The sequence below is a fragment of the Manis pentadactyla genome, chromosome 9, assembly GCF_030020395.1.
Source record: "Manis pentadactyla isolate mManPen7 chromosome 9, mManPen7.hap1, whole genome shotgun sequence".
In the NCBI taxonomy this organism is placed as follows: domain Eukaryota; kingdom Metazoa; phylum Chordata; class Mammalia; order Pholidota; family Manidae; genus Manis; species Manis pentadactyla.
Genome location: NC_080027.1, coordinates 67,830,945 through 67,975,123, shown reverse-complemented (window position 1 = coordinate 67,975,123; position 144,179 = coordinate 67,830,945). Strand labels below are relative to the sequence as shown.

General features: G+C 40.0%; 1 protein-coding gene and 2 long non-coding RNA genes across 4 annotated transcripts; 2 read left to right on the top strand and 1 right to left on the bottom strand.

The window, feature by feature from the left end:
• The first annotated feature begins 8,622 nt into the window (after nucleotides 1–8,622).
• Nucleotides 8,623–14,081, top strand: LOC130684911 (uncharacterized). The gene is made up of 3 exons (XR_008999269.1): nucleotides 8,623–9,797; nucleotides 10,812–10,953; nucleotides 11,797–14,081. It is a non-coding gene; the product is annotated as an uncharacterized LOC130684911 (long non-coding RNA).
• Nucleotides 14,082–83,141: 69,060 nt separating this feature from the next.
• Nucleotides 83,142–137,295, bottom strand: BBOX1 (gamma-butyrobetaine hydroxylase 1). Its single transcript, XM_036879073.2, has 8 exons — nucleotides 137,049–137,295; nucleotides 129,101–129,354; nucleotides 128,141–128,255; nucleotides 112,791–112,989; nucleotides 96,615–96,720; nucleotides 90,705–90,901; nucleotides 85,023–85,189; nucleotides 83,142–83,669 (listed from the first exon to the last, which is right to left on the bottom strand). Exons 2-8 carry the CDS (start codon nucleotides 129,317–129,319, stop codon nucleotides 83,509–83,511), a joined length of 1,164 nt encoding a protein of 387 aa, XP_036734968.1. The 5' UTR covers nucleotides 129,320–129,354; nucleotides 137,049–137,295; the 3' UTR covers nucleotides 83,142–83,508.
• LOC130684910 (uncharacterized) lies at nucleotides 128,449–137,036 on the top strand. Of its 2 annotated transcripts, none has more exons than XR_008999268.1 (3): nucleotides 128,449–128,891; nucleotides 131,427–131,916; nucleotides 133,874–137,036. It is a non-coding gene; the product is annotated as an uncharacterized LOC130684910 (long non-coding RNA). The 2 variants fall into 2 exon arrangements; XR_008999267.1 differs by lacking the exon at nucleotides 128,449–128,891 and adding an exon at nucleotides 129,406–129,508.
• Nucleotides 137,296–144,179: the final 6,884 nt, after the last annotated feature.

Genomic DNA, 144,179 nt, shown 5'->3' with positions numbered 1-144,179 from the left:
TTTTTTTCTACTGCAAGTGACCAGAATTGAAGAATGCAATGACCACCAGTGCAGCTGGTTCGCTGCCTAGTGTCACGCTCCTGAGCCAACAGCTTTTCCCACCCCTTCCTTCTGCCACTGGTGCAAATGTAAAAACATTGCAAAAGAGAAAGAATGTCTTAGTGTTATGAATATTGCTTTAATCTGTGGATACCCCATGAGGGTCTTGGGGCCCAGAGAGGTCCATGAACCTTACTTGGACAACTGCTGAGCTACACAGTCATGATGTAAGCACCTAAGACAGAGCCAGGCCCATACTAAATGTCCAGTCAATCATAGCTAAAACCATGTTTTCTTTGCCTATCTCAGCATCAATTGTCTCTTTTTGAAAATAGGGTTAATATTACTCACCTCATAGGGTGGTTGTGAAGGTTAAAATGAAGTATGTAAGATAATTAGCACAGTGTTCAGCACATATTAAATGTGTGATAAATACAAAATATTATTAATACTGTTAATAATAAGTCATATAAAAACTGTTCCTAGAGAGCAGCAGCAGGGCCCCTTCATATTTCCACTGCCAGTGCTTCACGTTCTTTCCTATTAAAGTTTGTCCAGGCAGAGCCTCTTTTCTGTCTTCATCCTTTCGGCATCTGGGATTTGCTCCTGTGTGTTCTGGGAAAAGGCCTCTACTGGGAATTCCCACTTGTCCAGGGGCTGCAAGCTGCCCTTTTCTCCCTCTTTTGTCCCAGCTCTCACAGTCTAGTCTAGACACTCTGAGGAAGTGGTGGATATAATTACATCTTGAAACACTTTACATGCACCAGCAACTCAACTCCTCCTGCATGTGTGTGACTCAGGCCCCAAGAGGTCAGTGAAATCTAATGATTCGCTTGCCCACAGAAGCTGGTCGTGAAACCCTAGAGGCCCAGGGTCCAGTTGCCTTTGGCACAGAGCACCCTTTATTTGAAACCAATTTCTCCATTTGGTTCAGTTCAATTCAAAGCAACAAATGTGTCCTGTGCTCTTCCTAGACATGTGCCCTCTCTGTGCCATATGGCGCCAGCTGGCCTGCTGGCTATTCTCTGTGTGCCGCTCCACGCACATTCCCACTCTCCTCTGCCCTGCTCTGTGCCCAGGAGCTGACCTTGAGCTAGGACATCACTGGTCACTTTTGCTCTCTGGCTTATGGATGATTCCATTTACAGCAGGGGCTACAGAACAGACAGTGGTGGGCCAGCGGAGAAACAGGTTGGCCCTTCCCACTCATAGCGGGTTCCCTTTTGGCTACAGCTCTGTCTGGTGACTTTCCACCATTACAGCTGGCTATCACTCTCACCATAATCTGGTAATACGACTTCCTCCCCTTGTCCCTTCCACGGGGGTAACAGCCTCCCTGGGTGGCTGATCCCTGGCATGTCACTACCCCTGCCATTCCCTTGTCCTGCCTGCACCTCTGGAAATACTATTTTCATTTCCCTCTTTCCAATTAAGCCTTTGAGCGTGTCATCTGTTCTCTGGCTGGACCCTGACTGACAGCAACAGGATTCTGCCCCAGAAGCTTACAGCCTGTTTAGACTAGTTATCCCAAACATCATTCAGGTGCCATCTCACAGCTGTTACAGCCAGGAAACGCCTCTGCTATTGTGTACGAAATATTTCTGATTCACTTGCCTCACTTTTTCAACACAAATTAATTCAAATATAAAAAAAAAATTTTTTTCACTAGCTAAACAGAAAATTAGTACACTTGCCCAAAATAGAAACCAATGGTAAAAACAAAGAGTGCTGCTAAACTCTACCTCGGGATCATTGTGGCTAAGAGCACACACAAGGGGCTTTCCAGCTGTGTGACTGTGAGTGACTGTGTGACTTAGTTAACCTTCCTGTGCCACAGTTTTTCTTCTGAAAACTGGGAATCATGATTCTATCTACCTCACAGGGGTGTGAGTATTAGCTAAATTCCTTTATGCAACTATGTGTAAAGCCCTTAGAACACTGCCAGGCACACAGAAAGCACGATATGAGCTAAAGTTGCCACTGTTTTGATAATGAGGAAAGTGATGGTGGTGGAATTACCTGACAGCTGGGTTATTAGCAAGGGGAGGAAGGCTCATCGGCCCCAGACTGAGAATCTCTCTCTGGTGAAATCAGAGTGTGGAAAGAACTAAAAATAATACCCTCCTTATCATGTGGTTCAATGTTGTTTGCTTCCTTGTGTACCATCTAAGATGATAGACCTACCACGAAAAACTTGCCTCAGGGACCATCAGTGGAACCCCTCCTACATGTAAGGAAACAGACAGGGAAACAAACAACTGTTCTACTATAGCAAATCAGCAACCAGCAAAGCATTAAGAGGGCAGTGCAGAGAAATGAGCATCAAACTCAGGAGTGGGGAGTGGGAGGGAGCTCTTTGGCCAGGTTTATCAGAGTCTGAATTGTGGTGGGAAACCTGACAGTTACAGGGGCTTTCAAGGGTCAAGGGAAGAGCCTGTTCCGAGGCAGGTGGATGACTCAGTATGGTGTGTCCAAGAAAATACAGCACTGCAATCCCTAACAGAAAGAGGTAGCAATGGCCTATGAAGCTTTAGAGAAGCGGTTCTCAAAACGTAGCTCCCAGAACAGCTGCATCAACAAGATGTGAGAACATGTTAGAAAATGCAAATTATCAGGCTCTCAGATCTACTGAACTCTGGGGTAGGTCCCTCCCAGCAACCTGGGGTCTAATACGCCTTCCAGCTAAGTCTTGTGCATGCTGGAGTTTGAGATTCACTCGCCAAGAGAAAGAGGGGAGAGTATTAGTGATACTTGAACCTGAGATTTTGCACACAATCACAGTAAGAGCCATTTATTGAGCCCTTTCTACTTGCCAGGAACTGCTTTAATCACTCTACCTGTTCTATGTCTTATCCTCACAACCTCCCTGACAGGGGGTGTACTATTAAGCCCATTTTACAAACAAGGAAATTGAGGCTTGAGTCGAAGCTTGATAACCCTTTGTTCCCAAGACAGTAGAGAACTAGAAAAATGAGGCCACTGGGTGGAAAGAGAAGCCAGAGGATAGACTCGAACTGATTGTCTCAAGATCACCTACAACAGCACTGTCTGAGATAACTTGCGGTGATGGTGGCCCTGGTCTCATATGACATCTAGACACATGTAATTAGTGAGTTGTCTTGTGACGACTAGTGTGACTAGTGTGACTGAGGAACTGAATTTTAAATTTTATTTAATTAAATGAATTTAAATATAAACATCCACCTGGGACTAGTGTTACCATCTTAGACAGTGCAGGTCTAAAATCACAGAGCAAGTAAATTCAGGGGCAGGACTTGGCCTCAGGTCTGTCTGACTCCCAAAGCTGTGGGCTTGCTCACTATTGCTCCAAACATAGAGCCTGTCTTGCCCAGTGTGCAAGAAGGACTGGGATTCCATCCTGGTCAAGTCCCTGGGAAATGACCTCTCTGCCCCAAGGTTCCCAGAGCGCTCTGTCCTTAGCTGATTTGTGTTTGCCCAGAGGTTGGAGGTAAGGCATGGAAAGAAGCTACAGGTCAGCTCCATAACGTTCCCCATGGAGTAGATGACAGCTGACTGTTGGATTTCAGATGCTGACTCCATCCTTCCTGAGCCTTTACTGCGCCCCTTCTGGCCCTTATGTCAGAAACTGGGTGGCCAACCAGAGACTTTAGGAGGTCTTCTGGGGGGAGGAAAAAACAAAAACATATACAGATATATACATTTTTTCCACCTATTTCACATATCTTACCACACCCCTCCCCTTTGGCAACCACCAGTTTGTTCTCTGTGTTTATGGGTCTATTTTGTAAACTAAATTCCAGAACTTGAGCACATTTTATTTTTTTACTTGCTTGATTTTCCATGGAGCTGATAGAATACTGAAAACTCCTGTTCCCAGGAATTCTTGGCCTCATCAGCCTTATAAACTGTTCAAATCCACCCCCTGCCTTTCTTTCCACCATCCAGTGACCTCACTATTATAGGCCAGGGATTGGCAAAGTTTTCCTGTAGTGAGCCAGGTAGTAAATATTTTAGCCTTTGTGAGCCATGGAAGTTCTCTGTTTCAGATTCTTCTCTAAGTATTTTTTAAAATAGACAACCCTTTAAAAATGTCAGAACTCTTCTTCACTCTCAGCTGGGCTTTGGCTCCCCAGCTGTGGTTTGCTCCCTGCCCTAGGCTCTCTTGCCTTGGGAACAAATGTTTATCAGACTTCAGGAGCACATGCATATCTTGGGCAAGCTGGAAATCACAAGCCCAAGGGCATGATTCAGTGGGCTTGGGTGAGGGAGATGTAGAAACTGCATGGTTTAACAAACATTCTGAGTGACCATCCTAATGCAGATGGTCTGTGGTCCACCTTTGGAGAAAAGGTTTTAGAGGTGGAAGAGCCCTTAGAGCCCATTCAGGGACCAGCCCCGCCAAAGGGCAGAGCAGGGAACTGAGGTCCAGGGCAGGGGCGTGTCTGTCCTGGGAGTCTCCGAGTTGGGGCTATGAGGAGAGAGAGCTGAAGGGCGGCGGCACCGCCTGCGGCCGAACAAGGACCTGGAGAGAAACTGAACTTCGGTGATTTAATTTATCTGCTGGAAACAAGCCTCCTCTCCTCACGGCGACACTGTGGCACTTTCAACAAAATCCTCTTCATTACTTAAGCCAGTTGGAGTCGGATCCTGCTGCTGGCCACTGAAAGCACCCTAACTGATACAGGCCCTCTGTCTGCCAGCCTTCTTTGATCCACCTCTGTTGGGAGAACTGTCTTTGAAGGAATACTCCCAAGGAATCATCCAAATGTTTAATCCTTTAAATGTCAAGGCCTTTGTAATAAACTGGGCAGGTCACACGCACCTCCCTGCACCTGAAGGCAAGAGTGTAGTGGTGAAAGGGGGCCAGACCCAGAATTGGGAAACTCGGCTTCTAATCTGGCTTCAATCATCATATTAACTGTTCGAAATGGGCAAATCACTTAACTTCCCTGGGTCTAGATTTTTGACTAGAAAATGACACTGGTGGAAAGAACAAAATTTTAAGCCCCCTTGGTTCTAGATATTACCATTGCAATTGTCTGCACTAGGATTTCCAGAACTCACTCCTTTCCTTGCCTTCTCCCTCTCTTCCTTCCTTCCTTCCTTCCTTCCTTCCTTCCTTCCTTCCTCCCTCCCTCCCTCCCTCCCTCCCTCCCTCCCTCCCTCCCTTCCTCCCTTCCTTCCTTCCTTCCTTCCTTCCTTCCTTCCTTCCTTCCTTCCTTCCTTCCTTCCTTCCTTCCTTCCTTCCTTCCCTCCTTCCCTCCTCCTTCCCTCCCTGCTTCCATCTCCCTCTCTCTTTATCATTCTCCCTCTCCCTTGCTCTCTCCTCTTTTCCTTTCTTTCCAGAGAAGATACATGAAATGAAAGCCTTGATTTGGCTTGCCTATTCTTTCCTGGCAGAAATTAAATACCCGAGGAGCTCATATATGTTTGCATTTGAATCAAATGCCCTCAAACGTTTCTGTAATGAACTTGAACATTCCCTTCCTGATTTGAAGAATTGAGCTCATTGACACAACATGAATTTTGTTCACACAATTTTTTTTTCCAATTTGGTAAACTAAACAGGCTGGTCAGTTGAATTGCAACAACAGTAAAAAAAATGCACTTTCCTCTCAGTCGTAGCACTGGCAGAATGAATCACCTGTGCCCAGTATCCCCGGGAGAGCAGCCACTGTCTTGGCAGGTTTTTCTCTTCACTGAGGGAGGACATTACCTAATTCTCAACATGTTGGGGCAGGAGACCAGGGAGGCCTAGGTGGTTAGAGCTCACACTCATGTGAAATAGTTCTTGTTTGAGTTTTGATAACGTTTATTCTTTCTTCTTTTAAATCTTAAAGCATTATATAGTCAAAGAAGAAAACAGAGTAAAACAGAAAACACACAAAGGAAAGAAGCAGTAATACAAATCACCAGTAAGCCTACAACCCGGAGTGACCGCAGGCAGTTAACAGTTTTGTTTCAACAACTCCTTTTCTAATCACCAAGGCAATATCCACTTGATGCTCAAGCAAACGCTAAAAAGAAAAAATAATCGCTGCTAATCCCATGGCCAGAGATAGTCACATGAAGTCTTTGAATGCCTCAGCCCGCCCTGCCGCCGAGCTGGCTGCCTTTCCTCACATTGCTGCCATGCGCCCAGATTTCATGTTCTGTGAACTCCAGGCATTGGTCCTGGCAGAAAGGCACGGGCACATTTGGTTTAGTGCTTTGGGACAATGCCTCCCCGAGGGCTGGACCCCAAGGAAGGTCTGTGCACAGGAAAACCAGCTCTGCAGAAACCCAGGGCTGCCAGGACTCCCCTCCCCTCAACAGAATTTAAACAGAGTCTCTGGAACTCTCCCACAAGGGGATTTTCCAACTCGTTGGAATGCCAGCTGTATTCACAGGCAGCAATATGGCCTAAAACACTGTTTTATTTGCAGAGTTAGCTTCTGCTGCCATAATGCAATTGACCATCTTCCTCCCCAAACCAGTGCCCTTTTTCTGTCTTTTTACTTCTGCCAGAAATACCATCACACTCCCTGATGCCCAGGCTCACTTTCTTTGGCCCATCGTTTCTGCCTAGAAAAAGTCTTGGATATTTTCTTACCAAGTATGTGATAAAGAATAGTGGGATAAACATTCCATTGGCTCTGAGTCCGTTTGACTTGGATTTAAATTCTGCTCCTGCTACTCTACCACCATGTGTGCTTGGATGAATTAATTACCCTTCTGAACCTCTGTTTCAGGCTCTATAAAAGGTGATAGTAGCCACGATGTGTTGAGTATTTACTGTGTCTATAACACTCTTTTTACTGCTTTGTACAATTAATTCCTTTAATCCTCATGGCCCTATTAGGTGTAGGGATGAATATTATCATTTTACCAGATAAAGAAATTGGCCCAGAAAGGGTAAGCCACTTGTCCCATATCACACAGCTTAGTGGCCAAGTCAGAGTTCAGACTCAGTCTGTTCCCAGCCATTCCTTTACTTACCCCTCTAATGAAGGAAGTATTTACTCCAAAAGATACCATGAGAGATGAATGAGGATTTATGTAGAGTGCCTAGAGTAGAGCCTGGCCAATCCACATACCTTACATTTCTTAAAAAAATTCTTTGAAAATTTTCTTTCCTAAATTTTATGACCCTTGCTTGGGTTGCAATGGCAAAAATTGGAATTTTAGGAATGCAAATGATCTATATGTTTTTAATGGCCAGGCCATAAAAACACAATTGCATACTGTGCATTTACTATATTCCATGTACTGTGCTAAATATTTGAAATGAATGATTTATTATTATTATCATTTTTTATTATCAAATGTACATCACAGTGGTTCAACAGTCACCCTCCCCATTCTCCTTGGTAACCACTAGTCACTACTCAGTGTCTATGAGTCTAATGCTGTTTTGTTCCTCCTGTTTTGCTTTGTTTTTATATTCCACAAATAAGTGAAATCATATGATATTTGTCTTTTTTCACCTGGCTTATTTCACTGAGCAGAATATCCTCTAGATCCATGTTGTTGCAACTGATAGGATTTCTTTTCTTGTTATGGCTGAATAACATTCCATTGTGTATATGTACCACATCTTCTTTATCCATTCATCTATTGATGGACATTTAGGTTGCTTCCATGTCTTGGCTATTGCAAACAGTGTGGTGATAAACACAGGGGTGCATATATCTTTTCGAATCATGGATTTTGTTTTCTTTGGATAAATTCCTAAGAGTGGAATTACTGGGTCAAATGGTATTTCTACCTTTAGTTTTTTAGGGACCTCCATACTGCTTTCCACAGTGGTTGCTCCAATTTATATTCCCACCAACAGGGTAAGAGGGTTCTCATTTTTCCTCACCCTTGCCAGCATTTGTTGTTTCTTTTCTTTTGGATGTTGGCCATCCTAGCTGATGTGAGGTGATATCTTACTGTGGTTTTAATTTGTATATCCCTGATGATTAGTGATCTGTAGCATCTTTTCATGTGCCTGTTGGCCATTTGTATTTCTTCTTTAGAGAAGTGTCTGTTTCAGGTTTCCACCCATTTTTTGATTGGCTTATTTGTTTTTTGTTTGTTGAGGCTTATGAGTTCTTTATATATTTTGGATGTTAACCCCTTATCACATGAGTCATTTACAAATATATTGTCCCATACTGTAGGATGCCTTTTTGTTCTGTGGAGGGTGTCCTTTGCTGTACAGAAGATTTTAGTTTGATGTAGTCCCACTTGTGCATTTTTTATTTTGTTTCCCTTGCCTGAGGAGATGCATTCAGGAAAAAGTTGCTTATGTTTATATTCAAGAGATTTTTACCTATGCTTTCCTCTAAGAAAAAGGAGGATCTTTATTAGTCCTCATGGTAGCCCCATGAGGTATGTACTCTAGTGTCCTCAACCGTGGATGACATGATTCCACTTGGTGTGGTTAAGTAACCTGGCCAAGGTCACACACATGAGTGACAGATCCAAGATTCAGACAGGGGCTACTTCACTTCAGAGCCCAATTTTTAATCACTTTTGCCAAAAGATACCATTGTCTATGATATGAATGCCATTTTTGGGGTGGAGAGGGATTGGGCAGAAATAGAGGAGATCCTCTTTGAAGGAATATATGAAATAGTCATCCAAAGGTGACGCATTGGTAAATATTGCTGTAGCATCTGGGGGTGGGATGTCACTACAAAGTCCCACTTACAGAGACATCAGATGGAGCCGCAGCACAGGCATGTGGTGGGAAGCGTTTGTAGGGACTTGACAGCTTGGATGTCCCCAGCCTTCTGGCATATGTAAGAGCCACCCTGACCAAAGCAGGGTCGGGGAAGAATCTCAGACACTTTATTAGCACAGGGACCAGAGTGTGGGCATTTGGGCCCTAGGCGATGAGACTAGAAGATTAGGTGGAATCACAGTAAATCTTGAGGGGAGTGGGGTTTGGTTTCCTCCTCCTTTATCTCCTCCTCCTCCTCCTCTTTCTTACCTCCCTCCTTCTCTTTCTTTCCTTTTTTATCTTTTATTACTAGCATGTCCTTTGCCGGTGTGAGAAGGGAGAAAGAATGAAATTTACAGGGTACCACTATATGCCAGACACTTCCTACAGGCATCACCTCTTTTGAGCCTCAGAATGATTTTTCAAGATAGACAGTATCATCCCCATTTTGTAGATGGGAAAACCAAGGCCCAGGAAGTATAGGTGACTTGTTTAGGATTGTAAGAAACAAAATGGCTGAGCTGGGGTTTGAAATCAGGGCCCAGGAATGAAATTACCAGAGTGTGACTGAAGGCCGGTGCACATGCACCAAGTGATTTTGAGAGATGATGCAGTGCACTTGAGCAAGCACTTGGCAACCGGTGCTGCCAAAAACAGAACATGGGGTCAAGACTCGTCCTGTGGGTAAGAAATGGAATTCTTGCCGTGTCCACACTGTGGAAGTGGTTTGTGAAAGTGGTTTTATCCCAGACATTACTGTTTGTTTGTTTTAAATTTCAGTTGATCGGGTAAGCAAGGTTCTAAATGAATGTTAGGAGCTTTTTTTCAGGGAGCAAAGCACAGTTGGTGGTAGTGCCCGGGAAGGCATTCTTAGTGGAATTTTCTTCAGTTTCAATTCTGCCCGTTTCTAGATGGTTCCTCCAGGTCTGCGCCTCAGCCTCTCTCCTCAGTGGAGCGATGCTGGATGCCTTTCCTCTGACTGGGAGGAACTCCGTCTCTGTTCCACTCTGCAGTCGGCTGGAGCACCATAGCCAGAGGACTGGAGGGATCTGTGCCCTGGCCGGTGAGATCTGCCTCCGGCGAGCAGGTCTGTGACTTCTGAGTGACCCACAGCTCTGGGGCGCATGACCGCTGGGCTTCTGCACCCTCCCCTCCCCATTTTCAGAAAAGCCAGCTCCCTCAGGCCTGGGCTGCTTCTTGGAGTTTCTTAGTTTACTTAGTTTGGAGGGAGAGTAGGGGCAGGAAAGAAGGGCAGCTTGCAAATTATCCAAGGGAGAAGGAACTTGGGGCCCGACAGTCCTTTCACCACAGGCAACCACTTTTGGAATTTTCCCTGATGTCTGTGTGGTTCTCAAGTTTCCCAACCTGCTCACCCAAGCACTCGGAGCTGGCTTTTCAGCTCAGAGAAAACACTCAGAGCTGCCAGGCCACCGGTTGAGCCTTGGGGCTGCGACTAAATAAATAAGGGAGACCCTTCCCCCAATTGGATCAGTTTATTTGCAAAGATAGGGCTTTCTGCAGATGTTGGCGCTGGAGCCTCCAGGAAGGGCTCTCTCTGTGGGCAGCTGCGGGACCCCCTCCCTGACCTGCGTAAACCACACGGTGATTGATGATCCGAATGGGAAAAAAGCAACTGCAGATGGACGGGCAGTGGGACACATGAGAAACAACAGCACCTGGTCCTGGCATCTGTCCCTGCCTGGGGAGCAGGAGGCGCTGTATGTAGTGCAGTGACGAAAAGCATGAGTTTTGGAGTCAGACATGTTGCGTTCAAATCCTATCAACATCACTTATGGCTGGGTGACTTTGGGGAAATTTGTATCACTGTTGTGAGTCTCTCCTTCCCGGAAGGGGAGTGAGTGGTTAGTTTAATACCTGTCTCTTGGGTTGTTCTGAGGATTAAATGAGAATACAGGGAAAAGTACTTGTGGCAGAGCCTGGCAAATAGCCGCAATTATTTTGGGATTATGTAAAACTCAGACCAGTACCTGGCACCAAGGAAATGTTCAGTAAATGGTAGCTGCTTCATGGGCTCTTGGAGTGCCTTCATTGAGAGGGATCTCTTTTAAAGCCAGATTAATTTTATCTCCTTCTTTTATAGGTGAGGATCCTGAGGCCCAGAGATGGACAATAGCTGGTCCAAAATCATACTTCTAGCGTATGGCAGAAAGAGGGCTGACCACATCATGTGCCCTGCCTTCTGCCCCTTTGAAGAACACCCAGGCCTCTGCTTTGCTCATCATGTTAGTTTGGGATTTAAAAGTTGGGTCTGTTGGGGGAAATCCTCTTTCGCAGTGTTGTTCTGGAAGGGTCCATGGGAGTCAGTGGCATGGTGGGAAAACAGAAAACACTTGGCCACTATGGAGATGGGCTCAGATTTTACCTGCAACTGATCAGTTCTCTGGCCTTGGATCAACAACTAACTCTCTGACACTATTTCCACAGCACTCACAGAGGTCCACGTGCCTAGTTTCAGATGCACAGGTGGGTGAGAGTCCTCCTGGGTCCCTTAGTGTTGTGGTGCTGGGTTGCACAACTCCCACTGAAGCGCTTGTTTTTGCGGGTGGATGTGTTATTAGTTGTTCAATGAGGGAGAGAGGAAGGAGGAATTTCTCACACTGGCATGATGCTGATGTCATGCCCCCTGAGATGCAATTTCTTCTCTTGTAAAATGGGGATCTAAACAGTATCTAGCTCAAAATACGTTCGCGAAGATGAAATGAACAAAGAGGAAGAGCTCAGAACAGTGATGGGCACACAGTGCTCAGTAAACATCACTGTTCTTACTATAAAAGCTCGGGTTGCAGGGACAAGGTCCTTGGAAACTCTTTCCCAACCCCCAAACAATTTTGCACCTTAGAGGCCAGGTTGGTGGCCTTGGTCAGGAGATAAAGGAGTGGCAGGGTTTCTTTCAGGTGGACTGGAGACATGGGAGTTACTTAGGATTCCTGGAAATAGGAGGGCATTGGTTTGCAGTCCTGGCATGGATTTGGGGTAGAAATCTGGAAGCCTGGGCTTGCACTGTGGCTGGTGACCATGAGAGACACATATTGCATCATTCTTGTTATTTTTTTTTGTGACTGGAGCACAGCAGAGGCTTTTCTTGGTTCAAACAGGAGTCATGGGCAAGGCCAAGCAGAGAAGCAGGGCAGTTGTCGGGAGAATTCCGGCTGGAGTGGGCTCAGTGCCCAAGCCAGCAGCCCGTGAGAGGCAGGAATGCAGTGGAACGTGACATCTGCTGCCCAACCACGTCCCCAGGCTGCTCTCCCTTGCCCAGCTGCTTAGGAGAAGGAAGGAAACTAGCATTTTCCCACTGCCATTGTGTATCTGACAGGCTCATCAATCTCAGCTGAGCTCATCTTCCTAACCTCTCAAGCTGGTTATCGCTCATCGTTTACAGAAAAGGAAAAGGAAGAGGAGATTCAGAAGTGTGCAATGGCACAGGCAGGGCAGAGCCCACGTTCCAGCTCCTGCTCCTTTCACAGCACCAGATTGCTCCCACTGGCCCAGTCACAGTATCTCCAGCAGCATCTGGCTTATCTTTGATCAGCGCTGCACGTGGCTGCAGCTCCCGGCTCTACGGGCCTGAAGAAAAGAGAAGCTCGAGCCAAGGCTCCTTCCCAGTTCCAGTACCCTTTGCTGATGCCCCGCCTTTCACCGCCCTGCCCTCAGTGCCCTGGGGGTAGCCTGCCCTGGTGCCAGCCCCGCAGGCTCAGCCTGAACCACAATAGCTGGAAGGGCCTCTTGGAGCAAGTACTTCCTGAAGTGCCCAAAACAGCCACTGTCCCTGCAGAGGAGGAACAATCACGGCTTCCGTGCTTCTTCAGGGCCTCCTGGCAGAGCTGCTGGGCCTGCCTGTGAGCTGGGTTCAGGCTCCAGGCTCCAGGATAGACAGGCAGATGACAAGACTCAAAAGCTCAGACTGCTCAAAAGCCTAAGGAGCCTAGGACAGAGCTCAGGATATTTCTTTTCCACATTGAAGCTGGAGGAAAAATTCTGGGTTCTCACTTTTCCTGAGCTTTCCTGTAAACCTACTGCTGCATGTTTGATTTTTGTATTTCTGTCATCTTTCCTAAGGCTTTTTAAACAAAGAGGGAGAAAAAGGAAAAAAAAAAAACCCAAAGGAAAAAATTGATTCTGGAATCAGATTATACACTCAGTTATTTATTCAGCAACACTGAATGAGTCTTGCTATGTGCCAACCACAATGAGGTACAAAAAAAGTATCATTCAGTATTCACTTGCTTATGTTTTTATCTACTCATTTCATAATCACGACAGAGACCCTGCCAGGTTCCAGGCATTTGGATGTGGCAATGCCTGGGCAGCTTGGACCCTGCCCAGGGTGGGAGGTGACGAGTAAACCAGCAGCTGAAATACCCGGTTTATGTGGTGAGGGCCGGGCAGGGAGGTGCAGGGCGATGAGGGGCAAGCGCAGGAGAGGCGGCAGACCATGCCCAAGGGTCCTGGAGGGTGCCAGGAGGGAGCCCGCGGGAAGAGAAAGTGCAGCTGTGGGGTGGGGGGCGATGTATAGGAAAGGATAGTGGCCTTTGGAAGGTTGAGGTGAAAGGAATGCAGGTTTTTCCAAGGAACATAGGGGAGGTACATGTGGCTGGATAGTGAGAGTGGTAATAGTCCTCGGTGGTCACGACTCCTGCCTTGGGTTAGAATCCTGGCTGGGCCACTTATTACTGTGTGTCCTCCACCAAGCCACCAACTTTTCTGTAATTCACTTTTCTTGTCTGAAAAATGGACAGGATGCCAATAATAGTACATACTTCATAGGTTGTGTTAAATATTATAATGAATGCTCAACTGTACCCATCACGCAGTGTTATAGATGTGTCTACTGTGACTAGGTGGGAGTGATGGACAGGAAGCTTGGAGAAGTGGGCAAACCCACATACCTGGAATGAGCCCTGACCATGAGCCAGGCGCTAGCAAGCCAAGCCGGACCAGGAGGACTCAGCTCCTACCCACAGGGAACTTGCAGTACTGGGTTGTCAAAGACTTTGATCTGGGATCAGAGAGATGTGGATTCCATTCTCATCTCATCTGTGTGATTGTGGGCCAATTATTTACCCTCTTTGAGCCTCACTTTTCTCACCTGTAAAATGAGCAAAGTGATAGTGCCTTCCTTATAGGATGAGGGTGAGTATTACCTGAGATAATATGTGCAAAGTAATAGTAATAGAAAAAAGTGCTAGACAAATGATAACTATTATGACAGTTGGTGTAGGATGAAACAGAGATAACTTTCACACAGGGAGAATATCTTATCGTAACCTTGGTGATGATGCCCTTGGAGACCGTGGCTACCTCTCAGAGGCATCCCATTGCTCTAGAATAAAGATGTGCTTAATTCACTGGCTTTATCGCTTGTCTTCATCTTTCCTGCTTTCTTTACTTCAGCTATCCTGTTTGTATATACACCGTTCTATAGGTTCCACTCCCCAACTTTCAGATCACAGGTGAAACATCATTTACCTGGGGAAGACTTCTCGGCCCCCAGACATGGTCAAGTTTGTGTCCCTCTGCTATACACTCTCATAGCACCCTTTATTTTGATTAGTGTCTGTTGCCCCATCTAGATTATAAACTCCATGGATCTAGAGGTCATATCTATTTTACCTATTGTTGTACCTCTGGTACTTACTGTGGTCCCCATAACAAGAAGCCAGTAAGTATTTACTAAATTAATGAAGAAAACAAGAACACAGTGCAAGATTAAACTTGCAGAAAGGGAGAATGTGGAACCTGTTTCTGAGGCCCAAACACCACTCACAGAGCACAGTTACCCAGGTCCCTCTGTGTTCTCCAAGTCAAAACATCCAGCTCAGAGACTCAGAGACCCCGTTCCTTGGCCTGGACAGCAGTGTAATTGACACGTCACACTGTAACGAACTAGAGGGCTGATTAAGAGCTTATATAAATGTTCAAACATTTGGCAGCATTCTTTTCCCTTAGATTTTGCCATGACTCAAAGCATGGGAATTTTTCAAAAGAGAGAGCTTTCAGAGAATACCCACACCCAACGGTGGAAACCTTAGAAGAATGAGTGCAGGGGAACGTCCTTCCTCAGGGGATTAGGAGGCTCTGAATGGGTTTTCAAAGGCATATGGAGACAAGATGTCAGTGTGAGCTTGTTTCTCTGACAGATTCTGAAATGCTCTTACCCAGCGAGTTTTCAAAAAGCTTTTAAGTGAAGAGGTTAATGTTGTAGGTTTATAAATAAATGGATGTTTGTGGTGACTTCACTGTGGTTCATGTGACAGGGCAAACTGCAGGGAGAGATTACACCTGCATCAACAGGTTAATTGCTGCCTCTGCCTCTTGGTTCAGTGAGCAGGAGAGAGAGCTCTGGATATGGAACTGGGAGACCTTTCTTTTTGACCTAGCCTTGCCTCTGATGAGCTGTGTGACTGTAGGCATGATAGTAACTGTTCTCTGTCTCAGTTTTTTCTTTTGCCAGTGAGATTGAAAAAAAAAAAACCTAATCAAAGTGTTGTAAAGTTGACTTGTAAATAACAGTCAGTAGAACTTGTTGAGCACTTACTATGTGTTGGCACCGGTATGATCTGTTGATCTTCACGGCAATCTAAGAGATAGTTATTACTACCTCCATTTTACAGCTGGGGACACTGAGGGGCAGAAAAGCTAAACACCTCACCCAAGCTCACACAGCTGATAAGTGGTGGAGCCTGGGATTAGAACTCAGGCTGCCTGGATCTGGAGTCCATTTTAATGAATGTGCTATACTATCCTGTCCTTCTAGGTAGGAGGTACCTGGGTGGGGGAGGGCTTTAAGAAGAATGAAGCCTAATTGCTTGCTGGCTGGCTAGGATTTCAACGGAGTCCTCAGTGGGAAGGAGAAGGGTGGAGTGGCTGCCAAAGAGAGATGTCTGTCTCTGTGGTATCTGTCACCCCAGCCCCGGAAGGTGAGGTTTACATTTTCATGGCCAATATTGGGGAATGAGAGTACTGAGAACCTCAGCTTAGAGACAGATATGGACTTGAATCCAAGCTTGGCTAGTTGAAGTGTGACAGTTAAGGTAAACTACTAATCTGATCTGAGTTTCATAGCTCAGCTGAAAAATGGCACTCTCAAGGTTACAGGGTGTTGTATGAATTACATGAGAAGATGGTCAGCACATGAGTGTGTGGAAAGAGCTCCTCCCCGCCTTTTTTATCATCATCTGAAAAAGATGAATTCATTTAGTGTTAATCACATCATGAGACTGACTTGGTTTATGTTCATTCTCTGGATTCTTTAGACAAGATGCATTTTGTGTTGGAAGTGTTTTACAGGCCAGGGTGGTTGGTAGTTTTCAGGTTCACATCCACTCTCACATTTGTCTGTCAAAGAGTGATTTCCTTGTCCTTTGGTCTAAGGCAGATGACCATTTCCTATGAGGTTTAACCTTGGAAGGGGTGTGTAGCATCTCAGCCCCATTTCAGTGATGAAATAAATTTAAGATGACATAAAATGTGAGACCATTGGATTCCAGGATTCTTTTCCTGGGCATCAACTTTGTGCTAGGTATCTGAACCCTGGGCTTTGGTGATTCAGTCAGGAACCCATCTGGCTGGCTGGCTATCCCCTGGCTGTGGGACTTGAGGACCTGACAAGGGCTTCCTAGAAAGGAAGCATGAAGTTGGTGAATAAACAAGCCAGAGTCCTTGATGGCTACTTGGAATTTTTCACCACAGAGTCCAGATGCAAACTCCAGTGAGGGCAGAAGAGACAGGGATTATATGCAAAAACTGAAAAAACGGATTGGATCTGCAGAAGGTCAGGATCCAAGTAAAGAAGTTTCTAGATAAGCCCAGATAGAGATATATGACCTGAACTTATGGAAAGGAGCTACATGGTGAGTGAAAGTGCCAGGACTTATAGACAGATGGTGGAGATGGGGCTCAGGTGGTATATTTAGCACTGAAAGACAGCCAGATAAAACCTGGGAGTGCCTGGCTGCACCACCCTAATGGCATTGTGAGGGGATGGCATTGTAACAGGGAGGAAAACTGACTTTGGTTCTCATCCCCTAGCTAGGTGGTGATAATAGTATGTGAACACATTGAACACTACTGTGGGTCAGGGGCTATGAACATGAAATCTCCTTTAATATCTATAGCAAACCTGTAATATTAGGATCTTTCTCTCCACATTATAGATGAAGAACCTGAGATTCAAGAATATGAAGTGACTAACTATTGGACAAATGATTAGAAAACAAGAGGGCTGGACAAGTGATTATTGACTCCTTGGCTTTCTCTCTCAGCATGATTTCTCTCCTCATCTACCTACATCCACATTCCTTGGCAGGGTCCTGGAAGACTCTCTGGTCTAACTGCTAACCAGAAAATTTTGCTATTGCCATTTTTTCCATCTGGGGGTTCTTAACAAAGAGCTGGCTAGCCTTTTCTCCCTGTGCCAACTTTGGCCACCTGCTCTTGAAGAGAATTTCCTAACCAGTGTTAAGATTTCAAGGTGAGGAGTAAGATTCCTGGGGTTGGGTTAGAGGACCCTTAAGTAGCCTCATGTGGAGTCCTTCACAACCATGGTCAATCCATTGGCAATTAGCAGCATTTCAATTTTGGAATCTTGAGACTTTAACTTCCTTCTTCCATTAAATGTTACTCTTGCCTATTGAAAAGTCTTCCCTCACATTTGTCTGTCAAAGAGCAATTTCCTTGTCCTTTCGTCTGAGACAGACAACCATTTCCTATGAGCTTTTAACCTTGGTGGAGTCAGGGGGCATAGCTTCCCAGCCCCATTCCAGTGATAAACTGGAAATGGACACGAAATATGAGACTATTGGATTCCATATGCTTTTCCTGGACACCAACTTTGTGCTAGGTATCTGAGCCCTGGGCCTTGGTTATTCAATCAGGAACCCATCTGGCTGGTTGGCTGTGCCCTGGCTGTGGGACTTGAGGACCTGACAAAGGCTCTCTAGTGAGGAAGCCATTTACCTATGTTCTACAGCATTTATCCCAGGGCTCTGGAGGAAACCTGTTTGACCCAATGTCTTTGCAATATTTTATTCAAGATCTTTGGGGTTGTTATGCAAGCAGAACACCTGAGGTAATGTTCTAATAGCTACTTAGAGGTGGGAGGGAAGATAGACTACTTTTTCTTCAACAGAAAAGTGTAAGACTTGGTCTATGTCCTCAAGGTGTTGATATTGTCATGGACATAGATGGATAGAACATCAGAAACATCCCTCGGTCAGTCCTGTCCCCCATCCTCTCTTCTAAGTTTAGGGACCTAAAGGCCAGTTTTAGTATCTGCCTGGTTGTAGGTGGTTCCCTCCCTCTACCTTGCTCACTCAATATATATTACTTGAGGTCCCTACTATGTGTCAAGGAATGTTCTAGAAGGTGGCACCATGAGGCAGACCTTGCTTTCACAGACCCTGCAATCCCATGGTGGTGACTGATATGAGAATAGGCATCTGCCATCATGATAAGTGCTCTCATTAAGGAAGTTGCAGGTGTTATAAGGACTCATAAATGGAGCACCACTTAATGAGATCAGGGAAGATTTCCTGAAAGAAGTAATGGATAAAACCATGTCCATAACTGTGAAGAGTTGGTAAAGAATGAAGCTTTCCATGAATTATATCATCAAGGCTTGAGTATTTCCTTACTCCAAAGGGGATAATCATATTCACTGTGTAAGTTGGGACTGAACAACAAATGCTTCAAACAGAGTTGAAAAATTCTAATTGAAGTCTCATGTCTAAAATATAAAAAGATCAGAGCTCTTCTCTTCCATCCCCCTCACTGTCAGTGCTGGGCAGACCCACCTGGGTTAAATTCTTTGAGTACTGTTTGATGCTGACAAATGAAGGGGTGCTTAAAAGAGGGGGTCACTAAGAGGTGGAGAGACTTGAACACTTGTCATACAAGGCACAGGTTGCATTTTGAAGGGGATACAGTAAGGCAGAGGCATAGCCACAGGAAGCCTCATATCTTGCCTAGGACAGAGTAGACCACCATCGTCCTTTACACACACAGACTCCAGATGGAATTCCCTAAATGACTCAGAGTCATTAATAACATGACCACTTGTGCAGCCCAAAGATTAGACAGTCAAAAGCCAAGAGTCTGTTGTGTTGAAGTGGTGCTGGGTGGGAAGCACTCTCTCCAGAAACTAGGGCAGGGTATGACTTGCCAGAAGAGGGTCTAAAGAATGTTTGGACTGTGACTCATGAAGGTCTTAGATGAATAAATAGCTCTCTTTCTGCTGTGATGGTTGACAGGGCTGGTGACAGCTTACCTTTGCAGTTGCCAAGGAGAATCTGACTCTGATTTTTGACAAGTTCAACTTTCCAAATCAGCCAGAACCTCCAGAGGGACCACCTTGAACAAAGACCTGGCCAAAGCAAAGGACAATGAAGCAATGGGTGATTTTGGAGGCATGAAATCAGAAGAGCAAACATCTCCTTCCAGCCAAAAAATAGTCATCATTGGAAAGGGAGGATTGGAGCAAGAAAGATTTCTGCATCCAGGGTTGGGGGAACATATCTTGGATCTTCATGTGGCTAGTTGATCATAAACTACCACTTTGTTAGCAGTCTTAGAGTGTCACAATTCTGGTGAGAAGAAAGGTGGTTCTATCTCTGGAAACAATTATATAATTTAGGACATATTTGGCTACAAGTAACAAAAAATCTGATTGACAGTGGCCTAAGCCATAAAGATGTTTGATTACCTCACATAACAGGAAGACAGAAAGTAAGTAGTCTAAAATTATTAAAGAATAGCAGCTTAATAGTGTCAACATGCCAGGCACATTTTCATCCTCTGTATAGAGGTCATTGATTTTTCTGCTGGTTTCTTCATGGCTAAAGATGGTTGCTACACCTCCAGACATCACAGCAGTATTCAAAGATAGAAAGGTGGCAGGGAGTAGAGGTATGGAGTGACAAAGGATCCTTTTTCTGGAGTGACTATTCCGTTTTATCAGTAAAGGAACAAAAAATATCCCAGAAGCCCTCCCAGCTGGCTGACACTTACATCTAATTAACCAGAATATTATTGACCAGAACTGGGTCACAGGTCCACCCTCAGTTGCAAGGCAGTCTGGGAAAGTGAGTGTCTGGGAAATGTTAATACAAGAGCCATCACTGAGACCACTTATAATTCAACTCCCTCATGTCTCAACACTTTGCTGTCTTGAATAAAACTAAAAATAAAAGTCTAGTTAAACATTACACTATGAAGGCACATCATTAATACAAAATAACTGGGGATAGAGGTGTGAATTTGCAGAATTTTCAGGCAGGAAAGTCTATAGGAATCTGAAGGATTCCAAAGACTGTCAGTGGGGGCTAACAGAAGACTGTAGAGGAAAATAACAAATCACTTAATATGGCTTTGTTGTACTCATCCTTTAAGGCCCAGGTCTTCACCCGCTCTGTGAACCTTCCCATCCCCTCCACCCAGAGCTAGCCGGTCCTTCCTTTTTGCCCCCATTGCTTTTTTGCAGACACCTTGATTATAGGGATCACCACAGTGAATTCACAGTCCATAGATATTTATTGTGTCTCTGTTCTGTCCTGGCCCTATGCTTGGTATCTCTGCCAAGACATGAGTTCTGAGGAGACATTCCATGGCTTTCCATGGTCATCAAGTAATGCATATTCAGGAAGGAAAACTCAGGTGAATTTTTAACTGAGCTCACAAGGACCTTTTGAGTCACCTGTCTTACCCCTCATCTTGCATCTCCCTGTTCCCTTCCCTTTGAAGCCTATATTGCATGCATTCTCAACTTGTGGAAGCTGTGCATTTCTCCTCTCCTCACCTTTGCACTGCTGTCCTTCTGCATAGAACACTCTTTTTTCCCTTCTGTGCCTGGCCTTCTTCCACTTGCCCTTAGATGTCATTTCCTCCAGAAAGCCTTTCCTGCCCTGAGTCCCGCCCCCAGGACTGGGCTCAGCAGCCTTTCCCTGTGCTCTTCCCCACTCTGCTGATCCTGGCTCTGGGCAGTCTGGGTGTAGCTCCTGGCTTTCCCAGTGGTGGGAGGCACCGGCCTGTGTTTGCCCCTTCATTGCCAAAGCCTGCTGCAGCACCTGACCCACCCTGGTGGATCTTTATTGAATGGCTGAGTGACAAAAGATTTTTGCCTCTCTTAGTGCTGGATTACGTGGTAGAGCCCAGCGGCAGCCCCGGTCCAGAGGAGGAGGCCTCTGAGCACTCACTGGGGGTGCAGTGGAGTCAACACTGGCCCTGCCACTGTGGGATGGTGGGCAAAGCATGTCCTCTTTCTTGGCACCATACTTTTCTTCTGAAACAAACAAAAAGAGGTAAAAAAACTAGATTTAAACTTTTTTTTAAGCAGGAAGATTCCCCTTTGTTTTACTTTTTGAATGAAATATCACACAAAAGTCTGATCTCAGATGCATAATGGTGGAGGGACTCTGATTGAAACGGGTTTACTAATTTGTGTTGCTGCTGAAACAGATTGCCGCAGAGTGAGCGACCTTACAGTTCTGTTGGTTGGAAGCCAGAGGGGCCTCACTGGGCAGAAACCAAGATGTCAGCAGGGTGGCATTCCTTCCTGGAGGCTTTAGGGGCACAACCATTTCCTCACCCTCCAGCTTTGAGAGGTGACAGTTCTTGGTGCTTGGCCCCTTCCTCCACTTCCACAGCTAGCCTCTGCTTTCAGAGCTGCCTCTCTCCGCCCATCCTCCTGTAATCACAGCTCCCTCTGACTGTCGGTGGGACAGGCTCTTCACGTTTCAGGTGGTTAGACTGGGCCTGCTTGGATAATCCCGGTAATCTTCACATCTCAAGGTTCATATTTAATTATATCTGTTAAGTCCCTCTTACCACGTAAGGGAGGGTATTTACAGGATCTGGGGGTTAGGACATTGACATCTTTGGAGGGCCATTATTTGGCCTACCACAAGGAAGGGGACAAAAGTGGGGTGGGTAGGAGCCTTTCTCTCTGACTTTCCCTTCCTGGGCAGCCCTTGACCCCACAGTAGTCCCTGGAACCCAGAGCAAAATTTTAGACCTCCATTGTCTCCAAGATCTCTTCTGGCTTTAACAACCAGGATGAAGAGTTCTGTGACCTTAAAAAGTTATTACCTCTCTGTGCCTCCATTTTCTGAACTGCAAAGTGGGGACAATAAGTCTATCACCCTGGTAGGATTGCGCTGAAGGGAAAGGAGACACTCAGTGCAAACCTCAGCCCAGTGCCTGGCACACAGTCCACGCTCAGCAAACATCAGCTGTTGCATTATATCCTTTCTATTACTGTATCTGACTCCACTGCCCCAATTCAAAACATATCTGTGGCAGATGGGATGAGAAACTGGCTTTCCTGGGTCATTTAGTCACTATACCAAAATTTTTTAAAAGTTTGTTATTTTACCTCAAAAACAAAGCATACTTTTGGGCCTCTGGGGTTAGAGACATTTTGCCTGACCATCTGGAAGAAATGGGAGATACGGAGGTTACCAGTGAGACTGAGAAGGCTGGGAGGTAGAAGGGGTCTGCTCAGACCAGAAGGCAGTGTGCAGGCCCTGGTGTTTATTTAGGAACATGTAAAAAGGGCTGAGGCTATGGCCGTGAGACAATTTATGAAACGTAAACACCAGGGAAGTTTACCAAATGTCAGGCTTGAATTTTATAGCTTCTGGAAGTTCTATATTCCAGATGACAATACAAATCTGGCCTCCTGAAGGTAAACAGCCCCTCATGTCACTTTTGAAGAAACTAACCCACAGGAATGTTCAAGGAAGAGGCCATTCCTGCTCAGGAGATGTATCTCCTTTCTCTTGCCTCTGAAGCCTCCAGAGGCATCGTCTGGCTAGAGCCACCTGGGTGTGGAGTGTCAGTAACTTTATGCATCCTCGTCCTGTCTGAGTCAGTCATTCCACCTGGAGGACTCTACCTTAAACTTAGAATGTGGAAGAAACTTGATGCACAAAGACACTAATCGCAGCTTTATTCATAATAGTCCCAAATGGAAAGCATCTCGAATAATCTGTATTAGGAGGATTTAGTAAATTATGGTATATAAGGCAGCCAATGCTCACAAGGAGCTTTAAATAACATGGGAAGCTAATTAGGGCATGTTAACTGAGAAAACAAGATGCAAAATATATGTATGTATATGGAGTTTAATCTCTGTGCTGTTAGGAAATACATCAAAAGTGATTTGTGCTTGTTCCCAGGTGTCTGCGGTGTGGCAAATGAGTTCTCCTGCACTTCCTATTTCCATTTTCCTCTATTTTCCATCTTTTGCAACTGAATGAATAGCACAGTGTTTAAACACCTTGGGTATGAAGCCAGATTGCCTGTCGACCTGCCTCTTAACCTCTCTGAATCTTAGTTTTCTCATGCGTCATTTGGTTGTAAGTCATTCCTAGCTTGTGGGATGACTGTGAGCACTGAAAAGATTATCCAGGTGAAGGGCTTTACATAGCGCTTTGTATATAGTAAGCACTCAAGAGATTCCAGCTGGCATTGTTGTTTTCCAATTCCAAAATTATCTCCAACAAAATAAAAAACTTAAAAAGAAGAATAAATCATCTGCTTTCCTACCTTTAATTCTGTCAAAGATTTAGCTCAAAGGGTTATTTAACAAACTTCCTTTATACAAATCTTTAATCTCCTATGATATTTTCAGAAACAGCTAATAGCAGCTAAGAGTTTTTTGAGTACATGGGCACATGGGCTAAAGCTTCTAGGGAGGGCCAGTCTATGAGTAAGTTGTAAAGTTTGAAGGAAAAATTAATGAAAAACTCTTTGCACAGAGCCTGGCACGTGAACAGCTTCTCAGTCAGTGCTGCTTCTCTTCTCACTTCTCCCCCTTTCCCTGTGTGGCCCCCGCCTCCGGGTTTGAAGGCTCCAGGCACGGCAGCACCTCCGGAGTTGAACACCGGACACCCAGACAAGCCTGCATTTGGAGCTCAGAGGAAAGCTGATGAGGGAGGAATGTAATAGCCCCAGCTGGACCCCAGCCAAGGGACTAGCAACTGCAACACCCTTATTTGCTCTGGGGAGGAGCAGTTTGGAAACTTTTTATGAGATTCCAGAAGCAGCAAGGTCATCAGTTTTAGGGCCATTCTGCTTCATTTGTAAATACAACCTTTGAATGAGAATGTTTGGGCTTCTTGACAAGAACAAGGCTGATGTTAGCCGGTTTGGAAGAGGGGATGATAAAATAAATAAAAGATAGTCTGCTCTGCAAGGCTGCATTCTGAGTTCTGAGTAACCTTAGACCCCCCAACAAACAACAGCCCAGATGTACATTCAGAGAGCTTCATTTCCAGGTTGTCTCACAGTACAGCCCCTGTGTGTGTCTGAGGCAGGTAATCTGATTTGTCAGGTCACAGGCGAGGCAGCATGTGTTTACTATCACACTCATTTTTCCAGCCAGCTGCAAGTGTTTGGAGGGAAGCTCTTGGTCAGGCCTGTTTGCTGTGATAAAGTCAAGGCTGAGGAGGAAGGCTACATCCTTGCCAGCCTCTTGTGTGTCCTTGTAAATAGGAACCAGAAACTCCAGGACACCTGGGGCTCCTTCTCCCACTGCTCCCTGGACTGTGCTTTCACTGCAGCTGAGTGTTTACTAGGCTGGGCCGAGGAATCAGTCAGCCTTCATCGTCGGGCCAGCCGCCAGGGTCAGCTCCAGCTGCAGCTGGCCATGTGGACAGGGTCACTCTGTTTCTTTTCTTTGGGTCACAAGGCACAAAGATTGAGTCAGCCTGCATGTGTCTGTTTGTGGGGACTGAGGGGAGTGGCGGCAGGCAGTAGTAGAGAGGCAGGAAGACCTTTTTCATAACTGGATGAAATGCTCCTTTATAGGCACCATTCCTGTCACCTAATACGCTTGTAGTGAACATTTGTTGAATGAAGAAATGAATTTTATTCAGTTAACTACTATTGATTGAATGCCTATTATTTGCCAGGGGCCTAAAATCTGATGACAACACAATGTAAAACTTGACAGACAAGATTTCAACTCGCCTGGAACTTGAATTCCAGTGAGGGAATAAAGCCAACAGCAAATAAATGAGCAAGGTGATTGTAGAGAGTGATCAATGTCACATGAAAGCTACGAGACAGGGTGAGGAGGGTGAGAGGGTTAGGGACAGGGAGCTACTCTGAGAGAAGGCCCTCCCTTCCGAGGAAGTGTTCGAACCAAGACCAGTACGCGGAGAAGGCCCTGGTCATGAAGTAACTGGGAACATGTGTTGCTGGGGTGACAGAACTGGTCTGGAAGGCGGGAGGCGCTCTAAAGGTGGGTGGCAGGGAGGAAGCTCTAGTCCCTATGCCTCAGTGAGGGAGAAGGCTCATCTTTCTTCCAGCAACTGGGCAAAGATGAGGAAGTAAAAACGAACAAAAAAATATAAGGAGTGAGAGTAAGAGGTGATGTGGTGTGGAAAACAAGACATGCCACGGGAAGTCTGTCTGTGTTCAGATCGGGTGGCTCTCCGCCCTCGCACCAGGACTCCTGGCAGCTCTGCATCTATCCCCAAGGCAAGAAAATTGAAGTATTGTCCTCTGAAGGCACTGGATGGCCTTAGAGAAAGGACTTCTCTACCGAGGAATTTAAGGGATTCCTCAGAGTGATGGTGGCTTCCTACGTGACCGCCCCGAAGGGAGGTCTACTCGTCAGTTCCGCCTCACCGGGGCACACAGAGCTCCCTAGCAGCTATGGTTGCTTTTCTTGTAAATAGGGCCAATAAAGCTTCACTAGACATGTGAGCAATGATTGCAACATAGCATTAATAACACAGTCAGTTATTAAATTTCTGGCTGTGAAATTCTTGCTTAGGGCCCGTCAGATTTGGGTGTGTGTTGGGAGGTGGTTCTTGAGAGCCAGAGAGGTTATTTGGCTTTGAGCTCCTCAGAGCCCGAAAGTTTTCAAAGTTGGGTTTTTTATATTTTTTAGAAATTCACAGATAAGATTGAAAGAAGAAGGAATTCAGTAGACGTCTGTAAACTTATATCCCAGTACTGAACCATATTGCCTAAAATATACTATGAATTAATATATTATAAATCCTGCAAAGGACATTTCAATAGCATAATTATTTCACATTGTATTTTGGAGCAAAGTATAATTCTGTTCAATAAAACCTTTTAGGGATATCATAACCTTTAAAACTGTTTTGTCACTTTTTCTTTTTTAAAAATTTGCTGTGTGTGTCAAGAAATGGAAATGGCTGGAATACTGGAACCATCCAGGTTGGAGTTTGTGTGTACCCAAAAGCATCATTACATGTTTGCAGCAGGTTCTTGGGTGACTCGTTCTCACTTATGGCTAGGTCCACGTGCATGTGACTTTTACTAGGTAATCATTCCGAAGAAATCCTTATATCTAATGTCACGGGAAACCCTCCTGTTGGACAGAGCCAATGACCTGGATGTCACCAGCCTACTCAGGAGAGAGCGTTAGGCTTCCCTCAGCACTCTCCTGAAGCATCTTCTACATGGTTATTGAAGTCCTAGGTAATAAAGACATGGAATTACAACTGTATTATTAAAATGTAGGAAAAGAGGAGTCTTGGAGGGTCAAAAACGGTGGTGCATGAAAGAATACTGCTTGCCAAGTGAAGCCCTGACACTTCCCTGAAGCTCAATGCCAGCTTTATACTGACTGCTTTCTGTTAAGATTTCCAAATGGACTTTTACAGGCTTCTCCATCATTACTACCAGTCAGTTAAAATCCCACCCATTTACCAAGGTCCCTTTAAATGCCCCGTTTTCCATGAGGCTCTCCGTGCATGTCCAGCTGTAAGCAGTCACTCCTTTCTCCGTGTTTTCATGGTGTACTTAACTCATTCTTTCTTCCCCTCTCAGTTTCACTCTTGTACTCTCTCTCTCTCATCTGTCTGTTATCTATATGTCTTCTATCTATCTGTCTACCTACCCACTTACTACCTGTTCTGTGCTTCACTTTCTGCTGAACACTAATATTTATGCAGTGCTTTATGGTTCACAAAGTGACTGTCATGAACATTTTCTCATTTAGTTCTCAGTAGCTCTATGACACTATGGATAGAGACACATGAGGCTGTGAGGAGACTGGCTTCATGAATTGTGGCTACAAGTCAGACAAATTATGTGACATATCTAAAATTCAGTAACCATAGAATGCAGGATTCTGTTAAGAGTTAGACAGAAAAGACATTTACATAGCTCTGGATTTTATTACATTCAAAAGCTTATAACATTAGAAGGAAGAAACATAGAGAGAGATCTTAAGAGACAAAGAAAATTCATTATCTAATCAAGAGATCAGACTGAGTTGGACTTTGTAGACCTTTGTGAGCAGACATTTGTGAGGCAGAATCAGGGACTGTGTATAACTTGAGTCCCAGGATGTGACCATGTCCCCTTTGAAGTTATGGAATCATTGGCATAACCTCTGAAAATAGTGTTTGATATGTCACATTAAGTTTACCAAAATCTCTGATTACTAATAATCCCAAGAATGTTGAGATGGCAACTCCTGATACTTCTTTGGGTGATTTAATAGTTCTCTTAGTTTTTGTGAAAAGCACCACCCAGGAAGCTTGGATTTCCAAATCTTATTTCCAGCCAAATAGCTCTGGGCAAAGTAATTTCAGTTAACATGGATGATGACTGTCTTTCTTACTGGGTAAGCACCTTTCATTTCCTGGAAGTTTTAGATTACCTATATGTGTTTAAAATAATCAAAACCATATACAAATACTTTATTAAGAAAGACTCAGGCAATATTTTGTGTTTCTGTATGCTTTTGATGTTTAATAAAATTTGGCCTATTAAAATGATATTCTTAGAATTGTAATTTAAAATGTGCAACTGACACATTGTTAACACTCACAACTTTAAGAGGAAATTCATATCAATCAGATTTATAAGCACACTTTATTAGATTAAATATTTGGGAACATTTGTTGATCAGACAATTGATAGGCTTAACATGAAAATTGAATTTAGAAATGCAGTTTAAACCATTTGAAGGGATTCAGTTACCAAAGTTCTCAAGCATAACCAAGCATTGGTTAAAAGCTTTTTAAAAGTGACTAAAAAAAGTGATTGATAAAATTTCTTCCATTTATAAGTGGAAAAATGAAATTTGTAAGTGGAATGCAAAACTCAAGGAGAAAATATGTTTTTAATGTGTACTTCAATAAATTAACTATCAACTTAAAAATCCAAGACAAATTTCTCAATGGTCTTTTCCAACACACAGAACTCACTCCCAGGGCATCCAAGTAACTTAAATTCATGGAGGTGACCTGCCCAGGGTCACGTGGCTAATAAGTAACATAATCACAACGTGAACCCAGGGTTCAGACCCTATACTGGTCAGTCAAACTCTGCTCCCCTTCTTGGCTGCATTTTAGTACCTCTTTTATAAGGCCTATAATATTTTGCATTGGATTTGGGTTATTTGTGACTTATTTTGACTTCTTGCTTCTCTGCAGCTGCTAATACAGGGTCAGGCATGGGTGGAGGTTGGGGGAACTCAATAAATGTGCCAGATTCAAATGATTATAGACCATAAACAGTTTCTGAGAAAGAGAGGCTGGCACGGGGGATGCATATGGAATGTTACCTCTCTGTGACACTGTTCAGCTTTAAGGGGTCTGACTCTATGGCCCTGAACTTCCAGAAGCTCAAGCTCTGATGAAGTGGATCTAAATTAGTCTTACGCTGTTGGCTGTAATTTAAGATTTAGTCCCAAGAATATCCCTCAGTGTCTTCCCTCTGCTCAGGATAAAAACAAACATCCTTTATATGCTTAATGAGACTGGGATGGTCTGGCCCCTGATCACCTCTTTAGACTCTTGTTCCACTTGTTCTGAGTACATGACCTTCATTTGGTTCCCTGAGCAAAGCAAGATCTTCCCCAGATGAGGTCAGTTCTCAATGCTGGGTACTCTGATAGCAAGCTGAACCTCTCCTTCACAGCACTTGCTAGAGGTTGTGATTATGTATTTTTGTTTGTAGTTATTTATTTAATACTGTCCTCTTATCGAAGTCCTTAAGCTCTGTGTCCCTCACTTATTTTGCTCACCATTATCCCTGGTGCATAGTAGGGGCTAAAACAATGCAGGCTTTTTTTCTTGTTATTATTAGCATGTAATGAATATCTGTTGTTGGGATGAATGTATCAATAAGTGAATGAATGAATGAATATGGGAGGATCGACTTTATGGTGATCTTTTAGACTGGTCTGCTCTCCACTCAGCCAGGAAGGACTTTAGATGAAATCTTATCAGACAGATGGGGGACATGATGTCTGCGATTCCTTCCAGGCCAGTGAGTCTTTTGCTCCAGAAAAGCTCTCTGTCACTTCGCTTTAGCCATTGCTTTTATCATTCTCATGGAGGACTCTGTGTGTGTGTGTGTGTGTGTGTGTGTGTGTGTGTGTGTGTTTGCATGTGTGTGAGACAGAGATAGAGAGAAAGAGAGACAGACAGAGACACAGAAAGAAAGAGATCGTGCTGGCATGCAAGGTGATGAGAAATGATCCAGGGAGGCCCCTGGAAACAACGTTGGTTTCCCTTCTTGCTTCATTCAAGCAAGTGAGATAGTGTTTGGCAGGGAGTAGGCCAGCTGAAAATGTCAGGCCCGTTAGCATCAATGAGTTTTGCATTTCCAAATGATGGGTTTATGATTAAACTCCAGTAACTCTAATGCACCATCCATAAAGAATGCCAGTTTAAATTGGCAATTCTTGTTCTTGTTAATCTCTTCCCCCCTTTAGTTTTTTAAAGCTGTGTCTCAAAATCCCTCACACCACAGCCATGTGTGGGGGTTTGATTAAGTTTTCTGATGACATGAAGACACCCATGATGGTGAACCCGTCCTGAAATTGTAAGAAAAGACAGCAAAGAACATGAGGCTGGGAAGGCAGATGGATTCTCTAAAAATAGGCTGAAGCTCCATGCTTCCTCCCGCAGGGAGAACGCGGTTAACACTGACCTCTGGCTGGATGGAGAGTGTGCTCAGCTGGTGTCTTACTCTGGCTGTTGGATATTGGCTGATCTGTAGTTAAAAGAGAGTTTTTGGAAACTGTTTCTTTCCTAAAAATGTTTTCTGTTCCCCTTCTGGCTTCTCTTCCCCTCTTTGAATAATAATATCACCATTTATTTAGCATTCATGGTGTACTAGGTATTATGAGCTCCTCAGTTAGCTCTAATTATTCCCAGCGACCCTGTGAAGCAGTTGTTATCGTGCTCACTTTCCTGGAAGGACAGTGGAGGCTCAGAGAGTTTTGTAACTTGCCCAGCACATACTGTTGTGAGGTGGCTGAACCAGTATTCCAAACTATGTGTGTCAACTCCAAAGCCTGTCCTTTCCCTAACTCCGCATCTGGCAGAAACCCAAGGGAGAGTTTGGGTGTCTGGTCCTGTCCCCTCCTTCACTCAGGGGCCTGCTCCTTGGAAAAGGTCTCTCAATCCCTGTGCTTATTTGTTCTGCTCCTATCTAAATAATTTCTGTTTGGATTCAGAAGCCAGGCTGAATCTCCTTCCAGATACGTCAGTCCCTGTAAAAGCAACCAGCTGTCTCCCAGGCCTTTCACTTTCTCAGTGATAACATCTTGATTCTCATAGACTGGAGCTCTGTTTTAAGCCACCAGGGTGACTGGTTAGTAGTGAATCAATGAAGCTAATCAATAATGACCTAAAATGGAATTTGAAAAGCCACTGGGGTTTGGAAATGTCTAAGGAAGTCTAATGCAGTTTTCTGTTGATCTTTCTCTGTGTGTTTTTAAGATGTTGTAGTTAAGAGTCTCCTGGATGATGAATGAATGGGTTTCAAGTTAACTCTGTTAAAGCAGGAATGGGGGTGGGGTGTAGAACAGTTTCATTCTTGCTTTGATGAAATGGTTGACCTGAGCCTATGGGTGGCGAAATGGGTGCAATAAGAGGAGGGGTTCTGAAAAAAAAGAAGCACTAAAATTTTGGGTCTTTACAAAAATACATTAGCTGATGTAAGGACTGTTATTGTATGTAAGGGGGTGTTCCACCTTTCCACAGTGGAGGCCTTCAGCATACATCTGATATGGCTCAGACTTTCAAGGGGCTTGCAAGCTGTGAAACATTATGCTAATCGTGTTTTGCTGGCTTGCTTCCTTCAGATGGAAACTTGCAGAGGGCACTTTGACATGTTTCTACTGAGGTACAGCATTTACCTGACTCAGAGTGTCTTATTTTTTAAATTTTAAACTCTCATAGTGACCCAACTAATTAAAATATTCATGTGTTCTTTAGACTTCTTTTATGAACAAAATACATCTCTTTTGTTTAAGAAGTTGATAACAACGTGCATTTTGTATTTTTTTATTAATATAATATTGCCATCTTTCTAAGGCTGGAAATACTTCTGTACCCTTTACCTTTCATTGTCCCACATTTATTGAATACACACTCTCCCTGATGCTGGGCTACAAGCTAGGTTCCATTCCATTCTGTAGTGTGAAAGAGCTATAATTAAGTTACTAAATCTCTCATTGTAGGAAATTTTGATTTTTTATAACATTTTGATATTCCAAACATTGTTGTGGTACACTTGCTTGTGTGTATATAGGATTATTTCCTTTGAATAAATCTTCAGAAGCAGAGTGGTGTGTCAGGAATGACAGTTTCACTTCTGAACATATGTTTCAGTTCCTCTTCTGAAAAGTTATACTGATTTACATTTTATCCACGAGTGTGCATTTCTCCCACGCATTAGCCTACACATAGTGATATCTTAACCTACTAGTTGGTAGTATAAGAAAACTGACAACATCGGAGACTTTAAATACTGTCTAGGCATTTCAATTTGATAAACATGCATAGACAGTAAGTATGAGTGAGATATTCTGCAAGCTGGCAAAAATACAAATGCTACGAAGACCAGCCAGTGTCTCTAAGAAACCCTCTATCTAGTGGGGGGAAATGGACATGAATGAGCAGAGTGTATCTGGAGCAATGCTGGCAGACTGGAGTGGCTAGAGCTAAGCATGCAATGGGAAATGAGATGGAGAAAGGATCAGTGTGGGACTCTCCTATTTCCAAGGTGCTGGGCTCTCCTGCTTTTGGGGATGGACATGAAGGCTTGGAGGAGGGGAATGCTGTGAGTGGATGTGAATCTTTGACATTGTTCTGGCTTCTTCTCTTCTTTGCTTCCCCTCATCATCATCTGCTTCCGTTTCCTTTGGGAGCAAGAGAGGGTTGAAAAAGCACATGGCTATTTATATCTGCATGCATTATTTACTTCTTAAAATTGAGAGTTGGGGATAGAAAGGGTTTTTCTTGTGTTGGTGTTAATGTGGAAACCTAGGAAAGCTTAAAAATGACACAGAAATGCTGATGATCTGATAAAGCAAAATTAACTCATTCATTTTTTTCTTTTTTGCTCTCCTGGAGATTGATCTTGGAAAAAATTACTAATTTAGCTTCTTAAAAAACAAGACCCACATTTTTCTATTTGCATTTCAAATTCATCAGTTTAAAAAATTTAAACGAGTAATAATATTCTGCCTTTTAAGTTTCAGGATGTTAAATGTTATGTGTTGAATTCTGGTTCAAGATAAATCAACATGACAATTCAGTTCTGCAAATATCCATCCAGTATTTGAAAATCTAACAAGTTATAGAGATATGGATATTAATGAGAAAGGGCAAATCAAAGGAAGGAGGGAAGGAAAACCGAAAGCTCGAGCAGTTTCTCAGTCCTTTTTCTGAAGCAAAGGCCCTTTTGAGCATTTCTTTTTTCGCCTCTGTGTAAGCTGTTGGAAACAAAATGAAAGTTATACCAATCTCATAATCACATTAAATTCTGGATCTGTATCTTTATATTCCCTTTTTTTGGATCATGTAAAAGGAAGCCCAAAGCCATAAAATTCTGTCCTTTGACATGACAAGACCAGAGTGGGTCCACCCAAGACTTGGAGGCTCCCTCTTGACCTTTCATTCTGGACCCTGGAGAGAAGATGACAGAAGAGAACAGATATGGAAGTTCTATGATAAAAAGAAAATATTTTGCAAACACTTTAAAAAAATTATTGTTTTCTTATAGATTACATAACACATGGAGACACACACATACAAGACTCAGTGAACCAGTAATCTGGGTTCAAGACAGAAATCTGTTGTCAGGACAGAAATCTTCTGGTGATGTGTCTCCTCTCTTTCACACTGTCACCAATGCAGAATGAATCCCAAAGAGTTATATGTTGCATCAAAGTTGCTATGCACTTGATAACTGGTTTTCTTTAAATGTCTGTTTCCGGTTCTCTAGAGCTACTGACTACACTTGTTTTGTTTCACTTGTGTATATGTCCCCCCTTAGTAGCTAACAGCAGGTTTATCCATGACTCTTGCGGTACAGATAAGTTCTACTAATTGGTCTTATAATGTCTTACATACTGACCAGGAATTTTATTGACTTTCTTGTTTAAAAATGAATACTAATAAAAACAGGAGTGATGTAATCATTATAGTCAAGAATTTCTGATGCAGTCAGCATTGTGCTTGGTTAATGGCCCATAATCTGTTAGCATAAATCTCTCATTTGTGGAAATGGAAGGGTCATTCTTTACATTCTGTTGTTTTATAACTAATTCATTGACTCAGATTTATCTTTTTTTTTGTATAGATTTTTTTATTTATTTATTTTGTATAGATTAGTTATGGAACTTACTGGAATAACCACATGATTTTCTTCTCTGGGCTCCTGCTTTAGACATTTGCATCCCTATACCATTACTCTGTAAAAATGTTCAATAACATTTCCTTTCCTTGCATCTTTATCTCCCATACTGTAAAGATGTTTTCTGTATGTAGCTGGAAACTCCCCAACTTTCTTTAAATCCTGCTGGCTTTGGATGGGCCCCTAATGTTCTATTCAAGGCTAACCTAATAGGGAAAAAAGATTATCCAAGGCCGTTGGCTCAGACTCCAGCGGAACAGTCATAGGTCTTGACTGAAGGAATTGATGACCTTGTCCTGGATGGAATTATTGATGGAGGCTCATAGTTGCCCAAGCTGACCCTTTGGCCTTCAAATCTGGTGTAACATGGGAAACCTGTCCCAGAGCCATCCTTCTTAATGGCAGTGTCAGGAGCCTCTGTTTGAAAATCTGACTTGTTTGGAGCCCTACAAGAAAGACAGGGTGTACTCTGAGGGAGCTGATGTTTACCATGAAGAGGAAAGAAGACTGATGGAAAGCCCCAGCTTATCTAAAACTCAGGGACCAAGCCTTGAGATAACAACACACTGTTTAAAAGCATTTATGTCTAGAAAGAGGAATTTGCAGGGCATCACAGCATAGACCTGTGGCATGAAGAGGGTCTCCCCAACCACTGCCCAACCTTAAAAAGTCTACATTGGAAAGTATACAGATGTCTCTGGGAAAAATAAATTACATATACTTATGAGCCTAAAATCTTAGCAACTGTTAATAACAAGGTGAGATAATCTTGGTTTGTGAGAAAGTGAGGTACAGTGTAATGAGGGAGATTTATTAATCCCTCTCCTCACTTGCTAATACTAACTATTAATTTAAGGGCTTACTGTTCTAAATACTTTCATATAGACTTAGAACAATCTTGATTTTATCATCCCCTTTTATAGATGAGGAATCTGACAGAAAATTTAAATTGCTTTCCTATGACACAGAGCTGCGTACACAAATACACATACACAGATGAAAGTTATCTTGATTAAGTGAGTTGATGAGTTAATGTGTGTTAACTGAGAATCTCTCACCATACTCCACTGTTAAAAGCAGGAAGCCTCACCTGCTACCCTGAACAGTAAGTGGTGGAGTTGTTACTGGTGAAAAATGGTGCCAAAGCCCTGTGAGATTTTCAGTTTACGAGGAACACTATTGTCATTTTTGCTGATGTTGACTGTCAGAGCACCACAGTAGAGTCCTACTTTCTGAAAAGACTTCCTACCAAAAATGGCAGAAACAAAAAATTTGTTTTGCTTACTCCTCAGTTTCTTGGGGCATTCCAGTTAAGTTTTTTTCTGATTTGATATATTTCAAGTAACAGAAAAGACAGTGTGGCTGGACAGACTGCTTGCCAGGAGGGTGGAGGGTGAGGCTGGAGAGATGTCATGACCAGATTGTAGGGTGCCTTGTGGGCCTTCAAAGTATCTGGGGTTTTATTATAGTCCAAAGAGATGGATCCAGACAGTGACAGGACCTGATGTAGAAGTTTAAAGGGTCCTCCTGTCTGTTTTCTGTAGTTAATGTTTGTGTAACTAATGCACTGGAAGGGGCAGACCAGGCTATGTTGTCTGAGACTTGGGTGGTGGCAATCGTGATGGAGATTCTGAATGTATTTTAGATATATTTTGGAATTACAGGGTTTGTGATGGATTGAACATGGGAATGTGAAGGGGAAGGAAGAGTCAAGGATGACTCAAGTTTCCTGGTTTGAGCGACTAAATAGACAATGCGACACTTGTTGACATGGAGAAGATTGCCAGAGTAGAATGCTTGAAGGACAAAATCAAGAGTTAAGTTACAGATATGCTAAGCAGATATCTAAGCACAAGCATGCAATAAGCAGGTGGAGGTATGACTTAGGATATCAAAGGAGTTATATGGAGTGGAGATACAATATGGGAGTCATTGGCATATGAATGGTCTTTAAAGCTTTGGGAAGGTATAGGAACTCTATGGTTAAAATGTTGAATGAAAAGGAAAAAGAGTTCAGCACTATGCCTCGAGGACTCCAGTATTACTGGCCCAGTGAAGGACATAGAGCAAAAAGGGAAACTGAGAGGAAACCACCAGAATGAAAACTAAAGGAAGAATATGTAAAAAAGGAAGGAATGGTCACTTATATCAGTTGGGATCAAGTAAGATGAGGATTACATTGCAATATTAAATACACATTTACTATGGAAAATTATATACCATGGGTAGTCTCAAAATTAGAGATTTGCAAACTTCCAGGATACAGATAGGGCAAATATTAAGAGTTTATTGGTCTCTTGTAGAGCATAACATAACAGCTATTTTAAATCATTTTTTTAACCCAGCTAAATTATTAATATAGTGGGGGCAAGACTTAGGGAAAAGTGAGGTCTCCTCCAGTGGAAATCCCCTAATGGACAACTCACACAAAATGTAAAATTCTTAGCAACATTCATCATAATTAAGGGAGAAGGAGAATTCAGGGAGCATTCCTTGCAAAACCTAGAGCAATATAGACAAATTATATTGTCCTTGTGGTCACAGAAGAGTTGTTAGGCACAGTTTTCATCTTCATTTAAGAGACTCTTTTGATAACAGATCCAACAGGGGGATCTTGAGAAAACCAAAAGCTGTATTAGGCTTTAAAGGCCAGATCTTGTTTTTTGGGGTTCTCTTTAAGGGCAAGGGAAGATGGGTGTCATCTTCTAATGTGCTTGACACCAAGATTTCGGGTGAATTTGAAAATAAACTGACCAAACCTGCTTTTTCCAATTTAGGCCTCTTTTGAAGTTGAAAACAAATCTGAAGGCTAAAATAGAACAGAAGATTATAGCAAAAGGAGATTAAGCGAATGTTGGCAATTACTGCAAAGAATCAGAGGGACACACATGCACAACTGGAAAGAGAAAGAAGGTTAGAGCACAGATCACGAAAAGAGGGAAGGAGATTTCCTTGGGAGCAGCTTCATTTATGTAGGACCAAATGGTTTTTCTGATTAGGTTCCAGATCTTTCCCCAAGATCCTTCAAATAGGAAAATAATACACATGGGAAGGAGGAGAGTTAAAGTTATGGGTGCCTTTATATGTAGTATAGAGCATTTGAGTTTCTTTGAACTTCTGAAGTCAGTTCTGAAGGAAGTTAACATCTCCCTTAGGGGACAGCAGCATTAGTATCAGGCAGAACACTCCCATTGGAAGACAGGAACAGTATGGAAATGTAACTTTTATATGTATCCAAGACAGGCCTGGCTGGATTCTGATGCCACCATTTACGTTATTAAAAAGAAAAATTCAACCAAGTAAATTTGAAGATCTAATTGGCGTTATTAAGTGATTCATGAATTGGACAGCATCCCATCTAGCAAGTGGAGAGAGGGGCCAAGGAGTTACAGAATGGAAGGTTTATAGGAAGGAGGGTGGGGCAAGGAAGTTATTAGCAAAAGAAAAGAAAGGATTATTTCAGGCCAGATGTCTCCCTTTTTTGGGAAAAAGAAAATGCAGAGTTTTTATCATGCAGATTATCTCATTAGGACTCATCAGGAAATTTCAGATTAACTGTTAAAAGATAGGTTGAAACTGTAATTAAGTCTTGGTTCGCTGTTCTTGGCGCAAATGACCCCATTTTGGGCTTGTTTCTTTTATAATAACATCAAGACACCAAGAATATCAAATTCATTCATTTGTTCAACAAGTATTTATTGTCTACTATGTGCCAGAGATGGTGTTGGATGCTGGGACACAGACCAGAGCAAAGCAGGCAAGGCACCTAACCCCATGGTTTTTATATCCTGGAGGAAAACACAGAAAATAAACAAGTAAACAAAAAACAATTAATATAATTTCCATTAGTGTTAAGGGATGAGAAGAGAACAAGAGAATGCTGCCATAGAGAATGTCTTGGGGGAGTATGTCTGCAATAGGTGGAATTTTACTATGTGATCAAGGAAGACCTCTTAGAAGATGACCTTTGTGCTGAGATAAGAAAGAGGCAGCCATAAAGAGATCTGAGGAGGCAATACACCAGGCTCACAAAGCTGCACCTGCAAAGACTTTATCACTTTTCAGGCAGGAAAATGAAGTCCAATGTGCCTGGTGCCTAGTGAGAGGGAGGAGAATGGTAGGTGGTATGTTTGGAGAAATCATTAGGGATTTGAGTGCCAACAAAGGGTCTTAAATTTAGTTCTAAGTGCAATGGGAAGCCCTTGGAGGGTTTGAGCAAAGCAATGTTTGGTTTAGGTTAAAAGAACACTGATGAGAATGGGGAGAATGGATGCAGGGGCAGATAGTAGACATGGAGATTTATTAGAAGCTATTACTATAGTGGCCCCAGCAAGAAAGACAGTATGGTGGTTGGGCTAGGGGTGAACTAGCACAGAAAATCTGGGCTGGGGAACACTTACAGTTCAGTGATTTCAGCGTAGGATGTGTGAAGCCCTAGTGTTCATAGGAAGGACATCAAGACTGGTCACAGTCAGCAGAGCCCTGAACAGATGGAGTCCATACCTCTCTGGTCATTCCTTCAACCTGGGCTAGATGAAGTTCTGGGCCATCCTGGACAGGCTGATAATGTTGTATCCCTTCAAGGGGAGTGTCTTTACATTTCTGGTCACCATTCAGGGATGAAAGAGAGCCCTGCCTTTGGGACGATACAGGAGGATACAATGCTCAGCCTCTCTACTGTTACCAATTCAGCACTGGCCCCAAACTAATGAATTGGCTCAGCCAAAGAAAACCCCACGTCACAGGCCTCACGTGGTTTGGGATATAGTTTAGCAATTTTAAGACCTTAGTTTGCACTAGAGTGTACCCCCTGGTGGGAGAGGGAGGTCTCTCTCACTCTTACGGCGTGTGGTTACCATAGTGTTCCTTCCAAGAGAGTGCTGTATTGCCAGAAAGAATCCTGGAAACACAATTTTTATATCTCATTACAGTTTCAGTGTTTTCAGTCATCCTTCCCTTCCTTCCCCAAGTGGACCATTCTTTAACTCGATTTTACTGTTAGCCGGGGCATCTCCCCCTCATCTTTCATACATATAGGAACTGGGCACAGGGTTGCATTTCATGAAAGTGTTCTGCTACCATAAATCACTGGGGAACCATGACTCTAATCTGACAATGCACTTGACAGCTGAGAATATTGAGACTCAGAGACAGAAAGCGACCTCCCCAAGGTTGCACAGAGTTAGTGGCTAAGCCAATGATGAGAACCTACTCTGCCCTAAATATTCCTTCTACATACATACAAAAGTTTGAATAAGCTTCCTTAAAGACAAACACAAATAAAAAAAACACACACCCATGTTGGAATATGGCCCAGATTTATTTTGGGAGGGGTGTAAGAATTTCTCAGGTAAGCACTTCCTCTTCTGAGGTAATAATTTCAAGCTCCTAGGAATAACTCATCATGGTATCCAGACCTAAAGGAGGCAACACCCAGGGCAGGATTCCATAGTGAGTCTCCTCCTTGCAAAGAGACCTAAAGAAAACACAAGACTTGAGAGCTGGGTGCCCTCTGCTCAGAAGAAAAGCATGATTCTGTTTTGTACCCCAAAGGGACTAAGGCTGAATAGAGACGCACACACTGACTTGGACTTGGAGTTGTCCTGGCAACAGGCGTAATCATGGGGGACCCAGTAACGAAGCCCACAGCTGGGTAGGGTCGCAGTGCTTTCAGTGGTGTGCTGGTAAATGTTTAGCTGTTGGCTCTGGGAGAAGGGAAAAAAAGGGCTGGATTTAGTGCTCCCCAATTCCGGCCTGCAAATCCTTCCACACTGGTCAAGCACAAGCTGAAAGATAATATCACTGAACATGAAGAGGGGGAAAGGTACACACAGCTGGCTTTGTGGAGCCTGTGCTACCAGCTCCAGCACACCTCCGAGCATTTCCCTCACTCTGTCTCTGCCTCTGGATACTGCTGCTCAGTATGAGAACCGGGTAGCAGACTCCATGGGCTGAGCTGTCACAGCCTCCTCCACAGTCACAGGAGATGTGGGGAGAGGGGCCTCCCTCCCTGTTAGTGGGCGGCTGTCTCCTGCTCTTTCTAGAGTGCGTCTGGGTGGACCTTCCTAAATGCCTCTCACTGCTTTCATCTATGCCTGGAGTTCTGCCATTACAAACAACTCTCTCCTTCTCTTCCTGAAGTCCTCTAGAGATCAAGAGTTCTTGGGGGGTGGGGGTGGGGGTAAATCTCTAGCACTTTGACAGGAGCATATTTGCCAGAAAGGAGAGAGAAGCCCTGAGCTGGACAGGTGTAAAGAGGAGCCAAGGCACCAAAAAGGTCACTGGAATGCTGCAGAGATGGCCTGGGGTCAGTGGTCTCATTCCTCACAGTCTGCTGACTTAGTGAGGCCTCCAACAGAATAGGGGAGGAGGCCACTAAAATTCTTCTTACCCTGAAGTCCTTGGGTAAAGCCCATGCTTAAAAGACTTTGGCTGTCCTAAGAGAAAGAGTTTCGATTAGCTTGGAAAAAGGAGGTCCTAGGACAGTTCTAAAAGATTCCATGCTGCCTCACAACAGAGCACAAATCAATTCCAGATGGCATTAGATGTAAAAGGCAAAACCTTAAATCTTTTATAAGAAAAAATAAAACATCATCCATATGACCTAGGGGAGAAAAGGATTTACTAAGAAGGAATCAAAAAGTACTTAAGGTAAAAGAGATAAATTCAACTACATTAAAATTAACTTCCATTTGTCAAAAGACACCATTAAAAAAAGACAGGCTTCAAAGGATATTTGTGACATAGCTAACCATCAAAGGATTAATATACAAAATAACACCTAAAAATCTACATGGAAAATGCAAACAGAGTTAAAAGAGAAATGGGCATATGATCTGAATGAGCAATTCATGGAAGATAAATGGCCAACAGTCATATTCAATCTCATGATTTAGTAGTCAATGCTATATGCTACCCATTATATTCCAACTAGATTTGCTAATATTAAAAAAAACCTAAGTACCAAGTGCTGCATAAGACATGGAATAATGAGACATACACTGCTGGCTGGTGCTGTCACTTTGGCAAATAATCCAATGTTATCTTGTAAATTTGAAGATGGGTACACTTATAATTCAGTAACTTCTCTAAGTATATCTTCTAGAACAGAGTTTCTGAACTTTGGTACTATTGATTGGGCTGGATAATTCTTTTTTGTGCAGAGCTGTACTGTGCATTTTAGGGTATTTATCAGCATTCTTAGCCTCTACCCACTAGCCAGTAGTAGCTTTCTGCCCCCATGTCCACCATTCATCCTCCCCAGTCATGACAACAGAAAATTTATCCAGACACTGCAATTTTGCCCTGAGAGGTAAAATTGCCCTAATTGAGAAACATTGTTCTAGAGAAACTGTTGCATGCATGTACCAGAAAACATGGAAAAAATGTTCATAGTAGAATTATTATTAACAAAAAAAAATCAACCTGGAAACCATTCTAATGTTTATCAACAGTAGAATGGAAAATAAATTGGTGATATATTCACTCAATAAAATATATAGCAGTGAAAATGAATGAGGTACAACTTTGGAAATCCTTGAAATACAATTTTGAGTGAAAAGTCAAACCATAAAGTGTGCACACTTCATGATTCCACTTGCATAGCACTTTAAAATAAGTGAAACCAAAAAAATGCAATGTCTAAATATATGTTCACATAGAGTAAAGCTCAAAAGAGAAACTAAAGGAATGAGGAAAAAAAGCAAATGTAAAGGTAGTGGATTCCTCTTGGCAGGGAAGTAGAGAGTGAAGTGAGGGAGGGCACGCAATTAGCTTCCATTTCTTAAATTAAGGGTTGGATTATGGGCATTTATAATATTTTATGCTTTATTACCTGTGTGTATTGTACATTCTTTTATAGGTAGCAATAATTGCATAAGAAAAAATGAAAAAGAAAGCAGAAATCATTTTTTTTTTTAGAAGGAAACAAATTGGTCCAAAGCGTGCCAGGAATACCTAGCTGACGTGGGAGAACCACACGCGGCCTTCAGAACAGAAAGCACACGAGTGCTGCTCCTCTGTCCATCCTACACTCCTAGACTGACAACCTGCCTCAGGGTTATAATGCTTTGGAAACTTACCCCTTGTCACTGCTGAATGACCTCGGGCAGGACTCTTTCCTTCTCTGGGTCTTAGTTTCTCCAGTTGAACAAAAAAATGTGAGACCTGGATTGGAAATCAGGCTTGGTAAATACATGCACACCCTACTCCATTTTGCACCCGAACAAAACATGAATAATTGATCATAACACTCATTTTCAGACGGGATGAGGCCTTCCAATTGCTTTTATTTTAGAATTTTAGTCAAATGATCACCTGTAGGAAGAGAGAAAATGTCTGTATCCTGAGACTTGATTTCTCAAGTTCCTTCAGGGCCTGCTGTTCATTGTGTTCCTTTTCTCTTATTCTGTGTTTAGTCGTCCTAACTAGTTTGGGAGCTCTTTGAAGATGGGACTATGTCTCATTTCCATTGCACTACCCATCGACATGTTCAGTGGACACTAGAGTTTCCACTCTGTGGTGGAAAGCACCATTTCTTCCACCTTTTGTACCATTCATATCCCAGCTCAAGAGTGAACCAAGTCTTCTAGAGCCCATTAAATGGATTCTGGCTGGCTGTGAACTAAACACATTCAACATATTAGGCCATATTCAAAAGGACCAGGATCTAGTTTCTGCTGGATATTTGGGAATGCAGGAGTTAGGAGCAGAAGAGATGGGTTCAGAATTGAGTTGAGAGGATGTGGTATGAAGGTCTGTATGGGGCCAATATTAAGGGGGAAATAAAGGTAATAGAAATGGCTCCAGGCCAGTTAAGTAGAGTTTTCTCTCTTGTTGACTTTAACAACTCACATAATTTCTTGGGGCTTCACCTCATCTGTTAACTCTGTCAAATGAGGGAGGTGGTTTCTTGGATTCTTTGATTCCAGTTCCATTGATGGAAATTCAAGTTGTGAGCAAGAGAGCTAAAACCTAGAATAATATTTTTCAACCAAGCAACACATGCCCTCCAGTGGTCGGAAACCAATAAGTCAGGTGAAAATGGAGAACTGTATTTTTGCCTAAACCAGATTTTGGAAGTATTCTAATTTCTTCCTTTTCTTTCCACTGGGCAATTAGGATTCTTTACAGATATTTCAAAAATGCTCTACTTTCGCGATGGAGTGTTATGTAATGTTATCAACACATTGAACATCAGTGCTGAAATTAATCATGAACATAATTTATTCAATTTTTCATTATACCTAAGAAATTAAAGTTTAGAGAGGTAGAATTCTGGGCCTGTTGCTCACCCTGAATAGGCTTCTGCAGCATGGGATGGTGGTAGGTGAGCCCTGCAGGAGAGTGGCACTCTGTTCTGGGCACTGTTCTTAGTTGGGAGCAGTGCAAGACATGTCATGGAGACCGGTTAGAATGTGGATAAGAGAATAGAAACCAGGCCCCCTAGGTGAGGGCTGACTATTGGCTTCCATTCCGTAAAAGCTAGTCAAGTTCAGAGAGGCTCTCAGCTTCAGTGTCCACAACTTTGGAAACAACTGGCTCCCAAATAATAAATATACAGCACACTTCAGATCAAATACCATATAAAGTGTCTCTGAAGATGTGAACTAAAATTGTAGCCACTGAAATGTCACTCCCTGGACTGTAAGATGTCCTCATAGACCTGACCACAGGGGTGTAAAGAAGCAGCTACCAGACTCCATGGCAGTTCCAAGAGAGAAAAGAAGACTGTTTCATTCCCTAAAAAGTCTTGCTTCTTAATAGATTCCACTCTTGGAAAGGTCTAAAACGGGAAGCAGGGAAATTGAACTAGAAAATAGCCTCAGTCCTTATGGCTTTACTCTCTCTGGAAACAAAAATGTCCATTTGTGTGGTTGTGAAGCAGGTGAACTACATCCTCCAGCCAGGTTGCTCTGTGTGACTAGAGTCAAACAAAAATAACATGACAGAACAGAATCATGATCAAAATGTTCATGAAGTTTTACAAGATTACCAGAGACAGAAAAAACTTTGGTTTCCATAAGAGATTATTCCTGTCTTTTGGAATGCAATAGATCTAACAAAGTGTTTGCTATTGTCTAACAGAAAAAAACAAAGAAACCTACAGTACCAGATGCCTAATGAGCAGAGTAGAACCCAAAAGTTTGTGTTCCGATTCTGGCTCTATCACCAGCCAGCTGTGTATACACCTTTGACTGCTCCATTCCCCATCTTGTCTGCACTTCCATTTTCTGCAGAATGATAGTAACAGCACCTGGTCTGGCTCCTTCACTTCCAGGGATTTCTAGAAAAGGAAAGATGGGAAGCTGATTTGCAAACATGAAGGATGAGTATGATGGCGAAGATTATAGTCTAGAGTTTCAAAAGGCTTGGTAGTGGTGGTAGTTTCTTCCTTATAAGGAGCTTTTAAAGCTCTTTGTCTCAAAATGTATTTTTTAAAGGAAATTGTTAAGTTTTGTTCTCTTTTGTAATGTTTGGTGGGATGGGGCAATTATATACTTAGAGTTCATCCAAAATGTGATTTACAAAGACAGGGAATACCATCCTTTAAAAATATTATTTAAAAAAAGAAAAATAAAGGAAATCTTAGGCTATTAAAGGGAATATGAATAAGCATTTTATGAAGTAGAACAAAGACCAAGTGAGGATTTAACTCAAGACATCATATTTTTTTCTGGGATGTAAACTAGGTACACAGAGTCATCCTTGAAAGAAAACACACACCAATATATTAATATATTCCTAGAATAATTCAAACTCAATTCTTATATGGTTCCAGGGCATGCTGAGGGGTTCCAGCACCCCAGGCCAACAGTCTGACCTCATTATGAGTTCCTGCTTCCCTTGGAAGGTCTGATGGGGCTTCTAGGAGGCAGTGGAAAGAGGTCAGGGTGCAAAAACCGATGATTCCATTCAAGTGTTAGCCCCGTCACTGGATTTTTTATATGACCTTGTAAAATTGCTTAACTTTTCTGAACCTCAGTTTCTTCATCTGTAAGCTGGAACTGGTGAGGCTTAAATGAGTTCTTATGAAAAGGCAGGCATGGGAATATATTGTAGATTCTGGTTTTCTAGAAAGCAAGGCACTATTATTTTCACATATCAAGTAATTTTGTCTGCTAAAGGGGTGAACATGTCTCTCCTAGAAAGAAAATCGCCATGGCCCAGTTTGGGGTGAAGGATAAGTAACCATGGAACACAGCTGGGAGGAAAAAGTCAGACACTAAGCCTCCTCTGGGGATTCACCAAACCCTAAGTGCTCACTGACTAGAAAGGACGTCCCTTGGTAAGTAACTTGCTGCTTTCTACCCACTCTTCTCCAAGACTCTCTCCCATCACCAGATTGGCTGTAAGGGTAGAAACTCCGGGCAAAATGAAGCCTTGCCTCTGGGTACCTCTGGAGAGATTTCATTTTGCTGTGGTTCCTCTGCCAAGGATCTACTGTTAAGTTTAGTTAAGGAGGCCCAGACAACAAGGCTGTGTTACCACCTGGCATTTCTTCACTTGCCCAATGAGGGCAATTCTGCAGAGCCAGCAGCCAACAGCTGTGTTTACAGCCTCTCAGGGCAAAATTGCAGTGTCTGGATAAATTTTCTGTTGTCATGACTGGGGTGATGAATGGTGGACATGGGGGCAGAAAGCTACTACTGGCTAGTGGCCCAGCCTTGATGACTACCACTTCCTTTGTCAGTGTTTGGACCAACACTCAAAGTTCAATGACAGAGTATTCCAGTACTAGAAAAAAGGAAGCACATGAGGCAGCTTGTGTGCAATTAAAACTGCAAAGAAAACAGGAAAATAAGTGGACTCATAGGCAGGCCAAAGATGATGGTTGCTTTGATGAGCTCCCTCCTGCTTCTGGCAAAGGATTTTCCATTCATGCTTCAGAATGCCAATAAGATGCCCAAAGCCCTGTAATTTCTAACACTTGGGTCTTTAACAATTCAACCTCAAAATATAATTAGTCAAGCACTGTGTATATATATATATACATATATATATACATATATATATATAATTCTTCTGATTAGGTTTATTAGGACATTATTGGGCTCCCAAATGATTGTGCTTCCAAATATGGCTTCCAAATAGTATCGTGCATCTGTGGTTTGGAAAGCACAATAGTAGAGGTTGCGGGTTATCAGAAATGACTAAGTCAGGCTCCCTGCTTTTGAGTTACTTCCAGTCTTGTGGGAAAGACTGACCTATTGTAAACTTGTTGGATTATGAGGCAGAGTGAAGTAAGTGATACAACCAAATGAAAAACTAAGTGCCATTTAAGCCAGAGGAGGGAGAACTCATTCTAACAGTGATAATGGAAAAATTTAGGTAGTGGAGGAATTTGTGGTGGGCCTTGAACGACAGTAGCAAGGGAGCAAGCTAGAAAGGAGTGATAGGTAGAAGAAATTGGGAGGAAGACATTCTGGGATTGGGGCCCAGAGGAGCATAGGCTGGGGTGTCTGCAATGTTTTCTTTCACCAGGGGATTACTGTAGAATGAGGGACCTGTGAGTGGCAGGGAGCAGTGGAAAGAGGCGGGGCATAAAGAAGGAAGGTTACAGAGGTGTTAGGACTTGAGGTGGGACTTTTAATAATTTTATGTCCAAGGACCTGGGAAGGCTTAGATCTACCCCACTAATCACTTCTCCTCCTTGTTGATTTTCCAATGGAAATAGTGTCAAGGCATAGTGGTTACATGGGAATCTAATTAGTGCTGGGAGTACCTGATAACTTTCAGTGTAGACTTTTGGAGAAAGTGCTGACTATCTTGAAGACTGAGCTGAGCTTGAAGTCTGAAAAACTTGAGTCTGAATCCTTCTGATCAGCTCAATTATATGGAGAGGCAAGGGCCAGCATGCTTAGGCATGCATATGGAGATAGAATTGGCCTGCCTGGATGTATACTCCCACCATGTGCAGAGGGTAAAGGGTTAGATGGGTTTGTACATTTAACACACAGTAATCTGACCCCAGAGAAAACGTGACATGAAAAATGATCTAGAATTTTAATAAACTAGATTAGTAGGTGAGGGAGCAAACTAGAAAGGAGTGGCAGAAGTTTGTGTGGCATGAGGAGAAGGGTGGAAACATTGCCTCATCTGTATGCAGTACTGGTGGGAGTGGATGAGCCCCCAGGAACCAGGAAGATGCAGGTTCTGGTTGGCAGAGCAACATGGGAGGGCTTGAGTCCTAGCAAACAGTCAGGAACTGGTAAAACTAATGGAGTTTGTAAGACAGAAAAAGGTGAATAGTCAAAGGACCAAGAGATTGACAGGAAATGAGGAGCAGGGCAAGACAAGTGGGAGAAGGAACAAGTGTTACTAATAATAAGGCACATGGAATTCCGATTGCTGTCTAAGTGTCCTCTTAACTCACAGGGATTGAGTCCCTTGTGAATCTCTGGCAATGGTAAGAGCAAGCAGTTGACTTGGTCGTAAAGGAGTGGGGGTGTGAGAGACATCAGTCGGTGGCAGTGGGATGGAGGGATGGCAGAAGGCACTTCAGTCCCCTTTCCCCAGCTTTAACAATAGCGGTTCTGCTGTGATCACACTCGTGTCATGTAAGCTATTGTTTTCTAAAAGAGGGATTTCAATACTTTGAAATGTTTGGAAACTTAGTATGGCAGAAAATACTGAATTGGAATTCAGGAAACAAGAGTTTTAGTCCCAATTCTGCTATTTCACCTGTATGACTTGAGAGATAAGAAAAACAGTAATAATGGCCATGATGGTCACTAACTGATAGTGTGTTAAGCTGTGTGTAATAAGTACCGTCTATGTATTACTTCATTTAATCCTCACAACTCAATGAGATGGACACATTGTTCCCATTTCACAGGTGAGGAAAATGAGATGTGGAAATGTAACTTGCTCAAGTAGATGCATGGCTGTTTCCAAGCCCAGGCCTCGAACCCAGGTCAATCTGATGTAAGAACTAGGATCTTACAGTACTCACTCCATGGCTCTCTGACTTTCAATTCCACCTAAAAGAGATAAATGAGGATCCATCCTCATATGGCATGGTCAGAGATTAAATGAATGAATGGTGGAGACAAAAACATTATAAGCTAGAAATGCTTTTAGAAAGGAAGCAGTTATTGCCCCATTCAAAGTCTGGTGCTTTTAAATGTTTGTTGAATGAATACCTACTTACTTGGGAATGCAATTTATCTCTATCGTTATCCATCTATTAGACAGAAAAAAAATTTTTTTTGGTCCTAATTTTGTGAAGAATTATTCTAAGCCACAGAAAATCTAGAAAATATTTTTGTAGAAGATCTTCCTGCCAAAATTTGGTTGGCTTTAGAATATCTAAAAATGATTCCCTTTGAAGTGCCCTTCAAGAAAGGCATCATGAAAGCGCTCCTTCTTATTCAGCATACTATATAGTAGGGGTTTTTGTTATCTCATATAATCTTCAAGTGTGAGCATTATTAAGTTCATTTTGTAGGTGAGGGAACTCAACCTTGAAGAGGTTGAAGAATTCACCCAAATCTATCTAGCTCAAAGTACAATCATGGGCCTGAAAGTACTGGATGCCTTCGAATAGGAATATAGCCTTGGAGGCATAGCTTGTGAATAACTTTCACTTCTTACAAAGCCAAGAAAGGAAAATGGGTCCCCCTACATATTAATAAAGCATTTCTTAAAAATTTGAATGAATACAGACAGTTTCAGCAGTGCTGCGACCCTGTAGAGTGAGTTGGTTACTCCCTGGGGCCCAGCTATGTGTCTCCAGCTCTTCGTAGTGGCCTGGGCTCTAATGCCCATCTGGCAGGGATCTTGTTTTCCTCCCTAACATAACTGGGCTGGAGGTTTTTTCTTTTTCTTTTTTTGATAGTGTTTGACTTCAGCAAGTCTCCGCATGAGCCTCTGATCTAGTGTTGGAACGAAGCAACGGTGGAGGGAGGCCCCGCTTGGAATGAGTCAGGAGGGGACAGATGCCTTGTTTCTCGTTGAACAGTGTTCCCCTCCGGGTACGTCCTTTTCCCCAACAGTCAGACTCTGTCAACACAAGTCTGGGCTTCCCTCTCCCCGCTAAGGCAAACACTGTCAATAGCAGGAAAGGAAAAAGTCCATGGCTGGAATTTGAAAACTTATCTTTCGGGTGGAGGATCAAGAGCCCTTCATTAGGCCAAACATTATTTGAATTTTGTAGAACAAACACTGGAGTTTAAGTTACATCCTCGAATTCAATATTTGGCCTAGGATTATAACCACTGGTGGTTTCTCCCACTTGGTGTACCTGTTAATTGCTTTGAGATAAAGTGACAGACCCTGTCAGAGGATTTTAAGTGTTCATTACTTCATTCTTGCCCTTTTTTAACTAGTGAAGAAACTGAGGCCCAGAGAAGTTACACAATTCACCCAGGATTATATGGCTACCTGCAGACGGTGCTAGCAGAACGAGGGATGCTTCACTGGCATTAGAGTGAGTTTTCAATTATCCTAGACTTAATTCTGTTTTTATTGGTATCAATATCCCCTGAAATAAAATGATTTGTCTTGGGTCAGCTTGAAATGCATGCTTAAGAGCTGATCTGTTAGTAACTAATCGTATTTACTATTGCTAAATATTCTGACTCAATTTACTAGCATCTGTAATATTGGGGTAAAGGGTGCAGCTTCTGGAATCTCCTCCCTTATTATCTCAGCTGCACTGTTTATTAGCTCTATTATCTTAGGAAATTTTATTTACCTCTTTGCACCTCAATTTCCTTTTTCATAGAATTGGAGAACTAATACCATGCACCCAACAGAGTTATTGTGAGAGTTAGGTGAGGATATGTGGATACAGAAGTCCTATCAGTGTTGGGCACACAGCAAATGTCCAGTGAATGTCAGGTATCACACTGTTCCATGGGCCCTCAGGGAATTTTAGTTTTGGCTCTGACATTAACTATCCTTACTCTCTGTGTCTCTGTTTCCTCATTTGTGAGACAAAAATCTTACTGCCTTGCCATTCAAAATTGAATGAATTTACTTAAATGCTGTATAATGAGACACTCGTTTGTTCATTTATTCATTGATGAATGATTATTCATTGACTGCCAGCTGTGCCGAGCACCACATGAGCAGACAGAGGAGTTCTCTATTTCTAAGGAGATTACAGCCTGTGGGGGATACAGAGAATTACATAAGAAATTACAGTCAAGGATGACAATTGTTACGAGAGTTGAGGACTCCTGTGCTGTGGAGGTACCCAGCCAGGCTAGGGTGGGAGTGGGGAGGCTAAGGAAGACTTTTTGGAAGTGATAATTAAGCTGAAATTCAGGGGATGGGTGGAAGTTAGCCAGGCAAAGAATGGGAGAGGGTCCTGGTGATGCCGGGGTTCTTGTTTGTGGAGTAGAAGAATGAACTTAGCAAACACCCAAGGTAGGAGAGCCAGGGAGACTTTTATTGAGAGATACATTGAGAAGACAGACAGAGCTCCTGGCTGACACCAGGAGGGGACAAGAGAGCCTGGGGCGGTGCGTTGTCTAGGGGATTTATGGGCAGTTGAGTACTTTTGGGAGCTGAGGGCTTAGGGTGTGGACTTGTGCCACCTGCCCTTCCCTCTAGGTGGGCTGGGTTGTTGTCTGTTTGCTAGGGCTGTTTACAGTGAAGTCACAGGTTTTGCTGAGATACCCTTGCGGAACACTCAACATTCCAGGCCAAGTTGCTCCTGGTCTTTTAACCTTTAGCGGATCTCACTGAAGATGTCTATATTCCTAGTCCAGTATATTTACCCTAGAGAATTACTGTGACCTTGACTTTGTATAATGCTGAACACTGAGTTTTGATAGGGACTTTACATTGTTACATTGCTTTGACTGTAAATATCCTGCCTTGTTTTTTTCCAGAGACCCTCCCCCTACTCTGGCTACAGCCATGGTCCCTGTCTCACTGGGAAGTGAGAACAGATGTATGAAAGTCCAGAGATCAGAGAGAGCAAGAGAATAAAGTGAGTCTACCATGTCCCATCTACCTGGAGACACCATTGATTTTAAGATGCGCCCTTATCTTATATACCCCTAAGAAAGAAAAAAAACATTGCTAGTTTCACTATGGCATATGGTTTTCTTATAACTTAGGGTTCCAATACTTTCTGAAAGCACATTTAGACATTCTTAATTGGACATATGTTTTATCATATAGCGTTCTACCAAATATAGCAAAAGAAAAATACAGGTGAAATCATTTGCTTTCAGTATTCCTGAAACTTCACTTGTAGAGTCATGTTCTTTTGAAAGGTTTTTCTGATTCAAATCCATCAATATCAAACTTTTCCACACGATACCATATGGTCAACAGCTTTGGGGATGCAGCATTTCCTGGAGAATTCATGGGAGAACAGAGAGCCTTTGGGGCTGAGCTCTTCCACTGAGTTTTCAAGTACATGGACTTTGCCTGCTTTGGGTCCCCAGTTGGGTAATATTGCCAAGCGCTCCTGATTCACTGTGCAGCCCCCGCCCCCCACAGCACTGGGTACCTAGGGGCTAAAAAGGTGGTCCACCGTCCTTCCTGGGCTTTTCTTCCAATGTAGCACCCATTCTGACAGCTTTGAAGCTGGTGCTTTTTCATGTTTGTGCACACAGGCCAAAAAATTAGTTAACAGCTCTTGCCTGGTTGATGATGATTTCAGATCCCAATCTCAAGGGTATCATCATGTGAAAGAAATGTGTATCTCCAAGGATGATGAAATACGGCTGAAGCAGGTGTGTGTGTGTGTGTGTGTGTGTGTGTGTGTTGTGAGGAAGTGGTAGCCTGTGGTCAGGCCAAGCATCTTTTGACTTTATCCTAAAAAGTGCTAATCTAATAAGGGTGTTAAGCAGAAGGATGATAACCTTGCTGTGAGTGTAGATAGACGGGATGGTAGCAAGATGGAATCTGGCAGATCCAAGGAGGAGCAGGCGGTAGAGGATTCCTGCTTTATGAGTTACTGCAGTAAAAAGAAAAGGAATGATGCTCATCATCTTGGGAGCTTGGGGCTCTCAGCCATAAAGTTTGCTAATCCAAGATAGCCAGCTCCCTGCCAACTCCCAGGAAAAGGTGGTGTCCCAGGGAGAGGATGAGACACAGAAAGAAAGACTCCCAGCTTTTTACCTTGAATGAATATTCCAGATAATTGAAATTCATCCCTTCAAGAACTAAATTCTCTTTTGCATGAAAATACCTTTCAATTCCATACACACTTAGATGCCTTCTTACACTGGGCACTATTAAATGTAACATAACTTTTTTTTTTTTTTACTGAGAGCTATTACTAAGAATATCAATATTCTTTGAATGAACAACAAAAAAGAGTATCAATATTAATTAATGAGTGGAACAGGAATGCAATGAGTTCCAAAAGGCTATTGAGTTGTATAAAACAATGTGGCCTTGTATTTTTTTAAATGACCATACCTAATTCTTGTTCTTCTTGCAGCAGTTTTCCAAAGGATGTTTGCTTGCATGATCTCATTTGATCTTCACAGTATCTTGTGTGATAAGTCAGGTCCTCCTAGAAGCAGACGGTAAGATGAAATTAAAAGTACCAGAAATTTACTGAGGGCAATGCCTGTGAAAGATGATGGGGAGGTGGAGCCGGAAGAGTCAGGGTGAGCCTTGAAGCACAGTCCTGGTTGACAGCCGTGAAAGGCCCAGAGGAGTAAGGAGACGGGTGGGAAGAGCCTCGGACTGTAGGACAGCTCTGAGTCAGCCTCTACTGGGCTGATGGGTGTTCCTGAGTAGAGAGCTTGCTAAAGGAATCCAGTGACAAGCAGAGATGGTCTGGTTCTAATTCCACTGTGCATACTCAGTCACCAGCCAGGAGCAGCCTGGGGAGGGTGTGGCCCTGGCAGGAATGCTATTCTGGTTCCCTGAAATGTGGCTCCTGGAAGCTGTTCACTAATTGTTCCTCTCCTGGGAGGTTTTCTCCTCTAAGGGAGTTAAGAACCTGGGTTCTGGAATCAGGGTGCCTGGCTCTACCATGATTTTCTGACATTAGGTCAATTAGTTCAGCAATTTAGTTCTCAGTTTCTCATATAAATCAGAACTAACAGTGGTATCTCCCTCATAGGACTGTTGTGAGAATTAAATGGGAAAAGAAGAAAGTATCCTGTCCACAGTGTGCACTCAATAAATGTTAGGTTATAGTTAGGGGAGAATGGGAGGCTGTGAAACTCATTCTCTCCCTCCTTAGAGACAGGAATCCTGCTTCTGTTCTGTAGCCCTCTGTGGCGGATTCCTGGGTGTCTCCCTATTTAGCTAATTCTTGCTGAGTTACCCATTACTACTTAAAGGAATGCACCTTCCAATTCCAGTTTTGGATCAACCCTGCTTACAAACATGGAGTTTGGGACCTGCATTCTGTCACAGAGCCGCATGCTCCTTTCCAGAACTCTGTCTTTAGAGATTAACCTTCCCTTGAGCTCAGGAGTCTGTTTATATTCTTAACTACCTTCATTGGTTGTGGTTTTACAGAGAGACAAGGGTTTTGGAACCAATCACAGTTGGACTCAAATACTATCTTCATCTCTTATTAGCTGTGTGAACTTCGGCAAATTATTTCATCTCTCTGAACCTGGGGTTCATATATGAAATGGTATTAATTAATAATACTTTTCTCAAAAGGTTGCTATGAAAGACAATAAAGGAATGGCATCTGGCACAGTTCTTAGCCCACAGCAGGTGCTTTGTAGTCAATACTGCACCTTCCCTCTGCTCTCTGTGCTATGCTCTGTCCCACAGTGCCATTACTCTTTGTTACAATCATGTGTGTGGTGGTAAAGGGCTGGAGGCTGGACCTTGACTTTTTTCTGACCCCAGAAAACCCCTGGATGCTGTTGAGACTTTTGTCTTAGTTCAAGAAAAACAATTCTTCTTGTTCCCGTGAGTGTTTCTTTTCCTAGAAGTGGAACTCAGCTAAAATTCTGGGAATGGAGAGTTCAGGTTAAGTGGGTTCTGCTTAAGAGGTTTTGCTGTGTCTCTCCATTGAACAGGTTGTTCTGAGTGCCCTGTTTGGGTGCATGCTTGACTTACTCTTTACTTAATAGGTTAATGACTACATTTTCCTTAGGGCCTTTAGAGACTTTGAACAACTTCTGGGACTCTGCGTTGATTCTTAGTATAATTGTGAAATCTTTGTATAATCTCAATATAATTATTACCCGTGGTGACATTTGTAGGGCAGGAACAGAGATTGTAGGGTGTTGGATAGATCTAAGTTTCAGTCCTGGGCTGTGGGACACTGAGAAAACTTCACCAGAGCCTGTCGGTGTGCCTTGACAGGTACACTAATGGCCTTAGCTTTGGGAGGACGGACAGCACCTAGAGTGGCCGGTGCTCCATGGAGGGTTTCTTATGGCTGCCAATGCCCACACTGTACTGTACAAACAGAATCCTTTTCTGTTTGGACCTAGATGTGACAAACCTTGGGTCCCACATCTTTAAAATCATGGTAACAATAGCATCTCTGCCATAGCATGCATAAGGATTAAAATACTTAATATTAACAGAATGTTTAGAACAGGACCGATCACATAGGAATATATGTCAGCAATTAGTGTTTGACTATAATTGTTATATAATGCTTATTTATAAAAAGGGTGACCCATAAATATTTTTTTATACTTTGGGTAATAATCTAATACCATCTTATTTGGTGGTTCAAATTTTTTTGGCCATTGGGAGCTCTTTCAGGTTGACTCCTGTTAACCTGTGATATGTCTCTGTGTGTTTCCTGGCACTGCAAGATTCTCTGGACTCATTCTGGATTGTCCTTGTCCCAGCTCTGGAAGGGGCCATTTCATCCAGGAGCCCTGGTTCCTTTTACTGAAGAATGAATGGCATTAGAAACCAAGATGTAGGTGCTGGGTGAGCCACGAGATTTTGACTCAAATACTTCTGCTGTTAATGTCTATTAAATGAAACAGAATCGAGTTGATCAGGGAGGCCCTGTAGGGCAGGTGTAAGATAACAATACAAAGTCAAGGTCAGAGAAAGAGAGTGTTTGCCCCAAGCTTCAAAAGGGAACCCTGAGGAGGGAAACTTGTTGACAGAATTAAGCGTGTGGTGTGAGACAGGATGATGCTGAAGTCATTCTGATGGCTCCTGACTCACTCAGTACTGTTTGGTGTCTTTCATTCTGTTCCAACTCTTTAATGAGGTGCAACAAATTCATCCAAAATGTAGTGGTTTAAAAGGACAATTATTTTATTCTCTTTCTTGGTTTCTGTGGGGTAATGAATTGGGGAGAGGCTCTGGTGGATGGTTCTGGAGACTTTCATTCCACTTCAGTCAGCTGGTGGCTGCAGCTGGGGCACTGGGGGGGACAGCCAGGTATCTCTTTCTTGTATGTCCCCTCCACAGCGTCCCAGGGCTTCTGTTTATTGTCTCTTCATGGGAACTAGTTTGGCTTTCTGATAGCGTGGTGGCCTCAGAACAGTGGGACTGCTTACGTGGTAACTAAGGGTCCCAGTGCAGTATTTCAGTGGACAAGGTAGAGGAACCCTCACCATTTCTGACCTAGTTTTGAAAGTTATTTCCAGTGCATTCTATTGGTATTAAAGAGGTAATAGTCTACTTAGATTCAAGGGGACATAGAGCAATCTTTGAATAGGTGGAGAGCCTAAGTCATTTTAAGAAGTCTGTGGAACAAGAGGCATTGTTTCAGTCATCTTTGGGGAAAAAAATTCTGCCACACTATCACCACAGCTATGCTGCCAAGATTTCTAGTGTTTGAAAATTTGCTGAGAACTCACAAAAGCTGAAAGATGCCGCCCTGAAATTGAAGGGTTTCTATCCAGTGTCTTTCTGCATTTCTTTCTGTGTATTTTCACACTCTCATAGCTTCTTAAAATTCCTTTCCTATTCAGTATCTTTCATCTGCTTTCCCATCTCTTGTTTTCTGGTTCTCACTTGATGGGGATAAGGATTTCTTTTAAAACATTGCTTCTCTTAGGGTGGCTGAAAGGAGACACGTCACAGGAAGCAAACAGATAGAAGGAAAAGACACAAATGAGTAATGGGAAACACGTGGGAATGGACAATGATGGGGACAACAGAGTCAGAGGCATGGAGGATGTGTGACAGCACACACAGGAGCGACTGAAAAACATTTGCGCAGAAGTAAGGAAATATCAAAGAGTGGGGAAAACTGCACCAGTGTTAAGAATTGTCATGGGCCTATTGTTAATGGAATAGTGAACCTAGAGGTCAGGCTGGGTTTAAGGGACATCTTTAAACTGCCAAAATTGCATGCAACATTATTTATAATGGGAGGAGAGAATCCATAGCACTTATCAGAATTACAAAAAGGTATGTGGCCAAAGAAGCTTTAAAATATACTGATAGAGAATGTCAGAAGGTCAGACAGAGAAGGACTTAATCAAAATCACATGATGGTAGGAGCAGGGAAGTTCTGGCAACCTAAAGTCACTTGTTCAGGGATGGGAACTATGTATGTCTGAATGATATTTATCTCATTTTGGCCGCACTGTGTTTCCCAGTCTTCCGAAGCATCGTGCTGTCTCTCCCCTGTGAGTCTGTGCGTCTGGTTTTGTCTCATTGTCCAGTCATTCATTCATTTTCCTGCGGTCTTGCCTACATTATAGCCTACGTCCACACCTTTAGCCCTTACCATTGTCCACTCTGTTTCACAGCTGGGCTCTTTGTCAGCACCCGCCACCCAATCACACACACACCATGCACTATACACTACACCACCACCACCACACCCCCCCTACCCTCCCCCCCACCCCCACCACACACACACACACACACACATACACACACACACACACACACACACACACACACACACACACACACACACACACACACACACACCTTGCTCTTTTGGGTCTTTACAAATAATTTGTCTTCCAGGTTCAACAGGATGAACTGGATATGAGATCTCTGTGAATGGGGAAGGTGTGGAAAAATATAGAGGCTAAAAAGTCTGAAGTTCTTGGTCGTGAAGGTACAGCGTTCAGTGGGTTCAGGGAGGATTCTGTTAGGCGGTAACGTGGCGGGGCGGGGGCTCTTTTGTGAAAGTAGTGCGCATGCGTATGTGCATGTTTAATAAGGCTTGCGGTAATTTCCCATGTTTACCACTAGATGGAGGTCCTGCCTAAAGAACGCACCCGAAGTCTGTTCCAATCTGCATCTCTCTCTAGATGAAAATGGAATTCGGGGCACCAGGTGAAACCCCGCTTTATCAAAGGGCTCCGTAATCTTGCCTTGATGTGGAACACACTTCCTCTCAAACTGCTTTAGCAATTCTCCATTTTCTCACTCAGAAATTGACCCAACTATGGGTCATTTGATGCCCATGGTTTGTTACACTTAGACCAACTAAAGGAATGTTTACTTTTACAATGCTTTTTTCCTTTGATGGTCAGAATGGCCAGTTTTGTTTTTTACTCTCCATTTCATGAGCTTCAAATGCTGCCTGTCCTGTGAAGAGTTCTTTGTTCCTTGAAAGCAAACCTTGCAAACACAAGTAACATCCAGTGTGGGATTTTGAGGGCAAGCAAGACAAATAAACTCAGGCAAATCAGAACCTAGCTAGCCTCTCTTTCTGGGGCTTGAGTTGTGTTTTTCTGACTAATACCAATTACCCCATTGCTGAGGAACTTGGGACAGGTTATATTTTTACTGCAAGAATTACTAGAAGAAAAATCTGCATTTATTCTGCAAATAATATTCTGTTAATTTAAATATACTATAGATCAACTTAATGAACTATAAACTCACAAATGTTTGACATTTTTGCCAACAAAAAGCTTCACACTTGAGATTTATGAGTGAACTGACAGGTCACAGAGTTTGTCTGTTTCCTTTTTTATGTACAACAATAGCAAGAAGCTGTTGCTGGAGGGCACAAAGGGGGAAGGTGGTGTAACCTCAGGGGTTGCGATCACCAATGGGGCACTAGAACCACACAAGGCCTAAGTAGGTAGGCCTACTATGGGGGAGATGCATTCCCTACCTAAGATGCCCCCAGGCAAAGCAGAAAGGGAAATACCCTGGCTTTCCCCTTCACTCTCTCTCCAGTTTTCCAATAATGCTTTTCATTGGCTGAATTCATGAGAAGCGAGCTAACAGGGAGCTTGAGAAGCACTTTCTACAGAGGCCAGGTCCTGGGCTGCAGAGCAAAGCAGAGGAAGGGTAAATGGGCTCAGGGAAAGCACAGTAGGTGAACATGCACACCAAGTAAAATGAACCCAATGTTCTCTTCTAGGCATTAGGATTGATTACAGCAATTGTTAGGCAGAAGAATAGATATGAGCAGGATGGAGAGAGAATAAGGCCAGTGAAGCCCACTAAAAGGGACACAAAAAGTTAACCAGATAACACTAGAGAGCCAGAAATGATTCACAGAATTAATGAGTTAATCAGTTGAAGCTGCAAGTGTCAGGAGTAATTTGGAATGTCCAAATATTCCCCAGATACAGATAAGTAACTGAGCACACAGACCATGTCTTCGTTATGTCAATTAGATCATGCTATTGTAAGATTTACTTTAGCCTTCTAAAAGGCCCAGCTTATTCTTTAACTTAACCTATATGCTATTTTTAACTCCTCCAGCCCCTAATCAAGTAATTTGTAATCTGGGCAGGAGACAAGCACCATGATTAATTTAGCAAACAAGCCCAGTTATAAACAGCTTAGTAAAAACAGGAAAGATTTCATCTTAAAGCTAAGGTTGCATTTTAAAATCCAGGAAGTTAAGAAGTAAGGTTTTTAATATATTCTTTAGCAAACAGACAATAACTCAGCCCACCTTGGGGGCAGAGCAGGTGGTCTTGATTGTTCTGTTCCCAGAGGGAAGCTACTATCCTGGGGAGGAACCTGATCACTACGTTTCTTTGTGTTAAGTTAATTTTGCAGAATTACCTGGAGGACTGATAAGAGAAGATATTTAATGTCTCTCATAAAAGATAAACATCTTGAGACCACTTAACAAGTCTACACCCCCTAGCCCTTTGTCACATTCCTAAAAAGTCCTTAAAAGGGGAAACACCAATCTTTCAGGATGCCTCTTTTCTGAGGTAGCCCACACTCCCCTTTCTCAGAGTGTGCACCTTTTTGCTTAAATAAAACTTTTTCTCAAACCTTTTAGGGCACCTCTCCTCCAAGGTTGCCTGAACTTTTTTTTCTCTCTTTAGTGCATAACTTTAAACAAAACTTTTACTCTGCTTCACTACTGTGTCTCTGCCCTTCAATTCTTTGCTGTGGCAGTGTGGGTAAAATTGTAATAGTTCCAGAATATCTCGCCTGGCTTTAGTGCATCTGCATATCAGTAGGCATTCAGAGGTGGAAAGAAGTATGGCTTTAGTACATTTTCATCATTCCTCAGGGGTGGAGAAGTTCATCTCATATCAATGGGTAATTACCTGGGCAAGGAGAGCTTATCTGTACCTGAGAGGTGAGGGGGAGGGCTGGTTTTGCTTCTGCTGGAGCAGGAGAGAGAGATGGCCCGGGACTGCAGTTTGTGAGCAATAAACAGATTTTAAACTTTATTTCTCCCTTAGACTGATTTTGGTTTTTAGAGGTATTTTGCCCTGGGATTTACTTTCCCCAGACTTACAGTCAGGGACAAGAACAGAGGAAAATAAACAACACCCGCCCCCCAACAACACTAGTGTCCACTGCTCTGGATATTATAGCTGGGAGGCCATATGGAGCTAGAGCTGTGGTTTCCTCTTACATTTTTGCTAAAAAGAAGCAAAACGGATGGAAGGATTGAAGGAAAGAGAGTAGGGAGGGAAAAGGGGAAGGAGAAGGCAAGAGGCAGGTACAGCTCAGAGGATGAGGGAAATGAAGAGTTGTGGTCAGTCTTTCTTACAGTGCCGGGACATCAGAATTGGAATTGGGGACTGCCAAGCACTAAATGCTCCAAATAAAAGACAGAAATATAGGAGGCCTGAATGATGTTTAGGAATATTTCTATCTCAGGGAAGTCTCTTGATAGAGCTCCTTATTTCAGCTGGGTATGTTATATTTTGTTCCAGAATGGAATGAAAACAAGAAGACCTACAATTCTGTAGCATCTAAATTTGGTGACACATTCAAGAAAATCATATGCCTTTTTTGATAACTGTTGCTTTGTAATAAAATATTTATCAAATAAGGATATTTTAAATAGAGGCAAAAAGAAAAGTGTATATGGCAAATTGGGGCTGAATTTTTATACATTTAATCCCCCAAATATAGAAAATGCTAGTGTCCTTTTTTAAAGCAGATTTTACTCTGAGTTAGATTTCTAGGAACTCAACACCTATAGGGAAAGTATTTTTAAATTAAATATATAATGGGCTACTAAGAAGAGTTAATCAAAGGTGTCATCAACTTATTAACCATACAATGCAAATTTGAAATTTCCAGACAATTTTATGGAAAAATTAATATTCTGTAAAACAAAGTGCTGAGTAGCATACCAGTGACACTCCATCAGACTCAGGAATATGTTCCAAAAATAATCTGCTCGGTTAATTTTTTTCACATTCACATGATCAGTTTCAAGAAGCTTAGAAGTTGTTTGATTTACAAAGACAAATGTCATTTTAATTTTTTAAAATGAATTAAAAAAGAGTTTTAAAACTGTTTTATAGTTCCAGTAATACAATAAAACCAACATATTGATCAGTAAAAAAGTATTTAAAAAAATAAGCAGACTCACTTTTCCTGAGAAGGCCTCTGTGGTGGTCAGAAGCACACTTGGTGCCTCTGAGCAACCCCACAGCGTTCCAGGGAGAGGATAGTGCCTGTCGCTCTCTGCTGCCCTTCACTCTGACAACTTCTGGATATTTTGTCTTCCCCAAAGGGGGATTTAAGCCCCTTGTTTTCAGTGAGCCTCTATTGTACTTTTTTTTTTAAGTTCTCTGCTCTGAGAACAGACTGCTAATAATTCTTGCTAACAACTTAAAATTTACCCACAAAACAAATTGTTAGGTCTTTGGAGGAAAAAATATTCTACTTTTCTTGCTTGGACTATGGGCTGTTCTTCCAGATGATATCTGTATGCTTTCCAATTACATAACATAGATAATGAGAACAGATAACAAGAAATAGAAAATAAAAAGTGATTAGAAACAGATAACAAGAAATAGAAAATAAAAAGAATGATTAGAAAATAAAAGAGAATGCCACAGCAATGAAGATTACAATAAAATCTGACAGGATAAAACAATAAAAATAAAACTGAATCATGATAAGGCCGTGAAAAGAATGAAGATGAGAAAGCAGTATAAATAATAATAAAAGCACAAAGGTGGACCAAGGACAATGAAAGTATGCAAAAGAGTGAAAATGAAAGGAATAGAAGATTCAAAGAATAAATCAAGCTAAGGAGATAAAAGTCAGTACAGTTCAGATATGTAAAAACTGAATCAATTAACGATTGGACGAGAAACTGCCGACAATAGAAGTTCTTTGTTCCACTCTGTTGTGCCAAAACAATCTTGTTCTTTTTGGCTAAGCCAGACCTGTTAATTCTAGAGGCCTTGCAAGACTCTGGAAAGAACTCTAGGGCAAAGGGCCCTCAATGCTATAAGGCCAATGCTGGAATGTAGCTTAAAAACCTCTTGGGCTCAGGTGGCCGTGTAAGTCACAGAATTTGGTCCAGAAGAAGTTTCCTTAGAAAAGTCATCTAGTTAAATGTCCCTTCTACTGATTTCAAACTAAGGCCTATATTGAAGAAAAAAGGTATAATTCCAGAGAGGGGGATAGATAGGTAGAGACACAGGGAAACTTTCTTGGCAACACTGTCTGATTAGGAGGCCTATCCAATTAAAGATTCTGCTCTCAGCATCTTCTTAAATAATCTTTTTCCTTTGTGAAGAAAGTGAAGGTTCCTATGGCCAGGATTCTCACCTGGCCCTGGTCGGCTTGCTCACTATACACAAGTGGGCAATATGTTATTACTGACTCTATATAAAGAGCTCTGCCCAGTACTCTTGGCAACACAGTGGCTTGGCTTCAAGTCTGCAGGACATTAAAGGCTGGAGTGGTGGCAGTGTCGAGGACAGAGACTGAGACGGCTGTGGGGGTAGAGAGGCCATGGGGGTAGAGATGGGCTTGCTGCATGCAGACACGATCTGAGTAGATGGGATTCCAGTGATTGACCTGCCACTGTGGAAATAAAGTTGGGTATAAACCCCTTCACCCCAAGAATGTTCCATTGTCATTCCTCGGTCTCACTGAATTCATAGTGAACTTACTAGGGGCTGAAACCCATTGGCAAGACACCTGTACCTGAAGTTGTAGAATTGACACACATGTGCCTGATGGGCTTGGTGGTAGTTACCCCTTGGAATCTACTTCCTTGGCCATCACTGAGCTGTGTCCAAAAACAGTGATTTCTCATCAAGAAGCCAGAAGCCCTGCTGGCCAGGAGTGAGTTGAGGCTGATGCTAAGGTGGGGAGTTGGGGGAGAGTCCCACAGAACACCTGGCTGGGGTGGGTGGAGCAGATGGAGAAAGTTTCTTATGCGTGAAGAAACATGTGGAACAGACCTTGATCTTGGGCCAGCCCTGCTTCAATGCACCTCTGAGCTGGGGGCCTGGGGAGTCTCTACATGGCTGCCTGGGGGAAAGAGGTCCCAAGCAGAGATGTGGGTGTGGGTCAAGCATCTCAGGTGAGACCCAAAGGGCCCGCAGGCCTTTTCAGTTGTATGCATTGTGGAGTGAGGGACTGCATTCACTTCTTGTCCCTGCTGCAACAAGTTATCACAGACTTTGTGGTTTTGTTAGGTTAGAAAGATAAGACATGAGTAGGTGGGAAAGGGGAAGAGGTTCAAGGAAAAGAACGCCCAGTTAGGGGGTCCCACTTGAAGACAACAAAGGCTTTGCAGGGAGATAACTTTCTTGGTTACCAGGACCAGGCCAAACTGGTCCCAGTACGATCCCAATAAGATCACAGTGCAAATACAGATGAACAAAAGTAAGAACCGCCTAAACCACACCTCCTCGTAATCTCATTAAAATAAACTTTCACTCTGCTTCCCTATTGTGTCTCTCTGCCTTTCAATTCTTTGTATTGGCAGGAACAAGAACCCAGGAGAACAAACCCAACCAGTTAACATACTTGATGCTATGACTGATTGCTACTCCCTCCATTAAGGTGTGCTAAATAAAAGCCTCCTGTGGCTTTAGCTCTCTATAAGGTCTCTTAAATGAATTCTTTCCTTCGAGAAGACAAGAACGGAGGAATTCCACAATCCACTGCCCTGAAGCGTTTCAAGCAACACAAATGGATTATTTTACAGTTCTGGAGGATAAAAGTTTGAAATGAGACTTATGAGGTATTATCAGTGTTGGTAGTGTGAGTTCCTTTTGGGGATTCTAGCAAAGAACACATTGCTTTTTGGCCCCTAGGGACCACCTGCATTTCTTAGTTGATAGCCCCTTTCTCCATTTTCCAACAACGTAATATCTTCAAATCTCCCCACAACTGCTCACGCATCTCCTTTTTCCTCTCATATGTCTGCTTCCTACTTTGACCTTTGTGCATTGCTCTTGTAAGGGCTTTTGTGATTATAGTGGGTCCACTTGGATAATCCAGGGCTCTACCCATCTCAAAATCCTTAGCTTAATCACATCTGCAAAGTCCGCTTTGCCATGTAACATAACACATTCACAGATTCAGGGGATTAAGATGTGAACATCTTTGGGGGGGATGTTATTCAGCTCATCACAACAGTTGATGCCCTGTCATTTTAGTAGATGACACGGCGTGCTTACATCCACACTGAAGATGCCTGTTCTTCAGCTCCTAGTCCTCACCACTCTGCTGGTGGAAACTGAGAGCAGGTAGTACCTTGTGACTCATTAAATGATGAGTTTTTGAACCAGCTTCTTTAGGGCTAGCTTGGGACTTCACTTTCTGTTGGAATTCTCAGCAGTTCAGGCCTCTGGCTGCTTAGGAAGATGTCAGTGGAAGGTTGGGTGCAAAACTGTAGTGCCAGACATATCCACTGAGGAAATGTATACTCAGTACTTATTGGTTACCAAACGCTAGGCTGGACAGCAGAAACTCACTGGTGAATAAGACTGATTGTTCTCAGATTTCATTCATTTACTGTCTCTGTATATGCTAGAATCCAAACTACATTAGAGTACAGATTTTGTCTCATTTACTTCTAAACACTGATGGCAGGCTTTTCAGGGGTGTTAATAGTAAATTCCTAATAAATTTTTGGTGAATTAGGAGAAGATATGGTTTTGACCTCAGTGATCTTATTATAGTTTAATATGCCGGACTGAGGGTTAGCAAGTTCTGGCCCTTGGGCCAAATCTGGCCCACCACTTATGCTTGTAAATAAAGTTTTATTGGAATACTGCCATATCCATTCATTTACATATTGTCTTTGGTTGTTTTGTGCGACAATGATAGAGCTGAGTGGCTACAATGGACTGCATAGGGTGTATTCTGAGGATAAAATTTTTACTATCTTGGTCCTTTACAGACAAAATTTGCCTCCCCTATGCTAACAAATAAATGGTAACTTTATTGAGTATAATAAGATCTATGATAGGAAATATACTGTAGGATGCCTTAGGAGCACATGAAAGAGGCAACACTTCGGTGATTGGGGAGCTTCTCATGCTCCCAGGTCCTGTCTTTAGAGACACTCCTTACAGTAAGAGCCATCTGTTTCTGGAGTTGTCATGGAGAACCCGTTGGTCTGCCTTTCATGTTCCTGCAGGTTTGCTACTTTCTAGTCACTTTTGAGAACCTTTTTTGAGGTGGGAACTGTCATATCTAGGATCTAGATTCCCTCGATAGACCATTCTCCCTTCCCTGCCAAGGTCTCTCCACCTTCCTGCTGTTCTGTTGAGGTGTGCGGCTTGGATCACTACTGTTCCAAAACTTCTCCCTTTTCCCCCAAAGTCCTGCAATTGTTTCCTATGACTGTGTCACTTCTCTTTCCCTTACTCTTCAGGAGGTCTAACATAATCTAATTTCTTCAAAAGACTTAGACATTTCCAAAACACTTCCACTTCTAATTTTTCCCATAAGAATCCATAAGGTAAGACATTACAAAGCTTGGTTACTGGTTTGGAATAGGCATTAGGTGGAAATGGCAATAACAAACAAAAATGGATATTTTAGGAATTATGCATTGCTAAGAGGTTTGTACTATGTACTAACAGAAATAAATTTTAAGTAAGAGAAGGGTTTTAAGCAAGAGTGTGGTAGGATAAACAATCAGGATGATATTCAATATTTAATGACTGGTATATGAAATAACCACTCAGTCTTACCCAACTGTTATGACAATATAGGTACATACGGCTGAGGATCAACTGGATATGTTGTGTGTAACACATCAGTTATCAGTTGGATATGGGTTGGAAGTTGATCTAGCTGTCAAGGGTAGAAGAGAGTAATGCATCCCTACAAAATTAGAGGGAGGCTAGGAAAGAGAGAATTACACTAGTCTAGGAGAGAGATGATGAGAACTCTGCTTGGAAAGTGACTGTGGGAATGAAAGGAAGTGTACAGAATCTAACTCTTTTAGATGTAGAGCAAGAGGGACTAGGTGGATGATTGGATGTTGAGACTGAGGGAAAGAGAGGCATGGATTGTTCATAGGGCTTGGATAATGTCATGGATGATGGAGGTCTTCATTGAGTTAGGAGACATGGCAGAGAAGTAGATATGGAGTATCTGGGAAGATGTAGGATTGACTTAGTTGAGGGATTGGACCTTCTGGCCTACCTCTGGAATCTAACTTATAATTACTTTGTGAATGGCATAGCCACCCCAGGGAAGAGATGACCCCTTACTCAGGAATGGTGAACATCTCTGTAACAAAGGAACTGTTCCATTTTGTGCAAGCCCAGGTCAGAGGGCCTGGAAGAGTACATATTGTGATGGGAACATAAGTGTTTAATAAATCATTCTTTGCTAGGCTACTGGCATTTCTATATGCAGATTTTATATTGTTAAATTTGGAGCGCTCTTGTCTGATCTCTTTCTCCACTATTTTGGTCCAGATAGTCTATGTGGCATTTAAGATCACGTAAAATCACAGTAAAACCTTTCCCATTTTGTTTCTATTGAGAGTTAATGCTTTCTTTATTTTTTTCCCTTCAAAATAAAATAAGACACAGGCTGGTTTCATTTACTGTGAATCTACACAGAAATTTCCTGAGAGAACAGCACAGATGAGGCACACAGCAAAACTGACATTTGGCCTGTGTTTTTTTCTAACCCCAAATATGAAGAATCCTTCCATAAGGACAAGATATGACATTAGTAAAATGGCTCTTTTTAAGCTATTAAATCATAATCTGCCATAAAGGCAGAAGGCCAAGTTATAGGAGGATATTTAAAACTACTTCTTCCTGTCTTTTCCATGCCCCCTTCCCTACCCTGTCCTTCTCTTCTTCCCTCTCTTCTCCGCTTCCTTATCTTCCTTTTTCCCATACTGGTCACACTGAGGACCATACAGTATCTTAAATACCCTCCTCTGCCCAAGATAGAAAATAATGGAGTAGTTAAGAGGTACATTTATAAGGAATCAAACGATGGAAACTGTTCAAACTTTTCCAAATAAAATTTAATTTCTGATTCAGTCCAAATTCTTTTTCACTTAAGTGGTTGGAGTGAATTTTGGATCTCCTCAGAGAGTGAAATATTAAAAGGAAAGTCCCTTTGGTAATTTAACAATGCTAGAGCCTGTTGTTCTATCTTTCCATTAGCTTCTAGCCTGAGGAGGACAGGTGTGCTGAATGTGCTTTAAGAGAGTTTTTTTTTTTAATCAATAAATTTACTTTTTAAAAAGCAGTTTTAGGTTCACAGAAAAATGGAGCAGAAAGTAGAGGGAATTACTGTACAATCCTTGTCTTCACACAGGAACAACCTCATGCACCAAAGTGGCATATTTGCAAGCTGTGAACCTGTATGGACTCAGCATTATCACCCAAAGTCCGTACTTTATGTTAAAGTTCACTTTCAGTGTTGTACATTCTATGGGTTTTGGCAAATGTATATTGACATGTATCAATAGCTGTAGTATCATGCAGAAAACTTCCACTGCCCTAAAAATCCTCTTCCAGAAATAACATTTACAGACTCACCCAGAAATAATATTTCACCAGTTATCTGGGGATCCCTGAGCCCAGTCAGGTTAACAAATAAAATTAAATATGCCAATTTTGGGTAAAATTGAAATATTTCCAGACTCTCTCACCTGGCCTTAGTGCATCTCCATATTAATAGTGTTTCCAAGGGGTGGAGAGAAGTAGTCCATCTCCATATCAATAGGAGATTATAAGGGGGGATGGAGGGCATATCTGGACCGCAGATCCAGATATGAGCCAGAGCTACTTGATCAGCTAGGTAAAACCCCTTGGGTGGGGTCCCTTTTTGCAGCTGAGTCACAAGAGGCAAGGATGAGCAGAAGTGGATGACTGCTTGTAAGCTATTAATAAAGAGGTTTCTCCTATTTTATTTCTCCCTTTGACTGATTTTGGCTTCAAAGGTAATTTGCCCCAGACTGGGAACATATTTTCCGCCCAGAGTTAAACAATATTTGCTTTAAATATTTGTATCTGATCCATGAACAGCACAAGGTTAGGAGTGCCAACCGTGTGCAGTGGAATATGTAACTTTTGGCCCCCCAACACTTAACTGCTGATAGCCTACTGTTGACTGGAAGCCTTTCTAATAGCATAAACAGTTGATTAACACATATTTAATGTGTTACATGTATTATATACCGTATTCTTACAATAAAGTAAGCTGGAGAATGTTTTTCAAACTGTTGCAAATCTCCAAAAAAATTTTCCAATTTATTTACTGAAAGAAATCTACATATAAGTGTACACACACAACTCAAAACTTGTGTTATTTAAGGGTCAACTATATTATGCTCTTTATTTCAACAAATGTGTTTTTCATATCTGTTATTTTTCCTAATATTTCAAAGTGAATTTTTATTACTGCCCCATATTACTACCATTTTTCCGTACATCCTTAAATATATATTTTCATATTTAAATTATTGCCCATCTGTTCTGCCTGGTTCTTTAGTTGCTGCATTTCTTTTATAGTGGTCATCTCCTCAATAGCCTGTTAATTTGTCTTGTGAGGTCACATTGCCCGTGGGCCAGCAATGGAAATGAGTGTTAATTCAGGGCCAAGGCCAGGCTCTAGTTTGTCCATCTCCCTGAGTTTGAGGAGAGAGTGAGATCTTGCACCACAGCACAACTGAAGATCGCTTTGCTTCCTTCACTCTACCAGGCAACTTCCCTTTAAACTCTTAGGAAAAAATAGTGTGGGAGGTTATTGCCATAGGTTATAATATTGCTAGTCCTGGGGATTTGGGAAGTAGGAGGGCAGATCTTGCCCATTTTGAATAATTCTCTGTCTTGGGCTTTTGAGCTGCCTGGGTTTTACCTAGCTGATCAAGTAGCTCTGGCTATTGCTATTGACTTGAGTGCTGAAGGGATGGGTCATGATTTTCCTAAGGTACCAAGTCTGAGAGGAAAAAAAATTTTTAAAGATTTTCTCCAACTTACCTACTCACTGCTTTTCAGACCATCTTCAGCCCCACGCTGCATTTACCCATTTCCTGTGCAACCAGATCAATACAGTCACCATTATTTTCCAGGTTTCTCACATTTTCTTGACAGTTCAGAGAATTTATATTTCCCTCTTATGTCTGTGATAAGTTTTATCAAGTTTGACATTTGGCCGGGAGCCAGCAACAGCCCCTGCTGGACTGCTCTCCCAATTAAAAACTTACAAAAAATTTTATGTATAGTCAAATGGCTACAATTGTTATTTTATAACTTCTGGGCTTTCAATTCAGATTTTGCATGAAGTCTCTTGGGTTTATTGTCAAGATTTTAGTCTTTGAAAAATATTTAAGTCATTCATCCATCTGTAATTTATTTTTGTGTATGGTGTAAGATCAGGATAAGGAGATTCTATTTTTATTTTTCCAGAAGGGTAGCCAGTTGCATCATCATCATTCAATAAATAAGTCATTCTTTTACTTCAGAATTGAAATACCATATTTGTCATACAATAAATTCTTTTACACAGTAGGTTTTATTGCTGGATTCTGTGTTGCATTTTGCTGATCTGTTTGACTATTTTAGTACCAATAACATGATGAATGGATTCAAGTGGCTTTGCAATTAGGCTATTGAATCATTAGAGGCACAGCTGAAGTTACTCTCTGGACTGTTTTATCACGAAAGATGAAACACATATCCTGAGTCACCAGAGCTGGCTGTGGCTCCCTATTTTAATTGCAAATACTTGCTGAATCACTTTTCTTTTTTCTTTATTTTTATTTCGGTATCATTAATGTACAATTACATGAGCAACATTGTGGTTACTAGACTCCCCCCATCATCAAGTCCCCACCACATACCCCATTACAGTCACTGTCCATCAGAGTAGTAAGATGCTATTGAATCACTACTTGCCTTCTCTGTGCTATACTGTCTTCCCCGTGCCCGCCCCCCTTACATTATGTGTACTAATCATAATGCCCCTTTTCCTCCTTTATCCCTCCCTTCCCACCCATCCTCTCCAGCCCCTTCCTCTTTGGTAACTGTTAGTCCATTCTTGGGTTCTGTGAGTCTGCTGCTGTTTTGTTCCCTCAGTTTTTTCTTTGTTCTTATACTTGAGGATGAATCACTTTTCTTGTGTGCCAAAATAGAACAGGTAAAATTTGCCAAAAATCAGCCTTTAGTGAAAGGGTCATCTGGTTTGGTTGTCTTACTCAAGAAGATAAGCAAATCATACCTTTTTCTGTTTTTTCTCTTTAAATACCACAGTGTTTTTTAAAGCTAATTTAAAAGGCTACATAATTAATGGTTGCTGCTAAGGGAAAGCAAATGACATCTTAGATTGCCTTTAGAGGTTTTCAGTTGATTTTTAGTTCAGTTTCTTCAGCAGATCATTTCCAGTGGGGAACAGCTTGGCGATGGCTTCAGATGTGGCCTTCCTCAGACCTGAGATCAGATCTTCCATTGGTTCCTGATAAAGGAGATACATTATTTGTTACCATCAACACTTTCAATGTATCCAGTAAAAAGTGCAGAACTTTCCAGACATCATTAAGTGCTTGCTTTCATTTTAATTCTGGATGAATTCAATATATCAAAGACAGACTAAAATTTGAAAGCAAATTGTATAGAGGGGAAACAGAAACCACCAAGCAAATTTTCTTGTCATGTGCATATTTATATTCATTTCATCCTTTTTCCCATCTGACCCTGACTCACCACTGGTCCAAGATTTAGGTCTGTGTATGCATGACATAATTCAAAACAACTAGAACAGCAATTTTGCCCAAGTGTATCAAAAAGGAAATATTGCAATTTATATCTTAAAATGAAGCCACATATCTGCATGCGTTGCATCTGTACCCTGCTTCCCCACTACCAGTCGAAGAATTATGTCTGTATGTGATCTAACTCAGAACAACTAGGGTGGTAACAAGTATAATTTTGCATAAATGTATTAAAAGAGAAACCTTGTAATTTATGTCTTTAAATATATAATGGACATTGTGCAGCTGGTCAGCACACTGATACTTCTTGGAGAGAAACTGTAGCAATAGTTGAGTTCATCAAGCATCATTGACAGTGATAGCTCCCATATGGCTTCCAGGGAATGTAAAGCTTAGCTTGGGGCCACTGTTTACATCATACATGAATAAGCCAAAAGCACTTTTTTTCTCCAATTGTAAATGTTTTCTCATTATATTCATTTCATCAATTTGAGAACATTTATAAGCATCATCTTCCTGGACACATCACAGGTTGATCATTGGAAATGTCACTTTTTAAAAAATAAAAGGAAAAGAATAATTCCCTCCCTTCTACCTACCCAAATTTGAAATAAGGATCATTTCCAAAACAAACAAATTATGTCTAAGAGTGATTCTTTGCCTGTTTATTCAGCAAATAGTCACTGAGTGCTCCTGGGTCCCTATGCTGTGTATTGTGAATAAAAAAATGTCCAGAGGGAAAAAAACCAGAAAATCAGTTATGCAGAAAACCCTTTGATTACAGTTATGGTTAATGCTTCCCAGAAACATTCAGTTTATAAGGAGAATGTGTGGTAAGCAAGTGGCTAAGGAAGAACTATGACTTCCTGGGGCTGATTGAAGCATCTAGTTGCCAATCCCTAATAATATAAAATATGGTAAGGAGACCCTCTCTGTGACGCCTCTTTTGCTATTGGTGTACCAAAGGAAAAGAAGGGCAATCTTGAGCCAGGAGAGTGAAGCCAGTGAAGACAATGTGTGACTCTTAAATGTCCCAGAGGCTTAAGTCAGGACTGGACTGCTTCCTTTGGACCATGTGATTTGAATACTGTCTGGAAGTGTGGTCCATGGACCACCTACAGCCATATCCTTGGGATTCTTGTAAAATGTCAAGATTTCTAGCTCTAGGGTGATTGGAACCAAATGGGGGTCAGCATTTTAAACAAACTGCCTGGTGAGTTTTACACACTCCAGAATTTGAGCACTTTAGCAGTGATTTAGAGTCTCATGTTTATTTGGCCCTCAAATAACTTTTGTGCCTTTTCACTTTGGTCTCTATGTCAATTTCACAGGGAAAATAAGGTAAGGCCATTGGTCAGACACTTGGAAGCAGCAAGGAGCCAGGCAAAATCCACATGAAATTGAAATCTTCACAGTGTGGAAGGTGCAAAGAGAACTGAATTCAAGACCAAGACTGTGCTCGAGTTCTGGCTCTGTCACTCTCTCTATATGGTCATGGAAACTAATTTCTCCTCTCACTCTCTGCTTGTTCATAAAATGATGCATTTTCCAGATTTCAGTCAAGGAGTACCAGCTTCAAAATAGTTAGGACCTGTACTATTAGAAATATTTTCTTTTAATAGTTACTTAAGTTTAATTTGGAAAGGAGCTTTATATCATTACCATACATGGAAAACCAATCACTCCATAATTAGAAAGTCATAACTATAAAATTATAAAAATTAAAAACTTGAAGCTTTAAAGTAATCTCATCTACTGTTAATGATATAGTTATAATATTTAGGAAATAGTGAATTAAGTGCTCTTTAAAACCATTTTCTCTCTCTTATAAATCTAAGTATTTATTGGAGAATCACACAAATGGTTATTTCATTATTTCTGAGAGACAAAAAAAAGTTCAAACTTATGAAGCAATTTCTGAAAAATCAACTTTGTGTGATTATCAGGCAAGAGTTCCATAATAAAAGCTCTGAAAAAAATGACTTTTTTTCCTCAAAAGAAATGGCAATTAATGCTACTCACATATTTAAAGCTGATATCAAGTATACAGTATTTAAGCAAGAAACATTTTCTTTAATAACATCTGCTAACTCCATCCATTTCTTTTTTCAAATCATTAAAATTAGAATGGAATTAGAAAAAATATTACAGTTTTAGCAGTCATGAAATTCCAAATCTGTTTACAATATACTTACTATACATAATTTTCCCTACTTCTATTGAGAAATAATTGACATATAACATTGTGTGTTTAAGGTATATGTTTTGATGTATTTGTATATTGTAATGTGATAACTACCATAGTGTTAGTTAACACCTCCATCATGTCGCATTATTACCATTTCTTTTTGCACTGAGAACGATTTATGATCCAATCTCCTAGCAAATTTTAAGTATACATTACAGTGTTTTTATCTATAATCATGATGCTGTTCATTAGATCTCCAGAACTTATTTATCTGGAAGTTTGCCATTTACTAACATCTCCCCATTTCTCCCACCACCCAGCCCCTGTGACTGCCATTCTACTCTCTGATTCTATGAGTTTGGCTTTTTTAGATTCCACTTATAAATGATATCATACAGTATTTGTCTTTCTCTGTCTGATTTATTTCACTTAGCATAATGCTCTCAAGTTTGTTGTAAATGGCAAGATTTCCTTATTTCTCATGGCTAAATAATATTCCATTGTGTGTGTGTATATCTATTTACCCACCTATCTATCTATCATCTATCTATCATCTATCTATGTATCTATCATCTATCTATCTATCATCTATCATCATCATCATCTATCATCTATCTATCTAACTCAATACCACATTGTCTTTATCCATTTAACTATTGATGGATACTTATGTTGTTTCCATATTTTTGGCTGTTGCAAATAATTTTACAATGAAAGGGAGTGCATATACATCTTTGGTATCCTGTTTTCGTTTTATTTGCATATAGACTCAGAAATAAGATTGTTGGGTGTCACATCTCTGATACCAAATGTTATTCCCACTATTCCAACACCAAATGCAATGGTGTATTTTTTTCCTACATATATGTATAACAGTAACAATATTTATTATACCCAGCAGAAATAGTAGTGTAACTTCATTTGGGTACCTGGACCTGATTCCAATGTGTGTATGTATGTGGGAGGGGGTCTTCTCACATACACTTACACCAAGCAATTCTCGAACACCAGCAGGGTGTTGGAGAACTCAGCCCAATTCTGATACTGTTGCCTGGAGACAGCACCAGATTCCCAGGTTAAGGGCTCTGTCCTACAAGACTGCCTTCCACCCCCTGCTCCAGATGCCAGTCTTAAGCCCCAGCCAGTTACCTGTGCTTCTGACCTACTGGTTACAGGTTGAAGGTTCCCATGACCTCCCACTCAGTCTCGATTAATTTGCTAGAGAGGCTCACAGAACTCAGGAAAACACTTAGTTTACCAGTTTAATAAAGGATACAAGTTAACAGCCAGTTGAAGAGAGACATCGGGCAAGGTCCCAAATAAAGGAGCTTATATCCTTGTGGAGCTTGAGGCCTGGCTCTGTGGCACGTGGAGGCATTTCTGGTTCTTCAAGTGTGGAAGCGCTCTCTGTCCAAGACGCAGGATCCAACCGAGCAGGGCAGGCAGAGCAGAGAGAGAGAGAGAGAGCTCTTCTCAAGGGTTTTGTGAGGACTTTATTGCAGAGTCATGATTGACTAAATTACTGGTCACTGGCTGATTCAGCCTCCAGTCCCCATCCTTGGGTGGGGGGGTGTCCAAAAATCTCTCATTAACATGACAAAACATGTGCTTCACCTTTAAGACTGCAGTGTTTTCAGGAATTGTGGATGAAGACCAAATATAGCTGGAGAATATATATTTGGTCATATAAATGACCAAATATGTATTTCTTATAACTCATTATATCACACTAGATTGTATGGTAGCCCTACTTTTAATTTTTGGAGGGACCTCCACACTGCTTTCCACAGTGGCTGTATCAAATTATATTCCTATCACAGTACACAGGCATTCCCTTTTCTTCATGACTTTGCCAACACTTACCTCTTGTATTTTGGATGATAGACATTCTAACAGGTGTAAGATGGGATCCCGTTGTGGGTTTTAGTGATGTTGAGCATCTTTTCATATACCTGTTGGCCTTTCTTTGGAAAAATGTCTGTTTAGTTTCTCTTCCCATTTTTTAAATTGGATGTGGGGGCTAGGTTATTAAATTGTATGAGTTCTCTGTGTACTTTGGGTATTAACCCCTTATCAGACATATAAATCAGAGTACCTAAATATATTAAGCACAGTAATAGGTCTGAAAGGAACAATTGACAACAATAGAATAATAGTGGGAGACTTCAGTACACTACTTCCAGCAGTGGACAATCATTCAGACAGAATATCATCAAGGAAATGTTGGGCTTGAACCATACTTTAGACCAAATGGACCTAACAGATGTATAGAACATTTCACTTAACAGCACAATACACATTTACACAGGCCCTGAACTGGTTCACAGTCTCCGTAGTTTCTACAGCTGGCACTGAAGTCTGTCTGCCTGTTATGAGATGCACAGGTGGGCAAGACTCCTCCCAGGCCCTTGGTATATGGTGGCACTTCTGTTCATGGATGGATGCTGAAATTTTGTTGCTGGAGGACAAAACGCTGGACGTCTTATGCCGCTATGAGGCAGATATCAGTCCTCCCTGTGTTTTCTTTATTTTCTTGAGTGCTGGGGATGGAGAAGAGGTTGGGGCTGGGGGTGTTTTTGGTAACAAATCTGAGGGAGATAACTTCTAAAGAGACACTTTCCAATAATTCCAGACAGTATTCCAGGGTCTCACACTGTCCTATTCATATTGCTTATGTTACTAGTAAAATGGGGGCAGTTTCCTTTAAGACTTGCACAAGCATCATCACCAAAGGCATTTGTTATGGTTTTGTGACCATGATAGCAAGATCTTTTTTTTTTCAGTAGAAAAAGTGTGGGGTAAATGGAAGTTGTCACCCAGAATTTCCCACCTGGCATTGGCCTATTCGCATATCAATGGGCCAAGGCCGGGCTGCGGCTGGGCTGGGGCAAGGAGTGCATAGAAAATGCCATTCTCTCCTCTCCTCTGTTCCTGGTAGGGAATTGGTCTGGTGCCCGCCAGTCACCAAGGACCTGCCCACGGAGCTCCTCCTGGAATGGGCTGCAGGGGAAGTGTGCCTGCAGTTTGGCAGGGGACGGAGTGGGGGCTGGCTGGCCGAGGCAAACAAGAGACCAAGCTGTGAGTGAGCAATAAAAACCTTCCTCCCAATTTACCCTTTCCCTTGTCTTCTTTTGGTTTCATGGGATTCATAGGAAACTGGCTCCAGGCAGGGAGCCCCCTTGCTCCTGGAGCTATAAGAAGGATAGTCAAAGCTACCTATGACAAAGACTAACAACTGTCTGTGGGACTGAATTCCCTCCCTGTTCACTAACAGTATTGAGAAGTAATGATAAGCACCAGGTCATCTCATTTGGGTATGGTGTTCTACCAAGCCAGATAAAAAGGCTGTCTTCTTTATTGGGAGGGAAAAGGGTAGAATGACTTTTGCCTTTTTCAGGCACCTGTCATGAGGATAAACATGATAACAGATAGAAAGTGTTTTGAAAAGCTGTAAAAGGCTAATAACCTAAGAGATGGTATATATATTTTTCCTCTAAGGGCTTAATGAGAATGTTGTTAAGAACAATTTCTTAATGCTTTTTTACAGGGTATTTATCTCTGCAAATCTGATGAAATTTGGATCTTTTGCCTCAGAAAGGTGCACACATACCACACAAACAATATATACACGTGCTTTTACATATAATTTCAGGGTGCTTATGAAATTTCTGAAGTCAAACCCATGTTCCTAGGAGCACATGAAAGAGGAAGCAAGGTCCTTTGGTTTTATAATGACTAGAAGATGGTATCAGCAGCCTAATACTATAGCCTGACACCAGCATTATCAGCATGAAAAACACTCAGTGCTATCTACTTACATTGAATTCAAGAAAAAAGTCCTGTGAGAAGATTACTGGATCAAAGTATGTCATGTTCCAACTAAGAGAAGCTGGCAAAAAGCTGACTTTTATCACAGACATACATTGAGGGATTAATTTAACCAAATAGCTGGGAACCCACCTACTGCTCCAGGTACTGGGATATGTTACTTACCTTCACCTACTCTCTGATGTTTTTCCTTCTTTGACTTAGATCTGAGTGTCAAACTTAAATAATTCTCCTCTCTGAAGTACATCCTTTTAACATTCCTTGCAAGGCAGGTCTACTGGTGAAAAGTTCCCCCAAGTTTTTGTCTGAGAAAGTTTTTATTTCTTCTTAACTTCTGAAGGATAATTTCATAGGCTACTGAATATTATTCCGAGTTTTTTTTTGTCTTAACCCTGTAAATAGTTCAGAGCAATCTCTTCTCACTTGCATGATTTCTGTGAAGTCAGATATAATTCTAAGTTTTGCTGCACTATAGGTTAAGCTATTTCTTTCACTCGCTTCCTTCAAAATTTTTTATTTGATTTTCTGAAGTTTGGATATGATATGATTAGGTGTAGTTTTTGGCATTTGTCCTGCTTAGTGTTCTTTGAGCTTTCTGGATCTGTGGTTTGATGTCTGACAATAATTTGGGGAAAGTTTTGGTCATTATTGCTTCAAAATTGCTTTTGGCTTTTTCTTTTTCTTTTTCTTCTGATATTCCCTTTACCTGTCATATCTTTTGTAGTTGTCCCACAGTCCTTGGATATTCTGGTCTATTTTTTTAAAATTCCTTTTTTTCTTCACTTAACAGTTTTGGAAATTTCTATTAACCTATCCTTAAGCTCAGAGATTCTTTCCTCAACCATGTCTGCTCTACTAATGAACTCATCAAAGACATTCTTCCTTTCTGTTAGAGAATTTTTGATCTCTTGCATTTCTTTTTCTTTCTTAGAATTTCCACCTCTCTGCTTGTATTACCCACCTATTCTTGCATGTTGTCTACTTTTTCTGTTAAAGATCTTAGCATATTATTCAGCTTTTAAAAAAATCCCTGGTCTGATATTCCAACACTTGTACCATATCTGACTCTGGCTCGGAGACGTTTAGTCCTTTCAAACTGTATTTTTTTTAGTATGCTTTATATTTCTTTTTGTGGAAAGGTGGACGTGAGGTAAAAGAAACTGTGGTAAATGGGCCCTTATAATGTAGTGGTAAGATGTAGGGGAGGGGAGATGTTCCATAATCCTATGATTAAGTCTATGTTTTGGTGGGCCTGTGCCCCTGGACTGTGCACTTCACCAGGGCTTCCCAGGTTGCTTCCTTCCTTAGGTGGGACAGGTTGGCAGGAGGGATCTTGAACTGTGTACTTTACTTCCCCCAGGTAGGCTAGGCTCTGATATAATGCCAGCAGACTGGGCTCTGGTAAAAGAGTTTATTCAGAAGGCAGTCCTTGTTAAGAAGAAATGAATACTCTGGCACATTTTTAATTGGTACCTGTTTCCCTCTCCTTGCCAGAAGAACAGGGAATTTTTCTCTGTTATGAGGAAATCAGAGAACTTGAGGACTTGTTACAGCTCCTGGAAGTAAACCCACCGAGGTGAGAGGCATTCCTATAACTGGGTCCCCTGGAGTTTTAAGCTCTTAGGCTTGTCCACATTGATCCTCCAGCGATTGGCTAATTATAATCTAGGCTCCTGGGGGTCTTCTGTTTCAGTAAGTTGTGATAACTCTGTATTTGCCTTTCTGAATCCACAATTTTGGGGGCAGTGGTTTGCTCTGTAATCTCATTTGTCTGATGGATTTAAGAAGAGCCATTGATTTTTCAGTTCATCTTTTTCTTGTGAGGATGGAGTGAGGCTTTGAAGCTCCTTACATGCTAGAACAGAAACTGGAAGTTCCCTGCTGAAATGCTTTCAATAAGTGATGGGACTGATCCCTAGCAGAGGGCAGGAAAGCTTTTGAGGCTAAAATGTGCATGGATAAATTGTGTTATATAGTAGAGGAGGGAGAAGAATGAGGTCCTACGTGGCACAAAAATTGAGACTTTCTTCAATGACTGAGACCCTGCAGATGGGACCTGATTTCATCAAGGATGTGGAATGGAGAATACTCAAAGAAACCATCACTTAGCTCCACTCATTATACCACAAACATATACCACTGGGAGACACACTTGAAAATACCTGTGCCTAAAGAGTTCACAATTTATTGGACACTCTTGGTTGGCTACCTTACTTCTAGACCCCTGGCCTTCATTTATTTCTTCAGGAACATCTACTGCTTACCATGTCTGGGTCCTTACTCTGTTTGCTGTGCCTGGCATGTCTCCCTGACTGTTTCTGCCTTTCGCTTAGTCTCTACTGTCTACTGCAGATGCTACATGGTTGCCTATATACCACCTGACCTTCATCTTCATCCTGATTTATTAGTTATCCACTCCTCCACATAACCATGTACAACAGGGATAGAGTCTACCTCCCCAGCCTGAGGGCAGGTCCTGACTCATTTAGGTTAGTTGTAGAAATACCATTTCCTTTTGCAAGTAATTAGTTTAGGAGAGTATCCTTGACTTAATTCTGGTTGAGAAGGCATGAGGAGAATCCTATAAGAGGGGCTCTAGGAAAGCTTTCTGTACTTCCAAGAAAGTGATATAGGAGCAGTCAGTCTAATTTTCCTCCTTATGTAGTCACATCTGGATATAATGCCTGGAACTTCTGCATTCATTTTGCCAGCTTGAGGATGAAGCACACACATGAAGGAAGACAGCCAAGATAGCTACACAGAGATAGGACTGGGGATATATGATGTGAGGAGGCTGCCTTACTCTTGGACTTCATGTTCTGTGACATAAAATATTTCCTTATTTTAGATTCAAAGCTTCTGTTAATTGAGGCCACATATCATCATTGTATATCATTCTTCATCAAACAGCTCAAAAGTCACTTCTTTAGGGAAGGCTTCCCTGAGTCCCACTCCTTTAAACTAGTTCTGTCTTCTTATTTTATGCTCTTACGTATTTTTGGACTTTTCCTTTATGGAATTTACTGTATTTCATAATTATTTATTTAATCAGTAACCTGTGGGTAAATGGAAGTTTCCACCCAGAAATTCCACCTAGTTTCCATAGTGGTGTGTGGATAAGGGTTACATTTACATATCAATGGATGTTTACCATGGCAGAGCCTGGGGCAAGGGGTGGAGAGAAAATGGCCATTCTCTCTTCCCTTCCATTCCTGGTATGTAGTTGGTCTGGTGCCCATCAGTCATCAGAGACCTGCCCATGGAGTTCCTTGTGGAAATGGTGGGCAGGGGGAAGGACAGTTCATGTAAGGCCACAGGGGATGGTCAGAGCAGGGCTGGCTAGCAAACCCCAGTGAGCTGTGAGCAATAAAACTCTTTCTCCCAAATTGCCCTTCCCCTTGTCTGCTTTAGGTTTCAGCAGATTCATAGAGAACCTGCCCTGGGCAGGGAACCCCCTTACTCCGCGGGAGCTATGGTACTTGATATTACCACTAGACCATCAGCTCTAAGGGCCCTTATGTCTTGTTCACCACTGTATTACTAGTATACTGAATAGTGTCTGACACATAGTAAGTGCTCATGAATATTGCTAGAATGAAAGGATGAATTTACAAATCAGAATGTAAAGCTCAGTAGGAGCCAGAGGAAAGAGTGTTTAAGTTTGCCTGGGGGAAACAGTGGAAGTGTAAGGTAACCTGGATTTTGAAGGAGGAAGAGGAGTTTTCCAGGCTTAAGAGGTGGCCGGGAAGGGCATTCCAGACAGCTGTGCTCCAAGCCATTAAGTCCAACCAAATCACATTTTCACAGCAAGAGCTTTTAGTTCAAATATGTCCACAGAATGATACTTAACATAAAGGTGTATTTTTGTTTGTAAAATGTCTCCTGTTTTCTAGTTTAAATTCTTGGAAAGAAGTTACCATCAGTGTCACTCAGTTTCTCTTTAGAATACCTTCTTTTGTGTAAATTCCCTTTACCAATATTCATCTGCTCACCTTTTAGTGGTCACCTGCAGGGGAGAAACAGAGACCAGTGAAGATACTTTGTGACACATCGTTCTGGTGACCTGTGGAGTTATTATGATTAATCAGCCAAGCAGCTAATAATCTCCAAGTCAAATCAGAAAAAAAATGGAACAGACAGCGAGTCCACATTGCCAAATAAGGGTAAATTCTAATCCAAGTTATATCAGATCTATTATGAGCTTGGGGGAAAGTCAAATCTTTAGACTAATATGTCCAGGAAACCTAATCATCCTTAGTTGGCACCAGCTGTCATAGCCCATAATATGTCATGTCCTATATAACACTTCAGAAATTGCTGCAACTGTCTCCAGTCCTTCTGTCCCTCCTTTCCAGGGAATAACTAATTTTTTTTGTCAGAGAAGAAGCGACCAGGCCACGGGGTGCTGGCTTGGAGGCTGTCTTCTAGTGACAAAATGGGATTTGTAAGAGGTCTAGCAGATTTTGAATTTAAGCCATTGCTGATTCTTTATGTTTAGAAAGTAACTGATTCCACAAACTAGGCTAATATCACTAGCTTATCAGCATACCATGAGACTTGTGACCTTGGTCACAATCACTCAATGTCTCAGGAAAACAAGTAATGATTTCATCCACCATCTATATATTTTCCAAATGGAGAATCTCCAGTCCAGGTTTCTGTCCTGAGCTGTGTATATGTGTACATCCAACCGCCAAACAGACAATTCAAGTTTCAGTCTTTTCAAAACTGGATTCTTTTTCTTGTCCATAAGCTTATTTCTGCTATTGTGACTTCTTTTCTTGTGCATGGAATCACTGTTAATCCATTCCTCCTAACTAGAAACCCAGCAACATCCTACACACCTCCGTTTCTTGTGTGCAGTGGGTCATTCAGTCCTCTGTAGTTAACCTTCTAAGTGTCTCTACATTCCGGTTCCTTCTCCCAGGCACTCTAATTCAATCCTTTTTAATTTCTCATCTGGCTTCCTGCAGTAAGTATATTTATAGCCTCTAGTCCTGCTCATTTATAATTCCCTGTACAATGTAGCCAGATGGATTTTTAAAAAATGAATATCTGATCAAGGCACTTCATTGCTAAAAAATCTTTAAAAGGCTTCTTATTGCTTTCAAGATAAAATATCCGCTCTTTAGTGCAACATACATTTTGACATTTTATGACATGGCCCTGGCTCTGTCTCTAGCCTCATATATTTCTTCTCACTGTCTGTACCCACCCATCCCTCTACAACCTCTGTGATTACAGAGAATAATAGTCAGCATCTACTGAGTACATACCCTCAGCTGGAAACTATGCTCTTCACACCAGTATTTCCTAGACTTCTCTGGTGATGAATATCACCTGGATCCTCGCTGAAAGTGCAGCTCCTGGGCTTTATCCCAGACCCTTTGAGTCATGTCTTCTGGGAATGAGTCTGGGAAGTTGTATTTAAAAAAATAAACAGCCACAAAACATGACAGTGACTATTACCATCCGAGGAGTTTGGGGAAAAAAATGCTTTACATGAGCTTTACATCATCCTCATGTCTTGCCAGTGGCTTTCAGCCCCACGGAAGTTCACTGTGGGTTCAGTCTGACCAAAGAAATGATAGTGGAACATTCTTGGGGTGAAAAGGTTATACCCAACTTTATTCCCACACTGGCACATCAATCACTAAAATACTGTCCACTCAGAGCGAGTCTGCACACAGCAAGCCAGTCTCTGCCTCTGGGCCCCTCTGCCTGCACAGCCATCCTCTGAGCCTCTGTCCTCAGTGCTGCCACCACTCCAGCCCCGGCCCTCCTGCAGCCATGCAGCCGTGCCACCATGTGGTGCAGAGCACTGGGCAGATCTCTTTATATAGAGTCAATAGCAACGTATTGCCCACATGTGTGTAGTGAGCTGGACGACCAGGGCCAGGTGAGAATCCTGGCCACAGGAACTTTCATTTTATTCACACCTAATAAACATTTTATGTGATAAGAACTGTTATTAGTCTCATTTGTAGATAGAAATTTCCAAGGCTTATGAGAAAAAGTTATTTGACCAAAGACTGAGTGACTGTCATCATTACCATCTGAACCTAGGCACCAAATCCCAGAATTTGCAACACTGCTAGTCTATTATTCTCTCTTATGTGCTAGGTGTTTTGTCTTAATTCTCTGAGCCTCTTAACTTGGAAAGTCACTTTCCCACCTTTCCCTGTAAAGCTACTATTAAATCTCATTTAACTCAAACTTTGAGCTTCAAATGAAGCTTTCATGAATCCCCTTTCTCTGTCTTGATTGTCATCTTATAAACACTCTGTTAGCCTAACATCATCCTTATCTGTTCCCTTACCAGACTATAAGCAGGCACATCTCAAGTTTTTTTGTGTCCCAAGTCTAGCAGAGTGCCTTATATTAACACATATGTGACAAATATCTGCTGAATGAGTAAAAGTATAGTAAGTCACTTTAGCTTGGCAAGGGCCTGGAATTTAGATACTCTAAATGGATGGAACTAGGGTCACTCTGGAAAATTGTTTGTCTTTAGGTATTCAGTGCTGCTTCTCAGAATGGGGTCCTGCCCCTATTGAACTCACCTGTTTTCATTCTATCAGTGTCTCAGGAGAGATGGTACCGAGACTCAACCCAGTTAAATTCAAAGGAATCAAACATGTGTGATGTATTACTGTAACTCCAACCAAACCAGATCATAGGAAAGGACAGTGAAGGGCCCAGAAAGGAACAATGTCTGCGCTAGTGATGTGGACTTACTACCAGAGTTGAGTCAGAGGGGTGTGCTGATCTGGGCTTGGGGCACTCTTGATGCAGACTCCCAGTACACAGTCACACTGCAGGTGTGATGCAAGTTAAACATGGATGGACATAGTGTTTCTATTGACTTTAAGGCTACAGGTAGAGGTGACAGTGATGAAGACCTTCAAAATAGGAGGCTTGGCTAAGGCCCAAAAGAGATGGACTAAAAATCTATGTACAGATTGTCAGAAAATGGTAATGCTGAGATTTCTCTTTTTAGCAGGGTAGAGAAGGGACTGGTCTCAACAGGAGTGGAACTTCCATCACTTGCAGTGGCATCTGTGTCCCACCGTTGGGGACAAGTCAGTGGCCATGGAAAAAGCCAAAACCAACAGGTGAAGCTGTCTAGGGGTTAGCAGACATTGTGTCTGTTTATAAGTGGTACATGCATCCTGGCTCTACCTTTCTTAGTTATCAGCTGAAGGCAAGGAATGAGAACTGATTCATGGACAGGTGTAAGCTATGCTGGCAGTTCTGAGGAGTATTTATTTAGGATAAGAGAAGATTAGGGAGCTTGGATTTTCTCTTAATTTGGCATGCTTAGGTTTGGTGTCATAATTCAGGTATTAAAGGAAATGTTGAGATCACCAGGTTGTAGGGGCCTAGAAATTTGGATAATAGAATTCTGTAATAAAAGTGAATAAAACAGATCTTTGAAAGTATGAAGATTTTTTGCAAGTGTGCTAAAGACAGTCATATGCATTGATGAAAAATGAGTCTGTAGGAAACAGAGAAGAAACATATTTTATTTGAGACAAGTTTATTTGAAACACAAGCTGTATGTTAAAAAAGGCTTTATTTGAAGAAAAGTTTTATTTGCTATGAAACTTTAGTCATTCTAGAGATTCTCACATATGGGCAAAAGAAATTAGATCATACATGCAATAGAACAGAAGGAATGCTTTATGTGGAAAGAGGAGAACACTGCTACAACATCTAAGTTGGCATTGTGTATGATTACAAAGAAAATTTGTGAGAAAGATGACATGTTCAGTGTTAAAGAAATCAATTATGTAAATGCCAGAGATCATGGTCTCTAAAGAGAAATGACATTGCCATATCTTACAAAATACGATCATTGAAATCTTCCTGAAATGACAGACAGGAGACTCAGTTTCTATTCTGGACACTCTGCCTTAAGATCCGAAGCCTCGACATTACCACATCCCAGTCGGCATACGCGCCCTCTAGATGGCGGGAAATCTCAGTGCCTGCTTCATAGCTGCGCCGGCCATGCAGTAAGCGCCAGTTATCAAAAGTAATCACATCACCTAGACAGAAGATATTTTCAGTATGAATAATTTTGTGTTTGTGCCAAAAATTGTTTGCAGAGTTAGAAAATGCACAAAAATATCATTGTTTGCATATCTCACATCAAGAAATGATATGTTCATTTCTTTGCATAAAACTGTACATTTATTTTTTTCACACAGATCAGGCCACTGGTTGCAAACCACTTTGGACCTTTTGACACTTAAACTACATAGTTTGGCAGGCTCCCGTAGACACTTTTATCTCTTACTTAAAATATCTGTGCAAAACTTTTGAATTGTTTTTCCTGATTGTTACTACTGTACTTAGAAATGGTTCTTTCCAATTTAAAAGCTTTAAGTAATTATAAGGATGGTGACATTCTTGGTGCGCCTTTTATGCTCCTATTTTATGTACATTGTTTCTAAGCTTCATAAAAATCCTGAAGAGTATTATCTCAATTTTTTCATACATGAGGAAATAGAGGGTCTAAGATGTGGAGGGATTTTCCCAAAAGTACACTGCCATTAAATGGTGGAGCTTGGATACCAACTCCTACTTTTCAGTGTTTTTTTGCTATGGTATTTCCATTTTACATATTATTGCTCTTAAAATCAACCTGCTGTGACTACATAGTAGAGGACTTAAGGAGATTTCTAGTGTTATTTTATTATGCCAAAAATCAATTAAAAATAACCACAAGAGAAAAGAATCTTCTATTTGGCCAAATTGATAGCAGATAAAAATTATACTTTTTACTATAGCTATCAAAAGCCTCAAGTTTAATGTCATTTTACTGAGTAGGGATGGTCCAGAAAAACCCAATGCTTTCTAATTCCTTTATTTTAAGTAGCTGGAATATTTCAAGCACTACATTATTTCAGGTAGCAATATCTTTGCCAGATCAGAGAAGCTAAATGAGGAAACATTACTCATGCACTTCAGAGTGAGAATCTTGGGGATAATTTTATTCATTTACCAAAGTAGAATTAAGTACCTGCCTCAGTTTGGATTGCCTGTCCAACAAGATAGAAAGCATAAGTCATCACTCTTGAAACCAGACATGAGGCTTCATTTGCTTATAGCTTGTCTTTCAAATAGTTATGCTTTAGGTTGGAGGGTATTATTAAATTGTGGTGTGTTTAAATATTACCTAGGAGCTTGTTAAAAATGAATATGTTTAAGTCTGGAGAGTCAGTAGAATGGGGGCAGCAGCCAGGAGTCTTCTGGTTAAGCAAGTCGACTACTCACAAAGATTCTGCTGAGTGTTCCACATGATTTACTTAGGAAAGGCACCTCTAGATAGTGTTCTAAACAGCTAAAGTTGAAGAAAATCTATCCTTTCAGTTGTCTGAGAAAAAGTGTTTACTGACCTGGATCCATCTTGAAAGTGAACTTGGATTCTTTACAGTTCATGAGGTCAACAAACTCCTTCAGAGCAGCATAAAAAGGCTGAATTCTTTCAACAGGTACATCAAATATTGTGTCTCTAGTTGCATTATTGAAGTTGATGCGAACCACTTGGCCTTTATCATCTAATCTATTTTTTTAAGAGAAAAAGTTAAAATATGCAAGTTATGAAGTACCTATTTACATTTTTAGAGGTCAATTCATCTTGGGAGATGTTTGGGAATGCAGTATTAAAGAATCCAAATACATGTACAGAAGGTGTGAAAGTTTCCTTGGTACAGTGTATACATTTGTTTTTTCATTCATTTCTTTAACAGTTATTTTTTGAAATTTTACTTCATAAGTGTCAGAATGAGTCAAACTGATTTAAAATATATGCTACAGAGAGATTCCAGTTAAACAATTTTTTTTTATGTTTAGGGAAACCAATTCTTTCCTCATTCTTTAAAACAGTAGGCTTTACATATTAAACTATATTTTATGTTACAAACTCATAGGTCAATTGCTTTATATGTTTCCTCTATTGGGGTTTGAAGTATGATTTTACTGGAGCATGATTGGAAAGAAACATCTAATTTTTAAAAATTTAAACTTCATTGTTCTCACTCTGTCCTTAGTTTACAGATGGGGAAACTGAGGCACAGGGAAAAAAGTATCTAGCCTGAGGTATGTTCCTTGAATCTTTCTATCTACACTATGCATCTTAGTAGGTAGGCTTCTAGAAGACCAACAGTCTGTCTCATTTAATGTTGTATTTCTAGCATTTAACATACAGCCTGGATATAACAGGGAGTTAATAAATATTTGTTGCATATACAACTCTTTATATTTTTTTCTGTAGCTGGGGAGAGTGCCGAGGTCTTTTTAGTACCTGGCAGATTCCAATATTGCGATTCTATATATTTTCTTAGATTACTATTTGTGATCATGACAATATAAGATTTCAATGCTTTCAGTGTAAGACAAGACATCATTATATCTGAATTGAAGCTATGCTGGTTATAATTAGCAAGGTATGAGCATCAGTGAGGCAAAAGGAAATTTTTTTTTAAGTTTATTGGGAAGAAAGATTTTCATCCAGTCCTAAAGCATCAACCAAATTTATTTTTCTTTAGGTAAAAACAGGAGGGACAGTAGGTAAATGCCTGGGTTTACTCCTGGGATTACCCCTTGGCCAGCCCTGGAGGTGGTATTATGAGCCAACACCTGACTGGAATCGAGGCCTGATGGGTCAAACCAAGCAGACTTTCATGTGTGCCAGGGCTTGGTGACACAGATATGGGGTCTGGATCTTACTTAACTGATCAACCACGAAGAGTGAGCCATTATCAAGTCAGGGTATAGGAGGAGCAATATGATTGCTCGTGATCTATAGACTGTGGTGCTCTGGGTCCTGCGCTTTGTGCCCCAGATTAATATCCAGTCCTCTGAGCCAGTGGCCATTGTAATGGTAAACTCCATGAAGGGGTATTAGCTGCAACTTTTGCCTATGGGATAGTGACAGAAAACTACCGATTAAATCCACACTGGGGAAAGAACATGAGAGGAAGGAACAGGTCTTTGCATAAGCAATGAAGGGCCCTTTCCTGTCTACCCATCCCTCCACATAAAGAATACTCTGTGGCCTGCAGGTGTGGCTTTATGAACAAAGAATCAAGGAAAAGGTCAGTCAGAATGAGAGACTATGGACCTTCAGGTTTGAGTGGCATGAAGGACCATACTTGACTTTTCAATTCTCCTGTTAGAGAAACACACTGGTTTCTGACCCCTTTCACAGTTTCTGAGGCCATTTTGCCTTTTATCTTCAAGATTCTAGTCCTCCTACTCCTGACCCACGGTGCCCTCCTCTCCCTGTGTTATTTCCTGTACATATAACAATGATACCCTCTGTGCCATCCTTCATGATGTCATGGCTTTGAACTTCTTGGGGGCGTCTTCCCTCCTGGCCACTCGAACAATGTTTCTTTTTTCATTACCACCATAATTCCTTGATGGGGATGGTTATGCTAGTTATGACTCTTTTAGAGTCCATTTATGTATCTTCACATGTCAGCGACAAGAACATTGTGATTCATTAGTTTAAGGACACATCATAACTGCACACCCCTTGGTACATTGTATTAAACATCATCCATTTCCAAGAGTTCACATACATGGACAAAAGCAATCAGTTTTCTGTTCATGTGCATGTATAACAGCTTCTCTCTACCCTCTCCATCAGGTATTTACTTTCTGAGAAAACAAGACCCAAATTTATTAGTTAGCATTCTCAGCAATAACATGGGGGAGTAGAAAGCAAATTTAGTTATAAGGTATACAGAAGGCATTATTGTGAGGATGGACGAATGTTAGAGGAGATGAGTGGCTGGCATCTTAAAGACTAACCCAAAATACAAAATTGAGTCTTAGTAAGCAGGCAATTCTGTGTACAGTGACAGAGTGAGAGGAAGGTCCCAATGCAGGGTTATGTGCTGAGGAAGGTCAGAAAGCCCCCCAAATGAGGAATAACTGCCTATTTATTAGCTATACATAAAGGGCAGGCATTTAAATATAAACCAGCCACACAGCAGCTGCAAATCAGCAAAATCAAAATGTCATCAGTGATCAGCCAACAGAAAAACCCAGTGAAATGAGTGTAGAATCGTCGGCTACCCAGAGCACTGGTGCCGTGAATACTCATTAGTGACATTATTAAGTACCATTGACAGTTGAGATATTTCACAGACCTGCTCCAACTTGTGGGAATGTAACTATGGTGTTGCTCACCACATCACATTTTATGGGGACCTACAGAGAAAATTTATTTCAGATTTTAGAAGCATCTGAAATCTTGTAAACCGATTATGTTCCTTCCTTGCTTTGGTCTCTACAAACTCAGAGCTGACATTGAAATCTATCACCAGCGAATGTGTTGGACTTCATGAAATTTCAGCTAGCTAAAAATTTATTCTGCCCTTTTTGAGCCAAGTGGTAGGGCATCTGTATCTTATCTCCATAGTTCCCATTTCAGTTGTCATGGTAGGCGATACTATCCTTCCCTTTCTCCTGAAAAACAGATGGCAGCTTACTAAGCATAAGTCACTTGGCCAAGATTGTACCTCCAGCAAGCATCGGAATTGTATTCATGTGACTGAACTTGCAACCACTAGGATGCCCTGCTATAGCTTAATCTTGGCTTTACTATTGTCATCCTAGTTTCTTTATTTGTATAGCTTTTATTATGCTGAATTATACCTAACTATGTCAGCAGCCTCCAAGATCTTTTCATACTGGATAGGACATAGACATCTCCAAAGAGTCAAAAAATTTAACCACAAGGAAAATTAAATTAACCCGAACTCTCTGGAGACCAAGGCCCTCACTAACTGAAAACCCTCTTTGTTTCATCTCCTGTTGTTAAAAACATATTTTTAAGTGTATCAACATCAATACACTGGTATTCTCTAGGGATATCCCCAGGACCTTGAAATTGGGCAGATTCTGGAATTTTACTACAAAAAATAACAAAGCCAAATCATGATTCAGCTGATGAACATTCAGTTAATCTCACTCAGAGAGTTTTTTTTCCACTCTGTTCACTACTAGTCTTGCAGAATCTGCAGTTACATTGTGCCACAACAAAATTACAATTTGCCATAGGATTTTAAGATAATTTTGGAATTGTTAAAACTAGGAATCCAAACGTCGTGTCTTCTCTTCCCCCCCTTGATGACTAACCTCTCAGAGAATGTTATTCTGAACTAGAATTTATTCTTGATGTCTGTCTTTTCTCTCGCACCCTTCATCCAATCTTTCAGGAAAATCTGCTGATTTGGCTCAACCTACATGCTGAAACAGACCCTTCTCCACAGAGCTGCCACCCCTTGGCCACTGTCTCTGAGGCACTGTCCCTCCAGGCTGCAGTCCGGCAGCGGCCTCCTAAACTGGTCTTCCTGTTCCTGCTCCTGCTCTTCCCTCTGTTCCACACAGCAGACAGGGGACTCATTTAAAATGTAAATAAATATATGTATGTGTAAATGTCATTCTATTGGTCAAAATCCTGCAGCAGCTTGTTTCATTAAGAGTGAAGGCCAATGTACTTAGAATGGCTAACAAACTTTCCATTACATGACCTTACCCCATTTGAGCTTCTGTTTTAATAGTCTGTTCCACTCAGGCCTCCTTCCTATCCATTGAACACACCAGACATGTTCTGCGGGCTTTCTTAGGACCTTTACTCTACCTGTTTCTGGAAACTGTCTCTTCCGGGCAGGCTCCCTTACCCTTTTAAGTTTTTGTTTAAACATCACTTACTCAGTAAAGCTTTTCCTTTCCACGCTTTTACTGAGGCAAGTCCATGCTCCCTAGTTCTTTGGCTTTACAGATTCTCTTTATCTTGCCCTACTTTTCATTTTTTCTTAAGCACTTAAAAATGTTTTAACAGTCATTGTAAGTTACTCATGTGCTTTAAAATGTCTAACTCTCTCTTCTCTCATCAGACTGGAAGCTTCATGAGGGCACAGATCTTTGTTTCGTCCACTGATGCATCTGAATCACCAAAAAAACTGGCTGTCCTCGACAAATATTTGTCGAATGAATAAATGCAGGCCATACTGTATATAAAACAGCTGAGTTAGTGTTTTGGGGAATTTGATCACTTATTAAATTAGTTTATTTTCATATTATATAGCTATTTCTCCTACAAGAAGGGTATAAACTGAATTTTAAAATCGGAACACCCCAAAATTCATTCTCATGATTAAATAAATCACATCCTAGAAATACAAGACACTTCTCAAATAAGAGGATACATTTGCAGTGTTTGCAGGTACTTGGAAAAATTCTGGTGAAATAATGTTAATGAAAAAAAAAGAACACAGAACATTCTGTGTAGGCAACACATGGTTTCTGTTGGCACCAATCTGGGGTTACAACCCTGTTTCATTCTTAGCCCATGTGGTTCCAATGAGGCTGGACTTACTCCCGAGATGAACATGTGATCCAGGAATGGCCAATCACAATTCTCTGACGGCCTGGCCTGCTCCTGCTCATCCCTCTGTTCCACGCAGCAGACAGGGTGATCCATTTAAAATGTAAAAATAAATGGCTTCAAGGATAAATTTGGATGAAAGTTGGGTAGTGAGTCATCTAGCTTTGTTGTAGTTATTGGGAAATGAGTGATTTCTGTGTGATGTGATTAACCATCTCTAAGAAGAATGAAAACTTAAAGGTTCTAGTGATTATCTTTGAAAATGAAGTCAACCCAGAGGATGGCAAATCTAAAAGGTGATGTAAAGAGAGATCAATATCATATGACATAATTTAATTCCTGTATCTACCTAATTTGGGTTAGATTCTTTTACTTTTAACTGAAAAAATTCTGACTGGTACAATCATGCTTATAATTATGTAGAACTTGTATTTGAAAAATGAAGTTTAGATGAACTCTTAGTTGCAGCTCTTATATTAATTAAGAACAGATTTCATGGAATTTGATAAAGAATTTTTAATGATTTTTTCTCTTTTCTTCTAAAATTGGATTAAACTGTTAGTTAAAAGTAAAGGTCTGGTGTTAACCAAAGATTTGTGGTGTTTAAGCTTTAAGTTAATGAAGTTTTTGCTGTCAACAGTTTTATTGCTATGAGACATTTATAAATAGTACTTACTCTATAATTTTGTGTTTGGATTGTACAGAGAAATCACAGTAATCCACTCCAATGTCTGTAAAGTCCACAAAGGTCGAGGACAAAATCTGAAATGCCTGAGGATTTTTTTCTTTGAGTTTTCGGCATACATTAAACCCATCTACAATTTCTGAATCACCGCCAGTGACTGTTTGTTTTATGCAGTGCAGAAGCTGAACCTACAAAGAGAAATGGAGAAATGTGTTTTAAAATGATGCACATTTTTTTCATCCTGTGTTAAAGAAAGATTCAGAAAGATACGAGTGCACTAACATCAGCAAATTTTAAAAAAATTTGTCTCTTTGTGTCAGCAGAGGAAGCAGGTGGAAGAAAAGTTGTTTGTAATTAACACTTTATAGTTTAAACATTGTTATAGCTGGAGACATGGGGACAGGCATGATAATGTTCATTAGTAAACAAAAGGAATAGATCAGAATAGCTGCAGGGAGTGAACACTTTATGTTGGAGTATTTATGCACTTCCTGTCGGCTTTACATGGGAGGTGGCATTTAATCTGGGCAAAGGAGGGTGGATAAGATTTCAAATATGCAGAATAGGATGGAGAGAGCAAATCAGGTGACAGTGATAATGTGTATGCAAACATGCACACTTCATTGGGTTTCAAAAACTTTGGCTGTTACAGAGTTACAGTAGTGGGTTACAACTGGGAATAGTAGCCAGTTAGAATGGTGATTTGGCACCTCATCCTGGAGAGTCTTACATGAAGTTGTTGAATGAAGACTTAGATGAAGAAGTTTTAAATAATTTAGATGTTAGTGTTTCTCTTGTGGGCAGAGGGGAATCGTTAAACCCTCTTGAATAGGGATGTAGTCAAGACTGAGTTGAAGAATATTAGTCCAGTGGTGTTACTAATAATAAAAAATTGAATAATTTTTTAATGGGGGAACTAGTGAGAGAGTAACTAGTTGGGGTTTAACAGACCAGTTCAGGTGTAAGGATTAGAAGGGAGTGAGGTATAGTGGGATTATGAGGAGGGATTAAACCCCAAAAACAATGGGAATGAGAAACAAAAAGGATATTGGTTATTTTTAACTAAGATTTAGGGAAAAATGTTCAACATTGTTTCATTTTGAAAAGCACAAAATTTGAAATGGTAAAATGATAAAGATATTCTTTTGACTAGAGCTTATATGACTCCTTTTGGTAAATCAGCATGGGTGGATGATTTTAAATACCTAAATTTAGAGCCCAGTTTTCTGCTAAAGGAAACTAACATGATTCCTTTGTGAAAAATTCATTCTTAGTGAAATAAAAATAAAAACCAGTGTCTGATTGTTCTTGTAGAAGGAAATGGGCAAATATGATCAAATACCCAGACTAGGGGGTTATCAATGGGAATGGGAAAAATACCGTAAATGGGTTACTGCTTATTTCCATAGATGGTCTGGCACAAGGCTGTCCATTAGAACTTCCTGCAATGATGGAAATATTCTATGTTGCACTATAAATACAGGAGTCATTAGTCCTGTGTGGCTATTGTTCACTTAAAATGTGCTAGTGTGCACTTGAAATGTGGTTAGTGACTGAGGAACTGAATTTTTATTTTACTTAATCTTAAGTAAGTTAAAAGTTAAACAGTCACATATTACTAGTGAATACTCTATTAGATAGATAAGAACACAAATCCTTCCTGCCTCGCAAAACCACACATATTTTCTCAATATTTAAAATTTTATGCAGAGTTCTTCTGTGTCAGGTACATTTATTAATTCCTTGTAACAGTCCTTAGATTTTGATGCTTTCATCGCCATTTCATAGATGAAGAAACTGAGACCTAGAGGTGAAAAAACTGTCCCCCCCAGCTATTAAGAACTGAGGTAATACATGGTAAAACTTAAATTCAAACCTTGGCCTTTTGCTTCAAAATCCTCATATAGGAAGTTCTTTTCCTATAAAGAGAAAAAACCCTTTATGGTGCACTTAATAATTCAGTATTGTGTGTGTATGTGTGCTTTGTAAAATTAAACTTCTGTTTCAGGTCAATGATGCCTTGTTTTTTGATGTTAGGAGAAAACTGGTCTAAATTAATAATGGAGCTAACGAGGCACAAACACTCAATTATAAAATGGTAACAGCGGTGAAAGTACAGCATAGGAAATATAGTCAATAATACGGTAATATCTTTGTTGACAGATGGCAAGTACAACTATTGTGATAAGCATTTAGTAATGCATATAATTATTGAATCACTATGTTGTACACCTGAAACTAATATAATATTGTATATCCTCTATATTTGAAATAAAAACAATCTAAATGTTAAAAAGCAAAAATTATATAAGAATAGTTCTGTCCTTAAACTGAGGCCAGCTTTTTTTAAACTCAAAAAAATATGTGCATAAATTGACTAGGTCATTGTGGAAAATCATCTCATCAACAGGACAATGAAGGGTAACGAAGCATAATTAACAAGAAGATGAAACGAAATGTCAGCCTCAAATCTAGCAAACTCCAAGAAGGCAAAAGATAGCCTATTTCTGTCTTTGGGGGAATCAGTGTTATTTTTATTTATTTATTTTTTGATTTTTAAAAATTGAAGTACAGTTAATATACAATATTATATTGGTTTCAAGTAGACAACATAGTGATTCAACAGTTATACACATTATTAAATCCTCACCCCAACTAGTGTAGTTGCTATCTGTCAACACTGAAAGATGTTACAGAACTATTGACTGTATTCTTTATGCTGTACTTTCATCCCTGTGACTAATTTATATTATGAATGAGATTTTGTGCCCCTTTATCCCCTTCATCTGTTTCACCCATCTACCACAACCCCTCCTATGGTAACCATGAGCCTTCTCAGTGTCTACAAGTTTACTGCTATTTTTTTCATTTTGTTTTGTTTTGTTTTATTTTTAGATTCCCCATATAAGTGAAATCATATGGAATTTGTCTTTCTCCACCTGGCTTATTTCATTTAGCTTAATGCCCTCTCGGTCCATCCATGTTGTCACAAATGGTAGGATTTCTTTCATTTTTTTATGGCCGAATAATATCCCATTGTATATATATGTACCACATCTATCGATTCATCTATTGATGGATACTTTGGTTGCTTCCATATTTTGGCTGTTATAAATAATGTAGCAATAAACATAGGGGTGTATCTATCTTTTTGAATCAGAGATTTTGTTTTATTCAGGTTAATTCCTAGATGTGGAGTTACGGTTATATGGTATTTCTGAATCAGTGTTCTTTAAAATCTTTAAAAATTTTTCCATAATGAAGTCACACATATTTCAAATATAAGTCTCTCTGAAAGATCAGATGTCTTTTGCGGAGGGCAAGGCCAAGTTCTAATCTTCTTGTATATGTATACATTTTAACGTGATCTCATGAAGGAGAAAAGATCATGGACCTGGACAACCCCTTCACCACGAATTCAAATGGTAAATATATGCCTGATACCTATAAAAAGCAAATTTATTTCATGTAAGCCATTCAGAACCAAAAATATTTTCTTCCTAAATGTTACTTCACGGCGGCATGTGACTTTTGGCCTAGAAAAAGAGAGCAAAGCAACATTTGTGTTTCATTAAAACTGTGTCTCCTTTTCTCTGCCCCACATGATCCAAACTGATCAAACTGTTTATTATCCAGATCAGTTCATCTGTACTGAAAAGAAAATGGACTTATTTTGTTACAAAAAAACTTCAAAATTTGGTACAAAACCCCCTGAATAATTCCAAATGAAAACATGAACAATAGCACAAACTGGTGCCTGCATTTTAATTATTCTTCTACTAGAATTGAAGTATTTTAGGAATCATCTTTTATTAAAAATCTCCCAGTAAGTCGTAGCTTTGGGTATTTCATTTGCTGGTGGAGATGGGTCAAATGTTGTGGCATTTCGTCACTTCTTTATATTGTATCTGTGAAGTCTCTAGTATGTGCAAGATACAGAAAAGTATGCAATTAAAAAGTCTAACTCAAGACCAGTAGGGTGTGGTGAAAACTAGGTGGAGGCCTGGGTTCAAGTCAAATGTCCTATTAGATACAACCCTGTGAAAGTATTTGACCTTTCTGTGCATTCCTTTCTCATCTAACGTAAAAAGGCGTGATCTGTTCTGTTGTTAAGGATTGCTAAGGGAGTGTTCAGTCGGGTCAGATAAAGTCTTTTAAGTAAAAATGCTTTGAAGAAGCTGTGACAGAATGTTATGAATAGCATTTTACTAGACTTCAGGAATATTTGTGAAGTTACTTAATCACTTTTCCTTAGGCTTTCAATTTTTTACCCAGAAACAAACCCTAAGCTCCTAAAAAGTAGCATATAATTTAAACATTCAAATGGAATCTTCAGTTTTCCAGACTGATTTTTAAAACTTAATTCCATCCCACTTCTCCAACCTAGCACTGGCACATGGGCTGATTAGCTTGGCTTTTAACCCCCAGTGTTTAAGAGAATATCTGGAGCACATTTAGAACAAATCGCATTGTATCTCCCCCAACTTCCATCTCCACCCAGAAAGGTGACTGTTGAAGTCATTGCACTGTCATCATTTAGTTCGAAGAAATCATGTGATTTTTATATCTATAATCAACAAAATAATTTAAAACATGTGAAGTTAAATACCAGACTTGCTTAGTTAATATTGGCAATGACAAGGGGTAAGAATAAGGGCTCAAAAAAAACTTGTTCAAGTCAACATGATGAAGAAAACAGACTAATTTTGATTTTGGCTGATTTCACCTTCATTAACTAGAAAATTGCCCACAATTTCTATTTTCATTAACTTTTGAAGGTATTGATTTTTGTGTGGTTATTTCATTTAGTCCTATTTAGCTCTAAATATAGGAACAACCTATCTTTTTAAAAGTAATTTCCTGACCATTTATTTCTTGGTTTAGCAAAATGATGGTTTTGTAAATATGTTGCTCGTTTAGTGAAATGACAACACTGTAAAAATGTAGTGGAAAAGTGTCCTTCCAGGAATTCCCCTGGAGGACTTGTAGTTTTGTGCTGACAATCTCCTCTTGATGAGGATATCATCTCTCTCCTTGATGAGGAATCTGATAGATGGGAGAGTCAACTATTTCCGAAAACAGCCATGGTTATGCAGCTTCTTGCATTCCCACCAATTTGTAGCACATCTTTGCAGTTTCTCCCATAGAAGGGGGTCTATTTCCTCATTTCTTGAATATCGGCAAAACTTATGACCCGCTTTGACCAATAAAACATGGCAGTAGCCCAGATTTCAAGAGGCCTTGTATGTTTTGACTTGCTCTCTGGAAGTTCTGCCAGCTGCCATGTGCTTAAACCTGGGCTAGGCTTCCTGAAGATGATACATCAGGTGGAGCAGAGACAGCCTTCTTAGCTGAAGTCCACGTAGGTCAAGCAGTCCCTAGCCGACTGCAGCTGCAGAACTGCCCATCTGAACACAGCTTGAATTGCAAAACACGTGCTAAGTAAATGACGATTCTTTTAAGGCATTAAATTATGCCATGGGTTTTATGCAGCAATAGCTAACAAATATGAATGATGGCCATGGGACTTTGTGGGAAAAACCCTCCATGTGCTCCTTGGTTTCATTTTCTATTTGACTCTCTTGGGAAGGGTACATGTGTAAAAAGACTTCAAAATGTACTGTGATCATAAAATCTGTTGTGGCAAAGCAAAAAGTGCCAAGGAAGTTTCCAGGAAGAAACAAATAAATGTTTAAAAAACATTCATAAAAATCTTCTATACCTTGGGAATGTGAGGCTATTCAGAATTTAGGCAGAGAAGTTTTTGTTTTTGGATTGTTATTTGAAGAAAGACCTACGTAAGACAAGTTAGCTAATGAAAAAGATAACTTTTAGACTCTAAGTATAGGAGGATGTTGGTCCTTGGCCTGTCTTGTGGAAATACGCAGAGGCTCACCTTACCCCAGGTGGATGATGGAGGGCTGGGTAATCCGTGTGAAAGCTCAGCTTCCCAGTTGTGTAAGCCACATTGTTTGCATCAATTTTGTCTTGCACTTGCCAAGTATGTCTGCAAAATACAAGAAGCATATGTTTAAAGGGCTGTCACCGAGCCAGAGGAAATGTGTTAGAATGAACTTGAGACATGGGGGAAATGGCAACTTTTCATTTTATGAAATAATTACCATAGTGACTATGATCTGGGAAGACAGTCTGACCTTTCTTTGTCCAAAGTAACGATTTCAGAATCAGCATCTCCTCATTTACACATTAGTCTACCCTACAGAGTTTGTAAAGAGGTGTATATGGAATTGTAGTTTCTACTTCTTAATAGCTGAATCAACTAAAAAAAAAGATTTATTGAGGTAAAGTTCACATAATATAAACTGAACCACTTTAAAGTGAACAAATTCAGTGGCGTTTATTACATTCACAATGTTTGTAGCTGCTGTCTATCTAGTTTCAAAACATGTCCATCGCTCCAAACTAAAACCTCTTCTCCATTAATCAGTTTCTTCCCATCCTGCCTTCCTCCCAGTCCCTGGCAAACACCAACGCACTTTCTGTGTCTTTGGACTTACCTATTTTGGATATTTAATATAAACAGAGTCATATGCTATGTGACCTCTTGTCTGGTGTCTTTCACTTAACAATATTTTTGAGATTGTGTGAGGTACATGTGTGACATAAATTTCATAAAATGCATCCATGACATAGCATGTGTTGTGACTTCATTCTGATGTATGGTTGAATAATGTTCTATTATGCGAATATACCACTATTTTGTGGTGTTTGTACACATTCATATTTAATGGCTAGATACACTAATTCATTGGGAGTTGCAAACAGTAAAATACCAAATTAACAATTTCTTTTTTATCAATTGGACTACATTTCAAAAGATCCACTTTGCCTCATGAACTACTTGGGTTCCCCATATAATATCTTACAAAGGGATGATGAGATAAAGGTTGATTCTTTCCCTTTATTTACTATTTTGCAATGAAATGGATAAGTTTTCTACCAGACCAAGATGAATAACTAGCTTTTTTTTTAAAACACGATTGTTGAAAAACTACTGAGACTAGATAGAGGTAATGGTTTCACAACATTGTCAGTGTACTAAATGACACAGAATTGTACACTGTAAAATGGTTATGTTATGTCAATTTTACCACCATTACAAAAAAAGTGGCTTGACCTAAAAGTTAAAAAGTGTTAATTAAGAAAAGAGGTAGGGATAGCTGGAAACTCTGGCAAAAAAGAAGCCTATATTCAGATTTTGTAAGGCTTTTCCCCTCAGAAGATGTAGACAATGGGTAACTGGAAGGAAGCTATATTTCAAAATAAACCAAAGCTGTTTTTAAAAAATGTCACCATATATGCATGTCATTTTATTGCTGTTACAATGTCCAGTTGTTAATTTACGTTCACATTCATCAAATCATTTTTCAATAAATGTGTATATTGAATATCTCTTCTATTCCAGGCATTGTCTAAGCATTAGAAACACAGTAAGTTACAACAAAGACAAATAAGTAATTACAAAATCTAATATCAGATAGAGATAAATGCTACAAAGAAAGTAAAACAAGGTAAGGTGAGTAGTATTGGGGTCCAGGAGAATGTCATGGCAGAGATGGTTCTTTGGGAAGTGCTCTAGAAAGACCTGGAATTTTTCATAGAAACCCAAGTAAAATAAGGGAAGGGGGAATGTGAGTTTCTGGAAGATGTATTTTAGGCAGAGGAATCTGAAGGGGAAAGGTAAGGCTTCTTCCCCATTCTCTGGGATTGAGGTTGAAACTAGCCATTTTGCTGTTTTTCTCTCTCTTAAATTTAAGGTGGGAGCCTAGTATATCTTTCATTAAAGGTTAAAAAGCCAAGAACTGGAAAATAAGTGGAAGGAGAAGAGGAGTACAGATACTGCAACTCATTTCAAGTATGAGTCGAGCTATCCATTATATTGTAGTGACTGTAGTCAAGACATAGATGTTCTTTCTGAAGTTCAAGTCACTTCATGGTTCCTGCATAATACAGATTCAGACTGTTGTCAACATCAGCATTCCAAGAATAATCAACATGTAAGAAGAGATTTAAGGATACATAAAGAATAGTTTCATGGAGTTGTAGAATACATAGTCTCTTCCAAGAAGGAGATGCTTTTGACACTGTCAGTAGGAAATTATTATATTCATATTTTCTTTTCAAGAGTGTTGATGGTTTTGTATTGATTCATCTATATTTGCTTTCCTGGTTCCCCCTATGATCAAAAGTAAACGAATTGAATTTTCCTGCATCCAAGAGCTGGCTGAGATTCAAAATGCAAGCTGTAGCCAGGGAACAGATCTTTTCTTTGTTTGACATTAACTGGCTTCTATAGCGATGGAGCCTGTGACTTGGCTTCATCACAGCAGTTCTATAGCCCTCGGAGCTAACTGGCAGGAGATGATAAACATTTTTTAGCCCTAAAGTGTCTTAGGCACGGTATAGGAAATGTAGCCTAAAACTCTATGCTCACACATAATGATAAATCCCAGGAAAGGAGCTTGCCAATTCCAATCATAAAACATTCTCCTAATAACTATAGCATAAGTCTGGAAAAATCCTAGAAATGTCACTTGGTCTACCTTTCTACCTCCCTATAGAAATTACTCATGCCAAGAATGCTGCTGCTGATTGTCTGTGACTCTGAGCTTTCACTTCTCCTTCTCAAATCCAAATGAAAATAGAAGAAATGATCCATTGGCCTTTGGACAAACTTTTCTTAAAAGCCCACCTGTGGGGTCTCAGTGAGATGATGGTGTTTTTATATGCACCTTTCATCAGAGACAGACACTAATGTTGTTCTAAGTAAAGCAACAACTCAGGTATATGATCAAGAGCTGTCATAACTTAAGCAAAGGTGCAGGACCAGAGTTTCTAAAATGGAGAAAGCAGGCCGAGCACAGCATCTTAATCCAAGAGTATAGACAAGCTCAGTATTATGCTGGGATAAGTAACTGAAACTATACAGCCAATCCTGTTTTTGCCAAAAATATTATTTTAAGCAAACCTAAGTATTTCCAGTGAGCTACTCATGTCACCAATATGTACTTCAATTCATGACTTTAAAGAGAATTTTTTTTTTTGGGGGGTGACTATTACTTATTTTATTTTAGTTTGGTATCATTAATATAAAATCATATGGGCAACATTGTGGTTACTAGATTCCCCCCATTATCAAGTCCCCACTACGTACCCCATTACAGTCATTGTTCATCAACATAGTAAGATGCTATAGTGTCACTACTTGTCTTCTCTGTGCTATACTGCCCTCCCCGTGCCCCACCCCTAAGTTATGTGTGCTAATTGTAATGCCCCTTATTCCCCTTCTCCCTCCCTTCCCATCCATCCTCCCCAGTTCCTTTCCCTTTGGTAACTGTTAGTCCATTCTTGGGTTCTGTGAGTCTGCTTCTGTTTTATTCCTTCAATGTTTGCTTTGTTCTTATGCTGCACAGATGAGTGAAATCATTTGATATTTGTCTTTCTCTGCCTGGCTTATTTCACTGAGCATAATGCCCTCTAGCTCCATCCATGTTGTTGCAAATGATAGGATTTGTTTTCTTATGGCTGAATAATATTCCATTGTGTATATGTACCACATCTTCTTTATCCATTCACCTACTGATGGACCCTTAGGTTGCTTCCATTTCTTGGCTATTGTAAATAGTGCTGCAATAAACATAGGGGTGCATATGTCTTTTTGAAACTGGGTTCCTATATTCTTAGGGCAAATTCCTAGGAGTGGAATTCCTGGGTCAAATGAAAAGAGAATATTTTATGGGCTTGATTTGAATACTAATTCACTAGCTTCAATCAAGTTTAGATGGACAATCATAGATATTCATTATATTTTATGATAATAATTGTGTTTTGTGACAAATTTGAATCTTTTGGTGTTCATGGGATGCTTAAATATATTTTTTGCTGGATTTGTTCTTTATACCCTTGGTAGTAGATTTTACACTCTTTTGATTAGTGGTTCACACTTGGAAAAGCATGCTGGATTATTTGTAATCTTTTTCTTTTTCGATGTACTATTTATTTGAAAAGATGTTCTGTAACTGCAACCTGGATTTATTATCACCAGCAGCTGCAATCTCTAGCCTTGGCCTGCTGAAAACTCTTCTCATCAGATTATGGAAGAATGCACTCTTTTGAATATCATTACTTATCCTATTGGATCCAAAACAAAATGCTCATATTTTATTTTTATTTTTTAAGTTTTAACATGGAAAATGATCTCCCAGGTAAAACAAGTGAAGCATAGTTAACCATACAAGGAATATCATGTGCATTATTTCTAACTATAGTTGTGACATATCCACATAGGCCTTCCCAGATACAGTCACTCCCAAGAGCTCCAGATATTTATGTTTCCATTATTACTTATTAGACATGTACAATGGTCCAGGAACTGAGGATGCAGAAGTGAGTAGAATAGAAATAGATACTTTTGCCTCATGGAATTTATAGTCTATAAGGAATGTAAATTGGTGTGGTTTATCTTCCTAAGCTAAAGTACACTGTGTTAAAAGAGTGAAGAAATGAAGATTAAATGGAGACCTGAAGATTGAGTAGGATTTACTTGCAAGGGCAAAGGTTCTTGCAGACAGAAGAAATAGCAGTGAGAAGGTCCAGCAGAGGGAAAGCACCTGGCCTATTACAGAAGTGAGAGAAGTTCAGTATGGCTGGAGAGGGGATGGTTTTCTCGATGGCTATTCTTGGCTTCTTCCCTTCAAATTTCTGCTTCACTTTTTGTTCTGTAAAGTCTTACCAAAAAAATCTCATTATCCGAGGGAACTAGAGTTCAAATATATTCTTTATCTTACAGCATTTAACCTACTGACAAAAATGTTTGTTGAATAAAGACATTTGAAACTTTTCATATGCCCAAAAACTACCGTAGGGCAATGTGAGAATAGCAATTAAGCATAGGAGGGAATTTTCACATTCCAATGTAGGTGAGCACAAGAAACAAAGCTTACCAGACAAAGCTCCCTTCCATGATGAAGCTTCCTTCTGAGAAAAGACTCCAAACTGAGCAGTACAGAAACAATAAAGACAAAGGAAAAAGAAGGTCCAGGGAAAAGTGGAGGAGAGGAACCAGGGGTATTTAGAATGTTATCAGCCACTTTTTGAAATATAACTTAAAACAAGTTTAAGTTACAAAAAGTTTCTGCATCATATCTCCTTTTAATAGTTAAGAAAACAAATTCTATGTAAACACTAGCAACATAAAATGATTAAGGTTTAGTCTTATAAAGCTATTTTAAGGAAAAAAAGAGGATAAATAGCAAAATAGCATACCTACAACAACACATGCTAGAAGGATATGTGCCCAAAAGATATTTTTAATTCTATTTTTTCATTCTAACTCCTATTTTCTATTTATAGCTACTCCTAATGACTCTAAAAGACTTAAATAAAATGCTATGTTATGTGAATTCAGGAAAAAAATTTAAGAATTATTAAAAATGAAGACTAGATGAGAAGGAATACAAGACTGAATAAGCATAACAGAGAATGCCTATAGTAACTGGAAGGCAAAAAGGAGAAAAATTTTAATGTCAGAAAAAGCAAGAGTTAAGGATTTGAGAGAAAGTAATAAATTAAGAGGCAAGGCAAAGAAGATTTAATATATGCATAATAGGAATCCTCAAAAGAAGACACCCAAAGTAATGAACTGAACAAATACCAAAAATAACAATCCAAAAATAAAAAAATTCTTGAAAAAAAAAATTGAAACCATACTGTAAGATGAAACCACAGACATCCTGAGAAAGATGTCCTAGAACAATTCACACCAAGAAAGTCAGCAAAATTATCAATCTTAAAAGAAAAATAACTTTTGGGTATCCAGGTAAAAATATCAAATTGCTTATGAAAAAAAGAAAATTAAATCACCAGTAAAACCATAGTGACCTATTAAAAATGCTGTGAGCCAAGAATTTTATATTCAGTCAAGCTGATTTTCAAGTATAAAGGCTGCAAACTGCTATCAATATGCAATAATTCAGAGAAATTGTTCCCATGGGTACTTCCTGAGGGACGAACAGGAGCATGGGCTTCAGACAGCTGAAATAAACAGAGATAAACTGACCTTGCACTGGTGCTGAGTACTAAATTTATATTTACTCACAGAGCTAATTGTAGGGGAGAAAAAAAGATAGCAATCAATTAAGAAAAATTGGGACCAAACTGTGGTGCCAAGAGATGCCCACTTGGGTGATAATACTTTAAACCAGGAAAACAAGCTAGGATTTCTGTAATATTCAGGATAGCGGTTACATTTGGGGAGAAAAAAGAGGTTGTGATTGGTTGAGATATGGTGGATGGTTTCTGGAGTGGATGGCAATGTCACATTTCCTGACCTGGATGGTGTTTAAGAGAATTTGCCTTAAAATAATTCATTAAGCTATATACTGTTTTTTTTGGTGATAGTTCTGTATTTGTATCGTATTTTACTGTGAGAAGTGTTTTCTACATTTATTTTTAAAGGTTAATAATACTCCAAGTAATAAAAATAAAGACAGGTAATGATAGAAAGATGACAACTAAAAGCATAAAGAAAATTGTTACAGCAGTTTATTTTCAACAAAGTCCCAAAGGCCTTCATTATGAAAAACTAAGAAGGCAGTGCACTGCAAAAGAATAATAATAATAGTTTATTAATTTATTTATACTTTAATTAAATTAATGTTTTAATTTCACATCAAGCATATTTAGAAGTTTTCTGGGCGGGAGGTCAAATTGTGCTTATTTCATCAGAACAAGAATTGGATGCTAATTTAGATTTTTAATATAAAAGATTAAAATATAAACTTTATCTTCTCTTGTGACAAGTTATCTGATTCTTTGTCAACTGTCATTATCTCTTTGCATGAACAGTTGGCTATAAATTGAACTTAATAGAGGGGTAGGGAATGAATATTCACTATGATTTCATTTGAGGACTTTCCATTTAATACTGTTAAAGTGTTGCCTTGCATCTGAGCTATGAATGTGAGTAAGTCACATTTGGCAGCCAGCAATTATGATGGCATTAGGAACTATGGGAGAAATGCTGGATAACAATAAACTGCCACAAAAGCATGATGTACAGGTAATATTGCAGACTGTTGAGTTTAGTAAACTTGGGTTTGCAGCCTGATTCTATGGCCTCAGTTTCCTTACTTTTAAATGGGAATAATGTGTCTTAACAGAACTGTGAAGATTCAAGATAATGACTGTGTAGCAATGAGCTCAATACTTAGCATATAAAAGGTACATCATAGAAAATTATGTTCACCCATTTCAATAACAACTAACTGTCCTTGCTGCACAGAGTATAACCAAAGAGACAATAGGGGTCAGAAGGCTTGTGGAGAAGTAGTTGACTTACTAGGGTCTCTTAAATTTCCTGAAGTGATTTCTAGAGGAGCATAAGGCAGAAATTATTTCACCTTTCATTCATGAGATGACCTCATACCCAAGTGGTTGTTGGCAATAACTTTCCTGAGAAACTTAATATTATAAAGGGAACTCCAGGGACTGGCTCTTGGCTGATAACATAAGCCAGAGTTCATAATAGGCGAGAGAACATAGCTTGTTAGTCTGTGTAGGAAACCCTAATACTCTCAAGAATACACATTTTAAAGGTTTTCCTCCAATTACACAAACCCTATGGTCAGTACAACATCTAAAATAACTCGTTAAGAAATCCCAGTGTGGACTTTTTGCAAAGTCAGATGGAATTAAAACCAAGATCAGAGCTCAGACAGGTTTTCCTTGTTTTCTTCCCAAGTCTGAATTGCCACTAGGTTGGTTTTTCAAAAACTCGAAGCCATTTTTATTCAAGAAGAGCTGTGTGGCTTTCTCAAGCAATTTCTTGGCTAGAAACGTCAACAGAATGGGGGAAACTTGTTTTTTTCTTTCCCTGGTTAAGTCCCTACAAATGTTTTCTGGTAACATGTATATCAAGCAAGTAGCTGCTTCAAAGTCAAATATGGAGGTAGTTCTAATGGTAGGAGCAATTTCTAAGGAGCCAGAAAGTCAAGGAATAATATGTTTTTCACTCATACACCTTCAATCTCGAATGCAACTCTGTGTGTGAAATGCTGCTGGGCTGCCTTACAGAAATGCTAGCAGGAGTCTAGTGAGTGCTGGAAAGCGTATATACTTGTACTTCCCAGAGGCCATTTCAATACTGTTAATACTTAACTAACCTGGCTGGTGTATTTGACAAACAGCCCACTGGAAACATTCTCGGTTTGACATTATTTTATTCATCTGATGAAGCTTGAAAACAAGGTGCTCATGCACTTGCAAAACTGGGTGGCAGTAGTAACATTTTACATTTTTCCAGCAAACTTTCATCCAAAGACCTCAGTGGGCATGACAAGTATTAAAATACCTCTGTAGAAAGAGAGAAGAAAGTCCTCAGTAGAGGAGAGTGATAGGGCTCCAGGAAATTACATGAAAAGCCCAGCTTGCCTTCTTACCTACAGCCATCAGTGAAGCCATGATCAAACTCTGTTTCTGTCTTGGTCCTGTGGGCCCTTCTCTGGGAAGTAATGCAATACAGACCCTCTGAGGTGCTGGGTCCTCAATTCTTTCCTACACTTTTTGGAACAAAGAGTTCTAAATTATTTATTTATATTTTTCTACTATAATGTGTGGCCTTTTACATTTTATTTAGCAGCTATACAGCTTCCATGTTTGTCCCCACAAGATAAGCTTTGACTACTATCAAGATTCACAAGTTTCATTTACCCTTTTTCCTCATGGTCGCTGTCTTTACTTTAATTCTGATGCTGGTATTTCAGAAAAACACATTTTCACAGTCACTTCATTATTCTTATTCATCTAACATCACTACAGGTGTTAGTGCAATTGGCTTATGCCAGCAAAGGAAAGATTCTTAGCAGGAAAACTGAAGCTTTTGGGCTCTATTTGGGAGAGAAGGCAGCCTTGCTAGCTAAGGGTGAAATCCATGTTCTCTTTGGCTTGCTGTTCTGATGAAGAAGGGTTACTCAGTACTGCTCATAATGTTAAGATTCTAGCTAAGGACTAATAAATGTCAGCAATGCTAAGAAATAATTTTTGGTGTCTTGGCCAAATGGACGTCTTCAATATCTTAGCATATATTTATTTTCACTTAAATTTCTTGAGAGAAAACTGTTTCAGGCACCTAACTAATTCTAAAGATATAATCCTGATTAAGCCACTACGTCTGCCTGCAAGGAGCTCTGTGTCAGTGGCAACGGGGCAGCACATCTCATCCTCAAAGGTGACCCAACTAGTAGTTACAAGCAAGAGAACAATATTGGAGGTAAACACTTAAAAAAAATGACACTGAATTCACTTCCTCTTTTTGTGTCACACACACACAGACCTCAAATGATGAGCTTGCGTAAATAAGAATATCCTGACATAGCCAGTTTATTTAGTTGTCTAACTAATTGGAAAAGGAATATTTTCAGGGTAAGATCTTGCCTTTTGAGGAAAGACCATCTGGGCTTCTCAGTGTTTTCTTATGAGAATTTACAGCCTCAAAAAACCATGACCAGCAAGCCTTACCACAACCAGCAAACAGACAGTGGTGCTATCTTCCAGCAGAGTTGCTCATTTTCTTTCCCACAGCATGCATTACTACTAAAAGTAGGATCTTCAACAAAAAATATAAATTGCCTTGCTAGGGGTTATGACTATGTGGAAAAGAGGAGAATTTCCACTTTTCTTTCCTGATGGGCCACTCAGCAAAACTGGCTCATCTGCATGAGGACTAAAATATCTGTTTTGTTGTATTATGATGCCTGGGCTGGTAGTGATCTCACAGAGCAGAGCCTGGGAGAGGGCTCATCTTCCCTGGATCTGCAGAGGCTGCCAGATTAAGGGATGTGGTGGCTGGAACGGAGCAGGGGAAGGTTAGTCCAATAAGTGAGAAGAGCAAGAAAAGGCCCAAAGCAGCCCAAACCAAACCAGAGGAGGACTTGGCACAGGACACGGTTTCTGCAGGCAGAGTAAAGGCTGGGAGATGCACAGCAAGGGAGACGCACGGAGGAAAGGGGTTCCTAGGAAGGGAGGGAAGCAGTCCTGTCCAAACAACCAAGAAAGGAACTGTGGCTGCGACTGTCCGTTCCCAGCTCTCTTTGGTTGGATGACTAGGGATGAGAAGAAAGGCACAAGAAAAAGACATCTTTCATCTGATTTGGATTAGCTTGGGGATGGCGAGGAGGGGTTGTGTGACATTACATAGTCTTGGTTAAATATGATTTTACCCATTCTACATCTCCTTACACTGTGGTAGCCTAAGTAAATTTCAAGGCATTTGGCTTCATTTTCTTGAGTGGCCATATTATTACCAGGATATTGACCCACCTTCACCATGCTTTTACCATGTTGGCAGAGCATCACCCTTCACTAGCTTTTCACTACTGTAGGTGTATATTGATCATCATGTTCCCTCATTTGTAGTGCCAAAAGTCCAGGGTTGCTTTTCAGTCAGTTTCTTGATTTTATGTAATTTTTGTCAGTCCAGATTATTTAGATAAAGTCAACTCAGGTATTTATATCCATCCAAATGCAATAATCACCAGAGATATTTTTAATAAAGTATAAATCAAAATCTAATTCAGAACAAAATGCCTAGCTAGCACAGTGCCTTGCACACAGCAGTGATCAAGGAATAGTTGTTGCATAGATTAGTAAAATAATGATACCGCTGATCAAGACATTCTTTGTGATTGAGAGCAATTATATTTTACTCCAGAGTTTTTCTGTGAGATGCATTCCTGAAAATATTCTAACTTGGTGCAATCGTTAAGGATGGCAGTATATAGGAAGAGTATAGTGTACAATGAGTGTTTCCCATCAGGTTAAATAATGCCATGAAATTCAGATAATTTATTCAACAAATCATTGATTTATTGGAGAGTCAGGCACATGGAATGAGGCTTTTGGCCCCACTCTTTAAATACTACGTTGCTCTAAACCAAAGGTTGAAATCCTCCTGAAAAGATCATGTTTTTTACACACTGTTCCATATGTACAGATATTAGACAAAATTGACAATGAGAGTTTCTTTACCAACTCTTAATTCTTCTCTCCCAGAAAAGCTTTCTTCACCAAGGACTGCTGAGTAACCAAGGTTGCTGAGTAATTCATATGGTTGAATGAAAGAAATATCATTTAAATGATGCACTGACAGAATAATGACAAGCATCTGAGAAACTATAGATGTGGAAATGACGTATACTTTTGTCCTCAAAGCTACTATCATTTTGATTAAGTAGTGGCATGTAATTTTATGATTATGAATTATTCTAATAATTATTGCATTCAGCTGTTGCTTTATAGTCCTTTAAAAACATCTAGGTGTGCCTTTATTCATTATACATTTATTCCTTCCCTACTACATATTAAGACTGCCCCCAACACTGCCATCTACTGTTGTTATTCATCCATCCAACCATTTAATAAATGAGGTGACAGCCAAGAACCAAAGGTAGATAATTTTCACTTTAGATTGATGCAATGCAAATTCTCAAGCTAGTGACCCAATTCAAATGGAAAAGTGCTAGGTGGATATTTTCCCAAGGAAGACATCTATAAAGTAGCACAAAGCTATTATCGATTTTGGCATCTAAGGAAGAGCAGATACCAGGCTACCTGAAAAATGTACATGGAAAGCAAAATTTACCTTTATCCTGCCCCACTTTCCTTTCTCTCTGTCTCTCTCCCATCTTGGGCAGTCCTTCTTCTCCACTATTTTTTGCCTTCATTTATTCACTCCATTCACTCACTTACCAACCAATTATTATTCTTTTTTCTTTTTCTTTTTCTTTTTTGAGAAGGCATCTCTCATATTTATTGTTAACAACAATAAAATTCTGTATAGAGGACTCAATGCACAATCATTAATCAACTCCAAGCCTAATTCTCAACAGTCTCCAATCTTCTGAAGCATAACGAACAAGTTCTTACATGGTGAACAAATTCTTACATAGTGAATAAGTTCTTACATGGTGAACAGTGCAAGGGCAGTCATCACAGAAACTTTTGGTTTTGATCACGCATTATGAACTATAAACAATCAGGTCAAATATGAATATTCGTTTGATTTTTATACTTGATTTATATGTGAATCCCACATTTCTCCCTTATTATTATTATTATTATTATTTTTAATAAAATGCTGAAGGTAGGTAGATGCAAGATAAAGGTAGAAAACATAGTTTAGTGCTGTAAGAGGGCAAATGTAGATGATTAGGTGGTGCCTATAGACTAAGTATTAATCCAAGCTAGACAAGGGCAACAAAACATCCACAGGTGCAGAAGATTTCTCTCAAAACAGGGGGGGTGAGGTTCTAAGCCTCACCTCTGTTGATCCCCATTTTCTCACCTGATGGCCCCCCTGCGACTGTGCCTGTCTTAGGTTGTTCCTCCCTTGAGGAATCTTACCCGTCTCTGGCTAACCAGTCATCTTCTGGGGCCATACAGGGAAATGTAAAGTTGGTAAGTGAGAAAGAAGCAATATTGTTTGAAAAGGTTAGCTTTTTACTTCTTTGCAGATTTATGCCCTGTGGCTTCTATGCCCAGCATTTGTCTTGAGGTATCTTTACCACTTGGAGGAATTATGATACTTGGTAATTTCGATATGAGGCACGAATTCTACTTAAGGAATTCTACTTAAGTAATTAGGAAGGAAGAAGAAAAGCTATAGAAGTAGCAGGCGGAAGAAAACTTGGGAAGATTGATTATTTCTTTGACATATCTTCTTATAGAGTAACTTCAGCATGTATAGGTTTTAAACTACTAATTAAATTGCATACACACATTAACATAATAGGAATACAGCTACATAACAAAAGCAGACCTACAATTACCAGCCATCTCCAGTGAAACAAAAAATACCAGTTAGGCACCCTAGGCATTTGTGAAAACTTTTCAATGATATGATGGATATTGTCTAACTGAATTTGAATAGTTTGAGAAAAATCAGACAAATTAAAACAACACATTCCTGGGAACTGTTCACATGTCATATGTTCTTTTAACAGTAGATAGTCTATAGTCGCAAGATTTTGGAGCACTACAACTGGCACTTCTCCTAATTCTTGGCCAACCAATTATTTTTCAAATGAGAGTTAAGTACTTTGCCAGTGGAGAAACAAAGATATGAAAGAGAAGGGCTCTGTTTAAGGCAGCTACTGAGTCAGATATGAAGATTAGTCGTGTCCAGGCATAAACCACAGTACGAAGAAGAACATAATAAATGCCATTTGGTGGACATAATTATGAGAGTCAGAGGATGTGAAGCACCCAATTCTACGGCAATGTGCTCTACCTTCTTTTGAAGTACCCCTACCTCTTAACTAGAGGCTTGTAACTTCTGCTGCATGTTAGAATCACCTACAAGGTCCTGGTATTCAGGCCAAATTCAAGTCTTGTTAAAAAAAAATCTCTGGAAAGTGGACCCTATGTGAACATTTTTTAAATCGGCTACCCTAACGTGCAGCCTGGGTTGAGAACCCCTGTTCTAAATATCCCTTCTTTTAAATCTTATGTTATGAAAGTTTTAATATCATTTTCCACGTCACTGTGTAAGGAAGCAGAAAAGGGAAAGAACTTCAAGGAAAATACTAACTTTTCTCATTCTCTTAACAAAAACCAAAGAAAACCAAAAACAAACCATACCCCCAAACAAGCAAGCAAAAATAATGAACAGAGACAACAAAACACTTCTCTGCTGTATGTTCTTCAGGTGGGGAATTAAAAATTACAGAGCAAGTGGAGAGGTCTTGGTAATCGAGGGAGAAGCAGCAGTGAGGTAGCATGAAGGGCCTTCCTTGGCATGTGGTAAAGTCTGAGAGATTCAGGGAAGAAATGTGACTGAAGAAGGTGAAGTGAGTAAATTAAGCCCATCTGGTTAGATGCAAAGGTCCTGGACAAAGGAAATGGAACAGTAGGAGGAGGTATGACTTGTTTTGACTACAAACCTTTAGTATTTATTTCAATATATTTCACAATATTCGATCAGTGGCCAAATTATTAAGCTTGGTAGTGATTTGTAACAACAAAGCAAAACGAAACTCAAGTCTTAAATAAGAATGTGAGCCTTACTCGGATGGGGGAGGGAGTTAGAGAACTATAACAGCCCCCAAATTTGGCCACCGTTATGCAATTGTGAAATGTGTTGGCATAGGTGCAAAAAGTCTATTATCAGCAAATAAAAACTGAGTGACACAGCATAGAAGAGATTTATTTTGAAGTGTTCTGTTTATCTTTCATGTCCCAAAGCATCTTTTCCATGTTTTGTCTTCATACTATCAATAGTGAGGTGGGTTAGGAAGCCCACAGATAGGACAGACCCAGATTCCAACTCTGGTTCCTTTTTAACTACCTGTAGGACCTTGGGTTATAGTTTAATTCTCTGGGCTTCAGATTCCTTATCAGTGAACTGGGGGAAAATACTTATTTCAGAAAATTGTGAAAATTAAATAAAGAACAAATAGTACATTTGAGGATCTCAGTAATTTAAGACTTTTTCTTCTCTTTCTTTTGTCTCTTGTTATGGCTATAATCTTTGAATCAGATTGAATTCTTGCAGATATGGGGGAGATGAAAATTTTGTATGACACAAATGTGCTAATGGTAATAGTAAGTTCTTGGGGTGGGGGTGGGGACAGGATCATCCAAGCCTAAAGATGATAGAGCCTTTTGCTATGAATAAACTTGCTCAAATCACTGAGGTCAAGTGGTCAAATATTATTGATTGTCTGTTCATCCACAGATGAAGTATTACTGCAGATTAGGCATGGCAAACTTGCAGGTCTGAGGTGGGGATGGGGATGGGGATGGAATTTGTTAAATTGGAGAGTGAGAACATGCTCTCTTCAAGGGATGGCCTCTTCTTATGTCCAGCATGTTGTTGTCATGCAGGGATCTAGGCTCAGTTGTTGTCTGATTTGATTTTTTAAGAAAAGTCAAATTCATATTTAACGTATAATCTCCTGGTATTTAAGTGTTGACAGCTAATTCCATTTTCTTTCAGTATCATATGAGCCAAACAAAACACATCTAAACACAGCCTGTGTGCTACCAGTTTGCACCCTTTGGATTTTGAAGGTCTTTTTCACTTCCAGTACTCTCTACTCTATGAGCCCAAGAATAATTGTAAGCATCTTGCATGAGGAGCTCACCCTAAAGATCTGAAACGCAGTCATCCCCCAACTTCCAGATATGTGTTTCCTGCTAGTGTTTCATTATCCGTAATTAATGTTACCTTCCAGGCAGTTTTTATGCAAACAGTTTCCTGTTCCAAAGTTAAAATAAACTGTATTTTCTGTTACTTGCTAACATGCACAGACTTAATTTTCTGCATATTAGTTTTATCTTTCTAACACATCTCATGGCTGGTTTCAATCCCCCAGGGCCCAAGCTATTTTACGCCAACTCTTGGGAGGTAAAACTGCTATGAACTTTTAACATTTATAAAGCTGAGTATTTTACAGAAGTCTTGGAGAAATACAATCTTCCATCCCACCTGTTAGGGACTGAATTGTTTCCCCCAAATTCACATGATGAAGTTCTAGCTTCCAATATGACTAAATTTGGAGACAGGGCCTTTAAGGAGATGATTAAAGTTAAATGACATCATAAAGGTAGGGCAGTAATCCAATAGGGTAGGTGTCCTTATAAGAAGAAGAAATTATACCAGGCGTGTGGGTGTCATTACACAGAGAAAGGCCATGTGAGGACATAGTGAGAAAGTGACCATCTGAAAGTCAGGGAGAGATCCCTCACCAGAAACCAAATTTGCCATCACCTTGATCTTGGGCTTCCAACCCAAGCAACCCAGTCTGTGGTATTCTTCAGTGGCAGCCTTAGCAAACTATATACCACTTATAATTAGCCTGTCTTTGGCATCTGATGTCTTGGACTTTAAGGCTCCTAGTCATTCTTGGAGAAATTCCACTTTTAGACTCATCTTCCCATCTGACTTCCTGCTTAAGACATTATAGAAGTTTCTGTACCTCCAGTCAAAAGAATCCCCCTTCTGGGAAATGTGTCAAGCTTTATAAATAATGATAGAGCACAAACTATTTGGTGACTCACCCATAAAACGTGAGATAAAGGAAACCAATCCTTTTCCCAAGTTTGAGAACTTCACCTCGTTTGTCAGATGCTCCTGTGAGTCGCACTATGCCTACTTTCTTGAGGCTGCAGAGCCACTTGTATGCATGCTCATCATTTTTTAAAACGTTTTCAAAATCCAGAGTAGGTAGCTGGAGCTCTGAGCCCCAGTACTGGCATTCTGTGAATTAAGAAGAAACCAGATGGGATTGTATTGTTCTACGTACAATGAGAAGCTCAGGGAAGGGACTAAGTCATTGAAGTTGACCTTTCAATTATCATGGAATTTACCAAATTTTTTTCATATTAGAAATGCCCAAGTTGCCAGCTTTTCTTCCCTGGGGCCATCCAGTCTACTATGCTTTGCTTACAACTGTGCCTGACCCACGACAGGTAGTCACTATGCCTCATTTGTTGACAGAATGTTGTTTAGCTTATGGATGTCTCTTAATCTATATGTCCCTAGGGCTTCTCTGCCTGGACACTGCTTAGAAATAACCCTGAGACATTGCATGTTTCAATGGCCAAGTGATATTGCTCAATTCCCAGTAAGTGATAAAATCAGAATGGGGGACTAGAACACCATATGCCTATTCCTGAAGGTAGGGAGAGTGTTTGCCTTGGAAAGTACAGCTCTTTCTTCCTCTTATTCACCTGATAAGAAGCTTTCTCTGGGATCAAATTGTTCTTTGAAGTTAGCAAAAACTGCCCATGGGGAAGAAAAAATGAGAGGTGTGGTCCTAGGATGCAGAGACCCTCTGGTGAAAATGCTGCAGAAGATAGAAGTTAAATGCCTTAGCTCACTGATTCCTCATTAAATTTCTCACCAAAATGTTTATTTAAAAAAGCAGAAAGGAAAACTGACATCAAAAATTAATTTGCTTTCAAACTGGGCTCTCCCAAAGGTGGTGTGACTCTAAGGAAATGTAATAGTTGCCAAGGGAAATAACTCAGATATCGACAACTGCATTCAGGGAAGGCTTAACTAGCTAATCCATTTGAGTTCTTCATTTTTCAGTAAAGAATTCTCCTTAGGAAGGCAAGCCTTCCTAACAAGTAACAGAATGAGATCTTGTGATCTCAATATCATCCTGAGCAATGCCTCACTTTTCTGATGATGGAATATGTGCCATGTTACAGGAAACAACCCCAAGGCCTCCAGTTTAAGAATAAGGAAGCCACCTTCTGCTCGTCCATCAGCAAGCTGCGTAAGGACGTTTTCAGAGGTGAGCAGGTATGTGTATGTGACAAGGCCTAATCAGACTATAACTGCATAAATTGCCAAAGTTTCTGGGTTATTAAGCATAACAGCTTGCATAATGAGGCAGAATTTCCAGGGCCTAAATTGCAAAATGTAAATTAGGCTTCCCTAGTGGTTACATTAATTCTTTTGGATTATGTTAATATTCTTTAATATTCAATATAATCCAGAAGTCCAAATGACTTATATCTTCTCAGGAAGTCAAGTTTATATTCAGCCACTGATCCTGGTTCCTAATTTCTCCTTTTAAGTCTTCTCTCTCTGTGGAACTTACCAGAACTGAAAGAATTATATAGAATTTCCTTTTTCTTTTCTTTTTAAAATATTGTTTATCAAGTGTTTCCTACACTTGAGAAAACCTTAAATTTAATGTTAAATCACCTTGGCAAAGAGAAGCAGCTTAGCACGTGGGCTATGTTGTATCCAGAGCAAGTTGGCTAGAACAGTAGCAGACAATGAGGTGTGAAGGTTTTAGGATATAATTACAATTTTGGTGGGGAGGGATGGTTAAAATACAGGTCTTGACATTCTTTGGTTATATCAGTTACCCAATAATTATTTATTTGTTTATTTTTTCAGTAAAGCTACATTTTACAATGTCATAAGGCATGTGACAGGCAGTAGGTTTTAGAGCTCATAGTCTATGGGAGAATTGGACATGGAACTGACAATTAAAACACGGTATGATAGATGCTGTAGCTGAAGTATATATAAGATACCATGGAGGCTGTCCTGATCCTTTGTCTAATGCCCCTTCTACGATGCCATCTATCCTTTCCCATGCATGAAGTTCTCCAAGTCTCCTTAGTTATTCCTTCTAAAATCAAACAGGATTGAATTTTATATGAAAAGGCCTATTTTTAAGAGGCAGTATACTTGGCTATGTTTTGAGTATTGGGTTCTGTTGTTGCTTTCCTGTCCCCATTTGCTTTGCATGTAAAGTTTCCAGATTGTAATATCTGACACCATCAAAAAGATCTGCAAAAAGGTGATAAATGTCATAAATATTTATTGGCTGCCTAGGTAGGAAAATCATTTGGCTTCCAGGTAGGAGAAAAATTTCCTGGGCAAAATATCAGTGTTAAGGACATAAATAACAAATCCCCTTTCCAAAGCTTATACCTAAGACTATATTCAGAAACTTAAAAAATATCAAAGACAGCTTTAAACATATTGAGCTCCAAATGAAAATACACCCCAGAGAGTATCAGAGGTGGCTGTGATATTAAAGACTCATATGGCATTTTTACATTGACTTTAGGAATTCCCATATACATTCATTCTTATTGTGCAAAAAGGTTGTTTAAACTATAACTGAGGATTCTCCTAGTTCTTGGGCACTCTGATGGTCTGGCCAAGAACGTATTTTTCATTCCTGTACAGACTGTTAGATGGATTAGCTATTGCCTACAGGGCCATCTATAGTAAATATATATAGTCTTTATTAAAAAAGGTTAGCTAATTTGTTGATGAACCTTTGTTATAATATTTAGAACACAACATTTATATTCATTAAATGTTAATTTAAATATAATATTTAGAACAAAAATCTTATGTCCTATTTAGAGCAAACCAGACTGGAGAAATAATATAATCTAGGTTCTAGTATTGTCAAATAGAGCTTCCTGAGATGTTGGAAGTATTCTATACCTTCACCATCTAGTACCATAGCTATTAGCAACATGTGGCTGTTGAGAGTCGGCACATGGCTAGAGGAACTGAAGAACTACGTTGTGCACATCATTTAATTTTAACAAATTTGAACAAATGTAATGGCTTCAAGTAACTGGTACTGGATAAAAGAGGACACGAGTAAAGAACATGTAGGTAGAGAGAGGCCTGGGTTTGAATCATTGTGCTGCCTTTTACCAGCTAGTTTTTTGGTCTTTTTTCTGAGCCTCCATCTCTTAATTTAAATGATTCATATTAAAATAATATAACTTAAATGTTAATGGAAATAGTTCAAAGTCAAATAATTTAAATTTAAATAATTAAAATATCCATAATTATATCTATCTTGCAGGTCATTTGTTGACCATGCAATGAGATTATACAAGGAGTCTAGTACAGCACCTGGCACATAGTAGACGACCACTACTACTACTACTGCTAATTATTATTATTATTATTATTATGGTTAATATTTGCTGAGTAATTTCTAGGTGTTAGGTACAGTGCTAGGTGTTTTACATATATTATTTGGTTTGATGCCCATAATATATATATATATATGCAATAGATGCTTTCAGCATTCCCATGTTATGGAAGAGGGAAGAGAGGGCCGAGTCATGCAGCTAATAATTTGCAGAGCTAATTAGTCAAATCCAGGCAACTGATTACAAAGTCTGCAATTTTAACAACTACACATAAAACAAACATTTGATGCCTTGAAATACTGTTGTCACCTCTATTTTTATGTACAATGTCTGAGTGTTTGTAGCTTATTCAGTCTCTTATAAACGAAATCTACTAGATAAAAAGAAAGCATGGCAAGTTACAAGTAGGAACACTTGGTCTGAACTTGTTCAAGCATGGGTGTTTAAAGATAAACCTTGGCTCCTAGTCAGGCTTTTGAATGCAGAAAAAACATTATGACTAGGTTTCATTGCACAACACTGCAACAACATCACTATTCACCTTTTGTGAAATGAACCAAGGCTTAAAAGTCAGCTAGAGTCTCTTTTTTAATTTATGCCAGTGTATTTCATTGATCCATGATGGTTAGGTTTTATTTAAGGCCATTATCACTTGCAAGGGAGTTTCAGTGACTTGTGTGGCATGAAGATATGATAAATAAATAGAGTTTGAAAAAAAACTTTTTCACAAGATGTGTTTTAGAAACTGTGAGTTTGTATTTTGACTAGTTGATGGATTCAAGAAGCATCTGCTTTGCTCACACACTGTTATACAGGCACATACATTTGAAGCATGTTCTAATGAATTTTTGTTTCTAAATGAGTCATTTTCCCATTAAAGAATAACACACACACACACTCACACACACACAGACACAATTCTTTGTTTTCAGTATACAGAATGAGTTAGATTCTTTCAATAAATATGTTACTCTTTACATGTGCAAAAATAACCATATTCACATAGCAACTCCAGTGTATATATAAAGCAAAACTGTCAGTACCATAGACAACATAGTCTGTAGTATAAATATTTTCGTGTTTACAGGATTTTACTATCACCGGGTAGTTTCAATGCCTTTTAAGTTCCACAAAGTTTATAAATTTCCAGCCTAGGCTCTAATTTTGGTGTGTCCTGGCAGGAGCTTTGCAAAAATCAACAAAGAGGGGGCCATGGTCCATCACAACACCTGTATCCTAACGTGAACCATTCATACTCTTGGTTATGCTAATGTGAATTCTAGAGACAGTACCATGACTAAACAGTATCCCCAATATAAAATAATCTAATTTTCAGGGAGAAATACACTACATTACAATAAATCCTCCAGTGAAATCATTCTGTAAAATTTACACAGAAATTTCAATGCTGCAAGCGTAATTTAAAAGCTTTTTCCCAGTCTCCCCCAACTGCAAAACATAACTACTGGGAACCCAAAAGAAAACACATTTGACTTGAGTAAATCATTTGTCAGGTGAATACATTAAAAGCAAATTGAAATTTCACACTTGGGTCTGGATACATAAACAGTATGGAAAATGACGGAATATTCAAGGCATGAACCACCCTTTCTAATTTAACTTATGGCCTTACTAATAAATACTTCCTTGAACATGTGCTTCACACATCATAAAATTTATGAACAGGCTACGTGCTGGCTTTCAAGGAACCGTTTGTACAGGGTTTCCTTTTCAGGGTTAAGCCTCACATTCTTGGATCCTGACTTGTATTTCACAAAAAGGCAGAGACACAAAGAGGCTCTTAGTTAAAGATTCATGAGTGCAGCCTGCTGAGTTGCAATGTGTTATTTCAAGAGTTTAGAAATAACTTCTGTCCACCTGCATTGAACTTTGCTGTTGGCTTTGAAATAGCTAACCCAGTGTGCTGAGGAACAGCCTGTCTCTTACTCTCTTTTCCTGAAAATTCTTTGTAGGGGCCCACCCGAAAGCAAAATCTGACCCCTGGTAGAGGAGAGGCATCTGAGTAGAAATAGTACTTTGAGTCTCTTCTCTGCTCTAAGAGGATCCTGCCATCTAGGGACATGTTTTTACTTCTTTTCTAGTGTATTTGACATGTCTTTCAAGATTCTGGTCACTTGCCTTCTCTTAGATTTAGAGCTTCTAAAAGCTAACCACAAGATGAGGATTTGAATGTAGGCAATTCATTAAGTTCTGGAGGCACTAATAGGTGGGGAAAGGAGACAGGGAAGAAAGCCTCTGGAAGGGCTTTAATGAACAGGCTACTACTTTTGACAAAAGGCTCAGCACTGCTGGACCTCATGGTAACACTGCAGGCTATACTGCAGAGTTGTCTCACCCAGGGGCAAGGAAACTGAGACCCCCACACCCACCCCTCATTGGTTGAGGGCTGCTTCTCTGGATATTCACTTCTAGATCTTTCTGGTCTTCCTTGTGTGTTGGCCAAGCAGGTTTAGTCATGCAGAGAAAGCTCTCCAGCAGAGCGGCAGTCCTGCCATGGGAAGCTGCCGGCATGGGTGAAGAATGCTGGGGCGGTCTGGCAGGCACCAGCAGTGCTCTTTGTCAGGATCTGCAGGAGTGGGTTAGATGGATGTCTTCTCCGGTCCCCCAGTGTTGCTCTGCACCACAGCCACACTGCTTATACAGTATGTTGAAATGACCTTTCACTTATTCAACACATATTTGTTGAAAGGCTTGCTGTGGGAAAGAGATGGCATTAGCAAATAAAAATAAATGTGATGGCTGCCCTTGTGAGGGAAGAAGTGTGTAAACAAGAAAGAAAACAATGAAATAGAAATAAACATGTTGGCAAGTGCAGGAGTGGACAACAGGTGGTTGTATTGACAATTACTGGGAGTGATATGTAGAACCTATTTTCATAGGGTGGTTAAGAGGGTCTAGCTGAACAGATGCTATTTAAGCTGAATCCTGAGGGAGGCCAGTCGTGACAAGGGCAGAGAGAAGAGTGTTCAGGGACAGGGATAGTAGGCAGAGGTGGAATCTCTTATCTTGTTGGAGGAACTCAAATTTACTGAGGCTACACATGGGGGGCAAAGTGGAGGATATAGCAAGTGAAATAGAAAAGTAAGCAAGGGTGGGTCAGGCACGCCCTCATCTCTTTCTCTCTCCTCTAGACTGTAATACATAAACGGTATGTATTTGCAAACTTGCAGAAACAGTATGTTCCTTGCGAACTACAGTGATCATGTCATTTACCTTTGTTTCCTTACCATGACTGCCCCTTTCCCTTCCCTGGTATATAGTCCAAGGCTGGCACCCATTAGTTTTCAGCAAACTGGTATGTTCTGTATCCCAAACAAACCTTTGTTTTTTTCCTAATGATGACTAGAGTCTAGAAGCAACTCCTGAAAAATGAGATTCTGTCTGAGCACATTTTAGTATTTTAAACAATGGAGAAATCCATAAAATCTTTTCTCTAGGTGATAATCCCACCAAATTGAACGTTTCCCTGAAAAATGTATTAAAGATGCTTCTAAACAAGTTTAAGTTGCTTGAAAGGAGAGAAACACATTTTGTTTTGGACTTTTAGGTATCTGCTATATTCTATATGCTTAGTCCTCTGACAAGAGTGACCATCTAGTTAGAGAAATTAAGAATACAAGAAACAACGAAGTGATACTACACAGCAGTGTGTGATAAACACATGAAAAAGTGAGAGGTAACTTTTATTGAGCAGTGATGATTGCAGGCATTCTTCTATGCACTTTATCCAAACTTGTAATCCTCACAACAACTGCATAACATACATTCCATTTTTATTCCCATTTTTTAGATGAGGTGATAGGCACAAGGATGTTTCTTATACAATATATCGTACAGCTCATACATGTCAGAGCTGGACTATCCACATAAATAATTTGACTTTGACTCCAGATTTTAGGAAATAAATGTTATGTTGAATGAAAACAAGTGCCACAGGATGTCAAGAAGGGAAATTATTATCTCAGACTTCTTTATAGTTGTCAGGGCTAACAGAAAATTCAGTTTTACCCTCTGTTCTGGCTGTGACTACCCCTTATGATGTCGATGGATACGTACTAGAATACCCTTTTGATCTGTTTGAATTCCACAGCACACATCTCCTTGTGGAACTGCCCATACTGGTTCCAGACACCTCCAATTGTCACCAGCTTCTTTCTTATGCTGAGGCACAGTCTACCTTTATCACTGTTTTTAAAATCCTAATTCTGTGCTCCAGAATCATATAGAACATGGCAGTCTTAGAGATGTGCATAAAGACAGCTACTGAGCTAAGACTTTCTTTCCAACACTGTATTTCCTTTTTTATTTCCCCTATTTTTTATGTTTTATATCTTTCAAGCCCTGTGCTACATGCTCTCCTTTGGATGACGTGTTCAAATTTGCTGATGCCCCATAACAGCATTGATGTCGTGAACTGGACATAATACTGTAAGTGTGGTCTGGCCCATGCCTGCATGGTGGGCTTTCTACTCCATTTTTATTCATGCAACCCAAATCTAATTAACCCTTTTTGGCAGTCTCAACTCAGTTGATTCATATTAACTTTTCAGTCAACAAAATCATGTAAGAATTGCCTGTCAGCCATGTCTTCATTTCCGAAGCTAGTTCATTGGGAACTTACTAAGTATGTATAGAGATGATGATGCAGGTCCAATTTGGTAGGGACATTATGTCAAAGTTAATAACTCAAGGTTTGAAGGTGACAGATCTGGATTCAAATCTGAATTCAAACCAAAACATAAACTCCTTAGGGACAGAGTCTTTGTTTTGTTCACCACTACATCTCCAGCACCTAAAACAGTGCCTGGCACATAGCAGACACTCTCATATTTGCTGAATAAATTCACAGGGCATGGTAGAAGATCAATAAATTATATCTCTTGCTAATATTAGTTACTTCCCTAGATTTCATCCATTTAGTGAGGAAGACAGTCAAATACAGACACTGAGCATTCAGTCCAATAACTGCAGTAACACAGAGAGGAGCCCATAGAAATTACGGTGACCACATACCAGAGGAGGAGGAGGATAGAATGGTGTTTAATAGAGCAGGTGACTGTTAGTCAAATCTTGGATCTGCTACTTCTTGTCTCTGACTTTGGACTACTTCATTTCTATCAGCCTCATTTTCCTCATGTGTGAAATGGTTATAATAATAATGCTGCCTCTGTGAAGTTATTGCTAGGATTAAATTAAGCAATAAATGCTAAGCATTGAGCTCAGTGCCCAGCACACAGCAATGCTTTAAAAATGGTGAAGAAGGAAGTTTGGCAAAGGAGTAGGAGAAGAGGCAGAGGAAGAAGAGGCATATGAGGTTGGTAGTTCAGACAGAGGGCTGGTGGTGCAGATAGTGAGAGATCAGTGGATTCTGAATTAGTTTGATAATAGCTCTAGTAGATTTTCTTGATATTTTGGATGTTCAGTATAAGAGATAAGGAGGAGTCAAGAATGATTCTGCTGCTGGGCAGGTGGAGTTGCCATCAGCTAAGATGGGAAAGACTGTGTAGAGCAGGATTGTCTAAGACCATCTGCTCCCATCAGAGGGTTTGTCTTTCCTCTAGTTTTCATTTTATCTTATTGCTCCAAGTAAATCATTTTATAAGTTCCCATTTAGTGTGTCCATCATACTGATGTTGATATCCACACATTTTGTTGATTTGCCTAATTTGTAGCCAAGGAAATTAGGTAAATAATTTTTAAGCTCTACTCCATTCAACAAGTTCTCTAACTTTACTACCTTCTTTTTCTTAATCTCTAACTTTGCTCTTAACCATAAGAACTGTATTTTACTGAAATTAAGAGTGTTCTTGATCCTGGGCCTTGTTAGGTCTGCGATCTACTCAACCTTTCTGTCCTCCAAAGTCTTTATCCATGTGACAGAGATAGTATCTACTTGCTTTCTGAATTGCCATGTTGGGTGAAGAGCAGTGTTGCACTTTACATATTAACTCACTTCCTCTTCACAAGTATCTCTTGAAAGCAGTTTATAAACAACTACAGTAAAGCTAGAGAACCCAGTGAATGCAGTGGAGCTTAAAAATTATTTACCTAATATGCTCAGCTAGAAATTAGGCAAATCAACCAAATGTATGAATTTCAACATCAATTAAAAAAAATTAACTATTTTTCTACAATAGAAAAATTAAAAAAGTTGTTTCAATCAATTTTTTTTTTTGTTCCCATGAGCACGTTTGAAAGTTTGGGACTGGAACCTGAAAGAAGAAACAAGTGATGAAGATATCTATTCTCCCCAAACTAAAGTTGTGTCATTTAATGTTCTGCCATCTTGAAGAAGCCCAAGTGGAACCAGAAGTGGGAAGGAAGAGTTTTTTAATCAGTTTAGTATTTTTTTGGCTGTTGAATCTCTTGATGTGTAGGCACTTGCAAAAATGGCAGGCTAAATTTATAACTTATGTGTAGGTTTGGTAAAAATGAAGCCAGCATATAAAGCAATCCAACTTCACTTTTTGAAATTGCCATCCTTTGGAATTTTCTAAATTTATAAATTCTAAATTTTCAGTCCAGCTGCTAGTGTTATAAAACTCACTCCTGGGCTGCAAGAAAAAATAAGCCTGATTTGAGAGAAAAGGAGGCTTTTTACTCATTGAAGAAAGTCTATTCTATTTTTACTCTCTTTAGAAAAAGAGGAAAAGAAATTTACTTTGGTGTAACTACAGGAAACTACTTTTCCAAGAGTAAGAAAAGCAAGTATATTTTCCTTAATTTTTGATGTGGCAAGTATACTGAAAAAAATATGAAAAGGAGATGGACTATAATAATTCTTCTTTGAAAAAGTTTTGCTTTAGGTTCCAAAAAATAACCTTAGATTTTTTCAAGGCTTTGAAAGGCATGAGCTTTTCAAAGTCTTGTTTTGTGTTAACATTGGATGATGCCATAATATTTTGTTTTATGAAGCTGTTAACCACCAAAAAAATAACTGTTTAAAGAGTATAATTAATGTCTCTTACCTAAGAATGTTTTAAAGTAAGAGGATTATATGTAGAGTTTACAAGTGAAACCAAAAATAAGGCAGATGGGGGTATGAACATCCTCCAGATTAGTGGCATCTGCTGGATTTAGGGCACAGCAAAGCACTTTGGAGGATGTGAATCTCCCATCTTGGACTTACAGGATGCAGGTGTCCTCATCCCATGTGGGGACATTAGGCCGTTTAGATATTATGCCCAAGTATACCAAGTACAATGCAGAAATTGAGTGAGACAATAAATAATATGTAATTCAAAAAAGAATAGGACACATTGCAGTATATCAATATGGCACAAAGGAAAAATGAGGCAAAACATGTATTCATAAACTCACAGGCCCTTAGGCTACCATAAGTATCATCAAGATGTATTCATTTCGTCAAAACCTGAAAGACATTCTCTGAAAGTCAATGGTCCATTTCACATATGAAGGCAAAACAGAATAAGACTTGCTTCTTAAAACATATGAAAACTTTGAGCTATTTTTCCATCTGTGCATCCGAGTGTGAGCCTGAGTGGCCTCAGGGAAGGAATCTGTGTCAGGCCTTCCCTGGAAAGGGAATGCATCTGGGTACATGATGAGGTTGCTTGATTGCTCTGATGGAGTTTTTTTTAACAGAACTGTTCTGAAGCCATTCTTATCTGGCAACCCTGCTACAGTTGGGACATTTTAAGGCAGCCTGAACAAAACAACCTACAAGCTTTTTGCTGACTAATATGTGAAACAAATACCCTCACTTCATCCCTGACTTGCATGGTAGACTCCCACCTCTGGGGTTCTAGAATGGGTGAAGGATGGGGCAAGGCTTAGAGACAGGGGTGAACTATCACATGCAAGGAAGTATCACATTAAGTAAAACATACTTAATGTGCTTATTACTAATTTTAAAAAACAGTGAGTTTTGTTTTTTTGACAAATTTCTATAAAAATAGCCCCTGTACTAAACTAACTCTGTTCTTTGCACTATGATAAAAATCTTCATCTGCAAGGAAGCACATGGCCCTCTGCAAGAAAGGGGTTTTTTTGTGTGTGCAAAGCACAGGGTTTTCAGAGGGCTGTGACAGTTCTTCTGAGTTTTTATTCCCTCTTGCGGCATGCTCCTTTTGAAATAAAAGAGGGGGTTATAGCTTTGGATTGAAGGGTTGTAATCTGATTAAATAGATAGGTGAAAACTTGCTCTGCTATGAGACAGGCGTATTGAATAGAGGGGAAATGTTCTTTTCTGACTGTGCAGTGTATTCAGTCCCAGGATTGCTGAGAAAACTGAGCAGACTGCTTCCGTGGAAAATAGATTTTCTTCAAATTACCTTTTAAGTTTCAATTTGTAATAACACATATTGCTAAGTCAGAAAATAATATGCAAATATTTCAGTATCAATTCAAAGAGATGGGTAGGAAAATAAACATTCATTCTGACACTAAATGTCAAAAAGAACAAATATTTGTGTTCATATATATAACATCATTCTCTGTACTGTTTTTTTAAAAATTTTAGTCCTATCTTTTATATTTTGGAAATTTTGCATCTAAGAATTAGTCACAAAAATGAGCATATAATTATGTGAATTTCACATGGGAGCTAAAATACAATTACATAAAAAGCTCCATATTCCCAAAGTTTTATTGAGGTCTTCAATTTTCATCCTTATGTTTGGAAATGTTCATATTCTAGGCTTTAGAGGTCAAGTTCTAAATTGGTGGAGATTAGAAAACAGGGCCAGCAACCTCTTGTCCTACAAGTGAATATGTTTCTCTTGAATACAAATTCTATGACATCCTTTCTGAAACTTCCAAGTTTAAGTCCTCAGTGTCTCTTACAGGACTATTCTAGGCTGTGCTATGCTCCCAGTATCTCCTCATGTCAGACTAGCCAACACAGACAGCTGGGGCCAAGACCTATCGACAACACAGATCTGATCACCTCACTCTTTTCTGTAAGATAAATTCAACCCAAAAAACCAAAGGGGTACACTGGAGGAGGGTAGGATGCAACAAGAGAAAAGGGAAGCTACAGAGATATTCACAAACTTGCAGGCAATTGAGAAATTACATGCTGGTCAAAATTAGAAAAGCATAACTCTGAAGGTGTAAAATGTTCTAAAAAAAATAAAGCAATCTTCTTAAACTTACCAAGATCTTGAGCTCATTTCTCTGGCTTTATAGGAAAAGAATGAACCTGAGATACTGGTGGAACGGAACACACCTGAGCTCTGTGGTGAGAAACCTTGCTTGCCTGAAGGTTCAGGACTAAGCTTCCTAGCAGGGCACTTAGGCCACTTCATGGTTTGGCCCTGTCTTCTCTGTTGTCTACAATTATAACTTCACTGATATTAAATTAACTGAAGTTTCCTAAATCTATCCTGCTACTTTTTACACTTTTATGATTTTCTACATAACCTTTTCTCTGTCAAGAATTACCTTAGCTTCTCTCTTTGTCTGACAAACTGATTCTTCAAAACTGAAATTCTTCAAACTGATTCCAGCTCAAGTATTACTTCCCTTCTGAGGGTAATTTCCTCATTTCTTCAGATTCCTTCCTCTATGGTATAATTAACCTTTTAGGCATGCTTTAATCTACTTAAAATAATGTATTATACTTTTTTTGTTTTCATTGCTTGCATCCCTTCCTAGACTTTCCTCAGGAAAGAATCCATGTCTTTTTTTTAACTTGGTGTTTTCTTACAGAGTTTCTGGCATAAAATAGGTGCCTAAGATATGTGCAACTGAATAGAAATTTATGAGGGTATGATTATTATCCATGTCTTCCTTCCAGCTGTGACTGTCCCATGACAAGACTTTTTTCTGGCTGATTATCATTTGTCTCTTTATTTTTGAGTCCAACATCTAGTGCCAAGGGAAGATCAAGGAAAAGTGGTCTGCATCTTGATGCCAGATTTTAAAAGGCTTTTCTCACTCTAAGGAAAGAGCAGAAGAGGAAACTGCCACTGAGGACTCAAAACAAAATCCTTTCGTGAATGTAACTGAGTTAGTTTACATGTTCTAGAATACAAATGCTTAAAAATATTCAAGGGCAGTGAAATAAGGTGTCAAGTTCTGCAGGCAAAACACCAGAGGCAATATTCCAAAAGTTGCCCATTACTTTCTTCTTTAATCTACCAAATGCACAGTTTGAGAATGTATTTAAACAATCTGACCTTGTTTTAAACCATTAAAATATTTTCCAGTGTCTAAATAGCAGCCAGTTCTCCTTATATTATTCATGATTGCAGTCTGTCAGTGTGACCAGTTTTTTCCACTAAATGGTGTGTAGTGTCATTTCCATTTTGCTACTGCCTGCTAGTACTGAGAGATGTAATCTATAAAAACTGCATTCAGCAAGAAATATTAAAGGGGGATGGCCATATCCTTTTACAATGCTTAAAAGCTTAAGCTGTAATAATAAAAAGTTGGCATTTATTCCCTGAAATAATCAGAAGAATAACTTGCAGGAAATTAAAGTAAAATCCAATAGGATTACAAAATTAGGACAGAGTTAAGGAAAAATATTTTGAGTCCCAGAAGAAATCTAAAATAAATAAAAAACAATAATACATTCCTGATACTGCTGTTTGACCCGAACAATTGCTACTCAGTTACGTAATTGGAGACTCCTTAAGAATCTAGCAAAGTACTCACTGCGGGAAGGTGATTCCACCAGCCACCTGGGCTAGATGAAGAGGAAAATGGACTCCTAGAGGTTTTGACAGAAAGCACTAGAGCAAACCTTGTCAGTTATCAGAATGGCACGACTAAAGGAGTGAAAGAATCTAGTTCTTGACAAGACTGGCCTCTGCTTGAACAGGAAGGGAGAGTATGATACCCCATTGATAACCACAGGGCAAGGGGAAGCTATGTGGTTCAAGCTGACTAATTTGTAATGTCTCTACACCCAGTAAACTGTTCTAAGTCTAGGGTTTAGACCCAGGGATAATTACTGCACCTGTTTGAGAATTTCAGATTGAAAGATATGTAAGGTGAAAGAAACATCTATCTTGCTGTTTGACCCAGAATTCCCAGAAGAGGTGTTAGAAAGTTCAACAAGGCTGGTCATTTGCTCAAAGGGAGGGTAGTTCAACATATCTGGCTAACAGTGGGAAAAAAATTCAGGGAAACTTGTCTTGTTGGTGTGTTTGTAGAAGTCAACATTCTAGTAAGTCAAGATTCTACATTAAAATCATCACATTTTTAGAATTTGCCTTTGATGCACATAATTTTATGATACCAATCATCAAAGTATACAGAAAATGAATTATTAACACTTCCCACTTCTCCCCAGTGCCTCTGCTTGAACTCTATTTTTTATCTCCTAAAAGTCATAATTTAAAAATAACCTTTTCCCTGTATTATTTGTTTTCTTCTGTCAACAAATCAGTAATACAATCTTCTTTTTCCACTCAACCTATCTCTTGCAGATTTTCTGAACATTTATGTTGTCTCAGATCCTTGAGACCCATGTAAAGTCTCCCCAAGCAAATTTGCTGAGCACATGTGTGCATACCTGCATACAAACATACTCACACACATGCACACTCTATGTCGGGTATATCATCTCATAGAGTTTGTGGATTACAGTTTTATCTGTCACTACTAGGTTAGGGATTCCTGCTTTGGTGATTTTGTGTGATTCTGGCCTTAGATAAAATTATTAGGAAAGGACAAGTCTGCCTCTGGTCATCCCAGTTCTTTGCAGTGAGCATTTATGGAGTGTCTGTGCTGTGCCAGGTTTCACTTTAGATGACAAAAAAATACCAGTTTGCCACATTTCTGTTCTTCCTGTCTCTGTAGAATATCTAGAACTGCTTTATTTCTTTTCCTCTCAACCCAGATGATCTGCGTTGGTAAATCATTAAACATCCCACATAAACTACGATAGTATTTTAACCAAAGCACAAAGGTCTGAATTTGTTTCTGAGCACATTTCTTATCATATGAGTTTTAAAAGACATTGAAGACCGTAGCAAAGTTACCTGGCAAAAACAATTCTCTTTGGAGTTTTTCTCTGGCCTGCTGTGAAAAGCATCTTTTCTTCAGCCAATCAGCTTCAAATTCACTGTAATGTTCATTTGGCCACATGATGTGAACCTTATAACACAGAAAGCAAAGATCATCTATATGTATACTGTTTTCTATATACTTCAGTTCTCCACTATTGCTCTGTGTCTGAATGCTACTTAAGATAATCAGGGAATCTGATTAGCCCCTTTTTTTAATTGAAATTTACATACTTACATGCATAGAATCAGCTTTTGAAAAACAAGGGAACTGAAAGCAAGGAGATATGTCTGAGGTCTGAGGCTCTTTAAATATCACACAAGAATAAGAACTGGCTAGATCTGAAAATTCTTATTCTATATCCTCTAAACCTGTGGTTCCCAAACTTTCTACGATGACTTAATGTTAGCTATCACTTACTATTCCTGCCAAGACTCTCCAAAATAGTAATGCTGAAGATGTGACAGGAAGAATAACCAAAATAGCACCATTTTGAGTGCCTACTCTTAATAAGCATTATAAACATACTTATTTAGTCCTCATGCATCTCCAGGGAGAAGGCGCTATTCACATTTTTCAGGTGAGGAGTATCAGAGTAAATAATATTTCTTAGGTCACAAGGCTAGCAAGCAGTGAACCCTGCGGATAAAGTCCTCGAGTCAGAGGGAGACCAGAGAGAGGAGAGGAGAACCTTTCTGGTCACTAACCAAAAGAATGAGCTGTATGGTAATATTTATTAAAAATAGTAGTAGCGGTAATAAAGAAATAACAACAGATGCTTCTACTTCCTGAGCATGCTTACATTGCACCAAGTTCTATACTAACAGGTTTATATATATAGTCATATATATATAATCAAATGTAAACTCATTTTAAAAATTGTCAGAGTCTAACACCTTCGTTTAACTTGGGAGAGATAATTTAAAGATAATTACCTTTTTTCTGTCAAACGTCAAGCCTTTAATACAAATGTTCACATCAAGAGCTTCGACAAGAAGTTTCCGCGCTTTTGCAGAATCCAGGTAGCACTCGGGGCACTGGCAGTTGTCTCTCAGCCATACGGCTGGGTAGAGAGACTCTGCACCATCATGCCAGAGGATTTGCATCAAATGAGCGTCATCCAGCACTTCTGCTTTTTGGATGGCACAATGCATGTTTCTGGTCTCTGCAGGTAAATCTGGTCAGTCACCTGCTAAGACAGATCAGTGTCAAAAGGAATCTCAGCCAGATAGGGTCTGAACAAGACCATTAGGAGTACGAACAATTCCAGTGGACTCTGGCTTCTTCTATTCACTCAGCTGCCAGTTTGTGGTTGACGTATCAATGCTGGGACCTTTGTTCTGGTGAGAGTATTTCATACGCTGTAAACAGAGACAGTGGCTAAAAGTTAAAAAGATAAATGTGCTGAGTCAGGATCCAGATGAAAACAGTTCTTTGCTTTTCTCACAGAAATTTTAGATGAAAAGATCAGAACTAATGGCACGTGCACTTTTATAATCATGCCTATGTAAGAGTTCTGGAATTTTTTTGAGGGAGAAAATGCTTCACAAAGTGACAGAGTAACAATCATACCTGTGCTATTTTAACTTATAGTCAAATGCACATGCCTTTAGGAAAAAAATGCTTCCATGACACTAACTTGGTAAACTTGTCTTAATAAGGGGAATATTAACGCGGTTTATTGATTTTAGGAGGTATGGCAATCTAGTACATGGTCCTACTTCTATTCCTTAATTATAATTTACTTTTTTACTTATCCAGCACATTTTCTAAATGTAACATAGAAGTCCCAAGGCTCTTAAAGGAACTTGTTTGGTTTGTTCCCTGAGATTTTTGTTTTAATATAGTAGGCTTTAATATTTGGTTAGTTTATTCTACACCTTTACTGAGTACTATTATGAATATCCACTTTACTTAAGAATACATGAGTTATTTTTATTAAGAAATTCCCCTAATTTGAGGACATGCAGTGTTTATAGGAAAGGAAATCAAGTGACGGAGAGGCACCATGGAATTATAGACTGCACCTCTGTTGATTCTGATTCCACTAATGTCTATAGATTTGACCTTCAGAAATTGTGTCAAAGTTATAAATCCCACTTTCTTCATGTATTGTTTTCTAGGACTCTAAATTTATATGGAAGTAGAACTTACATGGAAAAAGTAGCATTTGTGTGGTAGAACTTCTTAACTTCTTCCATATAATGATTAGCTCAGTGTTAATGGATGGTGACGTGATAGTGTGAACAAAACTTCATTGTCTTGGAATGAAGGGGAGGTAGACACATATACACACCCATGCACACACAGTGACTATTAAACAAATCCTTTTCTCTGTACCAGGCTTTGCAATAGGCACTGGAGGCTTCAGTGACAAGGAAGATGAAATAGCTCCCTGTCTTTCTTGAACTTACAGTTAGGAAGATTTTATACTTCATTAAAATAAGTTTTAAAATACTTTACACATCATTCAAATCAAACAGCTTTTAAGTGACTGTTTTATACATACATCCCCAAATCATTTGCTTGGATGATGTAGTCAGGTTATAAAGGACAGCCAAGACAAAAACAGATTGCTTTTTCCATTCAGCTCAACCAGAGTAAAGTTATCTAATGCTGTAAAGAGAATTCATTGGGTCTCATGCTTATTCCTATTTGGGGACGCCCATCTATTTTTTTCTTAATAATTTATATAGCAACAGGAGAACGTTATTACCTAAAAAAATCATTAAAAATATAACTTATGGATAGGCCATTTAGTTTTTCCTGACAGGAGAAGAGGAGGTTGGCAGGTTTTCTTATACAAAAGGTTTCAAAGGACAGTGAGAATTTCAGAAAATCTGGGATATTATAACCAGATCCTTAAATAACATATGACACACAAGTATGAAAAGGAGAAAGATGGTACATTTTTATCTAAGTCTGGGGTTGGCAAATATTTGCTGTAAAAGGGAAGAGAGTATCTATTTTTAACTTTACAGGGTATATACAGTCCCTATCACTTATTCTTATTTTACTTTTTTGAACCTTATAAGAATGTAAAAACTATTCTTACCCATACAAAAACAGGTTGTGGCCGTATCCAGCCCACAGGCCATAGCTTGCCTGTCCTTGATAAAAGTTTTGTAAGTCACGAATTTACTGCAAGGGAATACAACCTTACCTAAATACAGGAAACAGTTGCTTTTTTCATCCTCATGTATAAAGTTAAACTTATCACTCAAATAATATTAAGTATTGTCTTTGTGCCTGCTGCACTAGAGGGTTCAAAGATCACCATGAAGTTGCAGAGTTTAAGGAAAAGTGAGATAATCATGAAAATAAACAACAAGTAAGGCTGGAGGTAAATGGCACTGGTAGTTGTCTGAAAGGCTTCAGGATACCTTCTTTGAGAAGATGTCTACTTGAATAAGTCTTAAAGGGTATGATCAATGCTGATGAATACATATTATTTTCACCTTATTTTTCTTTCTGATTCATATAACACTGATTTCTTCAGAACAAGCATGTGATTAGTAAACAGCTATAATTTCCAGCTTCCCTTATAGCTAAGATTAAATTATGATATAATTTTGGCCAATGAAATATATTTGGAAGTTTCTGGATATGGAAATTTTTAAAAAGGAGATAGACTTAGCTACCACATGATGTTTTTCCCTTTTCCTTCTTTCCTGCCTAGAATGTAGATATGGTAATGGTGATGGAGCAGCCTTTTTGCAAACATGAGGCAACAAACAGAAGAATAAAATCTGTAAGTAGCCTGGGCTCCCCATGGTTCTATGAAATCATATTACCAGTACTGGATAGTCATGTCTGGACATTTTTTTTAAACATGAGAAACATAAACTCCTTACTTATTTAAACCTCTGTTAGTTCATGTAAATACATATATGTTAGATCACAGGAAGAAAAGTTTGTGAAAGGTCATTCCAAAGAGAGGAGCCAGACGGAGCCAAGGAATTAAAGTTTGCAAGTATGGAGTTTGATCAACAGAAAATATTTGGTTTAGCTGGAGCCAAAGGCTCTGAGGGAAAGAAATTAAAAGGCATGTTGAGACCAGATCATGAAGCACCATGCATGGAAAGATAAGGGGTTTGATTTTCATTCTGTTAAAAATAAGAAACTTTTTTTTTCCAGGCAGGAGATTAACAAGGGAGATGATACTGACTGTAGAATGTACTGGAAGCAGATGAAAGGACAAGAGATAGAGAAACTGGAGCTTTTTGTAGTAATCTGTTTGAGAAGACATGAGAATAGTAGGAGGGCAAGTGTTGAGTAAAAGGTGGGAGGGTAGATGTGAAGAATGTTGCAAAGATATATTTGAAATTGCCCCTCAGCTTATATCCTCATAAGAAATTTTTGCTTTCTTTGGATCTTCTATTAAAGAAAAAAGACTTTATTCCCTGTTTTTTTAAAAAAATTCTTTTATGAGGTTGTTTAAAAAGAGCAATTACTATAACTGATAAAAAATTACAGAATGCAGTGATTCAAATGGACACCCATCTGGAGATGTGGATATATTTATTTGGCATACAGTTATACCAAGTTTTCTTAGCACAAAGCTATGGTTTTTCAGTGGGTGGCAAGCAGACAGAGAGATAGGGAAGATTCTAGTTCATAACAAATGACTAACAGTACGGATGAAAGAGCACCCACAGGAAAAAAGGAGCAGGAAAAAATTATATAGATATATCCTGTTTTGTTTATCTCCATATTCTTTTTGGTACTTAACCTGATCTATTTATAAACTGAGGGGTTATTTCCTTGCTGAAATTGCTTGCCAATAATCAGAGGCAAAAGATATCTCACAATATCAACACACATGCAATAAACATACATAACCTTCAAGTTTGTCTTCTTCATGCTGAGAACATACCTACCTTTTAAAATGCATTTTGTATATTGGTCCTGGGATGATTTTTCAAAATAATATAGAATGTATTTATATAGATGTAATGTTTCTAGCATATAAAACAGAAAAATGAGTACCTTATATGAAGAAAGAACAAAGAATATGTAGAAGGTTTTTGATTTTTGATTTTTTTACCTTGAGAGTTTGGTAAAATAGTGGTAATTGTTTAAGAGATCTTATGAAAGAGTAACTTATTTGGTTGTACAGTAAGAATATTGGTTTTAATTATATTTGTGGTAAGTTTACAATAATAGTAATGGTAATAATAGTTTCTTCATGCTACTTACTGTTCTAAGTGCTTCATAATCAATAACTCATTGAATCTTCACTACAACCCAATGTAAAATCTATTGCTGTTACTCAAATAAGCAACAGAAGAAAGAGGTTAGAAAATATTAGGATATAGATTATAGTAGAATCTGTCTTAAATTCTTCAAGGGAGTAAGAGAAGAAAAATAAATTCTTCTCACTTAATTTTTATCATCAAAGTTCTGTGTATGTTGAGGTATATTCTAAACTCAACTAATTTTCAGTAATGTGTTCATTAATGGGTTTGAAAATGTTTTGGTTGAAAGGATTTTTATAAAACTTGGAATTTGATCGATTGATTCTTAATGGATACACTATTTGAAGGGTGTAATTTTTCACCATAATAAATACTGTTCCTATACTTAAAGATGACACCATGTCCTGCTTACTCTTAAAGTGATTATATCTACAGACATTTGCACCAATGAACACTAATTGCATTCCCACTTGCCATCTTAACCTTTCTGTTTCTCTTTTCTTCTTCTAGCTAGTGTATTTGAACTGGAGAGAGAAAAGCACATTTCCAGATATTAGGGGAACCCAAGACCCTTCCACCAGCCTGCCTGGCCAAATGGATATCCCAAGGACGGTGTTCCAAGGGAGGTGGTGACATCAGGGCCGTGGCTAATGGGAAGCAGCCCGAGGCACATGGGAGAGTGGGAGAACTGGAAAGACGTGGGTGTTGCTCAAGTTAAATTGTTTGGGTATCTGTGAAGGAACTTGGCAGGTTCCTTCTACTCTTCACAATCCCTCTCTCAGTTTACGACAAATGTGAATCGTAATCCAAACAAAAGCAGGGGAATTAGGGTAAGAGTTTTCCTCTCTAACTGTTCTTGGTTTATTCAAAGCTCTTTTGGGACAAAAGAAAAAAAATCAACGATCATCAGTATTTGAAGACAAATTCTTTCTGAAAATATGTAGGCTTGTACATAAGTGTGATTTGCTGAAACCTGTTTTCCAATTTAGCCCATTTGACTTGTTAAAACTGAACCCTGTTGTAGCATCACAAACATTTAGTTATTTGATAAACTACTGTATTTCTCTGAAGCAAAGCAAAGCAAAGCAAAACAAAAAGCTATATACTCTTAGCTATAGCTATCTATCTAAATATAAATATATAAATAAGTATTTCAGTGGGACCTCTTTGCTCAATCAAGGCATACCTATAAAATGAAAATGTTTATTTTAAGATTTAATTATTATTTGGCTTCTCCTTACTCACAACTATAGCTTACTTTATGAAATATCAGATCAGTTTCAGTGGGAAGGAGCAGTTTTGCCTCTCCTGAAAAACAGACCTTGGATTGGTGGGGATTCCTATCCGATGGGATAGATTTCTTTTCATTTCATCTCATTACTTGTGTGTGTGTGTGTGTGTGTGTGTGTGTGTGTGTGTGTGTGTGTGTGTGTTTCCCTTCCTAACTCACTCACTGTACTTTATCCCTTCAGAGCTACAGAAGTTTATTTGGGACTCCTTTTTGGCACAACTAAATGTTTATTTTAGAGATTATCTTACTTCAGCTATGGTTACAATTTTGTATTTTTAAAAGTTTACAAATTCAAATTTTATGAGCTGGTTTCTCCATTACTATTTGGAGAATCAAGAAAGTAGTTCTGCAAGTTATCTTATGTATTGACCTTGGAAATAAAGGGAACTTAGGACTGGAACTCTCAGAGCTGGAAAGAAACAACTTGCAATACACTGGGGTCAGTATGCAAGGAAAATGGAAGCTCAGAGATGATGGTTATGATTTTCCCAAGAGCCCATCCTGCTGGCTAGTAGGAAAAGTTGCCCCAAAACTAGTCCAGTGTACCATACATATATAAAGTGAACAGTTTCTAGTTATAATAAAAGAGAGTGCAAAAATTCCTCAAATGGTAATTACAACTAATTTGCACCATAGGTTTCAGGTAGGAGTCTCAGGAAGTTGAAGAACCTTCATAGTTACTCTGCATAAAATTAAATTGATGGAGACACCAGAGAAGGCTGATTGATTCTTCTACTAGATTACTCATTCCTCACTTAATAAAAGGCTGGCATTCTTTGACTTTTTTTGTTTTTTTTGTAATGGAAGATGAGACTAGAGTAGACTCATGCTATGAAATGTCAGTATTTGTAAATTTCCATCTTCTCTTCCTTAGGTAAGCCATCAGACCTGCTATCATACAGCAGGACTCTCTACTGTGTTTGAACTTCTGCTTTTAGAGGGTAGGATCAGAAAATGATCAAAATGCAAGAAACATGTAAATTATATGGGTGATTTTAAGGTGTATGTATAAAACCATTTATTTAGCATTTACAATGTTCTAGCTGCTCTGTTAATACTTCCTGTTGTACTAAGTTATTTCGTCTTGCAGAAAACACTGAGATCAGTGCCTTCACTCCATTTTACAGATAATCTTGAGCTTAGAGAAGTGAAGTAACTGACTTGAAAGCAGAGGAAATAGAAATCTTAACCCCTATGATGTACTACACAATGGAGAATCTGTGGCTGAATAATTTTCCAGGCAATAATTACAAATTACCAAAAATGCACCATTAAAATAGTAGTCAAATCTCAAGATTGCTGGTTGTTAGTTGACATTATCACCTGACATTTCATCATTAGAAGGAAAGGACAGGAAGTTTTCCAGACATTACACCAAAAGAGCTTTAAAAATTACTATTATTTTATATACCAACCTCTAAATCATAAAACTCAATTAATTTCCACTTGGTAAGGTAGCGGTTGGCCAGTCTGTTTTGTAGTGTCTCAACTTTAGTACTATTTGAATGCTTACACAGTCTTCTTATTCATAACAGTTGCGACTGAAAGCCCTTCAGCTTAGAAGTTGTTCTTTTTTCTAACTTGATTTAATAAGTGACTGGGCTACTTAATAATCCATGAATATATATTCTCATGTGAGTAGCAAATTTGCCAACTTAGAGAACCCAGCCTAAGAATTTCTGACTAGGTTCATCATTCCACCTGCTATCTTGTTTAAAGTATCAAATTTTGTCCAAACACTTCCTTCCTAAATTATAAAAAGGAAACTAACTTTGCTCCGGTGGAATTACCATATTCAGATTGAAACTCAGTTTATCAAGGCATTCATTCGCGGATGTGATTCAGACTACTGGGTCTAAATGTTAAGATTTCAAATCTTTGAACCAGAACATATATTCACTACCAGAAATCCTATGTTTTCAGTGAAATCCATTTGAAATACCTGCCACAGCTCTTCTTGAGCCGTATTCAGGCAGCAAAACAATTAAAAAGTGCACAGTGGTCTTAACTGACCAGCATCCTAAAGAAGCATGTTAAATTCAGCTTTTGGGTTTAACGAAGGGCTGAGGTATAATACGCAATCACCTTTCTTTGGGCTGGATTGTGCATTATTTGGTGAACTTTTCCAAAATCCAGCCAGCACCCTTCCTCTGACCACCCAGTCTGTTCTTTAGACAGCATCCTCTCTGTCCCCTCTGTATGCTTTCTGGATCTGCTTAGGCACTGCACAGTCATCTGACTACTAAACTAAGTTAAACACAATTGGTAAAGGGAAGCTGCCAAGAAGCAATCTGATCCATTGCATTTCAAAATCAAGTCTATTCTAAATGCCTGATGTCCATAGACCTGAATCCACAAACTCTTCAAATAAAAGAAAGTTGAGCTCAATCATACCTGTTCTCAGATGTGCTTTAGGTGACAAACCATGCAGAATTTACCAAGGCAAGAAAGAGTCAGCTTTTGTCCTCAGTGTTGTTTGGGGAAGGCGACTCCTGGTGCCGTCACATCCCAGATTGATCTGCCCCCAGTTTCCCTACTTCTGATGCAGTGTAATTACTTGGAAGCCTTTCTTTCTGCTCCTGGCTGTTCCACTGCAGCCCTGCCCCCAGACACCGCTGAGATTTGCAAATGAGGAAGGATGTCCCGATCTGAAGGTGTAGCAACTCCTGAAGGGAGCTTGGAGGCTTACAAAAGAAGAGAAAAGAGAAGAGTTTTTATGGCCTAGAGGAGATTCAGTTAGAAAGAGCAAGTAGTTTAACTCTTACTACTGCCCCAAACCACAAATCAGGGACTAAAAGCAAAGCATCGCCTCAGTTTACAGTCATTCCCATAGGAAGAAGAGCAGTTCTCACCTGTCTCGTCTCTTGCCCCTGAGCCAATAATATCAACAGAAGCAGGCAAGGAGCTCCTCCCTTCTGTCCCACCTGTTCGCGGTGACAGTGCTTTTACTACAAAACTCACTTGGAGAAAAGATGTTGAGGTACACATTTAACAGGGAGGGGCTACCATCTCCCACCTGAGCAGAGGTGAGGTAGTATCTACTTGCCCATGGAATATGCCAAATGAGCCCTTTTAGGGGGAGCTTGGCTAGTTCTCAGGTCCTGGCAGGAAGGTTGGGATGCGTCCCCCTGAGCCCAGTGCCCTCCTTTCTCTGCAGCTTTTGGCTGGAATGAACAATAGCTGCCGGAGAACATGGGACTTTTCTGAAGTCATCTGGTTGCCCAGTGACTTGACTCACAACACACAGCCCTCAGGCAACAAAAGGGAAAGGCCAGGGTGGACACTGTGCCAGGGACCTGCGCCTGGCTGCCAGGCATTCTGATGGGGAGTGCCCGGTGCAGGCGGAGGGCTGGTGGACAAATCCTAATTCCTGTCAGGGTCTAGATTCCATTGAAAGGAAGTCTGCAGATGGCAACTGGAATCCAGGTAAGAGACACTGCCCTCCTGCCAGCAGCACCACCATTCCCAGGAATATGCCAAAGCAGCCTCAGCCTGCAACTTGTTGCTTCTTGCCCTAAGGACTCTCAGGTTGCGAGACCCAGACAGGCAGGAACAAAAGAGCTAACTGTAGGAGAGAATAAACCTTCCTTAGAAGCAACCCAACTCTAACTCTCCTGTGGCCTCCTCCATGGTTTCTCACCCAGGCCAGCTTCCGCTTCTGGGGCTGCAGCATCCCCCCCTCAGTAAGGCCCAGGCAGCTCTTTTCCCAGTAAAATGTAAACTGTGCCCCTTCATCTGTTGTCCCCTCCTCCATCTTCCACTTTCCTTCCCTGAAGTATCCGGGTCAAATTACTGACACCCAGAGTCTGGGGAAAATAAGGGCAGGTTTTGTTTCCCGTGTGTGGGATGAGGGGGTGCTCCCATAAATGTTGCCTGCCTTTTAAATCCACAGGAACTGAGGTTATGGTATGCCAGAAGCAATCAGTTAATTATATGTTAAAAATTCTTATTACCTCATAGAAATACACTTGACTAATTTTTATTTCACACTTTGTGCTGTAGTAGCAATTACTGGAATGAATTAGGTAAATTTTCTTCCAGCTTTAAGGAAGTTATTGAAAGATATATGCTGCGCAGATGTGGTTTGCAATGGAAGAGCAAAGCAAAAACAACAAACAAACTTGTCAACAGCTGAAGTTTAAAAACCTGCCCATAAAAAATTAAATCCCACATTGAAAACAAAGAAACAACAAACTGATAAGCTTCTTTAAGGATGAAGAAAAAAAGAACATTTCCCGGAGGGCTCTTTCCTAGCTGTGTTAACCCTTCAAATGCAGCCTCTCAGTGTGCTCTCTTGGAGGGAGCAAAAGACATTCATGTTCAGGGTTTCAGATGGAGAAAATGGGACCACGGAGGTTCATGAACTACTGAAGGTCACAAAATGTGCAAGAAGGCGCCAGGAATGCTGACACTTCCCTCCCTTCCTTCCTTTCTTTCTCTCCTTTCTTTCTTTCTTTCTTCTTTCTGTGATTTAAGAACAGTTTATTGATAACATGAATTCCATATTAAGTACAGCTAATTGAACTTAAGTACAGCCAATGTATTAGACATTAGAAACATTGAAACTCAGTTTTCATTTGTAACAGAAATAAATTGATGACCTCATTATCAGTGAGCATGCATGAATGAAAGATGCTCTGCATTACTTGAAAGACTTCTTAGTATTGTCTAAGCAGAGGATTTGATGAGACTGAGAAAGATTTCATGCAGAAATCTGAAGGTGGGTGGTGTTTTAGAGCAGGAAGTCGTTGGAGCTTGGTGCCCCAGTCTGCTTATGCTGTACTGTATTACAGTTAGCATATGGTGATGCTCAGGGAGTTGTCCTTGGCTTAAGGAGATATTACAGAGGGCAGGACTATTCAGCTTCAGTGAAATCTAGTATCTATGGAAAGATTCTGCTGCTTATACCATTTCCTATTTTGAAGAAGGAAAAATAGTAGAATTTGCAAAGGATACTTCCCATGCAAATAGTTGATAGATAGAAGTATTCTTTTTTTTAAAAAAATTAGCAATTTTATAAAGTTTTAAAAAATACAAGAAAATGTTTAAGTGATATTAAACAGACTATAACTTACATATACTTCTATACAAAAAAGAAAACCAGAATGTCTCACAATTTTACTGCCCTCATATTGCTAAGAAAAATACAGAAAGATATTGCATGAGAAGTAAGTCTTCCTTCTCCCTCTTTTAAATTCTTTTTCCCAAAGGTAATTGCTGCTAATACATTTTCTGGGTGGGGCCTAAACTGAAGTATTTCTTACACATACGTGTAACATCGCAGTGTGCTGGTAAACATTGAAGAACAGGGTCTCTGTGCCATGTGTTTCTAGTTTTCAGGTGAATAATAAAATTGCCTTTATCACCCGTGGTGATGAAACCCTTGACCGAGGAGAGATCCCAGCCCAGAATCTGCGGCAGGATTCAGCTGTGCAGGGAGAGGAGCCCTTCCATCCAGCAGGATGCTGCCCTGAGTCCTTCCAGTAACAAGTACTGTCAAGTACTGTGATGATAAATACATACGAGCCATCTTTTGGAAACTAAATCAATAGCCAAGCTCTGAATTTTAGTCACTTAGTCTCTAGGAATTTAATAACTTCTGAGTAAATGATACACTGTTAATAAATAACCGGTTATTAGTAATATTATTATACTTGGGCTGAAAAGAAGGGTAATAGTATCGACTGAAATCAACATGGCTATTGTATTAAGAGAGAAAATTTATTCAGAGTCTTACTGTGGACCATGGGCAGAAAACAGTTAATCAGGGAAAGAGTTCCAATCACACTGTTCCAGTGGCCTCTTGCCTGAGAACAGTTTATATAACTTTTTACTACAGGAGACACATTAATCAACATATCAGAAAAGTGTGTTAAGGATACATTTAGTTAGTGTCTTAAAAGAGCAGACTATGCACATTCTGGTGTTATCTATGTGTGAGAGGAGGCACACTTCAGGATTGTTCTTCATTCTCCTGAAGAATTTTATCAAGGACGTGAGAATTCAGTCTTCTGTGAACATTTGAGGCGATTTCCCTTCTCGGCCATGGGTGAGGGGCTGTGGCAATCTTGATGACACAGGTGAGGATGGCTGTGTGGTATCTCCACAGACAGTATGAGTTTTCCTGGTTAACGTAGGGCCTCTACAGCTTGTATAGCTTGTATAGTTTTCCTTGCCTGTGAGACCACTGTGGGGGACTGTAAAAATTTCGTTTTCTTTCACAGTAGTATAGTCAATTTGATTTTGAATATAATTTGTTTTAAAACTTAAATATTTACTGTTTAAACTATTTCTTCTTCTCTTAGCAGAGCATGCTCTATGAGGGCTTTGGGACTTCCGCATCTAAACCATTCTTAGGACACGCAAGTGAAGCCTCTATCCTGTGCCCTGTGTTTTAGGGGGATCTGACCCTCTTCCATCTATCTGTGTCACTCCCATGGGTGATGTATCCACAGGACCAGGGGACCCACCCAGAGCTGCACAATGCTCCATCTAGATCATGCTCTGTCAGCACAGACCCTGCAATTTAAGGCCTGCAAAGACTTGTGTCTGCTGCCAGGATCCATGAGAGTTTGCTTCTCTTCCTCCAGGCCATTGAGGTTGTTTTGAGTCCCTGGTATTTACACCTCCAGGCCCAAATGATGGCACAAGGGCAGCTCTCTATGTGTGTGTGGTGTATAGATAGATGAAGCTTAGAATTATGTTTGACATGTAGTAGGCCCTTAATAAATACCTCTTGAATAAAAGATCGTATTAGTTCTATGACTTGAGGCAAAACCATTCAGTTATAAATCAATCTATGCAGAGTTTCTGATGAAATGATACAATTCATGTGAAAGCATCTGGCAGATGATCTCCTTCCCAGTGCAGGATGACACTTGGGATGGGATGAGAAGTAGAGAGAACTCTGGTCTCAGGAGCTAGAGTCTAAGGACTGGCTCTCTCTCCCCTTCCAAATTCTGGTTTGGAACAATGAGGGATCTGGTAGTTCTAAATTCAAACTTGGCCTTATAGCTTATTGTGAAAGTATCTTTTTCAAGGTTGGGGGATAGAACATATTTTATTCATTAGTTAGGTTGTTATAAGCAGTGGTGTGCTGATAAATGTTTAACAAGATGTTCTCTAAAAAATAACAAAATATAAAGACAACCCAATTTGTAGGGTTTGCCATTTGCTATGGTGTAAATTCTCCTGCCATGACCAGTCTCAAATTACCAATGCAACATTACCGAATGTGAATTTGGAGAGTGACACATACAGTTGGCTTTCCTGAGCCAGTAGCAGCTGGATCCAGCACAGCACTGTTCATAACTTTAAATATTTAGACATGTAGTGTAGGGGCCTCAATTTGTACTCTCCTCTTTGCCCTGCCCACACCCCAATGTTAATGATGCACTCTGGTACATAGAAAGCCACTGGCATGTAGTAGGCCATTAATAAAATACCTCTTGAATAAAAGACCATACTAGTTGCATTCATCTATAAATTAATCTATACAGAGTTCCTGATCAAATGATACAGTTCATGTCAAAGCATCTAGCACAATTCTTGGCATCTGATATACAATCAATAACTGTTGTTGAAAGAATGAATAGTAGACATTCAATAAATTTTAGTATCTTTTGTATTATCATATTTGGGAAAAATTCAATAAGTTTAAGCTATTCTTAAGGTATTTGACATTTTCACAGTTGTCTTGAAGTCCAGACAAATGCCCACTTATTTTAGCATTTTTCTTAGAGAACCCTTTGTGATAGACATCTAATTTTCCTACAGTTCCCAAGGGAACAGTGCTCACACAATGTTACTCATTTTAGAAAGTTTGGTAAAATTCCATCTGGCTGTAAGTCTGTTATCCGAGCTAGGGGAGGAAAGGCTGTGTTTTATGCTCTAACTTTGTTCTCAGCTGTATTTTGTATACCCTGGGATAGTGGAAAAAAAAATGGGTTTGAATTAAACCTTGAGATTTAGTTATTCCATATGTTACCCTCAGTGAGGAATGCATTGAGTTTTCAAAATGAACACAGTAGGAGTAAGGAAGTAGAAAAGATTCAACCATGGCATTGTCTCTCTCATTTACTTGGCTACTTGAATGAAGCTTGAAGATGAGTGATAATTCCTGCTTGAGATGGTTGTCACCCATGAACATTTCCCATTGGCTGGTAATTGATACACTTAGAATAAGTATTGCTTTTCCTCAATAATTCCTAGTAGCAGAGATTTTTGCTTTTCATGAGCGTGTTTTCTTCCTCTCAAAGTACTTCAAGCTTGCTACCACTGTGCTCAATGAACCATTTATTTTCCCTTCTCAGTATTTAGTTAGATGTTTTCCCTTCTCAATATTTAGTTAGACATGTTTTTCTCTTCACAGTGCCACAAACAGCTTTTTGTTTTACCCCCCAATTCCTATGAATAAGTTGTTTGGCTGAGCTCTGTTTTTTAAACTCAAAACCCTAGCAAAGAAATCTCTTGTAAACACAGAAAAGATCTTGTCTAAGAATCTTCCTTTATACAAGCAAAAACCAGTTCTTTCTCTAAAAGATCTCCAAAAAAGAGTATTTTATAATCAGATCACAAAAGTGTTGAAAGCTCATTTGAATAGGCTGCTGAATGAAAACACAGATTTGTCAATATGGACATCAACTTCAAGGCAGAGCTCAGGAAAAGCATCAGTAAATGTAGAAGCATAATTTGCGGTTTGGAAGAGTCTAGATATCTTCTGATCCAACAATCTTAATTTATTGATGGTGAATCTGAAGAACTTCTAAGTAAGGAAAAACTGCATCTCATTAGCGGACACTAGAGATTTTCATTTCTATACTAGTGAGGTTGTGCTGTGGTGCATTAAGTAGAATAATGTAAGTAAAAAAGCTCAGTAGCTTAAGTGGGTTATTTCTTACACACATGGCATGCCCTTCATGCATGGGCAGTGGCATCTGTTCCATGAGCTCAGGGACCAAGGTCAGTGAAATTTCCTGGAACATCACCAGATGCTGTGGCAGAGGGAAAGTAAGCATGGCTAACCATGCCTGGAATTTAAAGACTCCCACTTATAAAGGTCAAATATAATTTCTACTCATTTCATTAGTCAAGGAAGTCAGTGGTTATGAATCAAGAAGGTAGGAAACTGCAATCCAATTATTTATTGGAAGGAGGAAACCTGAATATTTTATAACAGTCCTGCTATCTGCAAGTCCTTTTGACTCCTACAGTCACTGACAATTTTCAAATGCATGAATTCATAGACATATTTAGTAAACATGGAATGTGCTAAGGTTATTAAGACCTTACAAATAAGATGTCTTGAGAATGCAATTATAGGAAATTTGTTCTAGAAAATTTTCATGGAATTGAGTGGCTGGAAATTTCTTCCATCTCTCACTTGGCTGAGCTAGTAAGACTGAAGCCCTTGCCTGATAAATAAAAATTAAGATATCTAAAGAAAAGATCAGTCAGTGGAAAAGAAACATTGAAAAAAAGGAGCTAAAAGAAGAAAGCTAGCAGCATCCCTCCAGCACCACCCAA

What these genes read in the sequence shown, in the direction of transcription:
- BBOX1 (XM_036879073.2), bottom strand. Translation starts at nt 129,319, where the DNA reads ATGCATTGTGCCATCCAAAAAGCAGAAGTGCTGGATGACGCTCATTTG. An exon ending in AAGAGAATTGTTTTTGCCAG is followed by an intron (nt 112,990 to 128,140) that starts GTAACTTTGCTA and finishes CTTAATTCACAG; the next exon opens with AATGCCAGTACTGGGGCTCA. An exon ending in TCCAAACACAAAATTATAGA is followed by an intron (nt 85,190 to 90,704) that starts GTAAGTACTATT and finishes TTAAAAAAATAG; the next exon opens with ATTAGATGATAAAGGCCAAG.